At 41.1% G+C, this 108,420-nt stretch overlaps 10 protein-coding genes across 14 annotated transcripts; 7 read left to right on the forward strand and 3 right to left on the reverse strand.

Annotated features, from left to right (window-relative positions):
* The first annotated feature begins 6,647 nt into the window (after positions 1-6,647).
* On the forward strand, positions 6,648-11,820 carry LOC128620641 (histamine N-methyltransferase-like). Its single transcript, XM_053645854.1, has 6 exons — positions 6,648-6,772; positions 9,705-9,757; positions 9,834-9,941; positions 10,463-10,593; positions 11,283-11,376; positions 11,465-11,820. Exons 1-6 carry the CDS (start codon positions 6,648-6,650, stop codon positions 11,818-11,820), a joined length of 867 nt encoding a protein of 288 aa, XP_053501829.1.
* Positions 11,821-13,613: 1,793 nt separating this feature from the next.
* slc37a4b (solute carrier family 37 member 4b) lies at positions 13,614-19,847 on the reverse strand. Of its 3 annotated transcripts, none has more exons than XM_053645488.1 (10): positions 19,141-19,847; positions 17,715-18,123; positions 17,273-17,505; positions 16,376-16,628; positions 15,766-15,921; positions 15,437-15,522; positions 15,218-15,331; positions 14,881-14,946; positions 14,465-14,603; positions 13,614-14,100 (listed from the first exon to the last, which is right to left on the reverse strand). In XM_053645488.1, the coding sequence occupies exons 2-10, from the start codon at positions 17,860-17,862 to the stop codon at positions 13,934-13,936; spliced, it is 1,362 nt and encodes a 453-aa protein (XP_053501463.1). In that variant the 5' UTR covers positions 17,863-18,123; positions 19,141-19,847; the 3' UTR covers positions 13,614-13,933. The 3 variants fall into 3 exon arrangements, with proteins under 3 accessions (XP_053501463.1, XP_053501466.1, XP_053501464.1); XM_053645491.1 differs by lacking the exon at positions 19,141-19,847 and having other exon boundaries at positions 17,715-17,933; positions 18,018-19,100; XM_053645489.1 differs by lacking the exon at positions 19,141-19,847 and adding an exon at positions 18,264-19,099.
* Positions 19,848-19,850: 3 nt separating this feature from the next.
* Positions 19,851-28,893, forward strand: b3gat1b (beta-1,3-glucuronyltransferase 1 (glucuronosyltransferase P) b). 3 transcript variants are annotated; one of them, XM_053645493.1, is made up of 6 exons: positions 19,851-20,422; positions 22,258-22,367; positions 22,807-22,862; positions 24,042-25,126; positions 25,755-26,051; positions 27,020-28,893. In XM_053645493.1, exons 4-6 carry the CDS (start codon positions 24,461-24,463, stop codon positions 27,104-27,106), a joined length of 1,050 nt encoding a protein of 349 aa, XP_053501468.1. In that variant the 5' UTR covers positions 19,851-20,422; positions 22,258-22,367; positions 22,807-22,862; positions 24,042-24,460; the 3' UTR covers positions 27,107-28,893. The 3 variants fall into 3 exon arrangements, with proteins under 3 accessions (XP_053501468.1, XP_053501469.1, XP_053501467.1); XM_053645494.1 differs by lacking the exon at positions 19,851-20,422 and having other exon boundaries at positions 21,709-22,367; positions 24,042-24,221; positions 24,630-25,126; XM_053645492.1 differs by lacking the exon at positions 19,851-20,422 and having other exon boundaries at positions 21,709-22,371.
* Positions 28,894-29,386: 493 nt separating this feature from the next.
* On the reverse strand, positions 29,387-41,031 carry LOC128620464 (beta-galactosidase-1-like protein 2). The gene is made up of 19 exons (XM_053645487.1): positions 40,820-41,031; positions 39,787-39,972; positions 39,621-39,689; positions 37,787-37,882; positions 37,121-37,229; positions 36,944-37,036; positions 35,478-35,559; positions 35,314-35,378; positions 34,403-34,487; positions 34,028-34,165; positions 33,195-33,275; positions 32,640-32,746; positions 31,557-31,703; positions 31,391-31,462; positions 30,969-31,047; positions 30,721-30,808; positions 30,511-30,622; positions 30,211-30,327; positions 29,387-29,776 (listed from the first exon to the last, which is right to left on the reverse strand). The coding sequence occupies exons 1-19, from the start codon at positions 40,909-40,911 to the stop codon at positions 29,693-29,695; spliced, it is 1,902 nt and encodes a 633-aa protein (XP_053501462.1). The 5' UTR covers positions 40,912-41,031; the 3' UTR covers positions 29,387-29,692.
* A 60-nt stretch (positions 41,032-41,091) lies between these two features.
* ei24 (EI24 autophagy associated transmembrane protein) lies at positions 41,092-48,584 on the forward strand. The gene is made up of 11 exons (XM_053644901.1): positions 41,092-41,283; positions 42,351-42,478; positions 43,859-44,004; positions 44,082-44,142; positions 44,982-45,048; positions 45,137-45,261; positions 45,427-45,546; positions 45,987-46,098; positions 46,196-46,307; positions 46,498-46,572; positions 47,440-48,584. Exons 2-11 carry the CDS (start codon positions 42,437-42,439, stop codon positions 47,600-47,602), a joined length of 1,023 nt encoding a protein of 340 aa, XP_053500876.1. The 5' UTR covers positions 41,092-41,283; positions 42,351-42,436; the 3' UTR covers positions 47,603-48,584.
* Positions 48,585-49,310: 726 nt separating this feature from the next.
* Positions 49,311-58,283, forward strand: stt3a (STT3 oligosaccharyltransferase complex catalytic subunit A). The gene is made up of 18 exons (XM_053644898.1): positions 49,311-49,449; positions 50,238-50,349; positions 50,448-50,508; positions 50,597-50,718; positions 51,103-51,248; positions 51,374-51,464; positions 51,819-51,925; positions 52,038-52,202; positions 52,914-53,094; positions 53,805-53,960; positions 54,060-54,151; positions 54,840-54,995; positions 55,481-55,669; positions 56,354-56,470; positions 56,573-56,675; positions 57,472-57,660; positions 57,776-57,891; positions 57,974-58,283. The coding sequence occupies exons 2-18, from the start codon at positions 50,262-50,264 to the stop codon at positions 58,010-58,012; spliced, it is 2,118 nt and encodes a 705-aa protein (XP_053500873.1). The 5' UTR covers positions 49,311-49,449; positions 50,238-50,261; the 3' UTR covers positions 58,013-58,283.
* Positions 58,284-59,105: 822 nt separating this feature from the next.
* Positions 59,106-65,583, forward strand: foxred1 (FAD-dependent oxidoreductase domain containing 1). The gene is made up of 11 exons (XM_053644899.1): positions 59,106-59,338; positions 59,834-60,054; positions 60,184-60,294; positions 60,449-60,567; positions 61,953-62,047; positions 62,218-62,319; positions 62,500-62,576; positions 63,559-63,719; positions 63,819-63,948; positions 64,343-64,447; positions 65,255-65,583. The coding sequence occupies exons 1-11, from the start codon at positions 59,197-59,199 to the stop codon at positions 65,507-65,509; spliced, it is 1,518 nt and encodes a 505-aa protein (XP_053500874.1). The 5' UTR covers positions 59,106-59,196; the 3' UTR covers positions 65,510-65,583.
* A 1,178-nt stretch (positions 65,584-66,761) lies between these two features.
* Positions 66,762-69,476, forward strand: dcps (decapping enzyme, scavenger). The gene is made up of 6 exons (XM_053644902.1): positions 66,762-66,969; positions 67,412-67,562; positions 67,742-67,887; positions 68,144-68,257; positions 68,625-68,735; positions 69,013-69,476. Exons 1-6 carry the CDS (start codon positions 66,787-66,789, stop codon positions 69,277-69,279), a joined length of 972 nt encoding a protein of 323 aa, XP_053500877.1. The 5' UTR covers positions 66,762-66,786; the 3' UTR covers positions 69,280-69,476.
* Positions 69,477-69,581: 105 nt separating this feature from the next.
* kcnj1b (potassium inwardly rectifying channel subfamily J member 1b) lies at positions 69,582-73,911 on the forward strand. The gene has a single exon (XM_053644900.1). The coding sequence runs from the start codon at positions 71,934-71,936 to the stop codon at positions 73,065-73,067; it is 1,134 nt and encodes a 377-aa protein (XP_053500875.1). The 5' UTR covers positions 69,582-71,933; the 3' UTR covers positions 73,068-73,911.
* smtlb (somatolactin beta) lies at positions 73,825-76,404 on the reverse strand. The gene is made up of 5 exons (XM_053644904.1): positions 76,357-76,404; positions 75,814-75,998; positions 74,542-74,655; positions 74,223-74,402; positions 73,825-74,106 (listed from the first exon to the last, which is right to left on the reverse strand). The coding sequence occupies exons 1-5, from the start codon at positions 76,370-76,372 to the stop codon at positions 73,909-73,911; spliced, it is 693 nt and encodes a 230-aa protein (XP_053500879.1). The 5' UTR covers positions 76,373-76,404; the 3' UTR covers positions 73,825-73,908.
* Between the last annotated feature and the right edge of the window lie 32,016 nt (positions 76,405-108,420).

The raw sequence follows: 108,420 nt of genomic DNA on the forward strand, positions 1-108,420 counted from the left end.
CACACTGAGAAACACAGACATATATGCACATGTCTAAATTAACTGGTGTAACTCGGTTAACAGGTAATGATGTATAGAACTGCATAGCAGTTGGTGATTGTGCAATACAGTCTGACCTGGAGGCTGTAACAGTATCAGTCCCTAGTCCACGTATAGAAGACTCAGTCTGGGACGAAGTCAACAAAGATGTACTTAGAACTTCATCATTAAAGCTCTGTTGAAGAAGGCGTTTGTGAAACACTCTCAAAACAGGCTTGAATGTAATATACATTCCTCATTCTTCAGTATTCACCAAGATTCTTGGCTCACTAAGATTCATCATTTTCCTGAAATGAATAACAGGTGCCCTGGGGAAACCTAGCCCATGCAAATCTGAATGACCTCAGAGGGCTAAAGACCTGTCTAAGCCTGCACGAGCTGCAACTACTAGGAACAGTTTACACTCAAGTCTCAATCAGTGAACATTTGATAACTTTGATATGTTTGATATGATAGACTACTAGTTGAAGCTCTAATGATGCTCATATTAACCCTATCTCGTTGTACACTGGCGTTCCGGCAGAATGGGAATCGACTTATCAGACATTTTCAATCAACATAAACAAAAGAATTATTTTATCACCACAAGTCTGTTATAAGATTAGTCAGGACACTGTTGGGTTTCTGTGTGTAGAGTATCATGACGGGGTAATGGGAAACGGAAAGATTTTTTGTACATTTGTATTTACAAAGGTTTGCAGACACAAGTATCAGGAGCCACTTACAGAAAGGCTTTATTTTACATTAGGTTATATTTATTCTCCATTAGAAACATCATCATGCTAGTACAAATATGTCAGAGTAGTGACAAGAGTACTATTACGTCCAAAGAAATTTGTCCTTATGGTTTAAATTAAGCACCAGTAGGATTAAACATAGAAAGATATATATTTATTAAATTGGCATTTACTTGTTAATCATTGGCAATATCTGATTACAGCTTGTTTTTTCGTTGGAACAGTGCCATGTTACGTGGGTTAGAGATGGATGCAGGTGCAGTTTAAGCTTTTGTTAAAGATACAGGCAGACGAATCCAAATTGATAGGCAAAAACGTAGTCAAAAAAACAGGCAGAGGGCCAGGCGATGAGCAAACGAGCAAATCCAGGCAGAGACAAGAAACCAAGAAACGAGTACGAGAGCAGGATCAAAACACCGGGAAACGAGGACAAAGAACAAAGGCTCGGTATGGCTCTGGCGGCAAAACACAATACTTCCCCCAGTACAAAGACACACGAGGGGTTTAAATATTAAACAGTATATCAGGACTCCATTTCCAGGCATATCCTTACCTGAACTTGCCAACCCTTTGTGTCTGAAAGACAGTCAGTGAAGCAAAGGCTTGGTATCAACACAGAGGGTACAAATCACATCTCTCCATAATAACATTGGTACAGGGATAAAAGATAAAACAGACTGCACAACTAAAGATTTTTTGATAGAAAAAGACCGTATACAGCTGCCACAAAAAAATTATACCATGTAAACCTAGTAGGCTAGGTAAAAAAGGAAATAAATATGAAAAACTGCAAATTCTTAAAGCCCAGAGTGTCTACTTTCATATGAGCCATTAACCACTACTGTGGAGTATGACATCACAATTAAATTCAATGCTGAACACGTGCACAACCAAAACAGGTGCAAATTCCATTTTCTGGCCTCTGTTAAAAAGAGTTAAAGTCTATCGAAAACACTTAGCACTACTTGACTCTATAATATACAGTTATAGAAGAGAAATGATTTATAACCACGCACACAGGGTGACATCCATTTGAATCTGGTTCATGTTTCTCAGGGAATTTCCCACCGTCACCTCTGACTTGCTCATTAGGGCTAAATAAAATTTAATTGAATTTAAATTAATTCAACAAAATTTAAGTGAAATACTAGTAGAAATGTTTTAGGTCAAATAAAAGGAAAAGACAAAACTTAGAATAACCTGGTTGCACAAGTATACACACTCCTTAACTACTATTTTGTTAAAGCACCTTTTGCTTGTAATAAAACGCTCAGTCGTTTTGGATCCATATGCTGCCACCACCATGCTTCACCATGGGTATGGTGTTCTTTGAGTGATAATCTATTTTGTTTTTGTGCCAAATATATATTTTAGAATTATACTCAAAAAGTTCTCATCAGACCATTACATATTTTGCCATATGATTTTGGCAAAATTTAGGTGGGCTTGGATGTTTTTTTATTTTTTTTTTACCTGAGTAAGTCTTCCTTGAACAAACAGGGCTAACACTTTACAATACTGTTCAGATTATTTCCCTATAATAGCATTACCCAAATGTTCATATTTACATATGAATAATGGCCCAAGTGTTCATATGTACATTTGCTCTTTTTTTGATGACGTGGTCGCCTCAAGCGGTTTATACTTGCTTATTTCTTGCTTATCATATGATGTTTAATATACTTCATACATCGCTTCTTAATCTTTAATTGAACTGATGCATGTGGTCATTTTGACAGTTGTCAGTCATTATTATGTGAAATGCAAACGAAAATTGCTATTTTAAGACCTTATTTCCCACAAACTTCCAGTTGGGGGTCGAGGTGAAGATTCCATGGGAATAATTATGGTTTTCCTGTATGACATGAATGCACTAACTAATACACAGAACTCCACAGAACTGAGAACTACCTCTTTTTTTTTTTCTTTTTTTTTTCATTTTTAACAAAATGGAACATTCAACATACTGAGGCTTCAACCTCAGCTACTGTATATCAATTATAGATGGAGAAAACATAATGCATATCCAATCCACATATTTTTCATATATAAAATCAGATATCCGAGCTCTGGGTGTCTGCTGATACTCGATGCTGATCTGATCTGTGACGTTCATACATGAATTCTCCCGAAAAGGCACAACATTGCAAGTCAGAAATGGTTTGTAGTAAAACAAACAGTGACAGTAGCTAGACCTTATTTTGAGCCAAAGGTGGGGATAAATTATATGTGGAAAGTCCTGTCAAACAAACCAGTCCTGAAAATGAAATAGTGCCAAAGGATGAAAGTGGGTGGAGCTGCAGCTTTAAAAACCAGAGCAATGATCTGCAAAGAACAAATCCCTGCATCACTTTGTGTGTCCACAGAACAAGAGGCAGAAGACAAGTAAGTCCTTTGTGTAAGTACTTTACGTTGTGTATCAGTTCACACTGTAAATGTGTTTGTGGTCGGTGGGCACTCATATTTGTCTAAATTTCATGAATGATTCATGGGTTTTATTTCAATTGCAAGCAATTATGTGTACTTTCTTTACATTCTGAATATTTTTTATTAGTCCCGTTCTTATAAAATTCATTTGCTGTCCGTGATAAAAGCACCCGAAAGCTGCATTTTAAAGAATGTCAATTTTATAACATATTCCCAATACAGAAATATTCACACATATTTAGCATGAATGAATCTCTAGAGATGAGATGGCAGCTCCAGGGTTCCAGATTTTAATCCTGATATTTGATCCGGGTTACTGTATGTGCAGATTTTCTGACGTTTTCCCCGTACCCACAAAAATTGGCGCTAGGTATGAATGTGCGTGTGAATGTGAGTGTGCATGGTGCCCTGTGATCAGTTGGTGTATTGCGTCTTACTGCCTAAGCACAAACGAACTTACTGCAAATGAGCACGTGTCTTGTTTCAGATCAACTGACTTGCAAAGTTATTGTTTACTTTAAGTAAATCCAAATTTAGCAAACTAAAGTTCTATCATCCAGTGAAATGTTACTCTAATTTACCAAATAACATGATTTTAATTGTTTGGTTTTACCCTCTTGCCTCTAAGAGTGCACTTAAGCAGGTCTGATAATTATATTGCATATATATATATATATATATATATATATATATATATGTGTGTGTGTGTGTGTGTGTGTGTGTGTGTGTGTATACAGTTGCAATCAAAATTATTCAACCCCCATTGCAAATCATGTTTATTGTCCAAATTTACAGACTTTCAGCTGCAATGAACAAATCAAACAAAAGCGATTGAAATAGTTCAACAAAGCCAATTCTTCAAGTGGTTTCCCCAAATTCAACTGAAAATGCATCTTATAATGACTTCTCCAGTCTCAAAATTATTCAACTCCTTCATGGCAAGCATCTTTAGTACTTAGTAGGGCTTGTTTTTGCTGTTATGACCTGCTGCAAATGAGATGCATAGCCAGACACCAGCATCCTGAGGAATCTTAGCCCATTCTTCATGAGCAATTGCTTCCAGTTCAGTAATATTCTTGGGTTTGCGTGCTACAACCGCCTTCTTCAAATCCCACCAGAGATTTTCTCTGTGGTTCAAGTCAGGTGACTGTGATGGCCCTGAAGAATCTTCCAGAACTTCTTCTTCTGCAACCAAGCCTTGGTGGAATTTGAGGTATGCTTGGGATCATTGTCCTGTTGGAAAGTCCAATGACGCCAAAGCTTCAGCTTCCTCACAGATGGCATGAGGTTTTCTCCTAGGATTTCCTGATACTTCAATGAATCCATCTCGCCTTCCACACGCTGCAGGTTTCCAGTGCCAGAGGATGTAAAGCAGCCACACAGCATCACCGAACCACCACCATGCTTGACTGTGGAGAGTGTTCTTTCTTCATTCTTCTTCCTCCAGACATACCGCTGATCCATCGTGCTGAAAAGTTCCAATTTTGTTTCATCGCACCACAGAACAGAATCCCAAAATTTCTATGGCTTATTTATATGATTTTGAGCTGACTTTTCGTGTGCTTTTGGGTCAGTAGTGGTGTATGTCTTGGAGTTCTGGCATGGAAACCTTCTGCGTTTAGTAAGCACCTTACTGTGCTCACTGAAACCTAAGTGCCTGTTGCCACCAAGTCTTGCTGCAGGTCTTTTGCAGTCACTTGAGGCCACGAAATGTACAGGCTTTGACAATTGAGGAAGTGACAAAGTCCAAGGTAATGTGCAACCACGGGCGACTAGGAATAGGCAGGGGTTGTAGTAGGCCGCCAGGTGGCCAGTGTAGGGCCTTATTACGAGCACACACAAAGGCTCGGGTATCAATGTCCGTTGTAGGCCACCAGAAGTGCCATTTCAATGAGTCTAGGGTGCGATTGGAGCCAGGGTGACTTGCGAACCGGGAACAGTGGATCCATTGGATGACCTGGAAACGTGCAGCGTTGGGGACATTACCTGGGTTGGGTTGGGTGCATTGTGCTCTCTGAACTATGGACTCAATCTCCCACATGACTGCCCCCACCTTGCTAGCCGGAGGGATGATGGTGTCGGGGTCTGGGATGTCCTCCTCTCCAGAGGAGAACTGGCGTGAGAGGGCATCAGGCATAGAATTTTTAGAACAAGGGCAGTAGGTGGTAGTAAAGTTGAACCGCCTGAAGAAGGTGCAGGGGTGGATCTTCTGGTCAGGGCCGATTCGCTGGGAGAGCACTGCACCCACCCCCGAGTCAGAGGCGTCCACCTCTATGATTAATTGGTGAACTGCTCCTTCAGTCTGGCTTCAGCCTCAGGGGTCCACACAAAGGAGGTAGAGGTGAAGGTGAATCTGGTGAGTGGTGCCGCAACTCGGCTGTAGTCTCGTATGAATCGGCAATAGAAGTTAGCAAAACCCCAGGAACTGTTGAAGTTGCTTAAGGGTGGTAGGTCTGGGCCACTCAACGACAGCCCGGATCTTCTCAGGGTCCACCTTCACTCGCCCACTCTCAATGACAAACCCCAGGAACCTGACCGAGTTTACATGGAATTCACCGCTTTGGCAAACAGGCGGCTCTCTAGCAGCCTCTCCAGGACCTGATGGACGTGAAGGATGTGCTCAGCAGGGGTTCGGGAGAAGATTAATATGTCATCCAGGTATACGAAGACAAAACGGTTCAGGAAATCCCGGAGAACGTCATTGATCAGGGCTTGGAACACTGCGGGGCATTGGTGAGGCCGACTGGCATAATCAGGTATTCGAAGTGGCCAGGGGGTATTGAATGCTGTCTTCCACTCGTCCCCTTCTGTGATCCTGACGAGATGGTACGCGTTCTGCAGGTCCAACTTAGTGAAGATGGTGACCCCATCCAGTGGGTCGAAGGCGTAGTTGAGGAGTGGCAGGGGGTACTTTTTTTTGATGGTGATGTTGTTGAGACCCTGATAGTCAGTACAAGAGTGAAGAGTCTTGTATTTCTTGTCCACAAAGAAGAAGCCTGCACCCAGCGGGGAGGAGGAAGGACAGAGGATGCTGGCTTCGAGGGACTCTGAGATGTATTTCTCCATGGCCTCCCTCTCAGGACGGGACAGATTATTCAGTAGTCCAGAGGGCAGGCTGGAACAGATCCTCTGTTTCAAAGAGGATCAAATGTTTGCTTCTCCAAATACATATAAAAAAAAAAAAAAGCCAACAATTTCCATTTGGTGTACTTATGTCACATGGCTTTAAAACTCAGATTTGAACTGCTATGTTCACAGTTAATATGTTAGTAACCTTACTTTTCTCCATATCAACCAACCAAGCCTTTGTGTTGCCAATAAAACAGCACATGTACTGTTTTAACAATACTTCCCGCTTGATCTTCTTTCTCACCAACACCACAATACTGTGTGATCCAAGGTGATAGTTGCAATGCTCCTGTGTTTCAGAAAAAAAAGATAAAAATGCAGAACCTGGCCAATGATCATTCCAGATACCTGCAAACCTTTGAGCTGCTGTTGGCGAATTCAGCCGAACACCAGTGCATGAAAGAGTTCATCCATTTGACGCTCCCAGACATCCTGGCCAGGTACACACTCACTGCAATCGCACACACACACACACACACACACACACACACACACACACAAACTAGAGACCACTCTTATGCGTTGGATCATTGTCTTGCTGCAAAATCCAGTTGCGCTTGAGTTTCAACTTACGGACTGAAGACCAGACATTCTCCTTTAGGATTTTCTGGTAGAGAGCAGAATTCATGCTTCCCTCAATTATTGCAAGTTGCCCAGGCCCTGAAGCAGCAAACCATCCACACACTTTATAATACGCCATTACAAACAGCAATGCAGTCTATAATACTATTATGAACACTAATACACTATACAACAAGCTACTGTGCATACTAATGCATGCTATAATGCTGTTTTGTGTATATTAATATGCTCTAGGACACTATTTTGAACACTAATACACTATAATTTTTCTATAAAATTATATTGTGTATAACATCTATAAAGCTCTATTATGTGTACTAACGTAATACTAATAAGCTCTATAACAGACTCGATTATGAACACTAATACACCATATATCACTAATGCATTCTACAAAAGCACCATTATGCATATTAAGGGTGATTTCACACACTATTACCATCCCTAATACACTCTATATCACACTCTATTATACATTTTAGCACTATGACATATACTGTTATGAACATTAAAAACTCAACAAAATGCTATACTAAAGAATAATATAGCTGTAAGCAGCGATGACGGGCCAAAGCAGCGTCGACCACCTGATGGGTGTATGAAAACAATGCACAGTGAAGCGAGTGCTGTAGAGTAAAACACCCAACTATACAAAGTAAAGAGTATTAAAGTTTGATGAAACATTTACTCTGTATGCCCTCACTAGGCCAAACGGCGATACACAAATAAAACTCTAACTCTCCACTGCACTGCACTCTGCTGGTTATTACACGGTACAATAGAAATCATGATCAAACACTAATCAGTGTGAAAAAAATCAGCCCTTCCCCAGCCCAGTGTACATGGAGTGACATGTTCATATAAACTTTAAAACTCACAACCACAACATACACACAAAGACACACACAGACACACACAACACATAACAGAAAATTAAAATATAAAACAAGACCCGACCCTGGGATCTAGGGAAAGGAATCAGCTGCCAGATTAGTGCCCCAGAGAAAACTTTGTTTCTGGTGATGAGTCCTGTTTCTGCACACAGTCCATTTCAAACGCTCCTGGAACATATAACCAGCGCTCCTAAATACCCCCCACCCTTATCTAAATATGTAAATACAATCTATCTAGCTATCTTCATTGCCGAACAACCCCAATGGTCTCGAGCATCTCAAAGGGTCCCAACCTTCCCCTGAGCGCCAAAAAGACAGTCACATTTTTCCTGCCGAGCCTGTCTCCTTTCACCTATTACCTCTCACTTCCCTCTGCTCCAGGTGAGTTTAATCATTCCTGTCTTCAGTCAATGGGAAGAGAACATGCTGTGGAAAGGTTCAGATAGGCGGGGCCAATGCCAAACAAAGAGAAACCCCCAGCGTTCATCACTCTACGCCTCCCCTCAGATAGACAGGACTCGTCCTCGAGTCACAACAAATTATAATCCTTGGCGAAGTTCGAAGTGGTTTGGATAAATATAAGAAGACTATTTGAATGGCTGTTTTAAGTGACACACTTCCTGCTGCCAGTTGGTGGTGCTATGACTGTGACTCACAGTAGTCACATCCATGTTATCAGCCACTGTCACCAAACATACAGCTCAAGTTTCATCTAAATAACTCACTGCATGCAGAAGATATGAAACATTTCCTTTTTCCCTTTTTCCACTATAAATGTATTGCCTCGCCACAGCGTTCGAGATATATAAAAAAAAATCCCTTTTCAATTTAGCATCTGCAATGTCTTCGCATAATTTTGTCCATGTTTGGTGACAATCACATGAATCCCAAAGGAGGAGTAGTTATTTTCAAAATATCCACATTAAATCCAAAATGGCCGAGTTCCTGTTGGGCAGAGCTAACGACTGTCATTTTGACACGTGTCCATCTTGATGAAAACAATATATGTACTGAGTTTGGTGACCGTAGGTAAAACTGATAACACCAATTTAGTCAAAAGTGGGCGCTACTGAGCCCCCCTCCAGTCCCATGTCAGCTTTTGCCTACTACCAAGGGCTGACATTCAAGAACTTTTAAGCATGCCAAGGGCCTCAAAAACAACAGAAACAAAGATTAATGTTTGATTTGTTATCGTGGCAACAATATTTAAGATATCAAAAATCCTTTAACAGTTTTACATCAGCTGTGTCAAGACATTATTCTGACAAAGTCTGTTGAAAGTCACAATATTCACATCCATGTGATCAAGCCCTTTGCCCTTTGTCCTTTGTCACAATATCACATCCATGTGATCAAGCCCTTTGTCACAATATTCACATCCATGTGATCAAGCCCTTTGACCAAACATACAGCTCAATCCATCCATCCATCTTCTATATCTATCCCAGGAATCATCGGGCACAAGGCGGGGTACACCCTGGACAGGATGCCAATCCATCGCAGGGCACACTCACATACACACTCCCATTCATACACTACGGACACTTTGGACACGCCAATCAGCCTACCATGCATGTCTTTGGACTGGGGGAGGAAACCGGAGTACCCTGAGGAAATGCAAACTCCGCACACACAGGGTCACGGTGGGAATCAAACCCCTGTCCCTGGAGGTGTGAGGCGAACGTGCTAACCACTAAGCCACCATGCGGACTAGTTTAATAATCATTATGAACAATAAACAATAGGGCCCTTTCAGTGCTTGGGCCCTAAATATATGCTGTTGCACTAATACTTTACATTGTGTGATTATGATCAGTAATACACTATTACTATTATGCATTTGTGCTATAATGCAAAATAATACACTCTTCACCCTTTGTCTTTCCGGCTTGCGCAGCATCGGAGCAGGAGAACCCACTCTAAACGTGATGGGAGTGGGAAGCGGATCAGGTATAACATCTATCAGTCTATGTTGTTATACGTGTATCTGCGGTATCCGTATTAAAATCTGGCATCTTCTCTCTAGGTGAGATCGATCTGGAAATTATCAAAGTGCTGCATGAAAAGCATCCAAAAGCCAAAGTGGACAATGAGGTGGTGGAACCCAGCAAGGAAATGCTTAACAAATATAAGAGTAAGAATGAACACTAATTTGTTCTTTATTGTCGTTTACTTTCAAGCTGTTTGTGTGATGAATAAAAGGTGTAAGCTATAGCTAAGGCCCGAGCTAATTCATGGTCAAATTCGATTCATTCCACAGACCTAATTTATTTTAAAAGAAAAAGCACAGATTTTTTTTTTTTTAAAGAGAAACGCTAGGTAGGTACAAGGTTTGGGTACACTGCAAAAAAATGTCATCTTACCAAGTGAAAATATCTACAATATTCCGAAATTTAGTTAGTATTTGTTATTAAGCAAATTTACGATTACTAACCCTATTTCAAGACATTTGCACTAATTTCAAGCTTTACATTTTTGGGGGTTGGGGGTTCAAATCTGTCTCCTCCCAGTGTGCACAGTGCTTGCATGTTCTCCCTGTGCCTTGGTGGTACTCCAAGAATGTATTAAAATGTATTAAAATTGCTTTAGCCCCCAACACTAAGTCTGGAATAAAATGTTTCAGAACGTACTTCATGCAGGAATATTTTCTTCTAGCTTTAATATCGAAGATGCCAGGCCTTGATTATATCACCTCCAGATGGAATACAATGACTGCGACGGCGTTCGAGAAGGAATGGAAGATGAGAAACACTGACAAAAAGATGCACTTGATTAATCTGATTCAGGTTGGTAGATGCATGTCTGAGTATTCCTTACTGTCATTTTCTTTTCATTCCTAATCAATTTCAAGTAATATTAGAAATCTGGATCAAAAGAGGGATACTAGAAAGATGCTGGCCAATCAGAGGGGGTATAATATTTAATATTTTGTGTAATATTAGCAACATGAGAGTATGATTAGGTTTCTAAAATTATCCATATTAGAGCATCATTTCTAACGTTTCAACCCTGTAATTGGTAGCTTGCAAGTTTTCCACATGATGCCACCGTTGTTTGGGTCTGATGGTTCAAGCGGGCACAAGTGGAGGGGAAAGGATGGCTTTTCTTTTTTCCATGTCGATCTGAATGGTGCTAGTCAATCATGGTTGTTAGCACATGTGAACGGAACTGAGCAGTTAGTATATGTCTCCTGTGACGTGGCACGAGCAGCAGTTTGAAAAGACGCCGCTGGCTTCACGTGTCTTAGAAGATGCATTGGTTTAATGCCAGAACATGCACTGTCTTTAAGTCATTAAGCCTAATCATGGCTTGGAATAGCTTTTTGGGCTCATCAGTCATTTTTAAATATGGAGATTAAAGATATAGAAGATAGACTGAGGGTTAAAAACGTTACAGTAGCTGGCAGTATGTCAAGCCATTAACTGCTAAGTCATGAACAGAAGAACATCAAGATTAACTTATTGTTTTTTCACAGATGCTGTACTATGTGGAGGATCCGGGGGCCACGGTTTCCTTCTACCGGAGTTTACTGCACAAAGACGGCAAAGCATTGGTCATTCTGCTCGCAGGTGAGTATACACTGATTTACTTTAATCCGAGGCACAGGGTGGGGAATTAATGAGTGAGACCTTTGCTAACACACGGCATCTCCCGCAGGTGAATGTTCATGGGCCAGGCTAGTGTCAACCTTCCACGATCAGCTGTGGGACAACAAAACAAACCAGGACCTTTCAAGCAAAGACCTCAAGATCTTTCTGGATTCCAAAAAAATCCCCTACCGAAACTACAAGTTGAAGTCCCTGTTGGACATCACCGAGTGTTTCACACCTGGAAATGAAAAAGGAGAGCGGATACTGGACCTCCTGACCGAGGTGGTCGAGTTCAGTAAGAGCGCTCCTCCGGAGCTGAAGGAGGCAGTGCTGGATTTTCTTAAACATCCAGACAACAGTCAAGAAGTGAACGGCAGGTACCTGTTCGATTGCAGCACGGAGGCCTTGCTGATCGACGCGTAGGTCCAGCAATGTTAGATACACTGCGCAGAGAAGCACTTGTCAAACATCCGGTTAAATGATAAGGAATAAGAAATGAATTAATAGTTGTAGTTAATTGTTTATAGGTGAGACTATCTAAGCAGCTCTATTCTTCATATTCACTATTGAACAGAATGTATTATCATTAGTACTGTGCTACAGTTGGAGATACCTCAAAGTTCAAACCCTGTGCCATTAGTCTAATCTAAGCTGTTCACCCTGTACACCTTACTGATGATACCAAGCATTAATAATCAAAAAGTGTGACGTATGATTTAGTCTAATTACACTTTCATAAAATCTTATTCTACTATACCTTCAAGTGAAGTACTTGAGAAATGTTCGACATATTTGTGCTGTTAGAAATAAAATGCAAAAAAAAATATATATATATATATGTCTGGTGTCAATGTTGTGAATCATCTTCCACCTTCTACATGCTATATTTTTTAAATCCATTTTTAATATCAACCATTTAACTTCAGTCATTTGCATACTTTCCAGACTTTCAGTATAACAACACCTTCATCTTAAAAGAAACCCTGACGGTGAAGACCCGTAGGCCTTAACACGCAATAATTGCCCACTCCTACTAAAATGAAATATGTTCAATATTTTAAATGAATATTTAATACATATTCAACCTGCAGAGGCCGCCATTACGTGACATGCGCAATGCTCTGAGCCGATGACGTAAAATGGTTGCACTCAAGAAGTAGCTACTAGCCCCTGCAGCACAAAAAGAACGCCATGCTGTGCTACTTTTGGCTGTAATTTTCTAGTTCTTGTGTGCGGTGATACAGGGGATATGTGTAAATATTATCAAACCTGTAAGCATCTTGTTAGTGCGTTTTTACAGTATATTCTCATGACATAATGCTCCTGTAAAATTAGTCTAAAACGCTTACCCAAAGTAAAATTAAAGCTGTTCTAGAACCATTTGGAGTACATGCATAGTTTTGGTCTCTTCTGAAAGGTGGACTAAATATTTTTACATAATTGGATTGTTTGGACTTTTGCCAGTGTAACAGGACTGTTGTTGTCAGGATGTTATGGATCAGTGGATTACTATGAGGCTTAGGTGAGTTGCCCCTGTTTCATAAATGTTTGTTTGTATGTTGGTGGTCTGACAGAGATGTTGATTGTAGTTGCTGTTGATTGTAGCTCAAAATGGTTTATATCAATTGAATCACAAGAATCTTAGCTTTCATCATAAAACGATAGTTTAATCCATACGCTTACCTTGAACAACAAACGCTCTCGGTCGGCATAGATGTGCAGTTGCTACACAGACACCGTCAATTTTGCCGCACTCCCGCCTCCTCACCTCTCTGATCGTCTTCATTTTGATGGACATTTTCAGTAACATCTTCTATATTAGCCTTCTCGCTTATGTTACGCTCGGGTTCAAATCGAAAAGGCTGAAGACATGTTTACGTCGCTGGAGATTCAAGACGTTTGCAAACATTTGACGTCACTACCCAGAATGCACCTTGACGTAAACAGCAATGGCGGCCTACGAGTGCAAGGATTTTATTTATTTATTTATTTTAAAAACTGACATCAATGTTTTTGTATAGTGGATTTATATAGCGGATGTCAGCGTTAATCTAATGAACCAAACAAGTCTTCATAGTCAGGGTTCCCTTTAACAACATGAATGCATGTGAGCTTTTATTTTTATTTTTAGCTCGCTCTCTTGCCAGCTTCTATTGTTTTCAGTTTTGGACATGCTCACTGTCTTTCACAAACACACACACACACATACAATGTAGTAAAGTACTTCAGTGTATGGTTATTTATTCAGAACACTCTTTCATCCAAAGAGCAGCAAAATCCAATACACATACAACAAAGCTGAGCCACTCAGGATCACACGTCTCAAACGTGGCTCTCTGGCTGTCATCCCACAACGTTCCAGGTGCAAGTGTGGAACTTCAGCCGTGACATCCGCACTCAGATGAGCTTATAACTAACACTACAAATACATTTAACGAAGAGTGTTCTTTCTGAGCAGAGATGATAGTCGGTTGCTGCTGTAGCAAGGTTCACATTGGCGGGGTTTGAGTAGTGTGTTGTGTTCGGTGTGTGTTGTTCAGTCATTCTTTTCGTCCACTCGTCCCATTTTCGTGCGCATGTTGCGCAGCACGAAGAACCAAACAGTGGTCAGGGCGCAGGTCACCTCCGCTACCCAGAAGGCCGTGTCCCAGCTGTAGCGCTTGGCGATGGTGCTGAACGGCAGGCCGGCAAGAAACGCACCGACTGATACACACACACACACACACACACACACACACACACAGCAAAAGCATTTATGAACACTTCACGTCAAGTATACTAGTCAGACAAACTGAACCATACCAAAAGTCATATTCAGATTACAAAGATGACCATCAGGTGCATGTAGAATTGCAAGATGAAATAAAAAGTGATCAAATTGACCATTGCTGGTAAATATAACACTAAATGGGCACTTTAGTGGTAGTCTTACATCAACTCCTACCTACACACACTCCTGACATCAATACTGCTTATTTTGTATTAACTGATCTGATGTCATGTTACTATTCTGAGTATATTAAAAAAAAAAATCTAAAGATGTAAGTGAATTGCACGTAAGACGTACCGTTCGCCATAAGCGCTACGATGGCATGTGACGTCCCGCAGAAGTTCGATGGAGCGCTCTCGCTAGCGATCACCCCGAACAGCGCGATCGGGCCGTACGACGAGAATCCAAACGCAGCACCGAGAGTCAATATCCACAGCTGGGTGGAAGGAAAGACAGGAATTTACTCTCATTTAAAAAAACAGCTCTTTGAAAAGAGGCGTGGCTGCTGGGGGGTGGGAGGGTGGGTCGGTTCTCGTGAAGGAGGTGTGGCCTCTCGTAAGGGTCATAAACAAACAGCTCGACATCACATCGTATTGACTCAGTAATAGCATTTTTTAATACTGGACTTGTATCGACATTTGCGTCAATATGCATCTATTACAACATATATAGGCTATATATAATAAATATGATTAAATCAGAGACATCCGTACCTCTTTCTCAGACAGCCCAGTGAGGACAGAGACTGGATGGAGAACGATAACCCAGAGTGGAGCTTCCTGAAGGAACCGATCAGGAAATATGGGATTAATTAACATGCATCAAACAGAGATAAACATAAAGTCATAAACAAATCCGAATGCTACATCTATGCTAGCTGAATACTTATTACCATTTTTTTTTTTTTTTAAAGAAAAAAGTACAATTCAAGGACATAGAGCGAGATTAAGAGAACGCTTCATTCATACTAGCAATGATGTATAAATGTGAGAATCAAGTCCGAAAGGTATTTGATACAAAATAAATTAGCATTCAATACAAACGGCATACTTCTTGGACATCCGGAGTGATGGTGACTCGGAAGAGATACATGGACACGGCCATGCCCGCCATCATGGTTAAGAGGAGTGTATGACGAGGGTTGCCATGTGTCCCCAGTCCTTGCTGTTTAAACCGCAATGAAACGTTTTGATTAATTTATGCTGTTAAGCCGTTACAGATTGCTGTCCAGTACAAAGACAGGTTACACACACACACACACACACACACCCGGGCAACGGCTCTGTCAGAGATGAAGCCTGCTGCGATGCTACCAGCGAAACCTCCGACCTCCAGGGCACTCATGTACGAACTGCCTACGAAAAAGAAGCAAGGGCGTGACTATATGTCTGATTATAGTTAATATAACTCTACATTTTATTAAAAACGAGCTCTGTAAATGGAAGCGTCAGGAATGAAAACAAAAATCTCTAAGACTCCGACGCATTAAAACAATAACTACTATGTGAATAGTTCTTGTTGGATTCTGTTTGCAAAAATACTTTGTGTAAATGTCTTCTTTTGGGCTAAAAGTTTGGGCGAAGGTGCTGCGGTCATACCCATCATGACCGACTGGCCTTTCTCCTGCATGAGAAACAGCTGCCCCCAGTCGGTGCACGCGATCTTCACCCCGAACACCACCAGGTAACCGAAGGACAAAACCCACAGGTATGGAGACAACAGGAACTCTTTCAACGTGCTCTCATCGTTCGGGGCTTCAGTGAGAGGAAACACAGAGAGCGGGTTGAAACAGGAAAGAAAACTCTGTGCCGTTTCACACAGACATTCACACAGAAACACAATTTAATGAAATAATAATAAAAGTATTATTTGAAAACTAAAAACTCATTAATAAAAATAATCATTTTATTACATGGATATAGTTACTTCCTGTTACAAAACTATTTCTATATAACTGTAATCGGTCTCAAGGGGTCACGAATATAAAGGGCGTGACCCCAAATTCCCAAGACGTGTGGCCTGTTGTCTAGGCAACCATACAGTACATCTCTCAGCTGAATGTCGTGTTTTGACTTGTAAAGTCGTTCTGCTCAAAGTAACGAAATGTTTATTTATTTAGCTGGAAGGCATCACGTAGCAGGTCGGGAAAAGGAAAGGAAAATGTGTGAGTGTCGGCTGTAGAGGAGAAAATTACTATCGAGCCCTTACTTCCTTTTTTGCCTTTGCCCTTCTTGGTGCCAACCTGGATGCTGGGCAGACCCACATCTCTGGGCTCGTTCTTCACCAGCAGCAGGCAGACGAAAGCAAAGGCCATGCAGATCACACCGGAGACGCAGATGATGCTCCTCCAGCTGTAGTACAGAGACAGCAGCGTGGTGATGATGGGACCCAAACTCCCAGCCAGGTTCATGCTGCAGCACAGAACGGCCCACCACGTGCCAAACTGGGACGGCTCGAACCACTGCGTTGGGAAAACCGGGGAGGATTTTTTTTTACGAAGTCACTATAAATACTGCTGTAATGTATTTCGTGAACATTTTTATGTACATCTATTTCTTGCTGTAGTGAAATCCAGACAAGGATACTACTAAACCATAAAACCATTTCAGTGGTTTGAACTGAAACCGAAATCTCAGTGGAGATCTTGATATGGGTTTTCTCAGCAGTGTGTGTGTGTCTGTGTGTGTGTGTGTGTGTGTGAGAGAGTGAGTAAATACCATTCTTTGTAACAGAAGACATTCCAAAAGCCTATTTATACTCAACCCTTGCAAACATACTTTGCATAAGTATTTGCCCCTGTTATAAATATCACAAATCTAGACAAAACAGCCCATAATATTGAAAGGGCGGGGGAATCTATATAATCTATATGCAAAATTCTATACAAATTTAAAAAATTCCTGCATACGTATGTGACACCTGATCTGCACATGTTCTAAACTACAACTTAAGCTGTAGTGCTGTTGACTCCCAATAACAGGTGCACGCTGACCTTCTGTAATGGCAACCGTCCAAGGGTAAGACCTAATTATGTCAAAATGTCTTGAAACGTGAGCTGTGAACTAACACCTTCGGTTCAGCACGAGCACTTAGTAAGCGTCTGACCTTGCGCAACACTTTGCCGCACGGCGGCCAGCCGAATCCCTGGCCGAGGCCGTTCAAAAACCAGAGGAAGGTGAACGCCGTGAGGCTGGAGGACTGAGAGAAGAGCACGTTGATGGCCCCGACGATGAGGAGGCCGGAGGAGAAGAGCCAGCGGGCGCTGATCTGATCCGACAACACTCCGCTGATGAACTTACTGATGGCGTATGCCAGAGTCTGACTGCTCGTGATCAGACCTGAGACAGAGGAATGGGATGATTCGATTAAGGATCGCGCAAAACGGCCGACAATCATTCATCTTTAAGTAAAACAACTTATATATCAGTACACATTTACCAAATTTAATTCAAAGAGGAACTAAAGGATCATCTGCACGCCTTCGGACAAACGATTTACAAACTTTGGGCGGATTTCACAGCTGTAAACTGCAGCAATCGAGACTCACCGAGTTCTTCCTTATCTAGCTCGATCTCCTCCATAACCGACGGCATCAAAAAGGAGAACGTTTTCCGGTTGAAGTAGTACAGCAGGTAACCCAAAAACATCGAGGTGAAAATGACCGTGCGGTAATAGCCGTAACCGGCAGCCCCCATATTTCCGCTCACTGAGATGAGGAATGCTTTCTTGAGAGAATGAAATAAAAATGCTGCAGAACCTTCACAGACTTTAAGAAGAGAAGAAAAAAGAGCTTTCAGTGAATAGGTCTCCGAAGAGTCATCTCAGCTCCACACAGAGAAGCAGGACAGACCCGGAGTTGTAGAAGAATCAGAGGTTCCTTCAGCTTCTTCTGGTCTTCTAAAACAAATCTGAACTCCTCGTGCTCATCACAGATGGCTCGTCTCTCTCCAAAGCACCTGGAACAAGAAAGATGTTGGGAATAAAGGGAAAAAAAAAAATCGACCACAAAACCTAAATCTCAGTCATGCGAGACCTTGGTTGGGCTGTCCAGAGTTTAATTAAATTAGCGTAACATCTGATGTTCATATTCATTCACCTTGTACTTGCAGCCACAGCAAAAACGTGGTCGATATTTCTGGTCCTCACATATGCCACCATCTGTACATGCATACTATAACTCTCGTCGGCGGTTTGAGTTACGGCTCACTCGGCACATTTGACTCGTTAGGTGAATCAAACTCTGCTACTTGATTCATCTGATTCACCTCTCAAAGCAGACGTCAAGAAAAATGTTCAAAATGACATACTACTTCTAAAACTCCGTTCTAAAGCGGTATGTAAACATCTTGAATGTTTCCAGTGTACCATGAAATAAACCAGACCATGAAATAAACCACAATAACACAATAACGGCCTGTTTGTTTAAACAACTTCCTCAGTGTCAGTAACATTTCTTGTCTATTAGAAAGTAAGCCTAAGGCAAAAAAAAAATTGACGGAACAAAATGGTAAATATCAATGAAATTATTCAAATAATTAAAAAAATAATAATAACAAGTAGCATAATTGCCAATTTGAGATTTCTTCCTGCTTGAGAAGCGAATCGCCTGATCGGTTCGCATAAACGAGTCGTTCAAAAGGAGTCGATTCGTTTATCCGTCAGCGCCATTAAATTATTATTATTATTAATTTTGAGTTATTTTTCACAAATTAGAGCCGACTTCATTCTCATTCTCGTAATTATGTAGAAGCAAAACAAATAATACCACAACAGGAAACTGCAGGTTACATTTTAAATGTATATATTTACACTTGAGAATCGGAATTGATTCAGAGAATCGTTAGAGGACATGCAGACCGCTACGATATATCTATATATACACACGCACAATTTTCATACACACAGTTTTACTGTTTAAACCCTGATTAAATACATTTAACTTATAATTTATTGGGGGATGAAATAAAATGTACCTCCATCTTCTCGGGACACATAGCTGAAAACCGCTTGCTCTTGGAGGAACGCCCGCCCTAAATCCCTGATCTCGGCTTTGATTGGCTGCCGAGCTGTCAATCATCGTGCTGCGCCATGGTGCATCACGCGCGCATGTAGCATGCTATTGTTGTCATCACGAAGGCAGAAACACACACACACTATTCTTATGATTCTTCTGCTGAGGCAGATTTGAATGATTAAACCGTGATCCGAAATCACACACATGCAGATGTTCACGGTACTGCAGGGTTAAGCTTAAAATAGCATGTATTTCCAGTTGGCTCGTGCGTTTGAATTTGAACTCACAGGGTTTATTTTAGTCCTGTTCCACTTCTCTTCAGGGAACTTGGCATTAAAGGGGAAGTTCAAGGCGACAGTGGCTTGGTGCCACTAGTTAGGGAAGGGTTAAGACTGCCTATGGAACTCCATGACCAGCCAAACATGACAACACACTCGTGATTGTCATTGTCATTGAGTCACTTCTTTAATTTAATAAAAGAATCATTTTGTTCACCGCAATCAGACTGCAAAATAGTTTTTCTATTTGTGTATATGTGGATAGTGATGAAACACACCTACATAGGTCTCAAGTCTTCTGAATCCATGTCACACACATACACAGGCTTTGGTGTGTGTGTGTGAGGCAGTGTGTATTCTGAAAAAAAAAAAATTACCAATCTGCACATGTAGGTAGGTTAGGTCATAGGTTTATTAAGCATCTTGCAAGACTGGCCCAGCTCTCATACCAAATGAAAAGGAGGAGAGAGTGTAGGTCTCTCTGCTCGAGGCTGAAGAGAAATATAGGAACAGCAATAGGGCATATGTCTACCGAGAATCAACACCTCAGCCCCCTATTGATAGCATGTTCTTTGTGCTATTCGTGTGTTGATCACGGATCTATGTCTGGAGTAGTTTTCTTCTTTCTAGGAACTTAAGATGGTCTTTTCTAAGAACTTCATCCTTCCTAAGAACCACAGTGTTTCTAAAAAAAAAAAAAAAGAAAGAAAGAAAAAAGAGAGATAAGAAGACTTTACACTTCAGTAGTTAAACAGGACAGAATACTGACACAAGATAAGAGAAATAAGTAATGTATCCAAATTTCCACCGCAGTGTGCATGCTCACTGAATGTGTCAGAGGGTGGTTCAGTTTAGAGGAACTGTGAAAGGAAGGAGCTAGTGAACTGATCTGGTTTTGTATGTTAAAGCAGCCGAATGGGAACGAGCAGAACTGGGGTAATTCCCCTCGGAGGAGCCTCACAGGTAAATACTGTTATTTTCAATATTAATCTTACTGCTGGGATGGTTTTTAAACATGCACTCTGACTCATCCGACTCTCTGCCTGCAAGTTTCCTTGCTAAATATTTTATATCTGTAGACGTTCAATACGTTTTGGGAAAACGAAACAATGTAGAGTAAGCTTCACTCAGATATGGACAGACACATCTATTTCTGGACTTAGAAAATGGATTTGGACGATAAACTAGTGCCTGGGGATCTTTTGAGTAGAATTGGGACACGACCACGTGGGTGTAAACATGCCAGCAATCTTTATAGCAGCCCACCAAAGAGCTCTCACATCAGTCACGGTTACATAAGCAGAGAAAGAGAGAGAGAGAGAGAGAGAGAGAGAGAGAGATACAGAGAGAAGGAAGAGAGAGAGGAGCAGTGACACAGAGAGAGAGAGAGAGAGCGATACAGAGAGAAGGAAGAGAGAGAGGAGCAGTGACACAGAGAGAGAGAGAGATACAGAGAGAAGGAAGCGAGAGAGGAGCAGTGACACAGAGAGAGAGATACAGAGAGAAGGATGAGAGAGGAGCAGTGACAGACAGAGAGAGAGAGATAGAGAGAAGGAAGAGAGAGACAGGAGCAGTGACAGACAGAGAGAGAGACAGGGAGATACAGAGAGAAGGAAGCGAGAGAGGAGCAGTGACAGACCAAGAGAGAGACAGAGAGAAGGAAGAGAGTGAGAGGAGCAGTGACAGACCGAGAGAGAGACAGAAAGAAGGAAGAGCGAGAGGAGCAGTGACAGACAGAGAGACAGGGAGATACAGAGAGAAGGAAGAGGGAGGAGCAGTGACAGATCGAGAGAGATAGAGAGAGCGATACAGAGAGAACGAAGAGAGAGAAGAGCAGTGACAGACCCAAAGAGAGCGACAGAGAGATGCAGAGAGAAGGATGAGAGAGAGGAGCAGTGACGGACTGTTTTTAAATAGAATGAGATTCCTCTTTTTCACTCTAAAGGTCTTATTGCCTCTCAGCTGACTCATGAAGGAAGATGGAATAAAAGGTTAGCGTAGCACCCAAAGTACTGCAGGAGAAATAGGACGTTGAGATGAACACGGCAAGAAGATTGTGTGCAAAGATGGCGGTACTTATTTGATGGATCTGTATTTGGGGTCAGCTTGTGAAAATCCTTTAATCCTGTAGAAACTAACTTGTGTACTTGTGTACTTATGTGAACCTCATTTTTTGTTGCTCCACTGTAATACTTACCAGATGATACAAATTGGAGGAGTTCCACATCTTCATAGCACATGGCTTCTTTCTGATAACAGCTTGCAATCCAATCCAAACAAATAAGTCTGAAATAGAGATATTAAGGGTTCTGGTTTGAACCAGTTTTACTCTTTTTTTTTCTTCTTGTGGTCATGGTCATTTGTGTTGTAATTAGCATATTTCAGAGATTTCAGGACACTTTGCACATGACCTTCATTTACAGTGAACACTCTCTGTGTAACTGTGTGTGTGTGTGTGTGTGGGACCTCCTGCATCTTCATTGCTGAAACGAATAGAGAAAGTACAGGCTGTATACCAGCGTAGTCCTTCACATCTTCCCCACCGAAGCCTTCATGAATATTCATAATACAGCGCTCATCCAGAAGCCCCCGCTCTCTCCAAGCCACGTGATGTGAAAGACAAAAACGCACTCTCATATTTTCAAACACTTGACTGAGGAGATCTCGAGGCTGTTAGGCTGTATTTTCTTCTCTTTGTTCCGCTTTGCCAGTCTCCATCAGCGTCCACAATCGGTGCCTTTGTTGCTTGGATGAGAGGGGACATTCTTCCAGAGGGATGATTTTTCTCGTCTCCACAGGCTCTGGCACTGCACACGTCTGCCCCCGCACCGGCCTCACTGCCAGGCTGGAGTCCCTCTCAAGCTGACAGACGCATACAAGCATTGCAGAGGGACAGGACGTAAACATGGTTCGTGAGTATGGCTGATTTTTTTTTTTTTCTTTCTTTCTTTTTCATTTACACGTTACTTACAGATAGATACAGATACAGAAATCATTACCGGAAATGATTTTCATTCGTTTGTCTTAAGTAAATGCTTTATCCTGGTCAGGGTTGCCAGGCAAGAATATACCCTTCATGGAATGTCCATCATAGGGCACCTCAGACACACACACACACACACACACACACACCCACATTCGTACCTAGGGGAAGTCAAAATTGGAGTTTGGAGGAAACTGGAAAAACCCAGAGCGACCCCTCACAGACAGGTCGACAACATCAAACACTTTGTACAAACAGGAACGTGAGCTCTGGATCGAACTGGGAACCCCCTGGAGGTGAGGTGGCAATGCTACCTCCTATACTGTTCTACTGACCTGTCACTCCTTTGTGTTGTGTGTTACAGATCTTTGATACATTGGAAATGCACAACTGCTTCCTCCAGCATGTCCTCCTGAACACGTGAGTTGTTCATGTTCTTTTATTTATTTATTTTAATATCTTTAAAGTTCCTTTTGTCATGTTATCATTCAGTAGGTCTCACTTAATTGGACATTGGACTGCTCTGTAAACTCAGTCTTGAACTTGGATAACAACTTAAATGTGTCTCAAGTCTGTTTTGTCTTTCAGTGATTCCTGTGGCATAGGTTAGCGGATTTAATAAGGGGCAGAGCAGTTCTTTTTCTCCACTAAAACGGAATGGCTTGAGAACCATTGTTCCTGAAGACAAAATAAAAAAAATTCAATTCTGCTGATTCCTTGGCTTAGTGAGAACTATTTAGCTAAATGGTCCAAATTGTAAATGATTCCATTTTAGCAGAGAAAAACAAATGCTTGGCCCCCTAATAATACTTCTTACCTTTTGTCCTAGACACAAACTCTTTTATTCTCTCTGATTCCTTGGCTGAGTGAGAACAAATGTGCGATTTGCACCATTTATCTCCGCTCGCATCAATTTCAAGATCATTTGCATAATAATACATGAAACCTCCTTTTGCAAACTAGTCCTTGGATTTTTGGCCTTTCTTTATAAAACTGGTGTCAAGTTACTCAGCAGAGTCAACGCCTCAAGAGTTATCAAAAGGATTTTGAGATTTATAAACGACATGGCTGCCACGGGCCAATCAATTCTGGTGGGGCAGAGCGTAATTTACTTAAACAGTGGTAACTTGTGATTGCTTGAATAGATTCTTATGATACTTGGTCAACAATCTGAGGACGTCTGCAAAGTGTGGGGTGTGGACATCCACTGGTGGTGGAATTAATTTCAAATAAGTGTTTCTCAAGAACCTTACGTCCGATTGAACTGAAATTTGGTTAGTGGATTTTTGATGTTGACTGGGCTGCTTAAAAAACATGGTCACCGCTGAGCTACTATTACGCAACCTATCAGTATGTTAATCTATAGTTATGCAACTGGTCACTTCGGGTTTGCTTTGGACCTCAATTGGTGCTTGGGCCCCACAGATTGCAGCTTACGGTTATACTGTATTTATAACGTATTGTTGTATGCAAAGGATTTTTGCATTTCTTAGCATTAATTAGTATTAACTACTGCAAGCTCACGGCTGGTTAATCATTCAGAAATAGGCTAAGACAGCTAAGAAATTTACTGAAAGTTTTGTCTTTCTCTCCCTCTAGAATGACCATATGATGACTGTATGTCCCTCATCATTAGCTTATGGCATGGCGTAGAGCAGGACTTGGACATGCCGAGGCGACGAGACGTCCTTGCGCTAGTGCTAATTGTGCTGCCATGGACTTTACTCATCAGCATGTGGCATCAGGGTCCTGCCACGCCACAGCCCGTCGCACACAAGAGTAAATAAATATTTAAATCATTTCTCTCCAGATCGCTACGAGTTCTATAATGTTTCACAACATTAAATGTATCTATACATGGATAAAAACTACCACAGTTTTCATTAATAAGCTAAAAAATTGTAATCATTGGCAAATTGGTGTGGTATAAGAGGAATAAAACACTCTGAGAAGATCAAAGTAGTAACAGTAACTCCGCTTCATCACACAACCCCCTGATTGATTACTTTCCAATAATAATGCCCTCTTGTGTTTTATTCATCATTTTTTTTTTAAATATCCTGGTATATCATGTACAGGAAGTAATAAACAGCACACCTATGATCGTTGATTTTGTACTTTTGTCTCGCTTTGGTATTCCATTGCTGCTCATTTTTGATTCCGATTTATTTATTACTCCTCTCACAGATGGTAGGCATGAGGTCATCAGCATCAACGTACGAAGAAATCACCTCAAAGAAAAATGCATCACGGACAACAGCGTGCTCCGAGAACGTTCGTTTGGGCGTCCTCCACCGTGGTCCGACCTGCTGCCCACAATCCACGTCATCACGCCTACCTACACCCGAGCCGTGCAGAAAGCCGAGCTCACGCGCCTGACCAACACGCTCCTGCATGTCCCTAACCTGCACTGGATTGTGGTGGAAGATTCTCCACGCAGGACGCCGCTCGTCTCCAGACTGCTGAGGAGCTCCATGATCAATTACACACACCTGAATGTGGAGACGCCACGCGTTCACCGGATGCGCAGGGAGGCGAGGGGTCGTCGTGTGCCACGTGGAACAGTGCAGAGGAACCTCGGGTTGCGCTGGCTCCGAGAAAACCTTGGCAACAAAGCCCGGCAACAGGGGGTTGTGTATTTTGCTGACGACGACAACACGTACAGCCTGGAGCTGTTTGAGGAGGTGAGAAGAACAGAAATTTGTTAACGTCCTAAGCTTGTGGAGCTAGCTGGATGAAAAAGGTTTTCTACAGAGTTGCTGAAATACAGATATCTGAAATTGAAATCGAACAGTGGAACAGCGGCATCAACAATATTTCACCCTTCATGAAAAAGAGAACCTACTGGGCCTCAGCACTGTGGAGGAAAGAGACATAAGGCCTAATTTCTTGCAAATTTCCAATTAGCATCACCATTTATAGGTTTTGTGTTGAAGGCCATTTTACAGGTGTGCAACTTCATATTTACATCCCGGGGAAACAGTTCCTGGGGCCTTTTAAAAATATTTTGTTTTAAAGGATGGAAATTTGTTTAAAATTTTTAGGGGTGTCAATAATTTTTTTTTAAACTTTTTTTTTGGTGCTGGTGGTGGTGGGCGGGGGGGGGTGGGGGGGGTTGCTTGCGGCAGTTTAAAAAATAGCTTTTATAAACTTAGAGATTAAGAACAATTAAGGTATTTTTCCTGTTAATATTGTTTATTTTATCCAAAACATTCTGCAAATTTTTATGAAAAGGTGCCAATAATTCTGGAGGGTGAATGCATAATCTAAAGATGTCTTGTGTTTTTTTTTTCCTCCCTCACCATACTTTAGATGCGTTCAACCCAGAAGGTCTCCGTCTGGCCCGTCGCTTTTGTAGGCGGCCTACGTTACGAGTCGCCTAAAATCAACAGCCTGGGGAAAGTGTACGGCTGGAGCACCGTCTTCGACCCTCACCGGCCGTTTGCGATCGACATGGCAGGGTTCGCCATCAACCTCCAGCTCATCCTCAGTAAACCTCAGGCCTGTTTTAAGCTGAATGGCGTTAAAGGAGGATACCAGGAGAGCAGTTTGCTGGGGGAGCTGGTCACTCTCAGCGAGCTGGAGCCCAAGGCTGATAACTGCACAAAGGTGAACCCGTTAGCATCGTTTCTGTTCTGATTATGTAAAATGTGTCTAAAGTTTTGAAATGATATTTACTGCTACTACTATTACTATTACCATGACACCGTGAACACTTGGTGTAATATTTGCAAAATGAAAGCTGTAAAAAGTGTCACTGGTTCTTAGGCTAATATATATACACCGATCAGCCAAAACACTGACAGGTGAAGTGAATAACGTTGATTATCTCGTTACAATGGCATCTGTCAAGGGGTGGGATATATTAGGTGGCAAGTGAACGAAGTTGATGTGTTGGAAGCAGGAAAAATGAGCAAGCGTAAGGATCTGAGTGACTCTGACGAGGGAAAAATTGTGATGGCTAGACGACTGGGTCCGAGCCTGTCCAAAATGGCAGGTCTTGTGGGGTGTTCCCGGTATGCAGTGGTCAGTACCTACCAAAAGTGGTCCAAGGAAGGATAACCAGTGAACCGGCGACAGGGTCATGGGTTCCCAAGTCTCACTGATGCTCATGGGGAGCGAAGGCTAGCCCGTCTGGTCCGATCCCACAGAAGAGCTACTGTACTGTAGCTCTTCTGGTCTTGTATTGTTATGGCTGATCGGGGGTTTGCGTGTGTGTATGTATGTGTGTGTGTATACAGCTATTACTATTATTAGTACTACCACCATCACCCCTACTACTACTACTATTACTACTACTACTAATAATAATAACATAGAAACAATTACCCTATTATTAGTTAACAGTAATGGGGGGTCGATTGGATGACACCACCTACCTCTACCATCTAATGACACCCTCCACCCCCCGCCCCTAAATTTCTCTCACGTACATATCTGTATAGAAAGTTGTTCTAATACAACTGGCCCTCGTGTGTTCATTTGTAATTGTTATCCTGTCTGCGAGATGTGAAAACCTGCTCTCCGTGCTTTCAGATTTTCCGCTGACTTAAAAAGGTTTGAATGCGATTTTGCAGGTGCTGGTGTGGCACACCCGGACTGAAAGGCCTCTGCTGGTGAACGAAGGGAGAAAGGGCTTCACCGATTTCAACGTGGAGATATGATAATAGAGAGAGGTATTTAAATATCGACCGCTTAGCAGTTTATTCGCAACATCACAGCACATAACGTGGGACGTTGCAGTAATGTTCTAAGATAAAAGTTGCACTGCACGGACTGGACATCGTACGAAGCCACGGAATAAACAGCTTATAATCACTACTGAACTTCCACTAAGCTTTTAGAAGCATTTTCCAGCCGCTGTTCTGTATCAGGACGGATCTCTGATTTCTCACGCTGAGGATCAGCGGCTGAAGAAAAAGGCCGTTGTTCGGCGTGAGTCAGCTCTGAGCAATAGTTTCATTATCACAGCGATTGTGAACGTCATGTTTATCCAAGACACACTGAGCCATTCAGGTCTAAATGACACATACTTTTTTGTTTGGTGTTTTTTTTTTCTTTTCCAGAATGTCAAGAGTTATTTCGTTCTCAACACAGAACAGAAACTCATGGATAAAATGTCGGTGTTAAAAAAATGTTTGGAGTCGTAAGCGAATCCTTCACACAGGTTACGTACACTGCATGTGAAAAGATTGGGGACACTTCACCTTTTCCACTTACAGCGGAATGAAAGTTTGCACACCCCTAGCACCTCAATTTTACGTCAGTGTTACAAGTATTGAAAATTACACATTTAGATATAGATTCAGTGCAATATACGGTAGTGCAGACCTAGAGACACAAACCTCTCGTGTGGGCGGGGCTTAACAGAGCTTTACTCTCATTGGCTAGTGAGATTAAGATCGACAGCTTTCTGGCCTGGAAGTAAAAACTTCAGTGTGGTGAATTTTAGAGAGCGTTCTGGATGCGGTTCTCGGTATAGTTATAGTGTTTATACTTTGTAGTGGAAATTACTTAGCGTATTAATTAGTCAGTATGTTAGTTCGTAATTAATATGTGAGGAAGTCTCATATGACGGTTTTTTCGAGATGAGCTCTCAGGAACGGTACGGAGCGTCGTCATCATGATCAACTTCCTCCTCAGCTGGACACTCGAGCCGTCGATACAAATCTCACTAGGCAATGAGAGTAAATTGCTGTTAAGCCCCGCCCACATGAGAAGTTTGTGCCAGAATGGTGAACGTAAAGTTGCAGAGCGTAAAACGAAAACGCACCTTAGAAAACCGTTAACAAAGAATGTTGTTTATGTGAAGTCCATGTTAAATTTTTGCCACTGAGTTTGTTTAGTTTTTTTTTTTTTATAGATATTTTGTTTCAGAGTATTTTCCTTCTTTCTCACTGTATATTTTGTTCATTTCTTGAAAAGATACGTTCAAGACTTCTGGCACAAATTTAATTCCATACAAATTTAGTCCTCATTTTATTTTGAACAAACAGAATTTTTTTTTTAAATGTAAGTTTAAACTTAAATGAAAAAATTCATAATTACCAATGTAAATTATTATCTAAAAATTGTGTACAGGTGTGCAACCTCAAATTATAATTATTAACAAATTTTAAATTATTACAAATAGTGTACTATGAAAGGAGACGCTTATTAGACTCGTATTAGACTCTTTTTTTCTTCCTTTTTGTGGAATTGAGGAAAAAAAATCGATGGATGAATCTCAGATTTGACATTTTCTTAAATTATTATTGTTATTATTATTTAAAACTTTTAAAAAAAAGGTGCAACCCTCTACTTCTCATCACCGCCATATGACAATATAGCATAGACCTGGATTTAAAAAACATCACCATTAAAATATAGTTGGATATAGACACATGACTTTGAAATTCTTTTTTGATGAATGACGAAAGCTGTATTCTCCTGTTCAGGTTTTTGTCAGGGTTTTCATATGTAACACCTGAAGGCTTCAAGGAAAACATTTCAAAAAGCTACAGGTTTTGCAGGAGTCCCCTGACTTTTAGACATGGCGGCGTGTCATTATTTGTTTCCTTTATGGCATGAATAAAGAACCGATATTCTCCTAGACACTAACGGCACACTGTAGTAGCAAAAACAACGACTTCCTCCATCACTGCTTGTTTAAAAGCCATGTGTTAATTCTACGATTTCTATTCATCGTGCCTTCCTCATGTTCTAATCTCTTTATTTTTGATCATGTCTCTCTGTATCAGCTTAATTCATTTTAGTTAAGACAGATAAGAGGAAACAGGCAATAAAAATGAACAATACCACACCGGGCGACTTGTCAGAACTTTATTATCAAATCGCAAATATCAAAAAGGTTAATAAACAGTTTATAAATATGTGTAAAATGAATAAATAAAAGCAAATTACACTTACATATGGCAATATTGCAAATAAATAAATAAATCAGCATGAAATATCAGTCAGAATATTTTAATGTTAGTGCAATGTGTGCTTCTTTAGTTTTGCACTAAAGCTCTGATGAATGTTTTGCACTAATCTTTTTGTTCCCCCTTCAGCACAATTTGGTGTTTCCACATCCTCAGTTTGAAGCTGGATGTTACTGGGATGATAAGCTCAGCTTTGAGCAGATATTTTTTTGGGTGAGATGGACTTAGAAACAATTACCACGTAGGTTTGGTGAAATAAATTAAGCACAGGAACATTGTCTACGTTTCATCTTTCGCCGGATCTGGATGAGTCCATCGTTTCCGTCACTATATGTCCACGGTCATTCCCAGATCAGGAGTGGTTTCAAACTGGAGTTTAAGATCAGATTCCTCTTCCTCAAATGCAGTGACCTGAAATAAACCAGAGAAACCTGTGAGACAAACACGACTTACGTCCAATTCAGGTCAAATGAACCTTTTTTTTTCTTCTTAATTTTTTACGCCAGTGGAATAAAAACTCTTTATGTACTTGCCCTAGACATGAAATCTTGTTTTTATATTCCAGAGAGTATGTTCAGGTTAACAAGGTGAAATAACAGTTTGGTTTGTAAATCTGTAGCAAAAATTTGAAAAAGAGACCAAAAAAAAAACCCCAAAGGCACCACAGCAGACAAATTTAAGTGCTTACCTAAAGAGAAAACGTACAGTAAAATGATCTCTTAAAGAGAAAACAGGTTCAGTAAAATGATCTCTTAAAAAAAAAAAAACAGTTTTCAGTAAAATGTCCTCAACCAAAACAAAGGCACCTGGTAAAACATAACCAACAGCGAATTGTGATAACTGACGTGGTTGATTCCGCTGTTGAGGAAAGGCCCTGGGATGTAGAGCGCCTGCTGGGGGCCGACGTGCCAATAACGTCCGACGTTCTGACTGTTGATGAAGATCACGCCTTTGCTCCAGCTCTGTAATCACACAAATGATGTCTGCCTTATTTACAGAATGAACACATTTGCCTATCATGCCAGTGAGTATGATAGTGTCAGAAAGTATTGATTAAACTTGAACAATGGCGTGTAAAAGTTTACATACTCACACTGTATGCCTAAAAAAATAAGGGTATTTGAACTTCAACACGTCTCACTCACAGGCAGCTTAACGAACGTGTCACTCGGATATCCGTCCACGAACAGTCTTCCCTGCAGAAACGCCGGAAAGCTCGGCTTCTGAGGGAGAGACTTCCACGGAGCGCTGTATAAACTAAACACAGCAGTTTGCCAAGCTTAAACAAACCTCTCGCACGATCTCATTTAACATGCGCTGGCTCGTACTCAGAATATGATCGCATTTTCATGCACCTGTCAATAAAGCCGCGTGTCATATCCAGGCTGTAAATTGTGAAGTCTCGAAGAGGCACGTTGTTCAGTAAAATGTCTCCGACAATCCCTGGAACAAAAACAAACGACCTTCCTAATGGTGTTATATACTGTAGTGTAATAATAACTGTGGAAGCCATGTTATTAGGGGTAGGTAGTTCTACTTTTTGGAAACGGGTGTTTTTCAGAAAACATCCTGAACTATCCTGGTACTTTATTTGGTCCAGTACCTTTGCGCTGATTGTCCATGGTACGGCCAAAATGCACTCTTCCGCAGTTTTCCACCAGAAAACTCAAAGTTCGCGCCTCCTACAAACACACACACACACACACACAATTAAATCTCAATAAAATGATAAAACGGCCATTCTCCAATCACAGTGCGGCTTCGATTAGACAGTGAATGCGTTTCAGTGTGACACGACTGCAACGCACTGACCAAAGTCAAACGTAACGCAACAAGGAACTCCATCCATTTCTGACGCAAAAGTGAACGCTTAACTCTTTAAAAAGGCAAAAAAACCCAAAACAACCTGTTTTACGCTGAATAGATGGAGCGATGGAAGAGCATTGCTTTTCAGTGTGGCACGTCGTCCTCATGTCACAAGTTTCGGTTCATGCATACATTAATAAATAATGAAATCTTCGATACCTTCCCATCAGAAACCGCTAACTCTGTATTCTTGTAGTCGAAAGTGCCGATGTAGCCTCTGTTCACAAACACCTGAAACGTCATACAACCAACAATCATGGGATATTAGTATGAGATGATAACACTGATTGTTGTTTTATTTTTACTGAATCGGCACGGTTTTTACCAGTGCTCTGTCTCGGATGTTGTTTCCCGATTTTAAGAAGCCTCCGGTGGTGATGGAGGTCTCGTACAGCGTGTATCCATACGCTTGTCCGTTCCCTTTGTTTACGGGGAGATTCTCCATGTTAACAGGACTCCTGGATTTAAAAGGCTTCAAAAATAAAGAACATTATTATTACGTTTTATTATTATTATTATTATTATTATTATTATTAATAACTGACAAACCAAGAACTTGTGGTATGTGTTTTTGTCGTTTACTTTTAACTTTGTTTAGTTTAACTTACAACCCCAATTCCGAAAAAGTTGGGACGGTATGGAAAATGCTCATTGAAACAAAGAGGAGTGATTTGTAAATGTACTTTGACTTTGTATTTAAACAAAAGAACATATAAAGACGAGGCATTCGATGTTTTACCTAATCAACTGCATAGTTTTTTGAAGGTAAATGTATATTTTGAAATTGATGCATGCGACACGTTTTAAAAAAGTTGGGACAGGGGTAATTTAGGACTAATGGCGATGTGACGAGTTGAAATAAATAGGTGGTGTGAAACAGTGTGAGGCAATCGTCTAATCATAAGGACCTTTCAAAAAAAGGCCTAGGGGAACATTCCGCTTGCTAAACTTAACCAACTGGTGTCTTCACTCAGCGTCCAAAAGCTTAATAAGAAACGGCGATGTCGCAAAGCGGTAAACAGTCGACTGTCCCAACTTTTTTGGAGTGTGTTGCAGTCACCAGATCTGAAACGAGTGTATATTTTCAAAAAGTTCACAAAGTAAAACATCAAATGTGTTAATAATGTGTTTTCAATATAGCACAGGCTGAACTGAATTGTCAAATAACTCTTTTTGCTTGTTTTTTTTTTTTTCCATTAGCATTTTCCATACTGTCTCAACTTTTTCGGAATTGGGGTTGTATGTTTGAGAAGAAACAAATCTGTATTATCTTTAGGTAATACACTGGCCATACGATGAGCACAGGCCAGAATGTACCCGATAAAGGTTTAAATCCGGCCCACTAAAAGAAAGGTTCCGAGTCTCTGTTAATCCATTAGCGGGCAACAGAGAGCAATAAGCTTCACACCTCATTTGTGAAAGGCAGAGCGTCCCATAAAGACAAGTGTCTGTACATGATCGCTGCCTCGTAGTTTTCCTTCCAGCGCACAGCCGGTATCTCCGGCAGAGGTTCACCTGAAACACACCAACTCGCTAAAATCACTTTGTACTGAAACACACACAAGAAACACTGAAGTAAAGTAGACGAAAAGGAATAGTTTGGCCAAAATCTAAACGTACATAATGTCCTCCTAGCTCAAATGCATTCGATTAGCCAAGGCAAGTTTGCATCTTTAGTTTTGTACTGTGACGCTATGAAGCTAATGTCGCTAACAATTAATGTAAACCTATAGCTTCCAGTTCAGCATTGTGGTTTCTGGCTATGATAAACTCTTGTTTCTATAATGCTGAACTGGAGGTCATTAGCTTCCATTACTTGTTAGCCTTCGGCAACCATCTGAGGCGAAAATCAGACGCTAGATATTTTTAGCTAGTCTGTTTTGGTGTAAGAGGAATACTGCGTACATTTTATTTTTGGCCAAAAACTGCTCCATTAAAAGCAAAACAAGATTGTGTCACACACTATTGTATCGAACGAGGAGTTCTCTCAGCAGATGGTACTTCGGTGTATATTCACCGGCCTCGGACAAAGGCGCGTCATAATCTAAAAGAATCGAATACAGAATGATAAAAAATATATATAGAGAGAGAGATCTCCATATACATTATAAGACTTTGCAGGACAATTCCTTAACACTGAAGATAAAATACACGTACGCATTTAATGGCTCAATCCTGCTCCCTGGTGGTGATCTTGAGTAGTGTATGTACAAAAATCTCACTATGAGAGACAATTTAACTACCATCAACCTTCAATTAAGCCCAGTTTGGTAAATATATATATATATATATATATATATATATATATATATATATATATATATATATATAAAAACACACTCTCAGTTGAATCTTGTCAGGGATTCCCAAACTCTCTTAGCAAAAGACCCCAAATGGACATTTTCTAAGCAACAAGCCCTGACCACCATATGTTTTTATTTTCCAGATTTAAAGGCAAGACAGTCAGAGTTGCTCTACGTTGTCGAAGAACTAGTGACACAGAAATTTGTCCATTTTTATTGCTTATGTGTGCTTATTAACTGTGTCAGGATAGCGAAAAAGTGGTGTGTTTGACTGTGACTTCCAGGAGATTGTGAGTTTCTGACACCATGGGGTTATGGGGGTCATGACACCAAGTCTGGAAACCCCTGGTCTACGGAGTGAACCTTTAGAACTTCTTTAACATTACTGTACATCACTCGCTGAAGTACCTTAGCTTGTAAATTGTTTACATCCTTGTATACAAAATAAAAAAGGACCTTTATCCTGACAGTGCAATACAAAAAGATGACAAACCATAGCTCGTGATTAGAGCCTTGTAAGAGGGGCTTGCCACAGCGCCGGTCATGAAGCCAAAGTTTGTTCCTCCGTGGAACATGTGCAGGTTGATGGACATGCCGCGTCGCAAAACCTCTCTAATCACTGCAAACATGTCTAACAGGGAAGAGACGCACTCAGACTCACTTACTTATAAGGTGTTTTAAAATATATGTACCTAATAAAAAAATCATTTAAAGGTAAAGACGTGTCGAAAACCGTAATATAACAACAACAACAAAAATACAGTATAATTAATTCATATAATATAATTACTTATATCGATTGTATTGCTGAGAACACAATTCTAAACATTTAAAAATCCTAAAAATAAATAAATAAATAAAAAGTTACCTTCTACAGGAAAGATGTGATGCAGATCTCCCCAGCCATCGAAGCATCCGGTCAAGTACTCCATAATTAAAACAGGGCTGTTCGGCTGAAAATCAGTTATACAATATGTAAGGATTAAAACCCTTGGGGTCGTGCTCTTAGAGGAAAATCATCAACGGCGGGGTGGTGTGATGAAGCGGAGTTATTCAAAATAACGTCCCGAAATAACTCCTCTTTATACACCAACGTTTATTTATTTATTTATTTATTCAATTATTTATGGAACTATAAATGGATTTTTAAAAATCCATTTGCAGTTGTTGTGGAACGTCATGAGACAAGATAGCTCCTGTTCTCACTTAGGTTACAGCAGCTACAAACAGTCATTTATTAATAAATGTACATCTACGATAAGACGAGAAAACGCACCGCATCAGTCCTGAAGACTTTCACACGGCGGAAGATTTACAGCTTTTGTTCCAAAGTGCTGACACTGGAGACTCCTTCCATAAACGTTAAATAAACGTCTCCTTAGACATTACATCATAGCGATGATCTTACGGTTGAAATAACAACACGTTTCTGCTTCACATCTGTTTTGATTATTCGAGCTGTTGTATAGAATTAATCAACACCTTCTGACCAATCAGAATTGAGAATTCAACGGCGCTTTGTTGTGGGGCAAATCGCGGTATCGTTATTGGGGGTCTTTCAGGAGGAGGATGTCTGCTTTGGGTTACCGAGCTGTCCACAATTACCTGGACAGATTTAAATGGGAAATATCACGGACGCTTTTTGTGGAAGGAAATCCAATACGTTCATGAGCGTACTATTAAAGAAAATGTAATAAACTATGATCAAAGGGCAGTTAAAGCTTGACATTTAATATCCGGACAATCAGACGACACGATTAATCAGTCGAGTCTGATTACCTGCACAGAATCCAGATAATTGATGTCTTCGTAATTTAGTCTCCGCAGATTCAGAGTCCTGACGACTGAGACAACGGAAAAATCTGTTAACGTTAACTTGTGCACTGTTGAAAATACTGATTCTGGGATATCAGATTATGTCAGATGTCTTATCGGTGCTTTACCTCCGCTCACTCCTCCACTCTTTAAGCCTTCATGGCTGTCTGATGTGAGGAGAAGCTCACTGATACCTCTCGACTCGAGAGCCTGAAGAGAAAACAGCAAATAAAAGCAATTCCCCCGCCCCCGTTTAACTAGTAATCAAACATTTGATTTCTCAGTAAAGAAGTCAATGAAAGTGTACGGTCTTATGTTTGTGTGCATGCAAGCGTACTTTGCTAATTAACACCACAATATTCCAGTTTGATTGTTCATATCAAGGTTGCACAGCATATCGAGCGCTGCTTGTTTTTGTCCCGTTTTCCATGTGCGTTTTTTTTTTTCTTGATGTATTTGTGTCGCTTTTGGTCCCGTCTCCGCCCCCGTCATGGCACTGGCTTTGCTCCTCTATTGTTTGCGCCTGTTCTGTGTTCGGCCCTTAATTCATTTGGTTATTTATGCCCTGCTGTTTCCATTTCTCTTTGCGAAGTCTTGCCAACCGTATCATGTATTTTTTCCTAGTGTTATTTATTGTCTTTTCAAACTCAGAGTCATTTTGAATCCTGATTGCCCATCTTTGATGTTATCTGCATGTGCTTTGACCCACGTTTTGGACGGATTTCTGGATTTGCCCTAATAAAAACACGCCACACAACGTCCTAATTTTCCAGTTTTTGTGCTCAATCGCTAGCTTCAGTCGAAATTAGAAACTTTGATCCAATAACTGAGTTTATAGCACCACCACTCAGGACCCTCAGGATCTTAATGCAGACACACTGATGAATGTTTATTTATTTATATTAGGGGCAAGGTCAGCAGGGGGCAATGTAGATTAACCAATTAGGCTTGTTTTTAGAAAGTAGTAGAATACATAGAGGAAACGCTGCATTTAACGCTGTATCCAGAGCTCAGGATTGAACCCTGGACATATAAGCCACACCCACAACATGCTGCATCAAACCATCTCCTTTTCCTCATATCAAATTTCCCATGTCTTGCCGTCCCGTCGCAGCTCGGACCTTGGATGGATGTCCCGATTTTCATTAATGCGTTCTTGCATAACAAACGATCGTTTGTATCTTGGTTGTGACTTCTGACGTGACAAAACGATGAAAAAAAACGGCGATACCGGAGACCTTTTCAAAACAATCCAGCAGCTGATTTGTTAGTAAAAACACCTTGAGCGGCAGAGAAGTCACTGCGATGTGTGAGATGACCAGAGCTTTGACTGTGGCTTTAACAGGAAAGTTGAAACCTCGGAAGCCGATCTGATTGGGCAGAGTGTACAGCTGAAGAGGTGAGGGAGCCGGACAGACTAAAAGACTAAAGCGCCGCTGCATCGCTCTCTTTAGGATGAAATGAAGCGAGGGATGCCAATAAACGCCGATAATCAGATGTTAATTATAAAGGTTAATATACAAGTAGTAGGGCCCAAGCTGTCGAACCGGCAACCGTCTTTTAAGCACCGAACTACTAATGCGCTTTCCCATACCTCTTTCAGAAACGCCATATATTTCCTGTCCGCTGCGTACGACCCGTATTCGTGCTCCACTTGCACGGCGATGATAGGTCCGCCTTTCCTAAACTGCACAGCAAATCAGGACGGTTTTTTATTGCTTTCCCCGCGGAACATTTTTTAAATAGTACAAGTCATACGAAACTGACAAACCTGCAAAGGCACCATTTTGGGAACGAGCCTGTCCAAAAAAGCATCGACGGCATGCGTGAAGCCAGCGTACGTCGTCCTCAGCTTCATTTTCCTGTCTCTTAACAGCCAGCTGTGAGTGGAGCAAAAGTGCATCCAGTATCAGAACAGATCAGCCATAACATCACCAAAGACTAGTTTTGAAGATGATCATCTAAACCCTTACAAGGATATCCAGCCGTAAATATCTGACCCGCATCCTAACAGAACAATATTTGACAATATGTGTTCTTTCATTGAGATATCAGAGCTAGGCTGTGCTGTACAGTGCAATGAGTTTTGCATGTGTTTACGCGCTGCATTGCTAGTATGACTAAAATGACCAGAAAACAACTTTTCTACAAAAATGTAAATCATTCGGATGCTTTCACATCTCAGGATTTGCAAAACAGAAGTGCTGTATCATATATTGTGTTTTAGCACTCTGTCCTCCATGTTGTTTTTCTCACTTGCCTCGCAACTTGCGATCTGATTGGTCAGGAGTACTTGACGTCACGTGACGCTTTTAAGGAAAGCTCATTGAGAAGTGAGGACAAAATGCCTTGCAAAAGTAAAGAATGAAAAACGTCCTACGGTGACGCCGAGTACTATTTCTCGCTACAGCACTGATGCTGAAATCAGGAGTCTCACCTGGGCAATCCCCCGAGGTCCAGCTCTGAGGAGATGTACGGACCCGGGTGAAGGATAACCCAGAGACCAACGTCAGCCGCCTGGAGGAGAAACGTCCTGCGGAATCAAGGCAGATCTTACATTGTGAAACCCTATTCGTTAGTGTTAACGGTGGATAAATGAAACGTACCGTTCGTGTTCCGGACATCCTGAGCATGTATTCAGAGATAACGCCAACGTCAACGGGTGTTACGTTTTTAAGCTTTAGGCTCGAACACACGGCCTGTCGTCATGGCGACGCTGCAGCGGTTTAATTAGAGCGTGCTGATGTAATCGCTGTAGCGTTAACGACTCCTAAGCCAGCGGGTTAATCTCCCTCCTGACTGAAGCTGTCAGGGGAACGGCCGTGCAAATCATCCGCGTCTTGTGTGTGTTAAGAGATGCTTAGCACAAACGTTACGCGTTATAATCCTTAAGCACATGTACGTGTTAAGCTCACGCTCTAACAAACACAACTGGGTTTTGGAGTCTGGAAGGTTTCCTTCTTCTGAGACAGAAGGTTGATTACCTGTGTACAGTATGTAAAATTCACGGTATGGTAATCAGACAACCTCGTATTAGGTTACGGTTCAGTGCAAAAGTTTGCATCCCCTCAGGACAAAATGTGTCTGTGTGTGTGTTAGGTTTCACACACTTGTTCCAAGATGTTAATGGTTTCCAGACTGTGATACATATTTGTAAGTGATAAAACGCTCCGTGTCCTGCTGTTATAGTAAAATAATCAATGACGGTGTAGTGTGCTGAAGCAGAGTTAATGAATTCTTTTACTATAACAGCATGCCCCGAAGAGTTTTATTCCTCTTGCACGACAGCAATTTGCCAACGCTTGCTTTTTTTTATTTCCATTTATTAAAGCACAACATGTTGTACTTTTTTATCCATGTAATGTTCTGGAACGATTTGCCTTATTGTTTAGATCAGTGGTTTTCAAAGTGAGTGCCGCGGCGCGGCGCCCCCTGGCGGCCCCCAAGGGGGCCTCAACAATTTGGTGCGCCCATCCCTCCCACTAGTATGTTTTCTCTTTCTCACTCTCAGACAACCACACACACACACACACACACACACACACACACACACACACAATCAATTCCTAATGTAATGTAATGTAAAGATATAAGATGTAATTATTAATAAAAAAAAAAGGGGGATATATTCAGAAGTCTGTATTTTTAATGTGTTTTAAAGACATCTTGCAAAAGGGGGGCCTCGGTCAAATGTTAATGCCATTGGGGGGGACCTTGCCCTGAAAAAGTTTGGGAACCTCTGGTTTAGATGGTTGTCTTGTTTGTGTGTGTGTGTGTGTGTGTGTGTGTGTGTGGGTGTGGGTGAATATCATTCTTTGTAACATAAGACATTCCGAAAGCCCATTTATACTCAACCCTTGCATACATACAGTGCTTTGCATAGTTATTTGCCCCCTGTGGTGTGTGTGTGTGTGTGTGTGTGTGTGTGTGTGTGTGTGTGTGTGTGTGTGTGTTGATATGTTATTTGGTTATCAAATCAGTGTAGGAGCAGTGCATTGTCCACCTGGTATATTTGTTCTGTAAAACTGTATTTTATTTTAAACTGCATATTTTAAATACAGTACGGCGGATGTGATGAGCCACACCTGTGTGATGTCATGTCATGATCTATACTTGCATATACAGTATATATATTAGATTATATTATATGTAGAGAATAAAACTGTCAACAGTGTGCTCACTGGTGTAACCTCACACCTGTTGCGTCAGGACATTTTCCTACATGCAGATGCTGTTCAAAAACAAACGGATGAGGGTGGAAATGATCTTACTCCAAATCCAGACCTGCGTTGAACTGGAAACTCCCTCGTTCGGGCTCGTGCAGGTTCCACGGCACGTATCTGAAACACAGCCACGGATCAGATTACCGACACCGTCCCCACGCCTGAGTTTCTTTTAAAAAATGCCGTCACGGGCGCTAACGTGTTCCACACCTACGTGGTTAGAGTGTTGAGCCCGCAAGCCTTCATCTTCATCATGCGGTCCTTCCAGTAGGCCCGAGGGACGCGGAAATAGTGAAGGGAACCCCCGAGGACACGGAACGGCTCGCCTCCCAGCGTGAACTGGGAAGAGTTGACCGTTAATCCCTGTTTCCTGCTGATCTTCATCTTCTCTGGTTGTCCACTAAAGCAAGAATGATATGATCAGAGGTAATACAAGAGTTAATCCAACGTGGTCTGACTCAGTCTCATCTAGGACTTGTCGGTACCCAGTGCTCCACTGTGTTTGTGCATGAGAACTGGTCTGTGAGTTCACAACCCCTTACAATGGTTAGGCTATTTGTTAACAAATAGTTCCGACACTAAATGGTACTTCATACTGTCACGTTGGCGTAAGTGTTCTATTTAGAACCCAACGATAGAGAGTTTCCTTTTTTAGAAAAAAAAAAAAATTGCAAACAGAAATCCTGGGTCAAATATACATCCATTAATCATCCAAAGAACCTGCGACGTGGTTGAATCGATGCAAGCTCAGATGGTAAGGCTTTGAGTTACAGCTCAGAAGGTTGTGGGTTCAAATCCCTGCACCACCAAAGTGCCACAATGGGGTCCTTAAGCAAGACCCTTATTTGCAGCCTGCATCAATGGTGAGTTGCTTTTTTTGGGGTGATTCGATCGTGCGTTGTTTTATACTATGTATGACAAAGTTGCTCCCAGTAAATTACTGTAAAATTTACATCCAATTTTTTTTTTTTTACAGTAAGAATAAGAATAAGAACAATAGTCCTATAGCCCCCAATATAGAACCATATGGAATATTTATAACAGCTTATAGTCACATGTCAGTGATATTATCATGTAATGACACATAAATGAACCAAAAAATTCAACATGGCAACAAATTCAACACGATTTAACCCATGCACATTAACAACTATATATTCAACTTCATCTACAAAAAAACAAAACAAACAAACCCAGAAAACAGATTTCTTTTCCTCGTGCAAACGATTCTTTTTTTTTCTTCTCACCTGAAATGCCGGTAAATGATGATCCCGGTGATACTCAGGAACAGCAGCACACACCGGCGCCGGTGCGCGCTCCTGATGCTTACGACCACCATCGGGCACTTCTTTATACAGAGCAAATACTTTATAGGCTATTTGATTTACTTGTTTGTTTTTTTAACGAAAAGATCATCTTCTAAATCCACGACGAGCAAAAAAAACTAAACAGACGTTACACTGCGCTTGTTTCTTAGAAACGAGGTGTATTTGTTTTTCTTTTTTTTGCGCCGCCCAGGTAACGCGCGTTGCGCGAGAACTCTGCGCGTGAACGTGAGCCTCACTCGCGTCAATAGCGCGCACGGCGCACGGGGACGCGCACGCACTGGCTAGTTTAATAGCCTGTTGTACAGTTCTAGCTAGCTCTCTTATCGCTTTGATATAAAGACAAGAATACGGAAGATTTTTTTAAAAAATCTCGTGTATATGAGGTATGAAGTTTTTGTTTTTAATGTTTGTAGCTGTAGCTGTGTCAAATGTGTTTGTGTGGACGTGTTTACAGCGGATGTAGCTTAGCTTAGCTCTCTTTTTAAACCACACAGCGGTGTTGGTGGCAGTGCTTTGTCGGTTTATAACATAAATATAATGCTCGGATTAATTATTTTACTTCAAATAAGAGTTGGAGAGTGAAGCTGTAGTCGTGAATTGTGTGCGTAGACATTGAATAACACAATAAAAATAAAAACAACAACAACACTAGCTAGTGGTTCACAACAGCTGGCTGTTTACAAACAAACAAAACATTAGTACTTTATATATGTATTATAACACGTCAATATGCTGCTTTATTTGAATTAAAAGTAATATCTTTTACATGAGTTGCTTTTTAAAAAAAAAAATATATAAAGATGACTTAGAGTTTTTTTTCTTTGCTCCTGAACCTTGATCATGTTTTGACCATGTACAGTGCAAAAGTTTGCACCCCCCCATAGCTTTCCAGTGGAAGAAAGATAAAACGTGCCTGTTTTCAATCTAGAAATAATAACATTCAAGCAAGACGACGGTTTTAATCCAATCCGATGCAAAATAGAACCTAAAATCAAGAAAGTTTGAAAGAAATGGAGGTCCTTTTTTTCCCTTTTTTCCCTTGAGTTTGTCTTAAGGGTGCACAAACTTTTGCACACAACTATACACAATGAGGGAAGGGGGAAAAAGGGTACTAATCTGTATCGTTCCTTGTCGCTGGTATTGTTTGTGCCTTTTTATTATGTGTCTTTCAACTGGAAATAGTGGCTATAGTGTAGCTTTAGGTACATATTTATGTACCATTATGGCCTAAATGCATGAAAGGTGTACGCCTGAGGGCGACAAGGAATGGGACTGTTTAGTATTTAGACGGCCTTTCTATTCAAAATGGAGCCCACGTCATTACAAACTTTATTGGTCCTGAAGGAAATTTTTTTTTTCTGCTATCTTGCTCAAGATAATACAAATAACAATGAGTAGATTTGGGGGGGGGGAAGTCATCTTTGTAAATAAAACGCCTTTGTCTTTCTAGTTTACTGGGATTTCCTGCTCCTATCATGAGTTTATTTCCTGGCCCACCCTCCTTCTGCAGTTGATGAATCTCCAGCCGGTTTGGAGATGACGGACAGCGTCAGGGCCTTCCTCCGCAATGTTGCGACGGTCAGCACCTTTGTCTCCAGCACACATGAAGAAGGAAAAAACAACAAACAAAGACAAAACCTGAGCCTTACATGTAAAACACGATGCTCACTTTAGTGTCAGTTTCACTTCGATCAGGGGTTCCCAGATTAGGGGTCACAATCTCTGCATTTGTTTCATTCAAGTATTTCACAAATTAATATAATATTAATTAATATCAAATACGGACTTTAATCGTGTCCGTGTTATTTTTAGCCTTTCTCACTATTCTATTGTACTTTCCCCATCCAGCAACCTCCCCTAAACAAACTAGTGTTCTGTCTCAAATCTCATACTTCTTTGACACCGATATGTCATGTGAAAAAGTAAGTACACCCCATGGAAATTGTTGGCTTTTTTTGACATATTTGGACAAGCAAACATTTTATCCTCTTAGGAACAGTGCCTATTAATGAAGTTGATCTACTTGAACAAAACCCAAAGGAAAATTAGTTTTTCAATCATTTATTCAACAGAAATGTCAATAGGTGTGTAAAACGTAAGTACACCCTTGGCCTCAGAAGCTAGTGTTGCCTTCTTTAGCAGAAATAAAGGGGGGGAAAATAGAAGCTAAAGTATATCAACTTCATTAATAGGCATTGTTTGAAAGATGACCAAATGTTTGCTCATCCAAATATGTTTAAAAAAAAAAAGGCAACAATTTCCATGGGGTACACATACTTTTTCACATGACCGTATGTCTTCGAGTACTAACGCTAACCTGTTTTCCTATTACAGTTAGTGTTTCAAATTTAAAATCCTCTCATATCGATTTAAAACCTACCGAAAGGTCTGTTCTCCGTGCCGGCCTTCTGGATTTTCTATATCGGTATGTACTTTTTTTGAGATGCGGATCATGACGACACTCACGACGATGGCGAGATGTTTTAAGCAGTACAGAGCTTGAAACTTTAATAATAAAAAAATAAATGTAGGGTGGTGAAAGCTTGGGGTCGATTGATGTCCGTTTGTGATCGATTGCTCTAGAAGTTTGGGAACTCCTGTTATACATGCATAATTAGTAATTAGGAATCATCTGTGGCAAGGTTTTGAAATCAGGCACAATCGGGCGGGGAAGATTTCTGGGGAAAAATCCAATTTAGATATCGGATAGAACATCTCCATAAAGAATCAACAATCATTATTAGATTGTGAGAAGCCCTTGTGAACGAGCTGTTACTAAAGAAACATAATAATAATAGTAATATTAAACCAGTGATTTGAATTACAGTGGGACTGCACTGCTCTCGGAGCCGCTGTTATACCAAATGAATCCACAGCTTCTGACCAGTCAGATTTGTGAATTCAGCGCCAGTGTGGTAATGTTGTTTCATTTATTCCACCGTCTTGCTTCACATTTAGGGGATGAAAGATTCTATTCTTGGGATCATGACGATCACGAAGCTCGACGCTCGCATCCAGCAGAAAAGGGAGGAGCAGCGGAGGCGCCGAGCGAGCGGCCCACTGGCACTGAGACGGGCGCAGAGTCAGGACCGTAAACATGAGAAGTAGGTGCGGTGTGATCCGATCGATCCGATTTCCACTGTTTCGACTCGCGCTTAACGTTTTTCTTGTTCTTTTTCAGCGAGCCCAAATTAGCGAGTAGGATTTTTCAGTGTTGTGCCTGGAACGGAGGCGTGTTTTGGGTGCGTATTCTCTCGCTCAGCGTACGTGCAGTAGTTTTATACTCTGACGTAATCTGGCTTTGCACTTACATGTAAGTTTTGTGTTATCCCCTTCCCCCCCCCCTCTGTTTTAAAAAAAAAATGGTGCTTAAGCTGCAAGTGAAATTACGACAGTGTTTTTAGGCCACTCTGACTTTGAGAATAAAGTCGTAGTAGTTTGAGGATTATTATTTTTAAAAAAAATAATATTATGAGAAAAGAAGTTGCGTTGGTTCAAGAATAAAATCAGAATATTTCCAGAAAAATAGTCAAAGTATTACCAGAAAAAAAGGCATAAGATTTCGACGATAAATTCGCAAAATTTCAAAGGGAAAAAAAAGTCATGATACTATTGTGACTTTTTACACAAGTTTACTCAAAGCTCGATGAATGAAGCCCGTCGAATAGAAGAAATATCACAAATAAACGGGTAAATTGCTGGTCTTCAGAAGCATCCATATTAAATGTCAACAAAATCCTCATTCTGTTTAATCTAACCCAATGGATATAGACTGGAACAGTATAAAGTATTTTTTTTTTATTTGTATTATTATTATTATTATTATTATTATTATTATTATTATTATTATTTGGCACAATTCTAGCTAGCAGTACTTATGATTGCTAGTTAATAATGCTAATTCAGACCACCCACTGAAGTTTAACATCGGTGTTGGTTTCTATGGAGACTACGAAAGTCCATTTATGTGTAGTCCTAGTTACCGGTGAAATAAAAATAATACCGCTGTAAACATAGTGTGTTTATGTTTCTAACTTGACTACATTCATGAGTACATTCTTTTTTTTCCCCTCTCTAACAGCTAAGTCTGTTTCTTTTCTACCGAGTGTTTATCCCACTGCTCCAGACCCTCACAGCAAAAATTATTGGTATGTCTATCTCTCATTGTTATTGTGTTCAACTTCAGAATCCGTTAATTAGCAAACAAAAGGATTCATGTTGTGCGTTGACGTTTAGGAGATCCGTCGCTGCACGGAAACGTGTGGTCCTGGTTGGAGTTCATCCTAACGTCAGTGTTCAGTGCGCTCTGGGTTCTCCCTCTGTTTGTGCTCAGCAAGATCGTCAATGCCATCTGGTTTCAGGTCAGGCCTGTCGAAATAGACGTTTGCTTTTCCTTTTATAGTTGTAGCTATAACACGTGGAATTTGTAAGCGCTTAAAACAGTACCTAGAGCATAGAGGAAGCTGCGGGACGTCTTTGTGTCATCCTACGTTCAGCATAACGACGTGTCGTTTTTTTCCGTTTAGGACATTGCCGATCTGGCTTTTGAAGTATCCGGACGCAAAGCTCAGCCTTTCCCGAGTGTGAGCAAGATTATAGCGGACATGCTGTTCAACCTCCTCCTCCAGGCCCTCTTCCTCATTCAGGTACAGGAAGTGCTTTAATCGCTCCTCGCGCCGCTCTCGGGTGAACCAGGCAGCATTAAGTATGCAAAACCGAGCGAAGGTTATGCAAAGTGCACACGATTGTAACGTCGGGACTGTTGTATCAGGATGATTGATATGCAAATATGTGACACAAAGAAAGTGCAATTAAAAACTATTGCAAAGTAAAGTGGAAAAATAATAATCGGGGGGGAAAGTGCTAGTAAAATATAAACCGTGCAAAAATAAACATTCTGAACCAGTACATATCTTTTTATTTTATTTTTATATATATATATATATATATATATATACACACTACCCCTGAATAATTTTAGTTGCATGTGATTACTGATATGATGGTAAATTTCTCAAATGTAATATTTCAGTAAAAAGCTTGGCATTTTTTCAAAACTACTTTTTGCTATTTTCCTACTTTCTAGGGAATGATCGTGAGTCTGTTCCCCATCGATGCGATCGGTCAGACGGTCAGCCTCCTGCACATGTCTCTGCTCTACTCGCTCTACTGCTTTGAATATCGCTGGTTCAACCACGGTAAGCTCCTCCTCAGCTCTCGTCGGTCTGTACTGATCCGAGTTTGAGTGTGTGTGAGCGCTGTTTTAAGTGACCTGTCTGCTTTTGTGGTTCGAAGGGATCGAGATGCACCAGAGGCTGTCGAACATCGAGAGGAACTGGCCGTATTATTTCGGCTTCGGTCTGCCCATGGCACTGCTGACTGCACTGCCGTCTTCGTATATCATCAGGTACCACAAGAGTGAATGTGTATAAATACATGTGGTTTTTTTTCTCCACATCTGTATATCTATAATGCACTTTAAGGTTTTATACTAATCAGTGTTTTGTGTAAATGGAGGTGCATTGCTTCTGTACCTTAATTACTATTTAATGCGTAATTCTTTTGCATGCTTTCAGTGTCTGCTTTATTTCTTTCAGTGGCTGCCTCTTTTCCATCCTGTTCCCGCTCTTCATCATCAGCGCCAACGAGGCCAAGACCCCTGTAAAGCTTTAGTGAGTCTTTCTAATACCTGACTTTTACATGCATAATTAGGCTACGACTTTCAAAACAAAGGTGGTGTTGTGATATATCTCTTTCACTCAGACTGACATGCACATAGGCCACGCCTCTTTCACTCTGACAACATGCACATAGGCCATGCCTCTTTCACTCTGACAACATGCACATAGGCCACGCCTCTTTCACTCTGACAACATGCACATAGGCCACGCCTCTTTCACTCTGACATGCACATAGGCCACGCCTCTCACTCTGACTGACATGCACATAGGCCACGCCTCTTTCACTCTGACAACATGCACATAGGCCACGCCTCTCACTCTGACAACATGCACATAGGCCACGCCTCTCACTCTGACTGACATGCACATCGTCCACGCCTCTTTCACTCTCATTGACATGCACATAGGCCATGCCTCTTTCCCTATGACTGACATGCACATCGGCCACGCCTCTTTTCACTCTCATTGACATGCACATCGGCCACGCCTCTTTCAGTCTGACTGACATGCACATCGGCCACGCCTCTTTTATGCTAACATGCACATAGGCCACACCTCTTTCACTCTAACTGGCATGCACATAGGCCACACCTCTTTCACTCTGACTGACATGCACATAGGCCACACCTCTTTCACTCTAACTGGCATGCACATAGGCCACATCTCTTTCACTCTGACATGTACAGAAGCCACACCTCTTTCACTTTAGGCCACACCTCCTACACTAAGACTAATGGACACAGAAGCTAAGTCGTTTTCACTCTGCCTCACAGGCCACATTTACTTTACTCCTCGTGACATGCAGGTCTTTTAATTAGCACTGACTGTACACAGATAACCCTTTTCCTTCATCTGCAGCCATTTCCAGCTGCGTCTGTTCTCCCTGGTGGTCCTGATCAGCAACAAGCTCTTCCACAAGACGGTTCACCTGCAGACATCTCTGACCTCCTCAAGCTCCACGGAGAAACTCACGTCTCCTCACGCGTCCCCAATCCGCCACAAAGCTCCGCCCTCTCAGTGACCTCAGGCACTCTGCAGCCGGGAGTTTGATTTGCGTTCTTTGTGTTTTTAAATGCGTTTTAATGTTCTTGCGGATGATTGACCAGGCTTTGTTTTAACTGTGAACGATGAGCATGTGGGATGGGACAGAGCCGTGTCTCGACAGTGGTGTTCTGTTTGACTGATTTTTGTACCTATTGTGTGCCATTTGGGTAATTTTTATAGAAACTACAGCACAAAAACATTTTATTTTAACCCTCACCACCCTCACTGCTTTTTTTTTTTTTTTCCCCCCCTAGCCTTGCGATTTAATTGGACACCACAGCTAATGATTGCATCTGAGTCGTGTTTGTGTCAATAACGGTAGAGCGATGGAACAATTGAAGATTCCCTTTAACCCACAAAATGCTGTTACCTTCATGCTCGCCTTCTTGATTTGTTGTAATCTCTCAGCCTGTCATGCATCCTTTAATAATAACACTCTTATTATTGTGATAAACTAAACAAGCTGCTCTTTTTTTTTTTTTTAACGTGATTGCTCCTCTTTAATATAAATGTACAGCTGGATGCGAAACTCCAATCAAAGCTGTCAGCGATCAATATGAAAACGAGGCTGCTGTAAACGCATCTGAAACTGACGTTAAGCTCAGTAAAGCCATGTCCAAGTCTAACCTCCACTACAGTCGCCGTCCCTCTTGCGATATTCATATAGACACAGATATTCATATAGATATCGCTTAGGAATCTCAACAGGTTATTAAAGTTTTACTGAAGCACATACAGAGGCCCTGTCTCACTGTCGGCGAGTCCACTCTGGGAGAGAGATGTGTGGTGTACTTCTTCTTTATTTTATTGTTCTTTATTTGTTTTTGTTTTTTGTTTTGAAACGATATGTCATCATTGTAACAAGTGAGTAGTGTTACAAATGCAGGTTGGTATTTGTGAGTGACTTTTTTTTTGTAAAAAGTATTAAAGATTTCAATAAATTTGGTCTGTATATACAAGTTTACAGGTTTTATAGTATTTTTTATTATGTCCTATATATATTTTTTCTTCCTGTAATCACTGATTCAAATGCTGCCTTTAGCAGGGCTGCAGAAATGTTTGTTATTTATTTATTTATTTATTTGCAACCTGGGATCCCTTCCAGTGTTTAATAAGTTGTTATGAATTCTCGATCACCTGATCAGAGCACAGATTTTGCTTATGAATATTCTCCTTCTAGTAAAATCATGTATTTATCAGTGTTAATCATTATAGCTGTAAACCCATCTCATTCAAGTCATCAATTATTTATGCTGATAACTAAATGACTACTATACCAGCTTTGAGTGCAAAAGTTTGCAAACTCTTACTTGTAAACTTCAATTTTATGAAATCAACACGTTGTTTAAAGGGAGTTTGAGCAACAACAAAAGGGCAAAGTGTGTGTGTGTGTTAAGATATTAATGAAGCAATCACAATCAAATAAAGAAAAAAGCATGGGTGTGGGGATGCAAACTTTTGAGCCTGCTGATACAGATACAAAAGATGTATTAATGTAACAGGTTAAAACAAAACCCGTTAATTTAACACTTGTAGTTTGTGTGTGTGTGTGTGTGTGTATACCGGTAAAGTGGCACATCAGTAAGGTAAGGACACGTCAGTTTTGAATCGCCATAAGGAAAGTGAGGACTTCGTCATGGTTTGAGTGACAGCTGTGCAGCCAATCAGAAACGAGGGAATGTAGACATGACTGTTGGCCAGCCAATACGCGCGGGTTTTACGTGGCTGGGCGGGGCTTTGATCGCTCAGAGAATAGTGTGTGTGTGGAAAACTGAAGTGTGTAACAGGAGCGCAGTGGAAGTGAACCGCCGATGAAAGAATTTGGTAATTTTTTTTTTTTTTAAATCACTTTGCGGAATAACCTTGAGATAAATATAAAGCTCTGCAACGTACACGGAGATAATGAGTTTAATTTAAATGTATAAGAATGGTGTAGCAGGCTGTGTTGTTAGCTTGCTAGTTAGCAAGCTAGTTCAGCTTAGCAATATGAAACGAACATGTTTTAATGATTATTAATCTTTTTATTGCTTTTTGGTAAACATTCGTTATCTGGAGATAGTAAAAATTGCAAATGTATTGCGCATGAAATCGAAAACAAGCATTTTCATGCATTTTGTTTTTGTGTCCAGGTGTCACGAGCAGCAAGCCTGATAATGTTATCTAACGTATTTTAAGTAGCTAATTCCATTGACCGGTTCCTTCACTTATTTTGGTTAGGATTTTTAGTTCATGCTTACCCTAATGCACATTGTAAACATTTTTTTTCTTTGCAAAAATAAGAAAGAAACCCCCAACCTTGATTTATTTCCGTATCCGTCTCCCTGAAAACCCGCCTTTTGAGCACGGATTGGTTGACATCAAAGAAAGCTTTTTGAGTGACAGTAAAATCAGCCAATCAGCGCTCAGGAGATTGACGCCGTATAAGCTAGCACTTATAGGGAGGCGGGATTTGCGTGAATAGGGGGAGAATAAATAAAGCAGTCTACCTGACTGGACTAGCTGCACCTCTGGAGACTTGTCAGACTGGCTTGCTGGAGCAAGAATGTCACAGAGGCAAACAGTGAATGTTACATATGCCATTAAACAGCTCACGGTGTATTTCTGTGGCCCAGGTGTCAAGTGTTAGCAGAGCAAAGATGACCAAGATGGGCTTCCTGCGGCTGTCCTACGAGAAACAGGACACGCTGCTGAAGCTCCTCATCCTGTCCATGGCGGCCGTGCTATGTGAGTGCTTAGTTAGTTAGTTAGTTAGTTAGTTAGTTTGTTTAATCTACAGACAGGCCATGTCTTTACATCTCACACTCCTCTCTCTCTCTCTGCAGCGTTTTCCACTCGCCTATTCTCTGTGTTGAGGTTCGAGAGCGTCATCCACGAGTTCGATCCGTAAGTATCCACATGCAGAGATAGCGCAGAGAATGAAGTACGACGGAGATGTTTACCCCCCCATGTCCTTCTTTGCTCTTATACGCAGGTATTTCAATTACCGCACCACTCGTTTCTTGGCCGAGGAAGGCTTTTACCAGTTTCACAACTGGTTTGACGACCGCGCATGGTACCCGCTCGGCAGAATCATCGGAGGCACCATCTATCCCGGTACGCCGAGAGAAACCGAACACGATACTCGATGAGGCACCATGCGAGGTGCAAGCTGAAAGCTTGCTCGCGTATGAATTTCCGTCCCTGCACGAATATGCAAACGAGCACGTCGTAGGGTTTTCAGTATGGCCAAAAATCACCCTGTTGCCATAACAACCACTAATTCATCTCGAAATCCACTTGTGGCTTAAAGATTTCAGGATAATTTGCATGTCAGCCTCTGACTGATCGGCTCAAACTCCGTGGCGTTATTTAGTGACGCCTCAGATCGGTTTCCCGCTGAAGAACTTTCAAAGTTAAAATTAAAATCGAGACAAAACAACTGATTTTGAATTTTCATCCAAGAACCAATCAGTTAACCAATCAGACTTTGCCGTGCAGGTTTGATGGTGACCTCGGCGGCCCTGTACCACATGCTGCACTTCTTCCATGTCACCATCGACATCCGAAACGTGTGCGTGTTCCTTGCACCGCTCTTCTCCTCCTTCACTGCCATCGTCACCTACCACTTCACCAAGGAGCTCAAGGTCTGTTCCCTTTTTCCTCACTGACCCGGTTCGGTTTGTGCCGTTCCTCTTGGATATAAACGTAGCGATGGCTTGATTCTTTTTCTTTAAAAAAAATAAAATAAATAAAAATCTTTTCCCAACAGGATGCTGGTGCTGGACTTCTCGCTGCTGCTATGATCGCCGTTGTACCAGGATACATTTCCCGATCCGTTGCAGGCTCCTACGATAACGAAGGTTTCGGAAACGTCTTTTTTTTTTTTTCTTTCTCATGTCGTAATATCATTTCTTTGCATTAGAAATTGCATTGTTGGTTATTTATACAGGAATAATATCAAAATCTAATATGGGAACGTCTGTACTATAAATGATAGGTCCTTTTAATATAGAGAAATATTATAGGTTATTTTCCCGTAGCTATTCCTTTTATCCCTTTTTATACCACGCTGATGCAAATCTGCTTCTGTTAGAACAATCGTGACACGTAACCATGACAACGAGAGCAGCTAGGTCCGTATTAACGCCCGGATCGACACGGTTTTCTAAATTCGAGTTCGTAACGCATCGCCTCTTTTTCTTTCCTGTCGAAAGGAATCGCTATTTTCTGCATGTTGCTGACCTACTACATGTGGATCAAGGCGGTGAAGACCGGTTCGATTTACTGGTCGTCCATCTGCGCCCTGGCGTACTTCTACATGGTGAGCACCGTATGAGGCGGTAACGTTGTCATCTTTTACGCATGACCGTTAAGATTTTTAAAGCCTGAGGTGTTTTTTTTTTCTTTTTTTTGTTTTTTTTTTTGGTCTTCAGGTATCGTCATGGGGAGGCTACGTGTTCCTCATCAACCTGATCCCTCTGCATGTACTGGTGCTGATGCTCACCGGACGATTCTCTCACCGCATCTACGTGGCTTACTGCACCGTGTACTGTCTGGGCACCATCCTGTCCATGCAGATCTCCTTCGTGGGATTCCAGGTACGCTACCGGTCAAAAGTTTGTGGACGCCCGATTGAAATGTTTCTCGTGGTCTTGAAACCCTCGTGATCCGAAGGTGTATGAATTTAAATGTTTGAAATCGGTGTCATAGACAAAAATATAATCGTGCCGACGTATTCATTTCTCTAATTAGAAAACTGTTTTGTTTACGAATAAATATTTATTTTAAACGGACGACTCGGAGGGAAATATTCCGAAAAGCAGCCGACAAGTGTGCAGCGCAGGTGTGAACTCCTTTAATACCGTTTAAAAAGCATCTCAGGGAAATTCCTCAAGAAATCGGGTGAGAAAACGCCAAGAATACATCTCTGGAAATTCCAGGCGGAAAATCGTGTCTACTTTGAAGATGCTAAAATTATTTTGGATTTTTTTCTTTTCTCACAACGTAATTCCTGTAGTTCCATTTATGTTACTCCAGAGTTTTGATGACTCTATTATTATTCTAAAATGTGGAAAAATAAATAAAGAACGAGTGTTTCTAAATTTTGACCGGTAGTGTAGATTAATCAGTACTAACTAATTTCAGGTCGTGAGAGGGGGAACGTGGTTTTCGTCACGCTGTCGCTAAAATAGTGTCGTCTTGCTAGAGGGAATCTAGAGTTATGCTCTTTCGGAGATTTCTAACCGCTCTATGCAGTATTGTAATCCAGTCCCGCTTGTTTGTTTGTTTGTTTTGTTTTTTTTTAAAAGCCCGTACAATCCTCTGAGCACATGGCTGCCTTCGGCGTGTTCGGGCTGTGTCAGATTCACGCCTTCGTGGATTACCTGCGCAGCAAACTCAACGCCCAGCAGTTCGAGATCCTCTTCAAGAGCGTCATTTCCCTGGTCGGCTTCGTGCTGCTCTCTGTCGGAGCTGTGCTCATGCTGACCGGTAAGCACACGTCCCACCCTGTGTACACACACACACACACACACACACACGCAGCGTCTATGTGATCTTATCTTCATGAAAGAATTGTTTGTATTAAGGTTGTAGCACTACTTGGAGACTGATAGGAGATAAACGTTAAACGTGTCGGTCGAGTTTTGATTTAATTTCGTTTATTACTCGGTTGCCGTAACAGCTTTCTGGTGAACCATAAAGATAGCGCTTTTTAATTTCACCCCAAAGAACGGCAAGCTGCTTATCGAGTGGAAAAACTCGAATCCCTTGAGCTGCGTCTTTATTTCGGTCGGGTTTGCGAGCTTTTCCACGTCTCAGCGCTGTACAGTTAAAAACTCGACTGTGGTCAGAGAAATATACGCACACGACGGTAAAGCTGGTGAAGGTTCCGTTTAGTTTCTGAACGATTATCGCCACATCAGTCGAAGTTCTCTAGACCTTTCATTCTATACACTAGCATTCCTAATGCAGATCGCAGTTATGCATGTCTAAAGGGCTACAAAGTTCTCACCGGTCCGTTCCCAAACATTTGAAAGACAAACGATCCCAAATTTAGTTTTTCTCTCCTGTATGCCCAGCGAGCCCAACCCTCAACGTGAAAATAATCAATTATGTCACTTTACTGTACGAGCCACAAAACAAATTAGCGCTCTGGTTACCCCATGATGATCACGTGACTCTCTCTCTGGCACGATCAGGGAAGATTTCCCCGTGGACCGGCCGTTTCTACTCTCTCCTGGACCCGTCCTACGCCAAGAACAACATCCCGATCATCGCCTCCGTGTCCGAGCACCAGCCCACCACCTGGTCCTCGTACTATTTTGACCTGCAGTTGCTGGTCTTCATGTTCCCCGGTAAAGAAACATACCTTTTATTATTTTTAATTAAAAAGAAACTCAGAAAGCTTATCTCCTACATGTTTTATTTATTTATTTTTCTCTTATTTTCATCAGTGGGTCTATATTACTGCTTCAACAACCTGTCGGACGCCAGAATTTTCATCATCATGTACGGCGTGACCAGCATGTACTTCTCAGCCGTGATGGTAAGCTCCATGTATAGGTAACTTTTAAAATAAATAAATAAATAATTAAGAAAACACTTTCTGGCACGGGCGTAACGTGCTACCCTCTGTAGTGAACATTTGTACCGAATATCAAGCCATTTGTGATCGAGCTTAATAAACTTGAGTGGAATTAATTGGTCCTTAAACGGATTTGTTCAACACTTAAAAACAGCACCACGGGCAATATAATCAAACGTAATCCGAAACATCGGTTATGACTTTACCTCCTTATTGTAATTTTTTTCCTCCGATCCAAAATATCGATCCTCTGCGACCGACGCAGTATGGAAGTGCCGAGCGTTCACTCGGAGTATTCGGTTATCGGCGCATTAATATTCGCATACACTTAAATACCGCACACTTTAATAATTAATATCGAAACCTTTTAAGTTTAGGTCCTTTAAAGGCGTTTAAGCCGAAAATAAAATGCGCTAATTAGTTACGATGAGTTATGATGCAACAAGTCGATGAACGGTGCATGTGAACGCTGTAACGGTTGCCATATCCTGTAAAAATAAAACTTGGAGGAAAAATGTAGTGGTTCTTTTTTTTTTTTTTTTTATTCTCCTTGCTTTCTTTTTTAATTAGGCAATGCTTTTATGTGGTGTAATTTGGAGCGGTGATCCATTAAAAAAATAAATAAATAAATTCCCTCCCCCTGCTGTAGGTACGTCTGATGCTGGTATTGGCTCCGGTCATGTGCATCCTGTCAGGAATCGGCGTTTCTCAGGTTCTCACTACGTACATGAAGAACCTGGACGTCAGCCGACCGGACAAGAAGGCTAAGAAGCAGCAGGACTCCACCTATCCCATCAAGAACGAGGTGAAACCTTAAAAGCGCTTGATTTTTGGGTTTTTTTTTTTTAAATAACAATTACGAAACTGATTGGAAGCAGGTGATATGGAAAGTAAAATTTTGGATTTTTTTGTAGTAAACAAATGACAGTTAGAGAATGATTCTTGTACACTTCTGTTTTGCCAGCAGTTTAACAAATCTATGCATCGAAATCTTCTCGTGTTTTATAAAAAAAGTATATTGTGATGATACTGTTTAATACGATACATCATCCACCCCTATGGATGGAGATGGAATTTCTGTGCAAAATGAACCGATAGATAAAGGGAATTGACCAACATCAACAGCGTCCCTTTTTAAAGCCATTCAAATCCGTTTTGACTTCAAAATGGCCGACGTGTGACCTTGGTGTTAATCAGGAGTCACATGTTCCTCACCAGACAGTCCACAAACGCCTGCATTACTTGTTTTATTCCTGCTCAAACAAACCTCGCTGGTTGTCTGATTGTCAGGTTGCCAGCGGAATGATCTTGGTCATGGCTTTCTTCCTGATCACGTACACCTTCCACTCGACCTGGGTGACGAGCGAGGCCTATTCCTCGCCCTCCATCGTGCTCTCGGCTCGCGGAGGCGACGGCAGCCGCATCATCTTCGACGATTTCAGAGAGGCGTATTACTGGCTCAGACACAACACTCCCGAGGTCAGCGGCGCACGGGTTTACTCACTTCCTGTTTCCCACTGTTTCACCTGTTCTTCTCTGTGCTGAGGAAAGCGGTTAAAAAGTAGTTCCGGCCGCTTTACACTCCCTTGAAGGTTTCGTTTCATCTTTTCACAGTCGGCGTAAGCACATTGTTTCGTTCATTTGTTTATTCTTCAGTAAGCGCTCTATCCTAAATTTTAGTTGATCCGGAGCTATTTCCAGGCAGGAATACACCTGGAATGGGGTTCCAGTCCATCACAGACCACCAAAAAAGTAGTTCTGACTCTCAAAGGACTGACTCTACAGATATACAGCTTTATTTACAAGACATTTTTCATTGACAAATTAATTTAGCTTCTACAAAAACAAGTATAAATGTTTACTGATTAAGCTCAACAACTGCCCTTAGACGTCCATTAAGTTTGGAATAAACAGATTTCCTGTTTAGTAATGCGAAACGTCAAAATCCGCTCTCTAATGATCACACGCACGTTAACGTAGATGCTGTAGATTTTACAGCTCTCTTTTCAAGTTTTTCAGCTATTTTTAAAAAAATATGTATTTTTATTACTAAGCATTGGTTAGTAATGGTGAGTCAAATCGACCGGTCCTGATGTTGACACTTCCTTGTGCGACCTTCATTCGCTCATTCACCTTCACTTCCTTTTTTTCCCCATCCCTCAGGATGCTAAGGTCATGTCCTGGTGGGATTACGGCTATCAGATAACCGCCATGGCGAATCGGACGATTCTAGTCGACAACAACACCTGGAACAACACGCACATCTCTCGAGTCGGCCAGGTGAACTCAGCGTTCTTTACGCTGGTTTTATTTATTATTTAGAATCGGGTAAGCTCGAACTAATGTATGTATTGGTGTGTTTCATATTGTGTGTGTGTGAAGGCGATGGCCTCCTCAGAGGAAAAGGCCTACGAGATCATGCGAGAGCTGGACGTCAGCTATGTGCTGGTGATCTTCGGAGGACTGACCGGATATTCATCAGATGGTATGTGCTACTGAGGATAAAGCAATAAACCAATAAAATGAAATGTATTTCTTTATTTGTTTGTTCATTTATTTATTTAAATTAAAGTACGAGAGCGAATATACCTATCCTAATAATTAAAGCTTGTATTATAATCTGTAAATGGTTATTAACTAACAGTGAAGTATTTTCTTAATTAATTAAAACATTTTTTAAATTCAATTCATGAACTGACCCATCTTTTTTTATTATTATTATTTCTGTATTGATTAAATTTTTTTTTTTATTATTATTTTCAAATGGAATTTGGTCTACTTTCAGAAAATGTTCATGAAGTTATTTTATTAAATTATTTTGTTATTCATTCTTTTTTTCCTCTCTCTTATTTTCTACTACTTTTTGTATTTATTGTTATTTTATTTCAGTTTATTTTGGAATTAAATCTGCTTTTACTACCTTGTCATGACATTACTATTGCCTCTTTATTGTTTTTTAAAAAAATAAATAAATAAAAAAATAATATATATATATTATATATATATAACCTTATAGAGTTCAGTGTACATTTAGAAACTTTTTGTGAAATTACATTTCACTTTTATTTTTAAAATATTATTTATTTCCATTTTATTTATCTTTTAGCTGCCTTTCAAGAGGTTACTTTTACTTCTTAAATATTGCTATTAAATGTTTTTTTTTTCTTTTCTTATGAAATCCCATCTGCTTTTAGTATCTTTTCATGAAGTTCATTTTCACTTAATTAAATTTTTTTTTTTTTTTTTTTTTTTTTTTTTTAAATATTTCTCGTCTTAAATAGACATAAATAAGTTCTTGTGGATGGTGCGTATCGGAGGCAGTACAGACACGGGGCGGCACATCAGGGAGCACGACTACTACACTCCCACTGGCGAGTTCCGCGTGGACAGGGAAGGCTCTCCGGTTCTGCTCAACTGCTTAATGTACAAGATGTGCTACTACCGCTTCGGCCAGGTCTACACTGAAGCCAGTGAGTGTCTCTGTCCAGGCTGATTCTGGTTTTAAAGTCAGCCTGTGGTTTTTTTTTTTACGTTCTTTTTTTTTTACGTTCCTCTCTCGAGACCTAACACACATGCTCTTTGCAGAACGTCCTCCCGGTTACGACCGAGTCCGTAACGCTGAGATTGGGAACAAGGACTTCGAGCTGGACGTGCTCGAGGAGGCGTACACCACAGAGCACTGGCTGGTCAGGATATACAAGGTAAACCTCTAAACATCACTTCAGCTCATTGTTGTAAAGTCAAATGAAGATCTGCTGATGAGCCTGTCCTTCTGTCCAACAGGTTAAAGACCTAGACAACCGAGGCCTCTCGCGAACGTAAAGCGCAGACACACAGAATTCACACAAACACAGCACTGAACACCTTCCCCTGTGATCTGAAGAGCAGTGTGGATATTTTTTATACTTCAGTTGAGATTGCAGGAAAAGATTCTATTGCCTTTTTTATGATTTACAATGTGGTGTTACTTTTTTTGTGGTGGGGATGAAGTGAGACTTCAAAACGTCCAGGAAACTGTCAGTATGTGTTTCTGCAATCGTTGGCCAACCAAATGATTTGTCTACCAATGGGATAATAAATGGAGTGAATGGTATACATGTTTTCTTCTTCTTCTTTTCCCTTTTCTTATTACAGTCAAAGGTATACGAACATTATTTAACCTGTCACATCATGAAGGGTTTGGATGCTGAGGAAACAAACATGACTACTAATGAGCTATACATTCATACAAGAAAAGATTCTTACATTACTTATTTTGCTACTAATACCAGTACATCGGTTGCTTTATTAAATTTCATTCATAACCATTCAATTTTCTGCGTGATAAGAGTTTAATCTCAGTGATTAGAAATTGCAAATGAATATAACTAAATCCGCCTCAGCGTTTTAAAAACAACTGTAGCCCTAGCAACACTGAACGGAGTCCATTTTGGCTATCAGCTGAAGGAGGGGCGTTTGGACCAATCAGAGCTCGCTCTATCATCCGGGCACTTTGGCTGTATAAACTATAGCTGGCTAATGAAAATGGACGACGACTTGGCATATAATCCAAAAGCCTTCTGGTTTAATCGTTTTGTATTTTTTTGGGGCGGGGGACAATTTTTTTTTCGGGTCACCATGTCGTAGTGACTTGCAATCTAGCAAATATTTGCCACACGTTACTCTGGCTAGTCTGAAAGCGAGTGCTCATGGGATATGTCGTTTTTAGTGATCTGCAAGAAATGGCGAAATGAAACTAATGCAGCATGACATGCAGTTACAAACGCTCTCGTTTGCACATAATGGTTCCCATGTGCAATTCGAGAGTCTAGTAGTAAAATAAAGTTGTAAAAAAAAAAACGCGCACGGGTGAATTCAAATCATTGCGAACTTCACTTCCGGGATCGGCGTGACGTGCGCACAAAGGGGCGGAGCAACGCCTGCAAGTCGGGTGAAGTCTCTGAGCGTGTGAGTGTTAAGTCAGTTGAAGATCATCGCAGGCAGAGATCAGTTAGTTCACTGCAGGGATGTTCAGTTTGCCGAAGGTCCGGTTTAATGGCCGCAGTTACAAAACGCTCGCTTTAATAAACTCTCACTACTGCAGCTTTGGAGTGAACAGCAGCCGGAGCTTCAGTACAGGCAGACATGTGCGGAAAGACTTCATCCAGGGTGAGTTAGAGCTGTGCAGTTTATTATTTATCTGTCAGATTCAGTCTCCTCTATAAACCTGTATTATGCAGAGCTCATTTCTTACATGTAGCTTCTGTCTGAATCCCAAATCTCTATTTCTGCTTAAATACACTGAAGTAATGATTGTGCGTGGTGTGGACTGAATAAACCCATGTCTAAAGAGTCGGTTCTTTCATGACTTTCTTAATCCTGAACTTTCTCCCTTACAAATTAACCTTCCTTCCTTCCTTCTGAACTTCCTTCCTTTCTACCGTCCTTCTGAACCTCCTTCCTTCCTTCCTTCCTTCGGAACCTCCTTCCTTCCTTCCTTCCTTCGGAACCTCCTTCCTTCCTCCCTTCCTTCGGAACCCCCTTCCTTCCTTCCTTCCTTCCTTCGGAACCTCCTTCCTTCCTTCCTTCCTTCCTTCCTTCCCTCCTTCCTTCCTTTTGAAAGAGTGAAGTGTTTTAATTTTCCTCTCATCTTGTTAAATGCAGATCTGGAGAACCAGTTTAAAGCGTTTCGTGATAAAGCGAAGGCGGCGATGCCCGGCAGTGACTGGAGCCCGATCCAGGTGACCCGCGGCCTTCCTCCCGAGCGTGCCGACGTCGTGATCATCGGAGGAGGAGTGATCGGCTGGTCCATCGCTTACTGGTTGAAGAGGAAACTGATGTCTCGGGACTCGCTGAGGGTGGTGCTGGTGGAGAAAGATCCCACTGTAAGCCACACTCATCCACAGCGCATGTAGTTTGTCTCTTGTGGCTGTGCATCGTTCTGCATTTTCTTATTATTTCTGTCCCGTCTCTCTCTTATGTGTGTGTGTTTGTGTGTGTGTGTGTGTTCTCAGTACAGCCAGGCCTCCACCGTGCTCTCTGCAGGAGGCATTCGGCAGCAGTTCTCGCTGAAGGAGAACATCCAGCTCTCTCTGGCCTCCGCTAGCTTCATGAAGAACATTAATGTAATCCTCCATCGCTACACTTATTGGTTTATAAGGAATGAATATATGAGCTTTGGTGCTCAAACTAAACAGATCACAGTAACGACTGCATTAATCAGAAGACCATGTGACGCATGGGAAAGTGGTTTAGGATTTGATTTTCCCTTTGTGACAGGAACATCTCGGCGTGCTGAACGAGGATCCCATCGACCTGCAGTTTAATCACTCGGGTTATCTTTTCCTGGCCAATGAAGCGTGGGCACACATTATGGAGGAGAGCTATGCGATTCAGAAGTGAGCATCATTTACAAATTTAAGACCGGTCCCTGTAGGTCTGCTCGATGCTGTGTAATGATTTACTGCATTGTTTAAGTATGTGTACTTCTGTTTACACCCGGTGTTTTCTGTATAAGCCCATCCATGCATTCCATTCCATACCGCATATCCTACTCAGGGTTGCCGTGGATTCTGGAGCCTATCTCGGGGAACTCTGGGTACAAGGCGGGGGACACCCTAGACGGGGTGCCAACCCAATGCAGGCACAATTGCAATTACATTCACACACTATGGACAATTTGGTAATACCAATCAGTCTACAACACATGCCTTTAGACTGGGGGAGGAAAACCCTGAAGCACAGGCAGAACATGCAAACTCCGCGCACACAGGGCGGAGGTGGGCCCCGGAGGTACTAGGCAAACCTGCTTAACCATAAGCCTTCATGCCCTCCTCCCCCCATATGTTCAGAGAAATTGAAAATATTTGTAATTAATAAAATGTAGCATTAGATTACCATTAAACAAGGCAGCTAGCTTTATAACGAGGCTATATTTGGCGTCTTGACCGTTGAATACCAACTAATTGAGTCCCAACGAGTCGAGCCAAGTCTCGATTAATGGGGTAGAGTCAGAGCGAGTCGAGCCGATTCCCATGCAGTCGAGTCCCCGTTAGTTAGAATGAAGTCCCGACAAGTCAAGTCCCACTGTACTGATTCCATATGACTCTGAGTCAAGTCTCATTGAGTCGATTCCCAGCTAGTTGAGTCAAGTCCCATTGACTTAAGTCCTGTTGAGTTAAAACGAGTTCCTATGAGTCAAGTTGAGTTGAGGTCCACTGAGCGGAGTCCTGCGGAGTCGATTCCCAGCTAGTCGAGTCAAGTCCCAACGACTTAAGCAATATTGACTTGAGTCCCAGCGAGTATCAACGAGTCATTATATCGACTCGAGTTCCTATGAGTCAAGTCCTGTCCAGTCGAGTCCCAACAAGCCAATTCGATTCCGGTGAGTCAGGCTCACACCCCTCCCCTTTCGCATCACTCTGCTCACCAGCAGCTAAACGCAGAGTCACGATACTCTACACACAGAAACCCAACATTGTCCTGGCGAATCTTATAACAGACTTGCGGCGATAAAATAATTTGTTTCTTTATACTGATCGTAAATGTCCGATAAGTCGATTTCCATTCCGCAAGCGTACTGCGAGAAAGGGTTAATAATGCATAATGACCGCGTCCGACGGCACAGTCTAACGATATAAATGTCATGCAACTGTATATTAAAATGACTAAACGTAACAATAGAGTACTATTTTTGGTCAGATTTAGTTGGCCAGCCTCGTAAAGCTGAACGTTTTGATGACGCGTACACTACGACTCTTTAACCTGTATGTTTACTTATTAGAGAACTCGGGGCCGAAGTCACGCTGCTATCACCTGCACAGCTGAAGGAACGGTTTCCCTGTGTAAACACAGATGGCGTCGCACTGGCCTCTCTTGGTTAGTCTGCTGTTGTTTTTTAAGCTAGTATATTTTAACGCTACGAGTGTTCTAGCACGTTAAGCTGCATTTCATTTGCTTTATTCTAGATAACCCAAATAGATCTCTTTGTCGGTCTTAAAAATTTCCCGTTTAATGTTGAATTTTTGAATTTACATTCTCTTCACCAGGACTCGAGAATGAAGGCTGGTTCGACCCTTGGACCCTCCTGAACGCGTTCAGACGCAAAGCCATGTCCATGGGGGTGTATCAGTGCTTCGGAGAAGTCACAGGTTAACTTTTTTACTCCAAAATATTTTTTTTTTTGGTAACGTATTAAAAGCTCTGTGACGTTAATCTGGTCTCAGACGTTTGAAGACATCTGTTAATCATAACCATAATCGCTTGTGTGATGGCTAAAGCAGTTATAATTGTTGTTGTTTTTTTTTTTTTTCTTCTTCTTTCTTTTTCAGGATTTAGATGCTGGACACAAAATGCAGAAACCACGGACGGAGACCTCCTGAACATAAAAAGGATCAAATACGTTAACGTGAGTTTCATTCTTATACTAAGGACCAAAGCTGTGTTAATTAATATAGCAGATCTGGCAAAAATATCACATCTTAACACATTACACAATTCAGTCCCGCCCACAGAATCTGATTGGTTAAAAAGCACTTTTTTAAAAATTATTATTTTTTTTTTTATTAAACCTGAATACACTGTTTTGAATCATTAACAAATACAAAAATGTGCATGTTTGGAAAAAGTACGACGTACATTCATTATTATTAATATTTTTTTGGTGGTGGAAGAAATATAGATGTATACATATTAAATATATTATTATTATTACAAGATGTTTAATATCTTCATGTTCTCTATAACCGCACGATTGTTATCGCTTTTCTACAACAATTCTACGGTATTCACAAGAAATAAATATCAAATAACCGACATTTCTGACACTGTATGGCCAGTGTGGTCTGTTTATTTTCGCTAGCGGAAACGGATCCCGAAGAAATCGCGCTCGCTTCACGGCACGTCGGCCAGCTCACGTCGATTTGTACGTTCCTGTTAAAGGCACTTCTGACGAGCTTTCATATTTTAAGCCACATGCCGCGTCATATCGAAGTACGACGTATCGCTTGCCGTATCGGCTCGGCTAACTCTACTGTAGTGGCGGTTTCGGATTAGGAAGTGGAATTTTACATGGTGAATACTGCCTTGTGGAGTGAAATGTCCCGATGTGGTCATAGGAAACCCAGGCACTCTCGGAATGCCGCTCGACCAATCGGATTAGTGGACCGGATTTAATTGCTCTATAAAAACCTTACAATATAATAACGAACGACGATCCTTAGAATAGTGTATCACGGTGTAATTAAATCACTATCCGTGTCCTGTAATTATCCGATGCAAACTGCAGTATCCAATTCATCCCATGACGATAAACGACAAAGTAAATAATTGCATGTTGTTACATTAATACCCGAACAAAATTCCCGAACGTTATCCTCGTCCTGTTGCAGGTGCAGATGCCGAACAGTTTGGAGTACCAGCCTGTGGAGTGCGCTGTCGTCGTGAACGCGGCCGGTGCCAGTTCGGGGAAAATCGGCGACATGCTCGGTATCGGACACGGCCGGAAAACAAGCGTGGCGGCCATTCCGGTACCCGTGGAACCCAGAAAACGGTAGCGATTTAATATTAGCTCTCGATATGGATTCATTTTCTAGAACAGCATGCCTTTGAGTGGTGTCGCGTTGTGTATATTGTTCGTGATGATCTGCAGGTATGTTTACGTGGTGAAATGTCCTGATGGTCCGGGCCTGGAGTGTCCGTTTCTGATCGACTACTCGGGAGTGTACCTGCGGCGAGAAGGCCTCGGAGGAAATTACATCACGGGGATGTCGCCGGAGGAGGTGTGGCTTAAGCTCTGTGGTTCTGCTTATAGATGAGAGTTAATACAAATATGTCAGGCATTTTAATAAAACGTTAGAAAGACACAGAGTCTGAGGAAATGTGAGAGTTGGATGATGTCGTGTGAAGCAGGTGTATAAAGGTTTTAGATTGGATTCACCATGATTCTGGGTGATTATATACTTCCTTTACTTGTGTATCCCCAAAACTAAAGAAACGAACATCAAACACCAAACATGACATGAAAGAAGAATATGATTATTATTAGTAGTAGTCGTAGTAGTAGTAGTAGTAGTAGTAGTATTTATTTATTTATTTTGGTGGAGATTATTGAATTGAATTATTTGAGCATTTTTGCCTAACCGTTCCTGTGCATTCTTGTTTTGTTTCCTGCAGAACGAGGAACCGGACTGCAGTAACCTGGATGTGGACCACGAGTTTTTTCAGGAGAAAATCTGGCCACATCTGGCACATCGAATTCCTGTTTTTGAGAATCTGAAGGTGAGCATTTACATTATCGTTCCTCGCTGTGTCTAAAATCGCTCCTTTTATTATATAAATTGTTCTCTATGGAGCACTTTACAGGGAATTTAGACGGCACATCGCATAACGTCATTCGTTATTCCGGCAATACATTGAGCGACACAAATAAAAAATTACCAAAGTAAAGCAAATGCCTGTATTAAATACTAAAAGTCGTCCGATAACCGATTAATCAACCCATTATAGCTCTTAAAATTTGATCCTGAATGAAAACGAAACACTCTGGGTCAAACATTTTATGACAGAAATAAACAGTACTGACTCTACCATGAAAATGCACTGTACTTTTTTAAATTAAATTAATATATTTTATATATATAACTATTAATAAATATTAAAGTAAATAAAAGATATTCATGCAAACGGAACCAAAAAGTAACACTCCAAATAAAAATAAAGACATCCAGAAGTAATAATAATAAAAAAACATTTCAAATAACAACTAAATTTGCCAGTGATGGTTTTTATTTGGCCTCTAGAGGCCGCTCTCGTACTGTATAATGACAGCGTACACTTCTCGAACGCAACTGGGAACATCTCTCGGTGTGGATTTTTGCCGATAAGCGATAGATCCAGCAAGCGTTTATCGGTGGCAAAACCGATCAATCAGCAGATCTCTATTAAATACACCACTGATAAGTACCAGTTGGCTTTAGTAGTCATTAAACATGCTTTTTTTTTTTTTTAATACATTTTTTTTTTTTAGAATATAATTTGATCAAATAAGTCATAATTTGAAAAAAACAAACAAACTATTTTTATCAGGTGTCAGGAGCATGGGCGGGGTTTTACGACTACAACTCCTTCGACCAGAACGGCATCGTAGGCCTGCACCCGCTGGTCAACAACATGTACTTCGCGACGGGTTTCAGCGGACACGGACTGCAGCATTCTCCCGCCGTGGGCCGCGCCGTCGCCGAGCTCATCCTGGACGGACGGTTTAAGACCATCGACATGAGCTCCTTCGACTTCAGACGCATCCTCCGCCAGGAGCCCATGCTGGAGAAGAACATCGTGTGAGCACAGTATGGGAAAAGAGGAGGAACTGTTTCACAGGAACTGTGAAACGTGTGCTGTAATGAGATTTTATATATATATATATATATATATATATATATATATCAATAATATATATAAAATCATGGCATTTTGTACCAAAGCTGCAGCCTGCGTTAAACACAGAAATCCTCAAAGATCACACACAAGTCCAAAAAAAACCCTCATAATAAACAAGCCGAGCTTAAATCTACTTTGAGTATGATGGTAGTGTAACGTTTTTATCACCTGCAATGATTTTTAAAAATTTTTTTTATTTCTTTAAAGCAGCATATACATGTAGTCTTCACTGTCCTGCATTTCCCATAATCCTGTGCGTCAGCAACCCTGTGGTTGCCGAATGACCTCGGCACTTTTAACCGGTTTTATTTTTTTAAGGAGAAATGGTTAGTCATAGGACGTTCATTCTCGTGTCCCCAACGATACTTCATTCCATCTCAGTTTTGTGTGGACGAGTTCCATGAACATTGGAGTCTAAATGCCTACAAAATTCTGAATCATTGTGTGTAGTGTGTTTGTTTTATATATATACATGGACTTCACCTGTTCTTTAGAAGGGTGCCAATAACTCTGAAATTGACTGTAATTGATTTCATTTCCAGTTTGCGTGCTGGAGAATCGATCGTGGATGTGTTTTAGCATCGTAATAAATTTCACGAGGGGAAAAACCTGTCAAAAGCTTGCGGCTCATTTCTGAATGGAGGTGCGAAAGTTTGCACACCCTTAGATTGAACAAGATACAGATGTTTATTCCTACAGGGTCACAGATGTTCGTTAACAAAGCAAAAATGGTGTCTGAGAAATGTATAGATACAAGGCAAACGATCATGCTATACTAATTTCTACCACATGGTGGCGACAAGGCAACAGTGATATTGCCTTTGTAGGAACCACAGACTATGGTTAAAAAAAAAAAATAAAAAGCTGACAAACTGCAAAAATTAATTATAAAACTGTTCCTGGAAACAATTTCATTTTACACAAATCAGAAAAAAATAAAGTGGGAATGTGTACTAATATACATTTTTCACAACACCATTCAGGAAACAAAGACGGGAAGTATGGCTTAATTGTTGTACTTATTTTGTTTGTCTAATTAATGTACTGTTTTTTTAAATAGTGTACTTTTTTATACTTCTCAACTTAAGATAATATATATAAATATTTTTCCTCTTAAATATTTTTTATGTACGTACTGTACATAATACAGCGCCATTGGTCCTTTCGGTCACGTGAGCAAAATGGCGGCGTCTCAAAATGGCGGCGGCTCCGACCCACAGAACGAAGCAAAGCGACTCAAAACTGATGGAAACGATGCTGGAAATGATGGCGAGCACACGGCAGAGAGGTCCATTTCGGGCTTTGAAGTGGGACGGATCCTTCGCGAATCTGCCAGAGAGAAAAACATTTTCGTACACGGAAAGGTACAAAGTGAGAAGTCGCGAGAAATCTGTTAGCTCGGGTTGCATCTCAAACGGCTGTTCGCCCCCTTTATTAGTGCACTACTTAGTGCTTTACTTCGTGCTTGAGTTTAGCCCTTCATAGTGCGCTATATCTCTGATAATGAGCCGTTTAGGATTCAGCCGATTTTAGAACGAAGTTTCAGGATTTTTTTTTTTTTTAATTTTCAATTGGGTTACATTGATGCTGTATTTATTTTAAGTTAGTTTTTCAGATGCAAAGATCTCAAGAGTTTTGAATTAAGCCAAACTCTAAGGAATATTGTTTTTATTGAATGCAAAACAGGCTTTCCCATCACTTCTCCCACTTTGTATTTGTTTCCCTTATACAAGTCAAGATGAGTTATTTTTATTTTTCGATTTAGTTTCCTTTTTTCACCACCTGTACGTCCTTGCTTCTCTTTAGCTCGATGACCAGGAGGCCGTTATCATCCTGGAGAAAACACCCATCACCCAAGATGTCCTTCAGGAGATGTTGAAGAACAGCACGCAGATGCTGGAGATGAGGAACGACATCTACAGCACTTACCAGCTCCGACCACCACCGCACCTCAACGGTAAGAAACCTAGATATCGGCAGACAGACACGCACCCGTCCGACTCTGTGTAAACTCGGGATCGGATCTGAATTCGAGCTTTTTACGACGTATTTTCCGCTGTAAATGTGTGCCATGACGTAGATCTTGCGTGAGATAAAACAGCGGATGGTTTTGAATTGATTGTGTCTCACCTGCAGGAATTAAGACCACTGTGATCTGCCCAGCAACGGAGAAACACGTGAAGAAGTATCTGCGTCAGGAGACGTTCCTCGTTGAGGAGACTGAGGAAGACTATCAGTCCATCACACTTCCGTACATAAACAGCCAGAGCTTCAGTTTGCAGGTAGGTCTCGTCCGTGTACCACTCCTTGCTTATGTAAGGTCCGGCTTGCCTCGCCTTTTCAGCTCTTGAAAATGTTTTGTGTTTGGATTCATGGCCCACCATTGAGCTTGTAACCTCCTGAGAAGCTCCTCCTACTTGATGCGAAAGTCCTGAGTTACGTATTTTGTTGTTGAGTCACGGACGAGCGTTATTTAGCGTAAGGACTGTGTTTTATAACGTCGACGGCGATAAAGACACGCTTGGTTTTCTCCTGCAGTGGGTTTACAACATCTTGGAAAAGAAAGCGGAGGCCGATCGGATCGTTTTCGAAGATCCAGACCCGCGAGTCGGGTTCGTCCTGCTGCCAGATTTCAAATGGGACCAGAAGCAGGTTTGTGAACGTCTGAACATCAAAATGATTATTCTGCTAAATATCGACTCCATGATTATATCACAGCGAAATAGTTCTATTGTACGTTATCATTTTAAATGGAGGTGTTTTGCGTAAGTTAAAATCCGAACCCGGAATTACGTTTTCCGTAATACTTTATGTACAAACCCGACATAAACTGTGAATCACGAACATCCTGGCTATATTAGTGTCCGAGCTTGACCACGTATCTTGGGGCGTTATCGCGTCACCGGATCGCCGAACAGTGTAGCCGATGGCACGGTTAACGTTAAAGAGGGTCGTTTGGTGAAACAGAAGAAGTTTAATATCGGGATTCAGTTGTGAAGCTTTGTTCCCGCCGTTTCAGCTCGACGACCTGTACCTGATCGCGATCGTACATCGGAAGGACGTAAAGAGTTTGAGAGATCTCACGCCTGATCATCTTCCTTTACTGAGAAACGTCCGCGAGAAAGGACTGGTAAGTGCGAAAGACTTCATATGCAATAAATAAATAAATAAATAAATGGTTTTAAAAGATCATGATGATGAATTTTACTTTCTTTAGGTTAAATGTTAAGCGAGTATTGTTTTTTTTTTTGAGCTTGGCTTATGTTGATCTGCAGGAAGGGGAAAAAACCCACACGTACGTGTGTGTGTGTGTGTTTTTTTTGGTTATGAATTTACTCTCCGTGTTGTGGAATACGGCTCTCGCTCGTGGTAAGAAAACGTTTGAAATGCACCCTGACTCCTAACAGGAAGCCATCATGAAGCGCTACAGCGTCCCGGCGTCTAAACTGCGAGTCATGCTGCACTACCAGCCGTCCTACTACCACCTCCACGTGCACTTCATTTCGCTGGATTACGAAGCTCCGGGGTGCGGCGTGGAGAGAGCGCACCTGCTCGCCGACGTCATCCAGAACCTGCAGGACGAACCCGAGTACTACCGCAAACACACGCTGACCTTCCCGATACGGGCGGACGACACGCTGCTGACCAAGTTCAAAGAAGCAGGGAGAGTCTAGACTATTCCGTGTTTTAAAACGTGTGTGTGTGTGTGCGTGAATGAAGTGTGAAGAGCGATTACTGTAAGCCTGACAGAGTCTCCGATTTGTCTCGATCTTGTATTTCCACACATGTATGTAATGTAACCTTTGATGTATGTGTGTGTTTTTTTTTTTTTATATTAAACCCAAAAAATAAAATATTTCATCATCATTAACAGTGCTGTGCTCTGAGACTTCAAACACAATCGCATTGGTTCGGTGGATGAACACTGCTTTTTAAATGGAACTTATTCATAATAATCGATGATTATTTTATTATTTTTTCCCCCCCCATCTTCTGTATGATTTTGCTCTTCTCTGTATTTTTTTTCCTCAAGCCGGCTTCAACGGGATCCCTAGATAGAAAGAAAACAGCTTTGTAGTGTCTGGTAGTTTTATCGGTCTTTTAGCACAGGGTGGTAGTCCCCGTGGTAGCACGCTGTGAAAATTCATTTAGTTGCAAAGCCGAGGGGCCTCTGTAAAAGTCGTGGCCTCTTTTGAGAAGATTTAGTTAAAACCTTTTACACACACACACACACACACTCTCAAAAAACTCTTAACAGCTCCATAAAATGAAGAAAAACAGTTATGAATCTGATTTCTAGTATAATCAGATAATAGCGTCTGGGTTTTAGGCGTATCTTTGTGTTTGAGTGTGATTTGGAAAATGATTATAATTATAATACCTTGTAGTTGTTTTTCTGGGCAGTTGATAAACATTTTCAGTCCTGTACTGTAGTGCGATGACGGTCCTGGTTAGATTTATTCATTTCCCCAGCAGTTTGTACTCGTGGCGTCTTGTTTTCTGGCTGACGAGTACAGTACGAGTGTTTCGTTGGATGGGCATCGATGGGCATCGGCTATCAGGGATTGTTTCCTGTGACACATGGCAGCTGGGATAATTATGGCATTGTCCTTGAAGCATTTTAGCTATTTAGTTTCTAATCCAGTCCACTTTTACTTCATTTCCACTTGGGATAAGGCATAAGTAGAGAGCACGGTGGTTTAGTGGTTTGCACGTTCGCCTCATGCCTCCAGAGGTGAGGGTTCGATTCCCGCCGCAGCCCTGTGTGGGCGGAGTTTGCATGTTCTCACCGTGCTGCGGGGGTTTCCTCCGCCAGTCCAAAGACATGCATGGTAGACTGATTGGCATGTCCAAAGTGTCCGTACTGTATGAATGGGTGTGTGAGTGTGTATGTGATTGTGTCCTGTGATGGATTGGCACCCTGTCCAGGGTGTGCCCCGCCTTGTGCCCAATGCTCCCTGGGATAGGCTCCAGGTTTCCCACGACCCTGTCGGATAAGCGGTATAGAAAATGGATGGATAATACATTACTTAGAACTGGTATTTATTTATTTATTTATTGTCATCAATCGATTTTTCAAACACGGTTCCCCACTTTTTTTGCCCTATCACAATGATTTGACCTGACTGTGATTTATTTTTTTCTTCTCGGTTCAGTTGTAACTGTCCAGGTAGAAAATAACCTCATTTAGTGCTTAATTTTCTCCACAAGATGGCTGCTCATAATTCTATACTTCATTCGTCTGGATTGTGTCCAGGTTCTTGTAGTTTCACTCCTGTCAGTATTATAAGCTATTTTGTGCAGATTCATGACATATAGTCCCAATTAAGATACAACACTATGGAATGTGGAAAAGTTTTTAAGTGGAGTAAATACCTATGCGAGGCACTGTATGTAGTACTTTGTCTATAACCGATTTTATTTTGGTAGCTGTATGGAATTTTCTAACACTCTGAGAGCATGGACATGAGAGAGGGTTCAGAGAATAAAGGCAAGTGTGATTGAAGGATTGCTTTGTGAAGTTTTAGGCCCCTCGAGGGTAAAATCCAAGCGCTGGGGAGGCTCTTTGTAGGTTTTTTTTTTTGTTTTTTTTCTCCTCATCAGATGGGTGAGGTAAGGTCAGGAAAAAAAAAAAAAATGAAGTCCAAGAACACCCTAAAACAGGACAATTTAATTTTCAGTCATATCAGGGTACCATAATGGTATGTAATTGTGTTTTGTTTTTGTTTTTTTGCTGATTTGTAAGATAATGTATGCATCTAAAATGTTTTGAACCACTTTTCCTCTTTGTCAACTGTGGCATGTGCCTGGGATTAGGGCATTTCAATGCGGATTATGTTTTTCGAGGCACCCCGACGGTGTTTTGCTGGACGGAGAAGTGGACAGAAGTTTCATCTTGCCTCTCGCATTTTGTTTTAACGCTTTTAAAAGTAGTTCATTAATAGTGCTTTGGTAGATTTGCTGCTAACCTCTGTGTGAGTGGAGGTAAGTTATGTTTTGTTTTTTTATATTTATATTGTTGGCGAATTTTTCCACTGTATGTCACTAATCACGCTGGTTGCTGGTGTTGAGTGACTGGTAGGATCTCGGCAATGGATATGATTAAAACGAGTTCTGTTGATTCAGACTCTTTGACGCATGGTTCATCCCATCAGAGTAAAGTAATCTCACTTTAGCTTGTTTAGAGTAGCTTATAACTGGTTTTTATTCATTTGTTGCATAACATCTAGTTCCAAATACAGGACTATCGAATCATGGCAGAATGCAGCTACCTTTTTTTCCATGTTGAAAAGTTTTGCTTTCTTTTTATTTCCCCCCCAACGAAGGAATGTTGCAGTTCATCCGTAAGGAGGTTCATAATCACCTAACGGAACGCAGGATTCGGCGGACACGGCTCGTGACCAAGGACGGCCATTGTAACATTGAATTTGGCAATGTTGCGTATCATAGCCATTTCGCTTACCTGATGGACTTTTGGACCACCTTTGTTGAGATCCGTTGGCGTTTTGTTATACTTTCTTTTGTCGCTGCGTTCACTGGGAGCTGGTTCGTCTTCGGTCTGCTGTGGTACTTCATTGCAAAAAGCAACGGGGACCTGGAGGAAAAGAACGTTCATGATGGCCATTTAAAGTGCATCGAAAACATAAACGGTCTCACAAGTGCCTTTCTTTATTCCTTAGAGACACAGACGACCATTGGATACGGCGGACGAGCTTTGACGGGTCACTGTGCCGAGACGGTAGCCCTTCTCGTCGTCCAGTCTCTAATGGGTGCCATTATAAACTGCTTCATGTGCGGCCTGATTCTGGCCAAAATCTCCCTCCCGAAAAATCGAGCCAAGACCGTAACCTTTAGTGACACGGCTGTGATCTGTATGAAAAACGAAAGCCTGTGCTTGCAGATCAGAGTCGCCAATCTTCGGAAGACGCTGCTCATAGGCAGCCATATTTACGGCAAGCTCTTGAAAACCAGTGTCACTCTGGAAGGAGAGCCCATCATCCTGGACCAGGTCAATGTTGACTTCCTGGTGGACGCTGGCAAGGACAACCTCTTCTTCGTCTGTCCGCTGACGCTGTACCATGTAATTGACAGTTCTAGTCCTTTTTCAGAGATGACTGCTGATACAGTTCAGCAGCAGGACATTGAGCTGGTGGTCTTCTTGGAGGGCATGGCTGAATCCACAAGTTCCTCATGCCAGGTACGCACATCCTACATCCCATGTGAGATCCAGTGGGGTTTCTGTTTCCTGCCCATCATCTCCCGAACCAAAGGGGGCAAATACCGTGTCGACTTCTCTAATTTCTCCAAAACCATTCCAGTACCCACGCCTCACTGCCCCAGCTGCTATCTAAATGACCTGAACAAAGATGTTGGACTTCACCAGTGTGGACAGCAAGGCATTGACAACCCTGGGTTTGAGGTAGTTACTACGGAAGATTTGGTGGACAACATGCAAATGTGACGTAGATACGCTCCATGGAGAACATGGAGAACCCCCTGTCCTGCACATTTATGTGCTTTCCCAGCTCTAACACACCCGTTTCAGGAAGGGCTGTTCATTAGCTGATGAGTTGAACTGGGTGTGTTAGAGCAGGGAAAACGCTAAAATGTGCTGGACAGGGACCTCTCCAGGACCAGGGTTAAGGAACCGCAGTGTAGTTAGCAAATCTTGACACATAAAAATATATCTAACTAATCCACTGACTTTCCATTGTAACTTAATGTTAAAAATGTTGGATTTCAAATCATTTTCTTTAACGTTAAAGACTTACAGGTGCCCCAAATCCCACTTTTTGAAGGTTGTGTATTTTCCTAATTAAATGTTTCAGTTGTCTTTACTTAAAAAGTTACTTCCTTGAAATGGATTTTATATTCAGTGTTTTACTTCTTGGCTTTTTTTTTTTTCTTTTGCAAGTAACTGGCTCGTTTTGACTCGATCGGCTGCAAATCAACATGAATGCCACTTCACTGAAAGTTTTCTCCCACTTGATCATTACTAGTGGGAAAATTGCCTTCAAATACAATTGTTTAAGTGGAAACCATCCTATTTTAACTGCGAATAAATTCACGTGATGGAGAAACATGAAGTCGTTGACGTGGCTTCAGAGACTTTCGGTCATTAGGGCAGGAATAGTAAAGCAAACAAACAAAGACACGCATTCATTCTAAAATAAATTTGCAGAAAAGATGTATGGTCTTTATTGTGCATGTATAGGATTTTTCCAGACTTATTTCCAGAATATTTATCTTTTATATGTGAAATTCCATTGCCTGGAAATCCCACCGTAGACCTTTTCACGTGGCTAGAAAAGGGAGCAGGTCGGGTTATCTGTTTGGCGGCATCTAAGCAGTTTTAGAAATGTCTCCATCTTGTGAGCGTCCTTTTTGAAGCAGGACAACACAGCGTAGTCCCTCAGCACATGCTCTGCCATGGCAGGAGCAACGATGTGGCGCAACACACTCTCGTTATTTTCCAGCTCCACACTTCCTTCATCCAGCATCTGTGCACACAAGTGAAACGGTTAAAGAATGCAGAACTTCAGCTGCTTTGGGTTACATTTGATCAAAGGGTGCTTTGGGACCTCAGGGAAAACATCCCCAGGTTCCTTGAACGTACCTTACTCATAAGGACAAGCACTCCTTGCTTAAGGTTCATCAGCTTGGTGGACATCCACCTGGTCTTGCTGATTAGGGAGCTGGGGACGTTGTCGTACATGTCGAGAGAATCCTGCAGGTCGGCCAGGGGCTCGATCCAGACCTGAACCAGTATCGAGATCGAATGGAGGAGCCATTTGTCCTGCAACAATGAAAAGCCCACAGATTTTCTCAGCAAGTCCATTAAAACATCTTTAACGCCGTCTGATAACTCACGTCTCTCATAGACGGGTTACTAAAAAAAAACAATGCAGAACTCTTTGTAAAATAGTGGAACTTACCGAAATTTGTTGAATTTCGAGTTTGGATATAGGGACACGAACAAGATTGGACGTGCAAGAGTTGCCTCCATGGACTTGATGAGCAGGTATCGATAAAGGAATGAACATCTCCTCCTGTAAATCATCAGTAAGCTGTTGATACTTGATACACATTTAGCAAAGGCAGAATGCAACCTGAGCATAGATCTGAACAGGTGAGATTTAAGGGCCTTGCATAAGAGTCTGGCTCTTTGGCAGTCCTGGGATTTGAAATCAAAACCCTCGGAGTTTGATCACCAACACAGAATCTAGCTTATTTTAGGTCCTGGTTAACCAATGGTCACCAGTCTGTCAGTATAAGTAATGATTCTTCTGAACATACAGTCGACAAATATGAGGTTCCTCAAGGTTCTGCACCGGGTCCTTTTCTGTTTTCAGTGTAACCATTGAGCTACGATTGTGCTTAACCAATTTTCTGATCTAAAATCTAATACATTTACTAATAAAAACATGCTAACTACATATGGGAGTGGGACAGTTTCTTGAATCGCACTCCCAGTCTTGCAAGGTTGACCACACTCGCCCGTTCCCACAGTTATTATTTTTGATTGCGTCTGCCCGTGGTATTTTCTAACAAACTGAGCTAGTTCTATTTCCCAAAATATAAACATAGTAGTATTTTGCACTAGCGTCACCCGGACCAGGATAAATCATTACTAAGGATGAATAAATGAATATGGTACAGTGTATATACCTGTGCAAGGACCTAGTAACACAGGAGTTGTGTTAATCTACGTGGCCTTTCTTTATCCAGTAAAAACCTTCAGCATCTTCAACTCTTTTTGTTGGGACCTGAGGGTCCTACGAGATCCCAGTCCCAAGGCGCACCTCTAAAACGAACCTTATTGTAATCAGGAGGTAAATTAGTGGTGGAATCAAGCTCTTGGGATCAAGATCTTCCCGAACTTTGGTTTATGTGAACAGCACACAGAGCTGAACTTCCCCCTTAGCAAGGCTTCTTCACATTCTTTGAATTGAGTTTAGGGTTCAAGTTGAGCTTTCTCAAATGCTTCTACTTGGAACTTTCTTTGAAAAGGAAACACTCAAGAACTATTAAGGGTTATGAGAGAGGCAGTATTGAAGAACGTTTCGTAGAAATTTGATTCAAAAAACATCACTTTCATAGCATATCATATCATAACATAACGATAGCCGTAAGCTATTACGAAGCTCTGCCCACACAGAGCTCCTTCACATCCTAAATCTCAATTTAACCTGGGTGCATTTACTCACAAACAGTGTCCTGGCTTCATCTGAGATGCGGTAGATGAGCTCAGCATGCTGGATGGCTCGATCCAGAAGTTTCTCTACAGAAATTGAGCATCGCGATCCTGTAGGATCACGATCTGAGCAGTCCAGATCTGAACCCAGTAATCCGTTTACAGCGCATAACCAGATCCCCATCCAAGCCTGAAGAACTGCAGCACAAAGTCAAAAATACTATTACGGAAAGCTTGTTTCAGGTCTGATCTGCAGTGTTACGCAGTGTATGAAATGAAACACCCCGAAGATGATTGTTTTCCCATAACAGCACATCCTGAAGTGTTTTATTCCTGTTATACACCATTTTTTATATATATATATATATATATATATATATATATATATATATATATATATATATATATATATATATTTTTATTCATTTATACTTGCATTTAATGTTGTGGAACGACCACAGAACAAGGTAGTTCCTGTTCAATCAAGCAACGTCTAAACGTATCTAGATCTCATTCTGTATTAGGGAATAAAGATAAAGTAGAATAGGTACAGTACCTTTGGTCTTGATCATGATTATAGAACGTGAGGAAGAGTTGAAAGTCGAGATTCGCCACCGTACCTGTTTTGTCGTGCGGCACCAGCGCCTTTTATACACCGTCTCCTCAATGAATAAAACCCAGAGGTTTTTAAATTCTAACGCAGGTAGTAAGGTGATAGTTTGAGTCACGGATCGTTTGGGTTGATGAGTTTATGCAGCATCTTTGACAGAGGGACATGAATCCTGCAACATTATGCCAGCTGCTATTTCTCAAAAAAAAAAATCAAATAAGGGTTTTAGCACCTAGTTAAACAAAGGTAAAGATGAAATCAGGGTATAAATACTGACAGGTTATATTGGAAAAGAGGAGTGTCATGACCAGTGTTTCAAAATGGGCAAATTGTCTTAAATAACAAGAATGATGAAGTTTCTTGTTTACAGTTCTTTTGTTGATTATAATAGGAAACGATAGATAAATAAATAAAAATCGAAACTCCTTTATAGTAAAAGAAACTATACTGATGCAGTATATTAATAATCAATTCATTAGCTAGTTTACCGAGCAAGTGAAAGCACTAATGTCTTGGCTCAGAAACCCAGATAGGTCATTTTCTTTTCTTGGGTTTTAAAACTATTTATCCACAGGGAAATAATGATAAAAAAAGAAAATTAAAAAAAAAAAAAATACATAGCCCAAGAACGAAATCTGCTTTCTTTTTAATTTGGCATTTAATTAAAAGTGTTTCCTTAAAAAAAAAAAATATATATATACATATATATATATATATATATATATATATATATATATATATATATATATATATATATATATATATATATATATAAATAAATCAAGTCAATTGTTTTAAAGGTTTTTATCTTTGTTAAAAAAGTATTTATCTTTTTTATTTTATTATTTTAATTGATGAATTTAATCAATTAATATATAAAATTGGGATTTGTGTATTTTTTTAGCTGCCTATTATTATTATTATTATTTAAATTAGATTTTTAAAAAACTTTTTCCTGTTGTCTTTTATTTGATCCTTGTGCATTTATTCCTTGTTTAATTACTTTTTAATGTTTACTTTTATTACTTGATTTAATACAGCACTTTGAGCTACCACATGTGTGACAATCCTGGAACTTCAACTTCTTCTCCTCCTCCTCCTTCTCCTTCTCCTCCTCCTTCTCCTCCTCCTCTTCTCCTTCTCCGTCGTCTTCTCCTCCTCCCAGGTGCCTATCGATTTGTCCACGCCGGCTGACAATATCCAAGTAATCTCTGTTCACTTTTCACATTCCTGCTCCTTCTTACAGGAGTTATTCCTGGGCCTTCGCACCCGAACCCCAGGTTTCGATCTCTAGGTTGTAATTTAGTTGCCACCAGAATTATCCAGTGATTAGTTTGATTCTATCCAGTGATTAGTATTCTGTAAAATCTGACTGAAACCTGACGCTAATAATTAAACTGTTAAGGTTCTTTGATCATAATGTTTTAAACCTCATCTGCGTAATCTTGACATCTCAGTCTTTTTTATTTATTTATTTTTCTTCCATGGCTTTTTTTTTTTTTCGTTTTTCCCCACCAGCAAATGATTTCATAGATCTTCTGACATTTGCAGACAAATCTCCCTGGCTTCTCTTGTGACGATGGGAAATCTCCAGCTTACGTTACACAAATATGACACATTCCCGTATCGCATCATAGGAAGAGCCACAGAAAGAAAGAAATTACTCGGAAAATATTTCTCTGTAGTTTTATTCAGCTACCAGATTGATTTTGGAGCAACGACGAAACCTTGCGGCACAGACGGAGGTCTGACGGTCCAAGAAGATCTGCTCGTGAAGCTCGTAAGCGCTTTATTCCCTTCATATAAAAACAACTCTCTCTATGGATGATGGTGTATAAATGATACTTTTGGACATTCGACACTTTTTTACTCTGTATGAATTCCAAGCCGTGGTAGATACAGTGTGTATGGATGAGATCTTTTGATGAAATCAGTCCTTTGTTTCTTATTCATGATGTGCTGTTACATGTGGCTTTCCACTGCACAGGTGAAGAGAGGTGCGTGTAGGTGACTTAAGAGATTAGGTTTCGCTGTTAGTCTGACCTTTTTGGTTAAGTGTGTCGTCTGACGTAAGTAAGGATTTACACTGAAATAATCAAATCAGCATAATACGTGACTCGTCCACACATGGAATGATTTTAATAAATGTCAAGGAATAGATTAGAAAAAATATGAACGTTTTACAGGGAAGGTGCTATGTATTTTATATATATATATAGTCGTTTTGACATTTCATCTTCCCTTCTCTCGAATCCGTCCTTCTTCTCTAATCTGTCCATAATCCTACAGTTTACTTTCATGTCTAGTTAAAAAAAAAAAAAAAAAAAAGCCTATTATTGCATCATATTACAAAACCCTCCTGCACTCTCCAGTGTTTTTGATCGGTATATTTGTGAAATCTTTTTCTTGATCATCCAGTACCAAGGTTTCCTATGATTTCCTGTGATCTTCCAGGTTTTATTATTATTTTTTCTTTTCTTTTTTTGTTATTTCTAAATTTATTGAGCGCTAATTCTGACGTAACGATTGAAATCCTTACTCTGATCAAATGTTCGTCTTTTAGGACTTGATACGTTTCGTTTGGAATCCCACGTTACCCAAATTTAAGGAATAACAAACGATGGACCACGCTGTTATGTGAAAATAATAAACGAAGGGGTGGGGTGTTTATACGGCTGGGCCAATCACAGAGTATTATTTTTGTATAATGGCACAGTGTGAACCGAGTTATTCCACTTCTAACGTAGAGATTCGCTAAGCAGGTGTACGTACTTCCGGTTGAAGTGCAAGAAATTATTTTAAGGAAATATGAGGAATTTAAACTCGCACAAACCGCAAAAAAGCGACACCAGTGCGTCTGCGAAAGCTCGTGAACATTACTGATCGTGTAAATGCGTACGTTTACTTTTACAGGCTCGCAATGAGAATAAACAGATTGACAACTCATAACCTTGACACCATTCATGTAATGCCATTTAATATAAATGTGAATTATACTGGAGAGTCGAATTAGTTGCGTTACTTATGTCACTTTGCTCAACTTGGATTGGTCCAAGTTGGGTTCGAGTTCTTTTACCTAGAACGTACTGTAACCTGGCCCGGAGCAGGTTAGCCATGGAGCCTAAGTGACTATGGTAGATGAACACGGGTAAAAGCCGAGCCACTTTCATGGTACCTAAAACAAAGGGTTGGGACAAACTAAATTGAAACATACTTACCTGGCTAGCCACCTGAACCAGCTTCATGATACAGGCCCCTAGTGAATGAGCTGATACTCTAGGAATGAGTGCATTAATATAAGCCTGTTGTTTACGTTTTTCAGCTCGGAGTACTGTCCAAGCCGTGCTATTATACCTAAATAACACACTCCTGCTACTACAGTCGGATTGGCGAATTCAACCGCGCTGTGGTATAAATTCATTTACACGACGGCTGCTAAGATACGATGAAAGTGAGGTGGAGAAGTTGCTTTGTAAATAACTGTTCCTGTTTTGATCTCTCTCCTCGCAGCCTCACACTCAGCTGACAGCTGTAATAATAGCGACTCTGCGATGTACACGCTCCGGCTGCTTCGCTCAATCCACTTACACCAACAAAATCACATCGCCATCGGTAAGTCTCGGGCCGATTTTGTTTCCAAGAGCAAGTCCCTTTGTGTTTAAACCCAAAACACGCACCATCGTTATGTATTTGAAATAGTCTTCGTTATACAGAGTGCCAATAATTTTACAGTCGACCGTGCGCCATACTACAAAACCCTCACTCTTCATTCATTCGTTCGTTCGTTCGTTTCCTCCTCGGTGGCATACACACTAGATGGCAGTAAAAGTCCACGGCATTTTATTTTGTTATATAATTTATATCAGTGGGGCTTATTTCAGTATCTTGATGGAGGCCATCAGCCGATTTGCTCATCTGCCGTTCCTCACCTTTTAAAAAGAAAACAACCAAAACCTCTTTATTAAATGAAGTCGTTTTTATTTCACCGCAATTCAGAGAAAATTGAGCGAATATGTGCGGTGTGTAGAGAGCAAAAATTTTTTTTTTCTGCTTAGACAAGAACCGAAAGTTGCCATACGGTCATAAAATGAACATAGACGTGCGACGTGTCGATCATCCCCCTTCCCATCCCCCACCCCCGCCCCCCCCCCCGACCCGAGCCGCCTCCTTCAGTGCGTGTAAATCAGAATCATACACGTTAAGAGATTGAGATTTACATCATGTCCTGTGGAGTATTTATTTATTTATTTATTTTATTTTTATGGCTTTGCATTAACGGCTCGGTTTCATTCAGTCCTGCTCTCTGTGCCGAGATAATTTCCCCAGTGATGTCTCAAATTCAAGCGAGGCCTCCGTTTAGATTAGATTTACGACTCTGGAAGTAGCTCTGGTATATATTTTTTAAAAATAATTTAGTCATTTTTATCAAGATGGCGTTAATTTAAAAGTGGGCCAAAAATGAATTTTTTGTGCAAAATGTCTGAAACTACAACAGTTTTTTTTTTTTTTCTTACTTTGAATGTGAAAGCATGTATAAAATCGTTTTTTTTTTTTTCCTCCTGTGTAGGCCTGTTGGAATTAATGAACGCGCATACTACAGTTCCATTGCAGCATCTTGTTGCCGTATGGCAACAATTCCACGTCACCATTTAACAGAATACGCAAAATATATCAACTTGTTTCAGGGACAAAAAAAAAAAAAAAAACAAATTTTAACTTCTCTCAAATAGGTGCATTGGGTAAATATTGAACTTTTGAGAGCCCTCTCTTCTATTGATGACATCTTCACACGTGCCATGCGATTGCAGAAAAGGAAGTACAAGCAACACTTCCTAGTCATGTGACATGGCGTTTGATTTTTTACCATGTCAAAGTTAAAGCCCCCCCCCCCTTTTTTTTCCAGTTACGTGGGAAAACAGTAAATTCATATTATTGCCAATTATCCAAAAATTGGAGATAAGTGAATTATTGTAATATGGCAACACAGTGCAGTAAAGGGTTAACAAGATTTTCTAACAGATATCATCACTTCGGCTTTACTTAAGCAAGATCTGTAATGAAGAGGTAGAACATATAATCCATAAACTGATTTGGTTAATGTGTTGTAGATAGAAATGTACCGTCTAAGAATGCTAACTAGCGTGTGAATGTGCTCTCATTTAAAAAATAAATAAATAATGGGGAAAAAAAAAAAATCACGTCACAGCATCCTGGCATTTAAATGTTAGCTGATCTAGTGCCAGCTGGCTAATAGTGACCTTGTCCATTTGAATGTCAGACGCGAGTAATTCACGGCAGAACGACTCCAAGAGACTGGAAATATTCTTTTTATTTAAAAAGAAAGAAAAAAAAGTTCACACACAGAGTAGAGTCAACGTCTCTTCGTCACAATGCATCATGAAGTGTAACCACATAACCACATGGAATAACCACATGGAAATAAACGCGAACAACTCCTCCGCATCGTTAGACAATTGAATATTTACAAAACTAAAGACAACGTCAAAGAGTTCCACCCGTCATCGCGACATCTCCCGTGTAGAAGCCGAGGCGCGGCTTTGTTGTCGTGTCGCTTCTGTTAACAAGCTCATCAAAAATCGACACCATGTCATGAGCGCTGCTTAAAACCCAGTCTGATGTCTTCTTTTAGACGACAATGCTTCAACACGCTTTAATGAAGAAGGCTTTTTCCTTCTCTCCCCCCCACACATTTTTTTTCTCCTTCATAAGCCATCTTCTGATGGTGTTTTTGAAAGTGTAAATGAAAAGAACTGAACTTCAATAGACAGACGTACAGAAATCCCACCCCAATCTCGTATCCTCGTTATTCCGTAGCGGTGTAATGGTTTTAATAAGCCGAGCTTCTGAAAACCTTTTTATGATGCGGGGAGTTTTTATAAAAAAAAAAAAAAACACACACTTTTTTTATTTTTTATTAAATCTCCCAGCTCTCCACTCGTGTCTCAATGCAAGTTTGTCTGAGAGGCTTCGCTTTTATAAGATTAGGATATTTATGCTAATCAGGCTAGCGCTATTATACACGTTCCCATAATGTGACAAAAATGTGCAGGAAGCTAATGTCTTAAATTGGTTGTGAATAGCAAGCAAGCTCTGGCGCTGTAATTTGATGAAAATGTTACAGAAATTATATCAATAATAATAATAAAGGTAACACTGTACGGTTCAGTAATAAACTATTTATAGCACTGTATTTAACGATTATTATAATATCTGTTAATGATCCTATAAAGTGAATCGATATGGAAGTTTCATTAATGAATACGTTAAAGTTTGGTAATAAACTATTTCTTAACAAGCTGCATGTTTATTAATGCAACGTAATGTATTAATATTTCATTATGAAGAAAAAAAAAAACTAGCGTGTTTATTGTTTCTATAGTAACAACTTACCCAGACCCATTTAACTGCTGATGTGAAATTTTCAGTAAGGAGATTATGTTTATTTAATGTTTATGGAAGGAGTCTCCAGTGTTAGCACTTCGTAACTGTCACGGGTAACGCCGTCATTTTTCCGACATCGGGAAGAGTTTTACTCTTTACTTTGCGCTTTAAGTTGAATTCCCAAAACAACGCGATCGTTGACGATTGGATATAAAACGTAAGTGGAATAAAACGCTGTGATAGGAAAATAATCCTCTTCGGTGCGTGGTCACAGTTACCCCGCTTCATCGCACCACCTCGTCGTTTATTATTTCCCCGTAACGGCGCGTCCTGATGAGTTTTATTCCTTTGAAACGAAATGAAAAAGAGCTTGCCTAGACAAAAGATGATTTCGAACGGAAGGACTTTGAAGGTCATGCGGTATTTCTGATTGCTCAGCGATCGCTCGGATCGTTTACAGCGCGGCGTTTCACCAGCACCGAATGATTCGTTCGTTTTACGAGCTGATTCATATTTCACGCTGGATGAAACAGTTACCGGTTGTCCCGGGAAATTTCTCCCATTCCGCAGGCTCTTCTTTATGAGCAGGTCTTCCTTATTATGAACAGGGGGTGCATGGTAAGGTTGGGCGATATGGGCTTATGGACTTAAAACTATATCACAAAGAATATAACGATATCGGTGACAATAAATATATACCATTCACCACTATTTTTCGCCACAAGTGATGGCTGCATGCAGTCTTGAGAGCCTCAGAGACACAAACTTTTGATTAGTATTTTGGTCTTGTTTCCAGTCCGAATATATCTAAAAAAAATTCTTAGATCAGGAAGCGTTTATTAGATAAGTCAAATTACGTAAGATATTATATCTTGTTTTCTGAAAAGTTGAGTTTTTGAACTTAAAACAAGCAAAATGATCTGCTAATGAGGTAAGGAAGATGATCTTATTCAAATGGAAAACAAGATTATTTTTCTTACCTCATCGGCAGATAATTTTGCTAGTAAATTAAAACGAGACGTAAATATTGAGTAAGAAAGGCATTTTTCAATGCGGTAAAGATTCTGCTTGTGAAGCTCACGTTTGCTCAGCGTGCATGCAGAAAATACACTGACACTAAGAGAGAAAGAGTAAGCTTCCCAATGGCAATGTGTAGCCAATGGCTAAAGCAAAGACATGTTCAGAGTGACTGCTTTTACTATATAAGCTCCACTGTCTGTTGTCAGGCACACCTGTTTCTCCTCGTCTAAATCCCATTTTTGAATGGGAATCGCAATCTGTTCTACCCGTGTGGTCATTTGGGAAAAAAAAAAAGATTTGTCTGGACACAACAGCTGTTCAAACTCGTTACGTAGTGGACCATGAGGCTAACATATGGCTCAGTCACTCGGCTACTCCACATGTCTGTACCGGAGGTATAAAACTCCACTGTAGACAGAGTTGTTTGTAACCTACCAAAGCGAAATACTTCCTCGAAGACATGTTGATATCTTGCCTCCAGTTCATGGATCGTTCTCCTGAATATTTACTTCTTGGCAGTTCGGAACGGCAACATGTCTTTTGCCAAATAAAACGCCACCGCCTCTGTCGATTCGGCCCATCGTTTACTTCGCTTCTCATAAGGAATGCAATTAGCAAGTAGGAATTTTCTTAACTTTAGGCCTGCTTGACATCGGTGTCTCTGTCTCCTCGCGCATCTTCAGACTTTCTCCATACTCGGGTTTGTGTTTCAGATGGTGGGACAAACTGGAAGTGTTTCCACCCTTGTAACGGTCTTTGCGGCACATCTGATTTTCTGTAAACGAGCCAGTTCCAGATCGTAGAGGTAGCCCGTCGTTGAGCTGCGAATGGGTCGCAGACCGTCGCACGCAGAAATACGTCATCAACTCGGCTCTATCGTGGGAAGACTAATTCTTATTATGAGGAGAATTTCTTCCTGTATATCGCAAACGATAAGATACCGCCCATCCCTAACGCAGAGCACTATTGAGTTTCTGTCCATTTATAATTTACCTGTCCTGTGCTTGCTTTTTGTTGTTGTTGTTGTTAAAAACCAGTCGACTCGGGACAAAATGGCGAGCCATCTCTCCTCGCACCGCTGTGATAATTTCTCCAGATCAGAAACAGTGGCAGAGGTTTCATTGATTTTCTCAAGGGGTGCAATTTAGAATTTCGGACAGTAGTGCGCATGGATTTGTCTGATTATTGTGAATAAATTTGACTATTGTGTTTTATTTTTTTAAGTGGAGTTGCTGCAGTGAGTCGTTTATCTCCTGAACCTTTGTCATTCTTCTTCTTCTCGGTTCAGCAGTGTATCCTTTGATTTTTCCGTAAACACACCATCGAGCTCCGAGCGTGTCAGTCATCATTTGAAGCACTGTGGGAGATCTATGAGGTGCCATGCCGACCTTTAAAACAGAGGTTGGACAAGTTGGTCACTGAGAAGTTGAAACCCTGACATTTTTAAGTGCTTAGTCTCAGTGGGCTGTCAATAAACTCCAGCCACAGCGGAGTGCGGGAATAAAGCTTACTTAAAATCTTTAATAAGCAACATTTTCTGTAGAGGAAACTGTGGAAATTATGTACAAGCATAATAATAATAATTAAAGCTGCAAGCAGCATTTTCGGGGCCAAGCACCCTCACAAACACGCTACAATTGTTGCACAAGGAATAGCAGGAAAGCAGAGCCATAACTATAGGCAAAGGGATTCAAGAATGATTTGTAGTTTCACGCATTTGCCAGTCCATTATAGGAGGACGGTTTGGAATATCAGAGTTCCTTTGTTAACTTTTGTTTAGACAGGTCTCAAGATGATGTGTGCCAAATTTGGTGAATATTGGACAAAATTTGGAGCAGGAGTAGCAAAAATGGCACTTGGAGGGAACAGTTTTTGGCATGTTATTGTAACTTTTGACCAGTAAGTGGTGCTGTCATGAAATTTGATGATTTTTGGGTGTAATTCGTCGGAGGAGTAGCGACAACACTGACTAGTTTCAAGTATTTTCTACATGTCGTTGTAAATTTTGACCTGTAGGTAGCACTGTCGTGAAATATTTTGAGGTCATAGTCCCGAAGACACGTACCAAATTTCATGACAATACAGTACGTAAAGTCATTAACGAGACGGCGTCACGTCCTGATTGGTGACTTCACTGGCGGATTTGTTTTTAAACAAAATCCAAGATCTAGTTAGGTGGAAATTGACATCATTGTGTCAACTCAGCATGATGCAAGGAAACTAGAGACACTATATTAAATTGAAATTTTGCCCACACGGTTCAAAAGGTACGGGCATAAACGTTCTTTGAAATTTGGCCAAAATTTGACCTGTTGGTGGCACTAGAGCTTTGGGAGCTTGAGGCCTAGGTTTGGTGCATTCGTAGGTGAATGTGTTCTGAAGCTGTGCACCAAATTTGACAACTTTTTACCACATGGTTCTATGGGTTGCCATAATAATAATAATAAGCAGAATCTGTAAAAACAAAACAAACAAAAAAAAAAACCTAGGTGCCTTGCAATTTTGGTGCTCAGCCGCTAATAATAATATTATTAATAATATTATTATTATTATTAATAATAATAATAACGTCATTTGCTGTGACTATCAGAGTAACATCATTATCTCTCACACAGTTTTTGTCATGGTAGCGGTTTGTACGTTATAATCACTGCCAGCGTGTTTAATTGGTTGTCTGTATATAAATAAGGACTTGTCTCAGAATATCAAACACTCAACTGTTTATATTTGGCTTTAAGAAGTTTTCAGAAGGATGCGTAAAATGATTCTTTCGCTCCAATTTAAATGCAATTATGTTCCCCAAACAGCTCAAACCCCAAACCGCTCTGCGCTGACGACTTCATGCCTTATTTATGGACGTGTTTATTTGGATTTAATCAGCCTCGATGTGCAATGAACAGAAACGTTCTACTGACAATAACAAAGCAGAACGTTCTCTTAATTAGAACATTTACGACAATCATAAGCATTGCATCAATATTTTTCTCGCTATGCTGGAGAATTGAAGGCTTATGTCAGAACTTTTATGTGAAGTGACTTTAGAGCTTTTATGTGACTTTGGCTTAAAGAGAGACGAAGCTGAATTTCACACCGTGATTCGACTGATTTGAGATTTTCATTGTAATTGTTTGTCCTTTTCGTCGTGAAAACTGGAAGTGCGAGGGAAAAAAAAAAAAAAGTGCAAAGCGAGTAAAGGTGTGCGCAGGTTGTCAGGTTTGATTTATTAAGCGTAGCTCTTTCCCCGACCGCTGCTAACTCGTCAGGCCTGACAAAAAAGATGAGACTCATAGCTCACTGCGTCGTGATTGTTTCCAACCCCCACCCCCGTATGCAGTGCATATCATCACACAGTATCACGGTTTGAAGAATTTACCACACACCGGGATGGCATCCATCTCCGTGAGCTTCTCACCGTGATCTTCGGATACGGTTTGGTTGACGCGAGCCCCAGAACCATCGTTTTCATGTAGACCGGTGATCAGTCCTCTGGACCACTCTCGGGATAGAAAGCAGCTTTCGCACTCCATCAAGCGTACTGAACTCTCACGGGCAAATGGTACCGATTCCATGCTGACCTGAAACATTAATGAAGCAGTGGTCTGAGTGATTTTAAAGTGGCGTACAATGAGAAACAGCTGCTGCTTCCTCTTGTTCATGGTGTAGTAAGAATATTAAGCGCGGAGCATGTTTGTTACTAGATTAGCCAGGAGTAATCTGTATTGGTCAGTCACGCATGGAACGAATCGAGTGCCATAATTGCTACTGTATTTTCGACTTATCTCTGTAAGATTAACACAAAGAACCCTCTCTGGACATAAGCCGTCTCGTAACACTGGAAAGGCCGTTCGTTCTCTTGCATCAGCTCTCCATCGCTGTTGTCTCTCCTCAGGTATAAAGCAGTAATTAAAACCTCATTAGTTTGTATTTGAAGTGCATTGATGGTGATCTAATGAAGTGGTGGAGCTGTGATTAGGGCAGCGTCGGACAAAAACAGGGGAAGAACGCAGGCTCCGACGTGGCGGTGGATTACTAATTAAATGAAAGTAGAATTCTTTCATTCATTCGCTTGCACGACAACGTACACAAGGCTTATGGATGTTGGTATCGGACGTTTATTTCCCCCAATTTAATCACGTCCCAATTTGATTTCCACCCAGCCAGTTCTCCTCTATGACCAGGATAGGTGAGGGCTAACGCAGACGTTTCAAACTACTAACTTGTGCAGTTAACACGAAGGAAAGAGCTGTCCGCCCTCTTCCTCATACATGAGCTCACAGACACCTGTGATTGGCTAGTGCTGGTAATGACCTCCCTCCCACCCAGAGAGCAATTATGCTTCCTTGACGCCTGGCCATGGATTCGCGATCTCCTGATGATAGGATGAACCCTTTGTTGGTTCTGCTAGCTGGGAGCCCGCAATTATGTCCCCCTTGGTTTCTCTGACAATATGCAAGTCTCTACTCCAAATAATTTCAGGCAGCATCCAGGACGTGATCCCTGACTTAAATCCTCACTATGCTCACACAACTCGACGCCTCATCACCGTGCTGCTTGTATAATGTTCACTTTGGAACTGGTCAGTAATTTCCCAGGTCGTGTGGTAATGAGACAGGACCGAGAGCGATCGTGTTGGATTGTAATGAGCTCTGGGTTAAGGGGGAGAGCTTTTAGATTTAGGTGAGCGTGGTGCAGATGAAGCTATCAGATGGCCCCGGACGTGTTACGAGGCAACGAGAAGAAGCAGGGAAGAACGACGGAACGCGTTCAGTTCAGACCTCGTTATAGGTTCCGTCTCGCGCGGCGATAAAATGCGCGAGTGATTTCCGAGCAAAGCTTTTCGGCTTTTTTCGTCCTGTGAGACGGTACGTTATATCCGCAGCTGAGGTGTTTATGAAAATGAAAAGTTATCGAGGCTGTTTCAATTAGACTTTATTTGCATTGCGTTTTCCCCTGATTAAGCGTTTCTTTTCGTTTCCTGCTGCTTTTCCTGACAAACGAGAAGAGCAATGCATTTTCTGCCAAACCACTTTTCCCAGGAGACACTTCGGATAAATTTGGAACCGGGTGCTCTTGGGTACAGCGCTAATGAATGCTTTGCTTGTTTGATGTTACTGAAGATCAGGAGTTTTTCAAGCTGTTCTGTTGCCTTCAGAATGCAAGGCTTGGACAGCGGTAGAGTTTGGAGGAGAATTTTGAAAATACGCTGTGAATGTGAATACGATGTGAATGGTTTGGCCAGCAGGGGGCTCACACCCCTCCCCATTTTCCAACACCCTGCTCAGCAGCAGCTAAACACAGAGTCACGATACTCTACACACAGAAACCCGACAGCGTCCTGACTCATCTTATAACAGACTTGCGGCGATAAAATAATCCATTTGTTTATAATACTGATACTGAAAATGTCCGATAAGTCGATTTCTATCCTGCCGGCGGCGTAGAATACCGTTGTCCTGCGAGAAAGGGTTCAATCCTGATTGGTTAAAAGATGTCGATTCGTTTTCTCTAACAGCAGCTCCGACAGTAGTGCAGCCACAAATCGCAATCGATACGCCCGTCCTACGCCGTTATCACTCGTACGTACGGCCACGTTAACGGATTAATAACGCGTGTACGTTTTCGGTAAGGAAGCGTTTAATTAACTCACGGAAGGAGTCTCCAGTGTCGGCGTAAAAGCTTTAACTCGAAGTATTCTGACGTCTTCAGGACAGAGTTGCTTCAGAGAAAGCTTTAGGGTTTCGCAGTAACATGACAAGTGGTGTACGTTTTTTTTTTTTTTCTTCTCACCTTATTAACGTCAAGAGAAAATAAGAGAGGCTGGTGAGGGAATGGCCGTTTATTGCTGCTATAACGTAAGTAAGAACAGGTTGTAGCTTGTTTCGTGAACATTAAATGTAACTTTAATGAGAGAGAGAGAGTGTATGTATTATAGTTATGTCTCCGCTGCTCTGATCCTAATGCCGTATGTCAGCGCTGGCACTCGTCTGTCCAAACTCATCCATCAAACCCCGACACACACACACACACACATACACTCACTGAAACCAGTTCCTACTCTGTAATTTCACGTTAATGCGTACGTGAGTGGAGAAATTTATCCAGAGGCGTTCATGCAGCACCGCCGTATACGTTACTGAAGATTTTATTTGGACTCGTTTCCGTCTCTGTCCTGTCATGAGTGAAATTTCCTTTTTTCTCTCTTTTCATTTCAGAGTCAGAATAAAGCTCTTCACTTTGCAACTCCATGCACCAGCCTTCTTTAATGAAAGAGACCTCGACACGTCGATCACGTGATCACTTTTACACGATTCGTCTATTTTTAAATGGGATTTTTTTTTTTTAAAGCATGATTCATTGATTCTCACCTGGTTTTTTTTTTCTCCATTTATTGTTATGTGATTTATTATTATTTTTTAAACATTTGTTTATTCAATATTGTTTACTCATGATTAATTGATTCTCACATGATTTTTACACTTGATTCTTGAAGTATTATTACATGATTATTTTTTTTTACATGATTGTTATTTCCATGCACTTTTTTTTTTACACTACATATATATATATTATTTTTTGATATGTGATTTATTTATTTCTTTATTTATTTTTTACACACGATTGTTTTTGTTGCAATTTTTCCGTAAGGCCCCTAGCTAGACAAACTTGTACGCTATGCCTAGCTGTTGCTCGAAATGTTCATTTGATCATACGTCACAAGTATGGACTCTGCTACGTCTACACCAGATTAACGCTGAAACTAATGAACAAACAAGCTAGTGATCTACACCTTCTCGGCACGTGGTGTATAGAATTGTATACCGGTCAAAAGTTTGAACGTGCCTGCTAGTCGGAGGTCTTCATTTTTCCCGGCTCTGTGTTTGTCCGATCTAAACGTAAAGTAAGATCGTGTCGACGAGAAATAAATCAATCCGATCAGCCCACCGCTGTGAGAAACGCCTGGTGTGTATAAAACGCTTTGTTATGAGTTTAGAATCGCAGCACGTGCTCCCAGATCCCTCGTCTAATTAGCCGTGCTGGAGTGTGTTGTGCGCTGCCTGTGTGTGTGTGTGTGTGTGTGAGACCGTCGCCTGCGCGCCATGCGTGTTAATGAGACTGGAACGTTGCGTTGCTTATTGTCGTTCAGCCTTTTTATTACAGACATTGCTGTAATTATCACTTGGCGTGGACGGACGTAACGGTCGCTTCGGCGTAAAGAAGTCATCTGCATCTAAATTCCCAAAGCTTTAGAACTATAACTTGTACAATTATATAACGAGACTCACTTTCATCCTGTGATCTCAAACTATTTATGATCGGTTCCTGGAGAACCTTCGAGAGAAGGAAAAAAAAAACCACTGACTCTAGAGGTTCCAATGTGAATATTAGTACACGATTTTAACCACTGAGCTGCGATTTCCCATGTAATAGGTAGGTAATAAAACACTCCGGGTGCGTCTCAATCAGCTCAATCAGGGCAGTGATCAGTGAATTGTAAGTTCTGTCTCAATCGCAAAATCATGTTTCAGTGCACTCGAACGCTCGCTCCAAAAAATCCCACAATGCTCGACAAAAACAACTGCGCATCGATGCTCACGATGTTCCCGTACTGGAAATGCCGCCATATTTTCTCAAGCCTCTCAGCTCTCAGAAACGTAAGCAGCCTGTTATCATTGTTGTAGCTTTCAAATGATTACTTACATTTAAAAAAAACAAACTTTATTTAACCTTCTAACCTATATAGACGGTTTGTTCGAGATTTACGACTTTTAATGATTTAAAATAATCCACTAGCTAGCCTACGATGGTGCTTGAAGAACCATGACGGAAACCCGTGCGATTAAACTGACGAATTTGTAGAGCATATGAAGCATGTCAGAAAGATATCGGTCCTGCCTGGTGGTGATGAAGGCCAGTGGTGGTGTTTTACAACGCGAGTCATCGGTCTCCCAGTGTGTAGGAAACCAGGGTCCTTAGCATATTGATTCACCACCGTAGGGAGCTGATTGAGACGCACCCTCTGTGTTGTGCTTTTACTGGGACACAATCAATGGCGTGGTGGTGTGATGAAGCAGAGCTACTGTTCCCATCCAGAAGTCGATCCGTTTCCTGGAACAGCATCTGGATAGTGTTTTATTCCAATTCGTACGAAAGCAATGTGTCAATGAGTCGCTCTGCTATGAGGTGAATACAGCATGAAGGTCAAGGTGTCACGCACGATCCCACTGATAATCCTGATGCAGATGTATCTCAAGGCCAGAAAAACCAGGTCTAATTATCGTTATTGATGTTCCTTCCGCTTTTTGATTGACTTCCCAGATATCAACTCATCCTTCGGCGCTCCAGCTCATCAAAAATAATTCATTATCCAGGTGCACTTTGTCTTTCCTTTTTCTCCTGATAAGCGAGAGTCCTCATAGGTCCTCGATCGGACACGTTTCCGAAGTGCGGATTTTTCCCGGTCGCGCGACGTTGCATTACACGCAGACGCGACGCAGATTTGGAATCTGCACTCGGAATAAATCCATGTGTAAATCTTTGCATATAAACATATCCACTGTGCAAACTCCACTCCTGGAACTAGTCTCGTACTTTCCCTCATTTGGCTCATTAAGATCTTGCTAATTAGCCGAGTCAGGTGGGATGAAGTGTGAAGCATCGAAGCTTTCCGGGACCGAGCGCTGAGCAGATCCACCTCGATATTCTTATTTCATGTAAACAACACGAGGCAACTCCGCCAGTCAAACCCGGCGAGACCGGATGTACCTGCTCGGCTCGACTGACATTTGAACCCTGAACCTCGGCGTAAACAAGAAGAATTACGCAGGCTTGGTTCCTGAACATAGCATCTGAAAGCACTTGCGTATTATCATACGAAGATGAGACATCCAAATGTCTGATTAAATCCTGCGTGCAAGCCAAAAACCTTCAAAGGTCACTGTTGTTGTTGTTGTTGTTGTTTTTTTGTGTGTGTGTGGGAAAACTCGCTCCACACTCGAGTGTCGAAAACTAGAACTGAAGCCTCAAAAGCACAACCTTTTTATTTCCGCGTAGAAAAGCAATTCCTTATGCAAATGTCGGCTTCGGGTGCTGTATCGTTTTGAATGATTTTCATTTCCATAAATCAGCATAAAGTTCGGAAAAAAGTGGTCGTCTTTGTTCCTCGTTCTCTTCACGACTGTCCCACTTATTTTGGCAAAGAGTTGTCTGCTGTGAGTGCTATGGGATTGCAGATTAGCCTGTCATCATGCCGGTTTTCATCACTCGATACAAACACTACATTTCGTGACGGTACAATTAATCGATTATTAAGTAAACGTTTGTTTACAAAAAACCGCTAATAACGCCGCATTGTGCGCTCCTCCGTAACCGTACCCGGTTTCTAGGTTGTACCTGCGTCAGGAACTCGATAAAACCCGAACGCGCCATGAGGTATCGCTTTTCTGACACGTCCTCATGAACGCCGTGGATATTTTATTGTTCTGGAAGGTTGCGTTTAAATCCCAGGAGTGTCTGAGAGTCAGTGTTGAGCCCTCGAGCAAAACTCTGAACTGCTTAGCCCGAGGCTTGTTGGATTGGATCTTCTGCTGTAAACACTTCAGATAAAAGAAACCGATATATAATTACGCTACGTCGATCACGGTTACATAAAACATTTCTGACAACGAAACCGATGCGTTCCGAGACACCCTTCGGACGCTCGTCGTGACGACGAGAAATAATTCATTCGTGATGGCAGGAAAAAAATTTTTTAAAAAAATGTCTAGGGTCACATTCGAAAGCAGGAAATAATAACGGAAAAAGAAAAACAGCCGGATTTTGTGTGGTGCTATTGTATTCGCACGTTTTTGGAAAGAAATAAAAATCACCGCTGTGTTATAGAGAAAATAATCAACCAATCTCCTCTTCATCACACCACTCTGTCATTGGTTGTTTTCCTATAACGGCACGACGCAGAGTGTTTCGTTCCTTACATAACTTGTGAAAGGGAGATAAAGAGCAACGGTTATTATATCATTACAGTTTATTATTGGACATTAGGAAAGCTGAGTCAAGTGAAGCTGGACTGGAAATAGAAAGTACCCACTGCAGAAAAGCTTTCAAGCAAATCCCAACAACAGACGGTTCTCTCTGTTACGTTCAGGGGAAGGTTTCGGTTCCCTGGAGAGCATGAGGAGGCACTTAACCCTTTCTGCTCCAGGGGGCGCTGTATCATGGCTGACCCTGCGCTCTGACCCTAGCTTCATCACATGCTGGGGTATGCGAAGAAAAGGATTTCACTGTGCATATGTATTTTTGCATTATATTTCTAAATTGTAATACGTTTCTGTTCTTATATTCAAATTTCATTCTCTATTATATTATATTATATTATGTCCTTTCTTTTTTTTTCCCATCTTCTATGTTTAATCTTTACTGTCTTTTATTTTACTTTTACCTATCAGCGTTTCTCTGCGTGTGACACTACACATGGTTATGTAGCCTATGTGACAAATAAGATTGGATGTGAAATCCGTTTTTGGGTCTTAATCTTCCCCATCATGCCTGGTTTAACTGGGTTTGTAGGCAGCGGGTTTTATTTCGCACGCACGAAGTGAAACGTGCGTTTAATCCATTTGCATGCAGCATACATGCTCGATTCATAACTGTCTCTTTGCTGCATTATTATTATTATTTTTTTTTTTTTACTGGCAGTTACATTTTTAGGCAGCAGGGACACTTGACACATGCTGATTATGGCTGAGGAAAGTGCCGAGTCTTTTACCCCTTGTGCATAATAAAGTGTGTATAGACGCCTCACACCGGGAATACCAAGTGCATGTGGAAAATATTTACGAGGAATATTGTCATGCATCACCCTCTCTGCGGTGTCGTGCTGACATTTCGAGCGGTTCACTTCCCTCTCTGTTGTTGTAGGAATTTCTCTATTTGACACGGCTCAGCGCCTGAAGACGAGAAATTCGCGAGTAATTTTGTTGTGAGCACAGGATCACACACGACGGGGGCTGTGTGTGTCTTTAGCTTCAGCTCTAGCCTCAGATTCCTGGTTTTGGCTGCCAGGAATTGAACCTGACATAGTCTTCTGCTGCTGTCGTGCGTTCTGAGATGCTTTTCCGCTCACCTCGGATGTAAAGAGTGGTCGCTTGGGTTTCCGTAGTCTACCTGTAAGCTCAAAGCAGTCTCATCTGACCTCTGATCAGCAGCACGGAATACAATAATATCGTTCGACCCGATGATTCCCGGGACGATATATCGTCCGAGTAAAGTACTTATGATGCCAGGCGTACTCAATGATGATGGAATCGTTGCCAAAAACCTCAAATCTAACACCTCTGCCTTCACCTCGGTATGAAATCGATCGGGACGATCTGACGACCGCGACAGATGTAATAAAAAAAAAAACAGTGCGGCTATAAACCTGCAATCACGCTCAAGTCAATATCTTTAATCCCATGGATTGGTGTAGCCGTAGCGCCTCGGGGTGTTTATACAGTCAACCGCGTGAAATCGGAGACGGAAGCAGACACACGGTGTGTAGAAACGTTCTAAATCTCCGATTATTACCCGCTATGTTTATTAGTTCTTCTTATTTTTAATCTATCGATGAACGTCATACTCCGAGCGCTAGCTTCTTAATCCGATGACGGTTTACCTGTCAAAATAAAAACGTGTTAAAAGTCAATAAATCTCGGTGGAAAACGGCGAGGCGTCTCTCCTCACGCCGCCGCCATCGTTTCTCCAGATCAAGACCAGCCGCAGAGCTTTAATGGACTTTCTCAAGGTGTGCAGTTTAGAGTTTCGGTCGCTTAAAGCGTATGCGGATTTGTCTGATTATTGGGAATGAGTTTAAGAGCAAAGTTGGTGGAAATACGCCTCGTGTAAGGAATAAAACACGACATGATGTGCTGTTAGAGGAGAAAAGTCATTGTGCATTTTATCCATTTAGCAATTAGATAGCAATTAGAATTCCAAAAGGACATAAAACTATGGAAAAAGATTTTCCTGTACGCGTAATCGATTTATATAAAATCTGCTTCTTTTAAGAGAGATTAGACAGTCTGATCCATTGCACGTTCTCAGTCTCTCTAAGCTCTCTTCTCCTAGAAACGCTTCTAAACCCTTCTTCTTTACTTTACACACTTCCTCGACAGTGTCACACAAACTCCAGTAGGTGGCAGTAAAAGTCTGATGCACACTTTCTTCACGTGTGCTCGACGTGTCTTTGGGCGTAAAGCAAACACGGTCCGTGTCGAGACTCTAAAGTGATATAGTTGTGTAATTTTGAGACGTAGGAAGGAGAAGGGAAAAAAAATCAACAGCGCTTTAATAAAAACTTATGGCCGTGTCGTCGGAATACTGCCGTGTGTCTTTGTTTACTTTTCAGAGAGCTTGAGAAATGAAAGTTATTCTTGCACTTCACTAAGAAAAAGACAAAAAAAAAAAAAGAAGAGTTTGTAGATTTTCTGTCCACTTAAGTAAACAGTGTGCGGATGAGATTACAGACGTTGGTGTCAGACTGGAACAAAACAGAAGTCGATAATAAAGATAGAGACGTAGCTCATACACAGCGTTATATCCTCTGCCTAATATTATCTTCCCGCTTTCTATAGCAAGCTGATTTCCCGAGCGATGTCTCGTGGGTCCGAGAAACGGCCACGGGTTGTTCTTTCCGGTCCAAATGAAGAGCTATTCACAAAGCAAGTGCCTCTTTAAAATTGGCCCAAAGAAACACTAACAAGACTCTCTGAAAATAATTGGATGCCATGACACCAGATCCTTCAAGGGCGCTTTAATAAAGAGGTCCAACCCTAAAACAAAAAAAACAAATCCACCTCACCGGTGAAATGTCTCCTAATGGTTCTCGTTATTATTCGAGCGCGGGTGCCGTTCGTGTCCGAGGGATATTACGTTCACGAATGCACGTAAACGTAAAAGGCAGTTTAAAAACGTCATTTCTGCCCGCGTCAGGCCGTGTCAAGTCACGTGTTCAACAGGAAGTTGCGTCATCCGGATTTTCTAACGATCCCGTGAAGATTTTTATATATATATTAGAGTTAGAAAGGATAAATCATGGAAAGGGACACGAAAAGGTAACCCGTCCTCTCAGTGGGACTATAGATGCTTTCAGTATATAGGTGTAGAAGAGCGAAGATAAACAGTGCTACTTACGCGTTCTATGCTAATACCTGCGATACACCTCGTCTAATGCGTTCGAGAATGAGCTAATATGGAAATATTTCATGAAACATGTCCACCACACACCTGACACGGTGTAATATCCGTTCTTTCCTGCTATTCATCAAGTTAATAGGCTGTGTTTGTATAACTGCACGGAAATGACCGCGAGTAACGGCTCCACATCGTTAGACCCTTTAACATTCGCCCACACAACGACAGTGTCGACGCACCCGTCATTACGGCACATGTTCGCCTTTGTCGGCGGCCGTATAAGGCCAGATATGGGTTTGAAACGATCAGGAAACACCACATGACCATCAAAAAAAAAAAGGATCTTTTATCATACAATGTCTTGTAAGACTAACGTTTGGCTTTGATGATGTCTTTTTCGACGCGAGACTGAAATCGAAGCCTCTCGCATCCAAGCCTTTTTGGTTTTCAATCTTTTGACAAGAAATCTTTTTCCGTATTGCAGCGAAAATGACGTTCAAACACGGTCTACGCATGAGTCCTGTCTGATTTTTCACCTCTTAGATCTAAGAGCTAAGGAGCAGAACGTGAATGACACCATTGTGTAGTCTCAACATGAGCACCTGTGATCTCAGGGGCAAGGGGGGAACAAAAAAAAAGCGTGTTTTCCAGCACACACTTTAACCCTCACAGTGTACAAGTGCCCCTTTTCCTGGCGTGTACAATCGCTGTAAATTTTATGCCCTCTGCTTGGCTCAAGGATTAAAGATCTATGCCTGGAGTGCGTTTTAAGCTGTCTGACGTGCGTTCTTGGAGTGCATTTTAAGGTCTTTACACCATCAGTCTGTTGGTGTAAGTTCGAAAGCAAATTCCCAGGGCAGATTTACTCAGAAGAACTGTTTTTTTTTTTTTTTTTTTGGTGGTGTTATGTTGAAGCCCCTATTCTTGCTCGTTTTGCGAGAAAGGCCAAGGCCAACGGTCCTCTGGGATGAACAAGTCTGAGCTACTGCTTCCTCCTACACTCTTCAAAAATCCTGCAGCAGGAAGAGACAAGTCAAGCGTTGTGATCTACACCACTGCACTGCTCAACATTCTTCCTGAAGGCCTCGACTAAAAAAAAATCACCCCTGTGAGCTAGAGAAACATAAACCCGCCGAAGCACGGCACCGGACTTAACAGAATCTGCAAACGCTACGCGAATCAAGTGAGGATCAGGGAAGCTAATTATAGAGGATGTGAGAGAATGAGCAAAGAGGCTGAGGTGAATTTTTAAGATGTCTCTGGCTCTTATAGTGCAAACACAGAGCGATCCACAGCCAACAGCGTGTCTTTGAGACTCACTAAGATCTTAGCCGATGCACCTTGGCAGCAGTACGTGATGCTGAAAGATTTCTAACGTGCTAACACTCTTGCTAGAAGTTGTTAATATTTCCAAGACCTTCGGAAGATCAGTGATTCAAAAACAATCCTGTTGACATTTATACTAGCGGAGCTTGCCAGTACGAGGTAGCGTCAACCCAGTCTCTAGCTTGTACAAACTATTCCGGTTTTGATCTGTACATCTAAATAAATCGTCTGATTTATTTCAAGCACTGATTTCCGTTCCAGATGATACATTAGTGCCTCTTTCCTCAAGGACCTAAGGAATGTGTGAATACCTGCTAACGCTAACTTTAGATCAACGTTTAGATCAACGCTTCGAATGCATTATGACGTTACAGTTATATGATTCTGGAGAAATGGAGTGATATTTGAAAATGTCAGGAATAGAAAGTACAGGCTTAAGTAACGTAACACATTCATTGTCATTTTCGTTGCTTCCCTCCTCTGCTTTCGGCCTTCTGAGGACACACTGATGTACAAATCATAATTGCTGAAGTTAAAATGGTCTCCGCTCCACTTTAGTCATGAATATATGATGTCACGCTGGGCACCACACTTTGTCATTGAGATTAAAAGGAACATCAAGCAGTAATCAAAAAACTGTCTTGTCTTATAGTGTGTAATGGGAATGTAAACCAAGCCCGGGCTTATTTCCCATATCGCGATGAAGACCAGACGAGCGGTGAGTGCGTGAGACAGTACGTTACTTCTAATAAATGCTCAGTTGCATGATATCACTGATAGGGCGGTGTGGGGTTTGAGTAGATGGGACGTGAACCGCAGTCTGAAACAGGTGTAGATGTTTGATGAGGCTTGAGGCACTAAACTAACTCTTTCAGGGAAACGTAGCTAACCGTATCGTATAGAAAGAAGTAGTCTTTTGCCATGAGGTAACAAATTAGATCTTTACATATTTCTGAAGTTTCTATCAAGAACGCAGATAAAACGAAGCAGTCGGAGGTGAAGAGTTGGGAAATAGACATGAAGGACACTGTTATGGCTGGAAGGACTGGTTTTATTACTTTATTACTGTAAGTATCACTAAGCCAATAAAATACTTTATTACTGTAAGTGTCACTGAGATACTGGGTGGACAAACAGTGGTGATCAGTGGGACAGGACTTTGGGTAGTTGGGACAATGGTGATCAGTGATTGGTGGTTGAGAACAATGGTGATCAGTGATTGGTTGTTGGGACTGATGATAATCAGTGATTGGTTGTTTGAAACAATGATGATCAGTGATTGATTGTTGGGACCGATGATGATCAGTGATTGGTTATTGGGAACGATTATGATCAGCAATTGGTTGTTGGGACCGATGATAATCAGTGATTGGTTGTTTGGAACCGATGATGACCAGTGATTGGTTGTTGGGACCGATGATCAGTGATTGGTTGTTTGGAACAGTGATGATCAGTGATTGATTGTTGGGACCGATGATCAGTGATTGGTTGTTTGGAACAGTGATGATCAGTGATTGATTGTTGGGACCGATGATGATCAGTGATTGGTTGTTGGGACTGATGATGATCAGTGATTGGTTGTTGGGACCGATGATGATCAGTGATTTGGTTGTTTGGAACAATGATGATCAGTGATTTGGTTGTTTGGAACAATGATGATCAGTGATTGGTTGTTTGGAACAGTGATGATCAGTGATTGGTTGTTGGGACCGATGATGATCAGTGATTGGTTGCTGGGACCGATGATGATCAGTGATTGGTTGTTGAGAACATTGCTTTGAACAAGGCTTCACTCACTGGTAGAAATCTGTTTTTATTTTAAGTTAAAGTTGCGAAAGGGGTCTAAAAAGTTGCCTTGGCGATAAAATCTAAGTTGCCAACACTGGCACTAAGAGGTAAAGAAACAAAAACGTGCCACTTTGATTTGCTAAAAGCCGATTCTTGTTAGGGCCAAGTTGGATCCTGATGTGGCATTTAAGTGTGGACTTCGCTGTATTCAGCTCTGTTACGATCACCACACACACCACAGGCGACTAAAACAATGTGCATGTTTTGTTCTGTTGTGCTGTCAGTTAACCACTAATTGGGCTTTATAGTTCCCAAGTGCATCACATCGCCTCAATTAGCACTTAAAGGTCACGGTGATAGTCCTGTCTGCCTGTTCGAGACTGCACTAATCAGGTGTCTAAAATGTGCCCTGTAGATCGTCACCTCCCTCAGCCACTTGTTGGAAGCGGTTAGAAAGCAATACTAGATTTGAGGTCATTGGTTAATTAGCAGTTCACACTATCGCAAAGGATAAAACAGAGGACAAGGACTGGGTTCACCATGTTTCAGCACCGAAAGCTGGACAATAATACAGGACTTGAAAGCAAAACACCTTTCGGAGCGCAATACTGTGCCGCGAGATATTGAAAAATTCAACAGAAGACATCACACATCTCTCTGACAGACATCTAGCTACAATGTTGTCCATATCAAAATGTTTTGATTTACCGTCACTTGTCGGAGCCGTGACGGGAAGCTACGCTGAATGTTGAATGCCTGGACGTCCCCTTTGCCCTTTCAATTAGCTCGGAATGGCTGAAAGAGTTTCATGCAGGATGTGCACTCGACTCTCAAATCCTCACTCCTGTCATGGTGATGCACACTAATGCCAGTGCTTCTCTGGCACATGCTAATGAGCCCGCTGACTTTCTAAAAGCCGCCTGTGGCCGCTAATGATGGATTCATCACCGCCTGAGCGTGCGCGTCAGACACACCGAACCACAACAAAGCTGGACAGGGCCATACGCCTCCTCGCTGATAATGATCTTTTAAAGGCATGTTTGTTTGTGTGTGTTTTATTTGCCTTTTTCAAGAGGAAAATCGCTAGATATCAAAAGCTAGCGGGTGAATACTTTCGGTCGTTAAGTGCTAATGCTTGGTATCCATGGCAAAGAAAATCCTAGCATCTCTAAAACCTCTGAAATAAAACGCTCTTGGTCTTTCAAGCTTAGTCTCCGAATCCTCCATTTGTTAGGTATAGTATTAAAAGCTGCTGCATGACATAGAAGCTGAGCTACAGAGTAATTCCTGAGCCTGAAACAAAGAAAGACACGCGATCAATATCGTTCCATTATTACGGCGCCACTTCGAACGCACAATTACAAAAATTTCCGCGAAACTTTAAACGTAATGTCGCAACAATGTTCACATGTTCAACGGGAAGTTGCGTCATCCGAATTTCCCGAAGATCACGGGACGAAGAAAGGGAAGTTCTGTCGTTCTTTGTTTTTCCAATGATATTGTGATATTCACTGATGGTGTGACTTTGAAATACTCCGTTACCCAGAATTACAGATCTTTAACTGCGGCCTCTTTTGTGGCTATTCTTCTGTTGCATACATTCGAAACACACGCTGGTGTGAAAGTCTTCATTCAATTCCAGCCTCGTGGTTGAAAATGCGAAAGGAGGCACATCACCCACGTTGCACTCAGCAAGCAAAGGGCTGGAATCTCAAGCGAATGATCACAGCAAGAAAGGAGATATTTGGCCGAAACGGAAAATGTATAATCAAGCGGCACAATTAACGATCGCCGTAAATGCTCGGCGTAATAAAGCCATTCAGTCAGAGGAAGTAATAAAACCCGAGCCTTCTTTGGAAGAAGGCATTTCTAGTCATTTGCAATCAAAAGAGTCCGACTAAAATCCCCTCCACAAACACGTCCGCACATACCAATCCATGAAAGCCTTTAGGATGCAATCGGATGTGTCTGTTTGCGGGAGATAAAGGCTCGCTCGCCACATCTCATGAGCTGAAAAGTTGCCGGTGTCTAATCTGGCACTCGGCACTGACGAGAAATGTCATTGGCTGTGAAAGCAGAGCAAAGGAGAGAGATGTTCTGTGCAGCATTCGTCATTTTCCTCCTTTCAGAGAACATTTACAAATTAGGGTAAATAATGACTCTTGGCTCTTATCGCTGCTCGAGGGAAACAAGAAACGAAACACTCGTGCCATCAAATGCGGCGTTTTAAAACGTACACCCAGAACGCTTCGCATCAACGCTGAGACACGTAAAGCTTCAAACCGGACACGAGTGCATTTATACAGCGTTGCTCTGTAAGAGTACTTCTACATCCATCCATCCATCCATTCTCTATACCGCTTATCCTTTTCAGGGTCACGGGGAAACCTGGAGCCTTTCCCAGGGAGAATCGGGTACAAGGTGGGGTACACCCTGGGCAGGGCGCCAATTCATCGCAGGGCACACTCACATACAGACTCACACACCCATTCATACACTACGGACACTTTAGACACGCCAATCAGCCTACCATGCACGTCTTTGGACTGGGGGAGGAAACCAGAGTACCCGGAGGAAACCCCCGCAGCACGGGATGAACATGCAAACTCCGCACACCCAGGGCCACGGTGGGAGTCGAACCCCTGACCCTGGAGGTGTGAGGCGAACGTGCTAAACACTACGCCACCTTGCGCCTAGTACTTCTACAATAAAAGTTTATTTCATTTATTTATTTAAATAGCACAGCGCTGCTGAATTCTCGAATCTGATTGGCCGAAAGCTGTTTGGGCAGCTGCAAATAAAAGGTTTATATTAATACGTTAGAGTCGAGCTCTTAGGATTAATACAGCGCATCACCTACTGTATTTTACCTAGTTAGTGTACACTATAGAATAGAGTTGTTCATCGTTTTGCATATTATTATTTACATTAATAAATCGATTGCGAAAAGGAAAAAAAAAAAAAATTCTATATCCAGTAATTAAAAAATAAAGTGTGTAGGTGACAGAGGGACTGATGCTGTCAGTTGTATACTGTAGATGTTGATGGAGAGCGAAGACAAAAACATTGGGAGAATGAGAACCTGTGAGGCTGTATCACTTCTTCTGCATTTCTAGAGGGAAAAAAAAAGAATAGTGGTATGAATGAATAGTGGTACGTCATGAAATCCTTCTTCGCATCACAGTTCCCATGGTGATGAAAGAGATGTGCTCATGTTTTTCGATTCTGTTTACATCCTGTCTCTATCCCTGGCCTGCCTTTGCTTTGTTACTCTATTGTGTTCGCCTGTTCTGTGTTTAGTTTGCCTGTTTATACCCTGTTGTGTCACAGTATCCTTGCGAAGTCTTACCGTGCATTTTCATGCATTAAGCCTGAGCCGTGTTTTCCTTGTACTTCCTGCTTTTTGACCTTTTGCCTGCTTTGGGCTACGGATGATCATAGTTTGTTGAAGTGCTATCATGCACATTATATCTACAAATTTTTGTCTCTGTGAAATACGATGATACTGTATATGTTAAACTGACCCAAGACTATAATGAGATTCGAGAATAATATGTTAAACACGTAATAGCCTCAGAATAATGAGAAAAGATCTTGACACTCCTTTACTAAACGGTCTGGCACTGACTTACCTTACAGCTGTGACCTTCGTGGAGCTCGTATCATCTCTTTCACGCCGTTCCGACACTCTAGTGGAGAGCTTTAGTGTCAGGCTGACCAAATGTATTAACTCTGTTGCCCCTTTAAAAACAAAAACAGTCTCTGGGATAATTAAAGCTGCCCTTTGGAGAAATAGTAATTCGTTTGTAAGGCTAAGAAGAGACCGCAGAAGTGCAGGAAGGCAATGGAAGCGCAAAAAGCGTATGGTTCAGCAAACTATCTATAAAAAAAACAACTTGAAAATACTTAATAATGAACTTTTCAAGTTTAATTGACAGCCATAAAGGCAAACCCCTCACCTCAAATATCAACAGATCTTTGAGCAACGAGTATGCAGCTTTCTTCAGAGATAAAATGACTATCATTAGGCCAAACATAGTCAGCACTTTATGTGGTACGATTTCTAACTCTCCACCTATTGCTCTTAAATGTAATCTATCCTCTTTCTCAGTGGTCAGCCCTAACATGCTTGCCCCGGTTATATCACTAATGAATTCTTCTAGCCGTTACCCACCAGCTTTCTTACGTCGGTATTAAACTCGTTATTTCCCGACATCCTGAGCATCAATCTTGATTCTTCTGTGCTCAGTTACTACAGAACTGTCTCTAATCTTCCATTTCTTGGAAATAATAGTTGTGTCCATACAGCTCAATAACTATCTCAACACTATAAAAAAGTACATCTTAAAGTGCATTTGTTCTCCGGGGCCTTTCCTCAAACCAGTCAATTGACCATACTTGATTTTATTTGAATTCTTTTATTTATTGATTTTATTTTCCTGTATCTAGTGTATGTCTTCTGTAAAACACTTTGTAAACATTGTTTTAAAAAGTGCTATATAAATAAAGCTTTACTTACTTACGGACTGCTTATATTGTTAATTGCTAAATAATGATTAGCACTATGTTTTGTTTGAGTGCTCAATGGCTCAGTTTTCTTCTTTCAAACTGCACGTCGTATTGCGCTGGCATAAGAGAGATGATGTCATCTCTATGCGGCTCTGTAATTCCATAACGCTAATGCTAACCCGGCTGCTCTCTGTCCTCTTGTTATTATTTGACTTTGCACGATGAGCCCTGAGGCTACTGACTTGAGTCTATTGCCCCAGTGTGAGTGTAAATCGTTCGTTTCAGCAGTGTCAGCTTGGCATAGTACTTACATAGGCTTATTATTCTGCAGCATCAAAAGCTTGATAATGGCTGCGTTGAAAATTAGCCTGCACATGGCAGCAGATTACTGCTGAACAGTCTGCAGAGGCCAAAATAGATACAGAGACTAGTTTGTGGCGTTGGTGCAATAGTAAAACCCCAGAATTGATTTATTTATATCTTCTTAAGCAGGCATTGGTCTGTTTATGTAACCAATAAGACATTAGAAAACTTCTGCCAGTCACTGTGGAATTCTTTCGTAGCTAAAACTGACAGCTGATGACGTTTGAAGTATCTGAGCTGACGTATGACACATGCATATGATATGGATGCGTTCCACCAATTTTCGTCCCAATACCTCTGGCACAGCACTGAGTGTGAGGTATTATACTATGACAGGACTGTCAGGGCGACCACAATACCTTCAACGGTTATTGTTCCTCAACGATAAAATAAAGCTTTCTCTACTGTTTGCCCAATTCAGTGTTAGGAAGTAAAGAAGCCAGAATAAGGCATCATAAACCATAAGTCCAATGGTGCAAGGTTATTATAGTTAAGGAAAACTAAAACTATCAGTGGAAAAAAACTGAAGTAAAAATGAGTTTCCAGATAAATGAAAACTAAACTGCGACTATAACGTCCACCTGCAATACGAACGGAAGCGAAATAGAATTTCAGAGAGTAAAACTTTCGTTTTTGTGTTTGAAATGTTTTGTAATCTAAGAACAGGGGTTGAACGGAGTGGATCCAGCGTTGTTGCCAAACCATAAATGATCAGTAGGTGGCAGAGTAACGCGTATTAGTACTCCTTGGCACGACAGTGGTTTAGTTGCAGTGGAGTGCTCAGAGGCGTAGATTCTGGGGGTGGTCCCCGCAAATAATCAGAATAAGCAATTACAACCCCACCCCCCACCCAAATTTATACCATGCTCAACTGAAACATATGTAGACGTAATCTAGCTAACGACACTCCGCATATATTGTAGCTAGCTAGCTAGCTGATTCATTGCGATTTAGCCATAACGATCAATATAACAAGTTAGCGACACAGCCTTGTGTTATGTTAGCTACATTTTATTTGAATAATTCCTATTATTATCAACGACGAGGTTGTTCGCGCTGGACGTCACGTTCGAACCATACACCACAGTAGCATGGTAAAATCTCACAACAAACGACGTGTAGAAGTTTTAATCGGTTACAGTGTGCGTTCGTTTGGACTGTTATTACGCCCTGTTTAATTTGTTTTAATGAAACAATCATGTGATCATAAATGCTTGTGGATGATGGATAGATTAGAAAGATGGCTGGATAGACAGATCAGCAGAGGTGAAATGATGTAAGCAGGAATGATCCCTTTGGCCTCAGTTCAAGGATACACTAATCATGTGAGGTATTCGTTCATCAGAATTCAAGTCATGGCATGGGACATGTACGAGCTGCACTGCTCACGTCGCACGAGGATTCTTCATTCAGATGTACGTCAGGTTTGTAGTCGTTTGTTAAGTCCTGATGGTGGTCAGGTTAAGCTCATAATCAGCTTCAGCTCCAAATCAGAGGCCGAGTCTTAAGGAGTTGAAGCAAGAGTCCAAATGAAAGCGAGACAGAATCAAGAACGAGACCATAAACATCAAATCCATTTCAAAGCCAAGCCTTTACTTCAATTATTTGCCTTCATTTGTGCGTTGCGCCAATGATTAGACCGATAAGCCCTTGTTAAAACATATGAACCACTTAACATTTCGAACATCTAAGCAAGCTAACAACACTTATCTTCAGTTCCTGGAAATAAAAGTACGGGAGAAATACTATGCACCTAGTTTTTGTAGCATTAAAACTATTTTATCAGCTTTAATTCTTCCACTTATATCTATCCTGTCATTTTGCTGGTGTTAATCTTGGTACGTCGATGCATTGCGATCTAAATAGTGTGTTTGGTGACCGTTTTTACCGAAACAATTCGTCTTTAAAGAAGTACAGGCTTTTAGAGAGTAAATATATCCGTTCCGAGATATATTTACACGAACGATTCATTGTTGACTCGAGTCTTGTGGGTTTAGTTTTTTAATAATTACACCCGAACCGCTTGCTTTAGAGCCGAGCGCTTTAAAACGCCCGACTTATGCTTTGACAGAGAGAAACATGACGGTGTATAACGGCGTATTTTTCTTCCCTCGCTGCATCATACCTCTCCCTGTCATGTTTTATGAAAGCTGTTTTATACGTTTAATATCCCTGTTGCTCCCCGTGTCATTTTGCTGAGCCCCGGCAGTCCCAGCGTGCTACCTGATGAATGGAATTGCAGAAATGGAAAGAGGGGGAAAAAGGGAAAATTGATGTATTTGCAGTAATACAGATGTCAGGCCCTACGGCAGGTTAAGAAATGAGAGGAATATAGAAGAATATGTACGCCACGTTCAGGTCGTTCTTTTCGAGGCTGTACCGTACGAGCGGCTCAGCGGCGAAGGTTCAGTGGCGGTGAGGAGAACGTTTTAAATCCAAATCCCAGAATGGTGTTACAGAGAAATGAGGAAAGTCGTAATGACTCCGTTTTCACGTCTTAATCTTTTGTTGTGGTGTTGTGAGGTTCAATATTTTATTGGATTATTGCGTAACACTTTTATTAAAGGTTTGGTATTAAACTATTAAGTGCAATTAATTAAAAATTAACTGTTTATAAGTTTGTAATTTGTTCAATAAGCTTTGGTCAACCCCCCCCCCCCACCCCCCCCAAAAAAAAAAAAAAAAAACTCTGAGTAAGTATGACTATTATTAGTAGGTCATTAATTTAAATTAAATTAAAGTTTGATAATAAAAATATGTATTTTATTAATTAAATAGTCCGTAATAAACTAGTGGTGTGGAAGTAATACTACGTAGTTCATTAGTTTAAAAGTTTGCTCATAAAAGATGTATTTAATAAACGATTTATAAGCTAGTAATATGTAGTTTATAAATGTTAAAAGTTTGGTAATAAAATATGCGTACTTAATTCATTAAATAGTCCGTAATAAACTAGTTTTGTTTCTAAACTATTTATTTAAGAAACTATCCATAAGCAAGTAATATGTAGTTCATAAACTTGATATTAAAGTATTTATAAACATGTATATAGCATATTATTTAAAAGGTTCGGTAATAAACGATCGATTTAATAAACTATTTATAAGCACGTATTATGTAGTTCATTAAATCAGGTTTGGTAGTGAATCCTATCAGCAGGTAATGTAGAGGTTATTAAGTAATCATTGGTAATAAAGGGTTTATAAGCAAGTAACACAGTATATTAGTTACTAAGTTCGGTAATAATTTCGGATTTATTTAGCAAACTTTAATATTTATAACCAAGTAACGTGTCGCTGATTTAAATAAGCTTTGGAAATGAACTAGTTATAAGCAAGTAGTTGGTAGTTTATTGATTCATGGTTGGTCTTGAAGTATTTATAAGCATACATGTAGTATGAAGTTTGCTAATGAATACGTTTTGTAACAAACTAT

This window comes from Ictalurus furcatus, chromosome 16 (genome assembly GCF_023375685.1).
Source record: "Ictalurus furcatus strain D&B chromosome 16, Billie_1.0, whole genome shotgun sequence".
NCBI classification, from domain to species: Eukaryota; Metazoa; Chordata; class Actinopteri; order Siluriformes; family Ictaluridae; genus Ictalurus; species Ictalurus furcatus.

What these genes read in the sequence shown, in the direction of transcription:
- LOC128620641 (XM_053645854.1), top strand. Translation starts at nt 6,648, where the DNA reads ATGCAGAACCTGGCCAATGATCATTCCAGATACCTGCAAACCTTTGAG. An exon ending in ACTTGATTAATCTGATTCAG is followed by an intron (nt 10,594 to 11,282) that starts GTTGGTAGATGC and finishes GTTTTTTCACAG; the next exon opens with ATGCTGTACTATGTGGAGGA. An exon ending in ATTGGTCATTCTGCTCGCAG is followed by an intron (nt 11,377 to 11,464) that starts GTGAGTATACAC and finishes CATCTCCCGCAG; the next exon opens with GTGAATGTTCATGGGCCAGG.
- slc37a4b (XM_053645488.1), bottom strand. Translation starts at nt 17,862, where the DNA reads ATGGGGGCTGCCGGTTACGGCTATTACCGCACGGTCATTTTCACCTCG. An exon ending in AGGCCAGTCGGTCATGATGG is followed by an intron (nt 15,523 to 15,765) that starts GTATGACCGCAG and finishes TCTTTTTCGTAG; the next exon opens with GCAGTTCGTACATGAGTGCC. An exon ending in CTGGGCTGTCTGAGAAAGAG is followed by an intron (nt 14,604 to 14,880) that starts GTACGGATGTCT and finishes CCTTCCACCCAG; the next exon opens with CTGTGGATATTGACTCTCGG.
- b3gat1b (XM_053645493.1), top strand. Translation starts at nt 24,461, where the DNA reads ATGCCCTCTTGTGTTTTATTCATCATTTTTTTTTTAAATATCCTGGTA. An exon ending in GCCTGGAGCTGTTTGAGGAG is followed by an intron (nt 25,127 to 25,754) that starts GTGAGAAGAACA and finishes ACCATACTTTAG; the next exon opens with ATGCGTTCAACCCAGAAGGT. An exon ending in AGGCTGATAACTGCACAAAG is followed by an intron (nt 26,052 to 27,019) that starts GTGAACCCGTTA and finishes GCGATTTTGCAG; the next exon opens with GTGCTGGTGTGGCACACCCG.
- LOC128620464 (XM_053645487.1), bottom strand. Translation starts at nt 40,911, where the DNA reads ATGGTGGTCGTAAGCATCAGGAGCGCGCACCGGCGCCGGTGTGTGCTG. An exon ending in GAGTGGAGGAGTGAGCGGAG is followed by an intron (nt 35,379 to 35,477) that starts GTAAAGCACCGA and finishes CCGTTGTCTCAG; the next exon opens with TCGTCAGGACTCTGAATCTG. An exon ending in TCACATCTTTCCTGTAGAAG is followed by an intron (nt 34,166 to 34,402) that starts GTAACTTTTTAT and finishes CTTCCCTGTTAG; the next exon opens with ACATGTTTGCAGTGATTAGA.
- ei24 (XM_053644901.1), top strand. Translation starts at nt 42,437, where the DNA reads ATGACGGACAGCGTCAGGGCCTTCCTCCGCAATGTTGCGACG. An exon ending in CCTCACAGCAAAAATTATTG is followed by an intron (nt 45,049 to 45,136) that starts GTATGTCTATCT and finishes GTTGACGTTTAG; the next exon opens with GAGATCCGTCGCTGCACGGA. An exon ending in CCGTCTTCGTATATCATCAG is followed by an intron (nt 46,308 to 46,497) that starts GTACCACAAGAG and finishes TATTTCTTTCAG; the next exon opens with TGGCTGCCTCTTTTCCATCC.
- stt3a (XM_053644898.1), top strand. Translation starts at nt 50,262, where the DNA reads ATGACCAAGATGGGCTTCCTGCGGCTGTCCTACGAGAAACAGGACACG. An exon ending in CCCTGGCGTACTTCTACATG is followed by an intron (nt 51,926 to 52,037) that starts GTGAGCACCGTA and finishes TTTGGTCTTCAG; the next exon opens with GTATCGTCATGGGGAGGCTA. An exon ending in GCTGGTCTTCATGTTCCCCG is followed by an intron (nt 53,961 to 54,059) that starts GTAAAGAAACAT and finishes TATTTTCATCAG; the next exon opens with TGGGTCTATATTACTGCTTC.
- foxred1 (XM_053644899.1), top strand. Translation starts at nt 59,197, where the DNA reads ATGTTCAGTTTGCCGAAGGTCCGGTTTAATGGCCGCAGTTACAAAACG. An exon ending in TGGTGGAGAAAGATCCCACT is followed by an intron (nt 60,055 to 60,183) that starts GTAAGCCACACT and finishes GTGTGTTCTCAG; the next exon opens with TACAGCCAGGCCTCCACCGT. An exon ending in GAGAGCTATGCGATTCAGAA is followed by an intron (nt 60,568 to 61,952) that starts GTGAGCATCATT and finishes TTTACTTATTAG; the next exon opens with AGAACTCGGGGCCGAAGTCA.
- dcps (XM_053644902.1), top strand. Translation starts at nt 66,787, where the DNA reads ATGGCGGCGTCTCAAAATGGCGGCGGCTCCGACCCACAGAACGAAGCA. An exon ending in GCCAGAGCTTCAGTTTGCAG is followed by an intron (nt 67,888 to 68,143) that starts GTAGGTCTCGTC and finishes TTTCTCCTGCAG; the next exon opens with TGGGTTTACAACATCTTGGA. An exon ending in TCAAATGGGACCAGAAGCAG is followed by an intron (nt 68,258 to 68,624) that starts GTTTGTGAACGT and finishes CCGCCGTTTCAG; the next exon opens with CTCGACGACCTGTACCTGAT.
- kcnj1b (XM_053644900.1), top strand. Translation starts at nt 71,934, where the DNA reads ATGTTGCAGTTCATCCGTAAGGAGGTTCATAATCACCTAACGGAACGC.
- smtlb (XM_053644904.1), bottom strand. An exon ending in ATGAAGCCAGGACACTGTTT is followed by an intron (nt 74,656 to 75,813) that starts GTGAGTAAATGC and finishes GATGATTTACAG; the next exon opens with GAGGAGATGTTCATTCCTTT. An exon ending in TGCTTGTCCTTATGAGTAAG is followed by an intron (nt 74,107 to 74,222) that starts GTACGTTCAAGG and finishes TTGTGTGCACAG; the next exon opens with ATGCTGGATGAAGGAAGTGT.